This window comes from Haemaphysalis longicornis, unplaced genomic scaffold, assembly GCF_048455015.1.
Source record: "Haemaphysalis longicornis isolate Haplotype H1 unplaced genomic scaffold, Haemaphysalis longicornis Haplotype H1 scaffold_7, whole genome shotgun sequence".
Taxonomy (NCBI): domain Eukaryota; kingdom Metazoa; phylum Arthropoda; class Arachnida; order Ixodida; family Ixodidae; genus Haemaphysalis; species Haemaphysalis longicornis.
The window spans coordinates 104,558,669-104,702,847 of NW_027526422.1; the positions used below are offsets into that span (position 1 = coordinate 104,558,669).

The 144,179-nt window shown below is 48.8% G+C and overlaps 1 protein-coding gene across 1 annotated transcript; it reads left to right on the forward strand.

Annotated features, from left to right (window-relative positions):
• The first annotated feature begins 2,487 nt into the window (after positions 1-2,487).
• LOC144146455 (uncharacterized) lies at positions 2,488-92,338 on the forward strand. The gene is made up of 4 exons (XM_077678408.1): positions 2,488-2,764; positions 10,690-10,761; positions 81,714-91,868; positions 92,148-92,338. The coding sequence occupies exons 3-4, from the start codon at positions 90,713-90,715 to the stop codon at positions 92,336-92,338; spliced, it is 1,347 nt and encodes a 448-aa protein (XP_077534534.1). The 5' UTR covers positions 2,488-2,764; positions 10,690-10,761; positions 81,714-90,712.
• The last annotated feature ends 51,841 nt before the right edge of the window (positions 92,339-144,179 follow it).

Below are 144,179 nucleotides of genomic sequence, written 5' to 3' on the forward strand. Positions count from 1 at the left end.
CGCGACTAGGATCCGCAGTCGCCGAACCGAAGTCGCTCGCCGAGGCAGCCACATGACAGCGACGGCTCGAGCGACTGAGCATGCGACTGAGGATGGCGATTTCAATGTTTCCGCACTGCGCATGCTGCGCATAGTAACGCGCTTGGTACGCCGGATGTTTGCAAACATTTTTTTTGTTCATTTGTCATAAAAAGCATGACTAAAAAGTATTACGCCTTTCTACCTTGCTTTTTGCACTTCATTGCATCTCTAAAACTGGTTTGCCATGGCTTTTCCTTCTGCGCCTCGTTTCTCGGCTCCAACATGAACGCCGTGAAGAATTCGCTTTCTTGACGTCGTTTTTTCCACACGGGTCTCACCCGGTGTGAGCGGGAGCCTTCTTGCTTCTGCTTCAGCGTGTACACAAGCTTTGCCACGCAAAGCTTCCTTTGCCGCTGCACCGCAAACGTCGTCTGCGTGGATTTGCAAAATCTTCCCCCCCGTTCTCTTTCAAAACCGGATGTTGCGTGCTTACGTAGGGGCTCTCCTATTGGCTAGTCGCTGAGGCCACTTCCGGGAGGCGAGCGACTGTTTCTGGCGGCCCAGAACCGAGCGATTCGATGAGCGACTTGGTGCGCGGCGAAAAGTAGTTCGTCGCTAGTCGCGTCGCGCCCCAAGTCGCTCGCAAAATCGCTCCATGTGGTTGGGGCTTATCACCTGGGACCAGTTGAAACCAGTTTGATGTGATCCCAATTGAGACCACATGAAACCACTAGCCCACCAGGCTGTTGCAACTGGGACCAAACTTGAAACAGTATTCCTGGTAACTGGGCCCAGATGAAACCAGATGTGTATCAGGCCATTGTAACTGGGACCAGTTTGAATTAGTTATCCAGCAACTAGGACCAGATGGAACCAGTAGCACACCAGGCCACTGACAACTGGGACCAGTTCAAACCCAGATACACGGTAACTGGGACCAAATGAAACCAGTAGCAAACCAGAACACTGGCAACTGGGGCCAGTTGAAACCAGTAACCGAGTAACTGGGACCATTTGAAACCAGATGCCCCACATGTGGGACCAGATGAAACCAGAAGAAAACCAGTAGGGCATTTTCACCTGAGTTGTGAGAGTTCAACCTAAGACGTCTAAGATTCAAGCCATTTCAAGCGTAAGCGAACAGTTCTGGGCAACAAACGTTTGTGTCATTTGCTTTGCGACAAATTCGCCAGATGTCGCCACTCGGCAGAGCCGGTAAGCCGGAATGCAGAAACCGCAGAGTGCAATCCTTTCGTTTTCAGCGGCAAACGGCTACTCTTGCTTCATTTAACCAATTTAACACGGTAAACGGTAAAGCGCGCTAAGGACACTAGGCAACAGGTTCATTCAGAAGGCCGGTGCAGCAAACCACACTTTCCTGCGGTCATGACTTGATGGGAAGCAATGAAATGAAACTTTTTGGCAGTTGTCGTTACGGGATGAGCATGCTCTTGTCCTTGTCGCGACCGCCGCAGAGAATCAGCTGCGACAGCGTTTGGGCTTGAACTGATTTATTCCGCCCGCGTGAGCGCACTTGAGCGTGCGCCTCGTGATCACGAGCAGTGGCCGGCGTCGTCCAAGCGCTGCGTGCGGAGCTCCTCCTTCGTCGTCGGCGCGGCGCTCCCTTAGCGCGCCGTTCGTTACCACCTCTGAACCAACGTCGAGGCTACGCTCGAAACACAGATGGTGCAAAGAATCTATTCGGGTACAGCGTCCAAAAAAGCAAATGCAAAGAAAACTTATGATACTCTAACACCAGACACGGAGCGCTGAGCGATCACGCTGGCTGCAAGCGTCGTTGCTCCTGCGCTCACTGTATCCTTCCGCCGAGAACGGAGGAGCGTCAAGCCATCAATTGGTCAAGCCCGGTTTGGCCCGGTGTGTAAGTGCTTTACACTCCGGTATAAAACAAATATGTGTGACTGTGTAAAAGCACCCACACACAAAAGATGTTTTTTGTAGCTTTCTGGTGTTTTTACGCTCGTAAAAAATTGATTAAATCAAGAGCGCACAAACACGTCACGATTAGTTCAAGAAATAGCCGTTGCGCTCCGATACCATCGACCTAGGGTGCCTGGATGTTCCTCCTCGCCGGGCGGGTGAGGAGGAACATCCAGGCACCCTAATCGACCCACCAAAAAACCCCATCTCGGGGGCCCTTTAACTCGTTGAAGTAATTATAGTCACCTAAATAGAAGATAGACCGACGTGCGCCTTTATGATGTTCTTGTGGTTTTTTCATTTCAGCCAAAGCGAACGTCGTTATGCTAGCGGTGCTAGCGGTAGCATACGCCTCTCAAATAAGGCGCCGGCGACAATGCCGAAACTGTCAAGACGGAAAAAGTCACTATCATCATCTGTAATTATTGACGAAGTTTGAAGCTGCACCTTGAGGCTGCAGCATGAGTCTAGGCAAATTGGTGCAATTATGCAACAGTCACGTGCTCCCTTTCAAAACTTTGGACACATGCTTGGCCGCGTGTTTTTTTGGGAGACAGTCGTCGTTGGTTTGTCCATAGAGAAATGTCCGACCAAAACGGCGTGCGCTTTCAACTCCCGTCACCTGTTGAATGCAGGAAACAAACCATAACCTGTTGTTGCGAGCACCGAGGCGAAATGCTTAACTGACAACTAGCTGAAGAGCTTGGACAGTGCGCTTCTCCTGCCAACGTGCGCGACTGGGGACTAGGCTTGAACTTCGTCGAGCAAGCAGATTGCTCACGCGTGGTGGGCAAGAATGAAGGTATGTCAGGGGGCCATTTACGTTACAGTGGCTGAAAAGCACAGCGGCAAAACGAGAAATATCTGTGACGTGTTTTCGGCGCGTATGTCTATCCGGGATCCGGAGCCCCTGCACGTATGCCGGTTGGCCGGTTGGCTTTGCCGGTTGGCTTTGTTAAAGTTCACCAGTTATAAATTGTCGCTACTGCGTTCGTAAAGGCTTTCACGTAACCTCGTCCACGAGTGCACTTAATTTTCAACAAAACGCCCCTTGTGGACGTTTGCAATGCGAATTAAGCGCTGCCTGCTCTCGTGCGTGTTTGGTGACAAAACTGACGCGCTTAAGTTACGTGCTAGAGACTGATAATGCTTTTAAAGGCCTCGTGCAGCGTTTCCTCCGCACTTAATGGGGCCAGTGCGCTATGTACGATGTAATAGAATAATTTGTGCACTAGCTTCGCGTCACGCCCCAAACTTGCCCACCCAGCAAAAGCTAACGTGAAATGACCGGTTTCAAATTGAACACGCCGTGTGGATAATCTCATGCAGAACCATCATCTTTGTCCGAGGCATCAGCACGTCGAAGTATGGAATAATTAGTGTGCTCGTTTTTTTCTTGTTTTAGTTGTAGTTTATTCCGAGAGTGATGGCACGAACAAGTTAAAGGCAAATTTAGTGTGGAGAAAACCACAGGCAGGAGTGATAGGGAATTAAGAGAAATACTAGCGTCAGCCCATATTTTGCCCCTAATTAAAAAAATACACCCTGTTTCGGGGGAATGTTGCCCCCTATTAAAAAAATACACCCTGTTTCGGGGGAATATTCACAGAAGTTGACATCGAGGAGGGTCTGTTCCTCTTTGTAAAGGCAACATGCGACACCACCTTTTAAAACCCAAATCAGACCAAACTTTTCTTTCGACGTGCAAAGATGCAGAGCGTCAAGCTGGTTAAGTGGTCTTCAATTAAGTTTGTGCCAAAATTTCTGTTCAATAAGGTGTTGCCTGGTGATACTGCGGTGGGGATGTTGCCTTGCATTTCTGCATTTTACCGTGACATAACATTCTCCAGTCGTCTTCTGTGGACTAGCGAACAGTGTGGGCATAAAACATAAAAGCACAATGTTTTATCTTTGGCTCAGTGTGTTCTGGCGCAAGTTTCTGCAGCTCAAAATGCAGCTTACGAATGTCATTACTTAATCAGGTGAACTCAATCTAGAGGAATGACACACTGCCCCAGGTAGTCGCCACTTGGTTTGCGATGGTTTTTTTGCAGCTAGAGCGTTCTTAGCGAGACAGACTGATGGCGTTCTGTCAAAAAACTAACACAAACTCCCTGATAAGATCTCTGGACACACGGTACGTGAAGCCGGACGTGAAGCCAGACGTGAAGCCAAAGGTGAAGTCGGACGTGAAGTCGGACTTCCATTGTGTCAAAACTGTTGCTTGGAAATCGCGAAACAGGAACTGTTTCAGATAAGACAATGCGCATTGATCATGAAGGAGTGCAGTAGTATACCTTTATCTCGTAAACCACGTATTAGTATACATTCAGATCATTCGTAGATGTGTTTACCTTGTGTGCAAAAAATCGTCGCATAGGTTCGTTCTCCGTTTGTAATTTGGGTCTTTGAAGGCTTGACGATTGATTGGGCGCACTTTCAGTGATTGCTGGATGCAGTTTTAGTGAAGGTTGTGGTGCAGTTTCGGTGTCGGAAAGCTTTCGTTCGCGGTTCTCTGAACTTTTTTTAGAGAGAGAGAGAGAGAGAGATGAAACTTTATCAAGTGCGAACCGCGGAGTTATGAGTCCTCGGAGGAAGGGGGTGCCCCACGGTCCTCCGACGTGGCGGGCTTGGCGGAGGTGCACAAAGAGTTTCAATGTGGGCAGCCAAGAGGGACCACAGGGCTGCCCGTATGTTTTCGGGGGGAGCGGCCCAGCTAGACCACGAGTTGGGAATATCAGGGGGGAAGGGGTTGGTCGAAAGAAATGTGGAAGACGAGGTCGCCCCCGTACACACCGCCAATATGTATGTTCATTGTCCGGATAGTCACCGCATACCTGACAGTGCGGACGGCCTGGAGACTTCTTTATGTAGGGGAGGAACAGATCACAGGGGAGGGACAATGTCTGCGCCTGTCTTATATATGTAGCGTGTCTTCGTGACATGAATTTAGATGAGGAGGGGAGTACCATGCTTGCTGTGCGGAGGTTGCTGAGGTGTTCGCGGCGCCTTTTGTGATGCATTGCTCTGTCCTCTTTTGGATTGTATTCCTCAGTGCAGGGCTGAGGGCTGCCCGGGAAATGAGCGTCGCGGGCCACAGCGTGAGCTCGTTCATTACCCTCTATGCCTTGGGGGCCAGGGATCCAGTCGAGGAAAACGTGTAGGTGGGGATGAGCGTGCATGTATGTTGTCAGGCTAGTGTGGACAGGGGATGGAATGTCATTGGAGGCGAAGCTTCGTAGTGCTTCCTGACTGTCCGTGCGGACTGTAATGTGGGCGGTCCGATGCTGGTGAAGTGTAATGGCTTCTGCGATGGCTTGAGTCTCTGCAGCTGTGGCCGAGGGGACGTTGACGTGATGCCGTGTGTGAGCTGTGCAGGGGCCAACCGATGCCGTAGTCGTATGGTCCACAAAACGGGCGTCCGTGTAGTAGGTATCATGGATTAGTTCGGGCAGATGTTGAGCGCGAGATGCTCGACGTTCTTGATCTGTGGCTTGACTCGTGTGTTTCAGTATGGGTAGCACAGTGATCCTTGGTATGCTTTCCCACCCAGGGAGTGATGGGTGGGAGGTGGTCGGTGGGGTACCCGAGGGCGCGAAAAATTTCCCGCCCTTGCATTGAAGTTGTTAGTCGGTGGTGCTGAGCTTCATGGTAAATTGAGGCTTTTTCTTCAAGTGTGTTGTGAAGGGCAGCGTCATTAATTAATGCCATGGGAGTGTAGAGCGGCACTCCCATTTCTATGCGGATGCATTTTCTGATAGCTGTTTCTATTTTGTTGGCTTGTGTATTGGTAAGGTGCTGAAAAGGGTATGCATACATGATGCGTGAGAACACGAGGGCTTCCACTTTAAGGAGAGGTGGTAATGTTTTCTTGCTGCCATGTGCAACCTCTACTGCTTTTGACTGGGAACAGAGGGAGTCAGCTTAAAATTTTCTGGCAGTGACAAGAATGAAAATATCGCAGCAGAAAAAGCATAGTCGACACGGTTCTTTTATGAGACGGTGTGAGGGAATTGCTAGTCGTGACATGGTAGTTGCAGGCTCTGCGGTGTGCTTGAAGCCGAATGCCGTGTTCTCATGCTCTAGCCTAGTTGTGTTTTGTTGCCTGGGACGACCATTGCTGTTTGAAAGCAGGCACTGTGAAACGAAAGGGAATTGACATTTTGGTATTATGAGCCTTACTTTGAATGTATGCATGAGTTTGCAGGAATGAATTTATAGATGGAAGGAACTACAACTTTTTGTTTTAATTGTCACCACCTGTAAAATTCTTCCTCCTGCATGCTTGCACAATACAACTGATTGTATGTCTTACACGGGGTCACCCTTCTTTGCTAAGATAATTCGGTTCGGTTTGTTTCCCCGGTGTAGTGAGGCGAGTTTGGGTTGAACTAACTAATATCCAATTGGCTTGCTCAATTTGTTGAGTGCCAGTAAAGGCAATCATAGTGCCACGGTAAAGGCAGTCATAACACCTACACACAATTCTTTTTTTTTTTGGGTTCTCCTTAGCTCAGCATAATTTTGTCCTCACTCACCAAATTTCTTTCATAATGCTACATCACATTGCTCAATGAATTTGCCACGAACTGGTTCTCAAACCATGGCAGTCACGCAGATTTTAATTGGTATTTTTCTGACAACACAGGAACTGCTCGCAGCAGAAAATGGCAAACAGATGCTTGCGTAACAGATTTACAGTGCCCCTGGGTAACGGGTGGTAGCTAAGCATGGCTTTGCTCGAGCCGGTGATAAGATGAGTGTCAGAACATCGAAATGTTCCAGCCGACAGGCCCTCGCTAACTGTGGCGCATCTACTTGTAGATCACGCGTTTGGTCTTACATAGAAAAAAAAGCATTACAGGTTAAAAAAGGGATCAACTTTTTGCATCTTTTTTTTTTGTGTGAACTAAAGGGCGAGGGTTTTGTCAGTATGTGTGCAGCGAGGCTTTCTGATCTTGAGTGATGGCAGGGCAGCTCGAGCGCAGCCGTGTTACCAAGACCTGAGGAGGCAAAAAGAAAAGCACGATGGCGGAGTTAGTCCAAAGCATGGAAGAGAGAATACTCTAATGTCAAGGGGATAATGTGCACTCTACTAATATTTCTGTTCTTCCCTTTAGCCACACATCACCAGTGCATTGTAGAAAAACCTGTTGCTGCTAGCAGAGGAATTTGGTGCCTTGTTGGGGGGGTTGAGCGCAGGCGCTGAAATGCGGTACATCCGGTGCCCAATAAGTTCTAACTCATGGCAAAGAACATACTGTGTGTGTGTTGTTATGGGGCATTGCTTGTTTCCAACAAGAAGTAATTTTTTTAAACCAGTTCTTTTACCCGCCGTGGTGGCACAGTGGCTAAGGCATTGTGCTGCTGAGCCTAAGGATGCAGGTTCGATTCCTGGCCGCGGTGGCCGCTCGTGTGATGTAGGCGAAAAGCGAAACCACCCGTGTGTCCAAGATTTCGGCGCTCGTTAAAGATCCCCAGGTTGTCAAAATTAATCAGGGGCCCTCCACTACAGTGTGCCTCATCGCCTGTGTAGCATCAGCGCATTGTACCTCATAATGAATCGAAACCAGTTCTTTGAAACTGTTTTTTTTTTAGACGTGACGCTGAGAGCATCTGTTGTCGGCGGCCCTGTCCTTCCTGCGTGCGTCCGTCGTCGGCGGCGGTGTCCGCACTCTCCTCCGCTCACCCCCTCTCCTCTCCGATAGCGAACACTCTCTCGCGAGGGGCATTGAATTGGATTGGATTAAAGTGGATTGTGTTGGATTGTGTTGCGTCATAGCCGCGGCAGACGCACTGGCGCCGGCGCGTGTCCAGGTGAGAGTGAACACTCTTTCTCAACATCTGCAGGTGTGCGGCCCAGCGCGCTCTCACTCCGCCGGTGGGCGGCGCTGCGCGCGGTGCTGCGCATGTCCAGTACTCTCTCTCTCCGCGGTCTCCTCTCCTTCGGCGCGCTGCGCATATAACCGGTGTGCCGCTCTCCGGCGGCCTTTCGGTCGACGGTTGCTCTCCTCTTGCACTTGAACCCCCCTCAGCGTCGCATCACACCAGGGTTCCCGTGAGGGGAGGTGGGCGTAATTTTTTGCATTTTGGTGCTTTAAAATACTTCAGAAATATTCAGTTTTGAAAGAGCGCTATTCCATTCGAATTTTAATCAAATATGTTACACACAGACACACATGCATGCGTGTAAATACTTTAATTATAAGTTTACTTCAATCAGCAACAAATACCAGGGATAATAGCAGAGCAGATGGCTGGGTCAAGTCAGCTGTTAGTTTTCAAGTTTGTGAATCAAAGCTATTTCTACTTTTTTTTTAGCTATTGCACCATATGGATGTGGCTGGCTTGTTGGTGCCCTGTTGGCTCAATTTGTATTGTGCTGTTTGAGTAAACAGGAAGAAGAAATTTCAGCTTTAAAGGGCTACTGAAGCGCTTTTAAAACCGGGCAAAACTCTGCTTTTTACAATTATTACATTGGTCAGTTTATGCCTGTAAAGTTTTTTTCGTCATTTTTAGCTTGGGGACAGCGGTATTCGTCAAAGTTGACCCTACGCCCCGCCCACTGCTCCCTGCCGCATTGCCGGAAGAGCGAAAAACTGAGAGGCAGCGACCGGAAGTAACGTCACATTTGGAAGACGGCCAGCAACGTGCGCCGCCGCTTCGCTGTGCCCCAGTTTTCTGGGCGAAGTTCCGAATTAAGCAGGCGTGTAATCTGAACTTTATTAATCATCATTGTCTAGAGTTGCTTCCACGTCGATTTTTAACCGTAATGCTACTGTGTGATTCCCTAATGCGACTCCTATATTAGAGATTTCCTACCCGAGCGCCCGTGGCTACTACATTGCCTTCACGAGTAGTCGCGGGGCCGGCCGTGTCGTCGGGTGCTCTGTGCTTCATACGCGAAGCGACGGGCTGAAACAAATACGGAGGTACCCGAAGTTCCTGATTCATTATTATAAGGGAATTAGAAAATTTTTGGACCACAGCGCTCTGGGCTTCCCGAACTTCTTGCTCGTTTTACTGATCAACGTTGTTGGCTGTGACGACAGCTTAAGCTGAATAGCTAGATTTTAAGAAGAAATCAAGCAAGCTGAAAAAATGAAGCGTTTTCTGTGCGCGGAAGCGCTCCGCACACTCGCCGGTCGTGCAAGCCCGTACGGCGCACGAAACGGCTCGCACCACACATGCCGCGCACCACACAAGGTATACGTGCAAGAGAGGATGATAGTGTGTTGAAAAATTGTGTTAGGAATTGTCATCCAAGGTGATATCAAAAGAGGTGATCGAATTTGTATCGAGATGCGGAGCGCCGACCGGTCGCTGAGGCTCGTCAACGGCCGCAAACGAACCTGCCCGAGCGCGAGTTGCGGCGAGAGGCCGATGGATGGCATTACCTGCGCGCAAGAATGACCACAGCGCCGATCGCTGGAATGACTATCAACGTAGGAATAAGGTTCCACATGCGAGAAAGGGGATGATAGTGTGGTGAAAACTGTGTTAAGGATAGTCGTTCGCAATTGTAGAGATAGCAGCGACCAACTATCTCCCTTGGTGCTAAGCCTAAAGTTCCCAACATCAGCAGCGACTTCGTGCAACCTGAGCCAGCTGGAGCTGTTGGGGAAGGCGTTCTAAAGCTCGTCGTGGACCAGCATGCTGCGCTTGGGTTCTTCTACCTTTTGGGGGGCAACCAACGTGCGGCTCCCCTATTCTAAAACGTGCGTATGTGCAGCAATGCCACGTTCCGCTGACTGGCCGAGCAGCGACCTGGCACCAGCACCTCTGCGCGACGCAGCGACCGGCGGCGGCCGCACTGCCTGTGCGCATCGCAGGCTGCTGCACAGAGCTTGTTGCCGCCTGTCGAACTGTAAAAACAAAGTTCCACATTGGAGGATAGGGATGATGGTGGGTTGAAAAATTGTGCCAGGAATTGTGACTAGCGCTGGTAGTGAAAGCGGCGAACCAATATCTGCACAACTTCCCTGCACCCGAGAAACAAGTCGGCCATGAGTCGTCGGGGGAGAACCCCTTTCTAAAGCTTGCCGCGAGTGAACCTGTTGCCTTTCTCCTATTCTAAGGAAAGATTGTGTGAGCCCTCCATTCACCAGAGGACCTTCTGGCCCGTATCTGAACGGGAACAGAATGAGATCTTCTGGCTGAGGGGTCACCGCAGCGCCGGCACTTCCGAATATGACGTCATCTGCCGCCAGCCAATCGCAAAAGGCAGCCAGGGCTCTCACCGCGCTCGCGGGCAGGGGTCATTTGTTTTGACGAAAAAAGATGGTTTGAGTGTATTTACACATACAATAAACATGTTTTTCGAATTCAGCGTCAAGAAAATCATAATGTAATGCCCCCAACAAAATGTTTTTGAAAAGCTCTTCACCAGCCCTTTAAACGATTGTGGCTAACCAAGCTGTGCATCTTGTGCCAATGAACAAAAGTGGAAGGAGCCACGAAAAGTATTCACTAAAAGCGATTTACTCAACCGTTAGTGACCCTTTGTTTCTCCTGGCTCTTGCCTTTTTATAGGTGCCTGTTTTGATATTCTTGTGCCCGTAGCGGCGCATTGACCAGTCTCTAACGTTGCTTTCTTCTATTTTCCAATTTTGGTTGTGGCAAGGTTGGTTTCCTGTGATACTGTGATGTAGGATGACGGTACATTCTAACTGGGTGTCCCTTTCTCTTAGTACGTCCAGGTAATTTGTATGAATGATCTTCTTGCAGGAGGACAAACGAACGGCCTGGCTGCAAGCCTCTAGGGCTACAACCTGCTGGAACTCGCCATGTCAAAGGGCAGTAAGCGATGTTTTTCTCACAAATTGGTGAAAAGGCTCATGCTTTGCAAAACATGCAAGAGGCAGCCTGATAGCTGCTTCGCAAACCATATAGCAAGACGCAAAAAAGTGGGGAAGTGCTAGGCAAGGGCTTTCTACATGCGAGAAAGTACGTGGCTGTTGTCAATTTGTCTTCAGTGAGCCACTCTTTGCAGGGAACTTGCATAACACAAGCTTGGAGCTATATGCTCTGCAGATTAGAGCACTGCACGGGCCCGGGTCGGCCCGAAAGCCCGGGCCCGATTCGGCCCGCGGGCCGGGCCGCCCAAAGTCGATTATCGGCGGGCCCGGGCCGGGCTCGGGCTCGACGCTGTGGGCCTAGGCCGGGCTCGGCTTAAATTCGTAGGCATGGCCGTTAATTGGTCCGATGTGAAGTGTAGGAAAGAGCATCAAAATGAATATTCTTGGTTTATTGTTGCGCGATTATTTCTGTTATTTGTACGCATTGTTTTAAAAACGTGTTTTGCTAGGTCTGATGGTCACTATACTGCAATTTTAATGACATTTCTTGTACTGCATCAAGATTTTATATTTTAATGTATAACATACCAAAGATACGATTACAAGGAATGTCCAAGAGGGGAATGAATTAATTGAGATATCCTGGAGCTGCACCTATGTCTATGTATGTACACGTGTGGTTTAGATGTCGCACCAATCAAATTGCAGCTGCCGTGGCCGGCAATCAAACTTGCGTGCCAGAGAAACGCCACCGCTTAACAACCAGTGCAGGTGAAGTATTTCAATGCGCGTACATACTCGTTGATTCAAATGCGGATCAAAAAATTTCAGCAATACCAACTTGTGGCTGAGACAACCACGTGAAGTTGCCAAGAGTCTGGTAATCAAAGGTGATGATGTCTCTCGTGCAAGAATACGAGCTATTATTACGCTGATGTGGCGTGAACTGCAGACGGTGAAAGCTAAACTACGTGCACTTTTAAACCCTTATTTGTTGCGTTTCAGTTCATATCGTGCTTGTACAGACTAGATGCTCCGTCTGATGGCCCGGAATATAATAAACAAACTTGCTTCAGCGTGAAAGACCGGGCCTGGTCACACAGGCGCGGGCCATCCCTAGGCCAAAAATAAATGGCCGGGCAGGGCCTGGGCTTGAGATGGCGGGCCCGGGCCGGGCTCGGGTGAGGCTCATTTATGAATTCCCGAGCCTGGACCGGGCTCGGGCTAGGTGTGCGGCAGTGTGCGTGTGCGGCAGTGGGAGGAGCCTGGCAACTTGCGCCAATGATGAGGTGTGCGCCTCATGGCCGCAGTTTCGAAGCGCTCGAGACAGCCGGCTGGCTCCACCGGAGGTATTGAGGCTTGCCACCCTGGCAGATATTTCATGGGTGCTTTCACTAGCGGCGCGGGTGATGTTTTATAGTACCATTTTCGCCCACATTATCAGCTCCTTCACCGCACGAGCCACTTGGTGTGTGCCTTGAGCGGCATTTTTAAGAGCAGCTAGAAGCGGTCGCTCGAGCGCCCCGCACGCCGCCGTCGGACACGCCGCACACAGCGTGCGGGTGGTTCCGCAAAGGCATCAGTGTGCCTGTGGCGTGTGCGGTGCGTTTTCACGAGCAGAAAATAGCCCGCCCGTTCCTCGAGAAAGAGTGACAAAGAGGGGCGAGAGAGAGCCCCCCATACAAAAATTTTGTATGGTCGGCTATAGAAAATCCTTTTTACGGTCGGCTTTAGCTATTTGGCCTGATTATCTGTAGCCATTTCTACGGCTGTCTTTAGATTTTTTTATTGAAATTCCTACGGGTGTCTTTAGCCTTCTCTATGGTCCTATGAACAGTCACCCACAGAATTCATTAGCTTTTTCTATGGTTTGCTAAAGACATTTTTATGGTATGTTGTATATCCTTCTTTAGACATTGTGCTATAGCCCCTTCAAGTAGGTCCTGCATACGGTTACTTTAGACATCTAAAGGTTTTTCTATGGCTTTCTATTGACATCTTTTCCACCTGTGCCAGAATTTTCTTTAACCGAGAAGCTATAGCAAGCCATAGCATTTTCTAAAGAAGCCTGTAGACCATGGTTTCTCAAAGTGGGTTCCGCGGAACCTTGGGGTTCCGCAGGCCCCTCCTCAGGGTTCCGCGAGCCACTGATACATTTTCCCTGGTTCCGCCGTCGCAAAGTCTTATATGGTGAACTTGAGGTGCGATCGATCTAAGGAACCTCCATTACTCACGCCCGAGTGTCAGTAAGCACATCTCGGCGCATAACAGAAACGCGCGAGCTGAGCAATAAATCTCGCCAGCAGCTTGTAGCCAGCCAGACTCCGAAAACGGGCCACGTGGCTAAACTATTGCACTTTAATCTCGGCCTTATATTTCCCCCATGCGCATTTCTCCTGTTTGGAGATAGGTGCCGCTAGCGTACGCATTCGCGTAAAGTCGACGGGAATAAACGATACCCTTGCTTGCTTTAGAATTTATTGCACGTCAATGTAGCATGAACGGAATGAAAAATGGCGGGAGGGGAGGGGGGGGGGGGGGTTCCTTGGCATTTAACGGAACTTAACAGGGTTCCCTGGGACCAACATGCTTGAGAACCTCTGCTGTAGACTACTGCCGACTTCTCTATGGCTTATCCTATCTACACCTTTAGCCTGAATGCTATAGCCACATGTATTGGCATCCTTATCACTTATGCCCCGATTTTCTTTGCTAGGAAGCTATAGCCAACCATAGCATTTTCTAATGAAGCCTGTAGATTACTGCTGACCTCTCTATGGTTTATCCTATTGACAACTTTAGCCTAAATGCTGTAGCTCCATGTATAGGTTTTAATTTCAAGTGCTTTAGCTGCCTACAGTGTTTTGCACAGTTTTGTAAAAACACCTTCGCGACCACTCTTACGACGCGTTTCAGCTGCCTTAGTCTTTTGTATGGTTTTCAAAATACAACCTCATGATTTCTCCTGCGGTGCTCTTAAGCAGTATGCCACAGCTGCCTAAAACATTTCTTCTGGTTTCATATGTCCCCTCTGAACTTGGGGACAGCTAGAGACTTCTCAAAAGCTTATCCCACCAGAACTGTTTTCTTTCTGCTTTTGTTGCTTTTTTTTCTGCCCAAATGGTGACATAACAAAATATCAGTTCACTTTTGGGATATTTTTTTTGGTTGTTACTGATATTTCGTTGTCTCCTGCCCAGCTGCCTAGGCTAAACTGTGTAGTATGCTTTTTGCCCTGCCTTGCTTCTCGGCTGTTTTAGCTAACCATAGGCCTAAAATCTGATTAACACACCTACCCTGAAAATGCGTGGCCTTCATGCAATAGCCATGCACAGCTCCACATGCACAAGTGATCTGTAACTGCCATCACATCTCCAAAGGCTTCTCAATGCATGGTATTCCTTAAAAAGTGCACCTAATGCATATTTCGCCATTGAGAACCCTGCTGCATTGCACTACAGGGTATAACTAAGGAGTAGCCTACTGTTCCTTTAGAAAAAAAGTACAGGTGACCATTCCAAGCAAGACAGATCTTAAACAAAAGCAAGAGCTACTGTTTATTGATGCTCAATTTAGCAAGGTTTTCCTTCACTTTACTTGTCCATGGGAGTAGCCGCCTTTTCCTTGTTCGACATTGATGACAGGGACACTTTACTTGTCCATGGGAGGAGCTGCCTTCTCCTTGTTCAACATTGATGACAGGGACGCCCGCACTGGTCCCTCTTTCAGCAAGCCAAACTTCTTGCATGTGTACTCTGAAAAATAAAACAAGACCAATCACTAATATTGGCCTGTCCATCATGGGCAGAGCTAAGTTAAAACTAAAAAATATTTCTCCGAGTTAAGATCCCGTAACTTGTTTTCGGGTCTAAGAAATGTAGGCACATTTGTGCAATAAATATGGAAATCCCTGGTAATGAGAGGTGAATCACTTTTAAAACCAATCATTCTAACATTTACAGCTTTTATTTAATTGCTTCAAGTGGCTAACCGTGGTAAAGGAGGTGCAAGAGGCAACTGACCGGTACAAATTACAACAGGCCAAGCCTATGCAGAACTGTTTCATGCCAGCCTTTTTAAATTAGTGCTCCATTAGGGGCCTCCTCTGATCTGTTGCCATGAAAAATTTGCCTTGAGACCAGATCAACTCAAATGCAACATCTGATCATGATCGTTCAGAGCAATCTGCTTGTGTCCAGCTGGCTTAAAAATCACGACAGTTGGCACAGCATGAAAAACGTAGCATGGCCACGTGGCAGCAGAGAACAACAGACGACCAAAAAATTGGCAGCATTTCTGCTTCCTTGAAAGATGACCCCTGGAACAATTCTCTTCTTTATGCCCTACTACTACTCAAGCTCTTTCCCTTCCCTCTTGCTCCTCTGCCGAAGACTGAGGGGTTTTGGCTCAATTCAAGTAAGTTGTCCCCCATTCACACCGCTCGCTTGCCATTTGTGGGGAGTGCCTGCCTATTGCTGTATCTAGTTTTTTTCTGCTTGGAGTAGCTCAACTAAGTTTTTGTTTTAATGTTTGTTTTTGTCGCACCTCTCTGACACTAGTTTTAATGCATCGTTTGTTTATTTGCCGTCATCAAAACCAATTCAACACGTACTCAACTCTGGTCTTCTTGCATGATTACGCGCTTATGTTTGGGCTCAAATATGCCCGAGGTTTCCTTTGCACCAAGTATTTCGGCATGTGTAGGTTTATTTGAAATGGTTTTTCCTCCACATACAATGTCTTTTTCAAGCACTCATTTTTTTTTTTTTTTTTCAACTGTTTTTAGCCGGGCAGCTGAATTGTTGACACACACAGACAGGCAGACAGACAGACCAAAATTTTTGCATTCCGATAGTCCAAGAAAGACTCATCTTTAAAACTAAGATACCGCAATCTCACTGCAATGAGTTGCTTTGTCTAAGTAGGGTAGAGAGAGCAGTGCGCACTCCCGTCTGTTGCCGCAGTACTTGCGTGTTAGGTAAATAAATGTCACTACCTAGTGCCAAAGCTACATGCAATCCACTTTGCTGCTTCAATACAGAAAAAAAAGGCAGCGTATTGAGCATTGCAGGACGCAAAAGTGCACAGAAACGTCTGGACCCCAAAAGTGCATCGGATGGTGTGGTGATGTGCTTTGCTACCCACTAGCGCACCCCGGTTAATTTTGATGCCAGGTGTCCTTGTAGCAACTTTTTACTAATGTTATTACACACCAACCTAAATTGGTTTAAACAAACAAAAGTGCAAATATTTTTACAACAAAAAAATTCACTGCCACCCTCAATAGCATTGCGGAAGCTTTACACGAGCCACTTTCAAGCGAAAATGAATGCTCCAAATACAGTTTCAACTAATTAATATCTACTGACACCCCGCTTCCTCGAAATTTCGGATTCAAGTAGGGACCATGAACAATGCACTGATAGGATCTTATATATCTTGAATCAATTTGGTTGTTTAATTTGCAATTTGTAACTATTATTTGATCTTCCTTTTTCTTGTTATTGGCTGCTATTACGCAACTGTGCGCACTCTAAAATAAAATGTGCTATACTGCTGCCTCACATGGCATCCAAATGCACTTCTCACATTCAGGCTTGTACGTACAAGTTAGCATATAGCATGTTTTCAAGGCATGGCAGAGCCTAGGCACCGCGCACCAAAAGGTAGAACTTTACCTATGTGCACTAACTGGAATCGCAGCTAACAAACACTAAGTACACGTGCCCACATAAGAACCACACGAAGCAAGCTCACAGCCGAGCAAGCGGGCACATGCTCACTTGAGTCTCTTCAGGTTGACTTGCCCGAGATACACCAAAGAAAATGAACGCAAACCAAAGACGCAAAAATGAATGACTGGATGAGGCCATGAAGAGTGCAGTATTAAGTGGAGGGAGGAAACCAGTACTGGTTTTTCCTACTCCACTGTGAGAATTTCCAGTTCCATGCAAGCTGTTGTATCCATCAGCACATGTGTTCCCATGCAAACTCTAAAAGCTTTCATGACCAGTGGGGCAGGAGTGCGCTGGTCAGCCGTAAAAAGCAGGTCGAATGATTGGGCCCCTACTGCACCAATTCCAAAAGTTTTTTAATGGAAAGACATTATACAAACTTCTCAAGGCCTTGATAATTACAGTGAAGATGGAAACCACTTGTAGCTCCGGACTTCAGTGCACCAAGTAGATGCACTTCTTTACTAACCCAATGTGAAAACAGTGTATACTCACTGACGACGGCGTTGACCCTGATTGGGTCCAGCTGCGGTTTGGCCGCCTTTTCTCTATGGGCATTGGACTTTTTGCCCGTTATAGGAGTGCCGGCCAGCTCTCCTGGCTCGAAGAGTTGCCGAAGAAGTTCCCGCGCGTACATTATCGAGCTCTTCGAATGGCTGATCTCCAGCATTTTCAAGAGGGAGCTCCGGACAAAAAAGCCCCCAATGTCAGTGTCGCCTTCAGGTTCCTGCAAATAAAATAAATTTAGTTATGTCACAAATAATATTTGGCTTCAAATTACGCATTCCTGATATGAAACTTATTAAAAAATTTGATAATACTTCGTGAGGATTACACTTATGCTGTGAGGGGCGACGCGGGCCAGCGAGGGCCCGAGACGCGACCAAGGCACTCGAAGGCAGAAAACTAACTTTATTAGCGAGGCAAGACGCCTCGAGGAGCCTCTCAAGCTACTACCGCCGGCCGCGCGCCGCACGCTCGCTCTCTTCGGCTTCGTGCTCGCTTTCGATGTCGCAGGCAGGTGTCGCCGTAGTCTGTGCGCTTGCGGCGCTGGCTTCTGATGTGTCGGGCAAGTGTCGCTAGTAGCCGGTGCGCTGGCTCACATCCGGCTCCTCTCTGTTGGACCAAGTCCCTTTGGTCACGGAAGTGGCACTGCTTGCTGCCTTCATTGCGAGAGGGAATAGTCCTTCAAGGGCTCGGGTAGGCGCCTTTGGCGCTGGGGTCGAGATGAGGGTACCGCCGGAGGCAGGATTGCAGGTCCAGGAGAGGCTGGCGGTTATGGAGGGCGTTATGGAGCATTATTATGGAGGGCGGCTGCTTCAACCAAGGCGGTGATAGGTCCGACAGAAACCTTCAAACATACGGCACCAGCTGGAGTTATCGTTTCTCCACCGACGACGACTAGAGGGGGTCTAGTCCAGGGCAAGAGGGGCAAAGAGCTGACCAGGCAGCGGGAAACAAGCGTCACTTTCGATCCACTGTCGGGAAATGCATCCACTTGACCAATCCCAGCAATTGTGGTGGTAACAAGGGCACACTGGACCAGTGATCCATCGAGGGTTTCTGAAGGGGTACTGTGGAGAGCTGGGGAAGAATGTGTACTAGACGTTGGAGCGGTAGCTCTAGATGGACACTTGGATGCGAGATGTCCTTTTTGGCGGCATTGGAAGCACACAGCTTCGGCCAAGTTCTGTCCAGGACGGTAGGCAGGAGCACCATGTTTAGCGGAGATGGTGTAGTATCGGAACTCTTGTTGGTCTGGTGGCAGGGCTGAAATTCGTTGTGGCCGGCTCGTTCTGTCTGACACAGCCTGAGGATTCATGTACGCTGAGTTGCGGGAAGGCGACTGTAGGCTTGGAGTGGGTGGTGTGGCATTTAGATACCCTGGGCGTGAAAATGGAATGGCCGAATGGCTCAGTGTTTGATCAAGCTGAGTGACAATGTCCATATATGCTGCGACGGTCGCTGGGCGTTGTGCTGCTATAGTAGTGGCCAGGTTCGAGTCGGCAATGCCTTGAAGGGCGTACTCTATGCGCTGAGTGTCCGAGAGAGTGACTGGGCATCCAGAGATGAGCTTCAGCTTTGCCAGAGAGTACCGTATTTACACGATTGTAGGTCGACCCGAATGTAGGTCGACCCCCCCACATCGCAAGTCGAAAAAAAAAAAAAAAGCAGAACACACGAGCACATTCCACAACCACAATATATTGATCACTTGAACTACAGCTCGTCCTCGCTAGTGTCCTCGTCGTCACTAGTGCTGCTGCTGCCGTCACTGCTGCTGCGGTCCCACAGCACGTCGTCCAGTGTTAGCCCGCACTTCGCAAACGACCGCATCACAACATCGCGCGGAATGGCCGACCACGCGGAAAGCACCCACCCGCACACAGTAGCCAGCGAGGCCCTCTTCACACGCCCGGCTGGAGTGAGTTCACGATTGTCCGCCGACAGCCACTCGTTGTACTCGCGGCGCAAAAGGTCCTTGAAAGGCTTGTTTACGCCCACGTCAAGCGGCTGAAGTTGCCCCGTCAGACCACCGGGGATCACCAACATGTCGGTCTCCTCTTTGCGGAGCTCCGCTTTCACCTTCTCGGTGAGGTGGCCGCGGAAGGAGTCCAACACGAGCAGGTTGGGGAGACCCTTCCTGAGGGAAGCGCCCGGCCTCATGAGCCACACAAGGCGGTACCACTCGACCACCATGTCCTCCGTCATGTAGCCCTTCTCATTTGCTCGCACAACGACGCCTCCGGGGAACACTTCTTTCGGTATCGTTTTCCTCTTGAAGACGACATACGGGCGGAGCTTGGTACCGTCCGCCAAGCACGAAAGCATGACAGTGAACCGCAGTTTCTCGTTCCCTGTCGTGAGAAGGTTCACCTCGCGAGCTCCCTTCGCGCTCATGGTTGTGTTGCTCGCCATATCAAAGTACACAGGGGTTTGATCGGCATTACCGATCTGGCCGAGCAAGTACTGCCGAGAGTCGCGGAGCTTCAAAAAATATCTGTGAAAAGCGAGCACTTTTTCCTCGTAAGCGGACGGCAACTTCTGGCACACGCTTGTACGACGGCGCAGAGAGAAGCCGGCCCGCTTCATGAACTTCGACGCCCACGACCTGCTGGCTTTGAAGCGCGACCTCGGTATCCCCGCTTCCAAAGCGAAGAGACGGGCTTTCTCTGTGACCATTTCACAAGTCACCAGCAGCGACCGATCGCGCAGTTCGGTTACATACGCAGCAAGCTTTGCTTCCAGCTCGGGAAAGCGTCCAGATTTCGGCCCGCGAAATCCTCGGCGTTTGGCATCACACGCGAATATTTCGTCGCGCTGCTTTCGCCACTGCCGCACCACCCGCTCGCTCACACCGAACTTGCGTCCCGCCGCGCAGTTGTTGCTTTCTTCAGCATGCACAATAGCGGCCCTCTTAAATGCCGCTGTGAAGGAGCGCCGAAAGATTTTCGGTCCGGGTGAAGTCATGGCAACGAAGAAATGTCGGACGCCGAAAGAAAAACGTGCCGAAGGCTCACAAAGAACAAGGAGAAGAGCTCTTCCGTCAATTACTGGTACCCCCCGTACAAGCCGCCAAGGAAGAGCGCTCACCACTGTCACGTGATATGACGTGCCGCGACGCATCCGTGACGTCTACAGCTGCGCGGACGCCGCTGTGAGAGCTGCCGGCCGGCACTCGCCGAGTGCCGCACGCCGTATCAGCGCCGGCATGTTTACAGGAGGCTCCTCGGAGAGTTGCGCGCGCCGTTGCCGTTGGAATCTGTCGTGGTTTCGGGCCTCTCTGAGGCGCTCACGCGAGCAGCGTCGTGTTCGACACTACGCTTCGCCGCGACGCTGCTCGTGAGAGCGCTCCGAAACGGCCAACGGAAGATGCCACGTGTGTTACCGTGAGCCCAGTAAGAGCAGAAAAAAAAAAGTATTGCGAGCGAGCGTTAGGAATAACTGCAATACGTAGAGTCGAAAAGCAAACGCACAGTTGCAACTACGCCGTTGCGTCCCCGATTTCTTGTTTGGCTTGCCATCACCAGCGGCACAAGTTTCAGTTTCGATTGTAGGTCGACCCCCCAACTTCAGATTTTCAAATTTGAAAAAATGGGTCGACCTACAATCGTGTAAATACGGTAGTTGACAAGATTCTCTTCGTGTGCTTGCACGCGACAAGTAACTGCTTGTTGCCACTGCAGCAAGGTCTGCTTGGCGCTCAATTGATCTAGGAACGCTTGCCTGAACGTTTCCCACGTCGGGCATTGACGGCCAATGACGGCTTTCCAATCAGCGGCCGCTCCACGAAGTTTGCCCATGGCGACGGCGAGTAGTGTTGAAGGCTGCCACGAAGCAAGGTTTTGAGTTCGCTCCAACTCTTCAATCCAGTGGGACGCTGAAATGCCGCTGTCCCCACTGTAAGTAGGAAGCGATGCGGACAGGTCTGGAAGAGTTGTGACTTGAACAGGGACTGCAGCGCGTTGCGACACATGAAGGAGCTGCTGAAGTAAACCTGTCAGCAACTCGGTAGTTTGTGCTGCATCGGAGCTCGGCGGAGGCGGTGCTGTGTCAGGGCGCTGGGTGGACGCCGCGGAGTCTGGGGAAGTGGGCGTGGCTGAGCGGTTTTGAGCGATGTCGGCGATAAGGCGGTTTATTACTTCTTCCTTCGGCCCGGTAGCGTCCAGGTTTCAGCAAGCCAACTCTTCACAGAGATAATCTGCTATAAAGCCTGCGAGGTCCTCTGGCGTAGCCTCGTTCCAATTCACGAGCGGCATGGCGGTACAAGGCAGCAAACTGGTTACGAGACGAGAGGGCAAGTAGGGCGAACGGTTTGGGCACTGAAGGCAGGTTACTTCATCGGGCGGGCAGGCGCCAACACGACAGTCGGCGAAACACAGGGCGAAGTGCGAAATGGCTCCGGCGAAGTGGGCGGTAGCACCTGCACACGGAGGGAGCGCTGGGCGACGAAACTTCACGGGGCGATGCTCCAGGCACGGTTCGGGGTCGACTGCGCCAGTTGTGAGGGGCGACGCGGGCCAGCGAGGGCCCGAGACGCGACCAAGGCACTCGAAGGCAGAAAACTAACTTTATTAGCGAGGCAAGACGCCTCGAGGAGCCTCTCAAGCTACTACCGCCGGCCGCGCGCCGCACGCTCACTCTCTTCGGCTTCGTGCTCGCTTTCGATGTCGCAGGCAGGTGTCGCCGTAGTCTGTGCGCTTGCGGCGCTGGCTTCTGATGTGTCGGGCAGGTGTCGCTAGTAGCCGGTGTGCTGGCTCACAATGCATACCTGCCAGGTTTGCCGGGGTGGCGTTAGGGAGATCTGACCGGGGGGAAGGGGGGGTAGTAGCAACAACAGAATGGGTAATTTTGCACACATTTTTTTGTTTACTTACAACATAGCAGAAAATTAACTGTTTCTTCAAACTACCAACAGGCTATATACAATGTTCACCCATGTGACACCTCGCCAGAAGAACGTCGCCAAGGGTTGTGTCAGACATGGATGCCCGGACCTGGGGGCGATTTTTCTTTACTACGCCGAACTGCCTTTCGCATTCAATGTTGCTGTGTAGTATTGACAGGATTCCAAGCATTGCTGCTGAGATACGGCCAAACTTCAGGGGTCCGTCTGCACATTTGATGTGGGAAATGGTGTTCCACTGGACATCAGCTTGCTCCTCTCAACCTCCAGAAAGCCACACTGACAAAATCATCTCAAACTATTTGTACCACATCCAGAAGTATTTTAAAGGGCTAAAGTTCACTCATGAGTGGAGGCTGAGTTTTTAGGCACTAAAAAAGCACGTTTTAGGCGCCAAAAATAGGCGGCAAAAACAACGTTTTAGGCACTAAAAAGAATAAAATAGGCGCAATAAATTTTTAGATAAATGCTAATAATTTCAAGTGAAGACGTGAGCGAACTGTAAGCATGACAGGAAATCCAAAAATGTCATTGCTATGAGGCCACAATGGCAGTAACAGTTCAATTCAATTCAATTCTTTATTTTTCTCTCATAACAAGTTCTATTCATTGACCGTAGACGTGGAATTGCCCCGTAATACCTCTGGGCTAATGGCGATCAATTGGCTTAATTTCACAAGCACATTGCTTACATACATGTTCAGATGTGAAAGTCACTCAAGCGTCGCATATTGTGAAACAGGCGGGAGAAACAGTACTTGAAATATGGTAATACTGATTTATAAAAGCGCAAAGTTATGTCTGCCTGACGCAATTCAATTACAATAAAGCAAGAAAATAATAAATGCAAGATAGACGAGGTTTGTTAAGGAATTAACATGTTGTTACGTGAGAACTTACGTACAAACTATAGCAATTTTCTACGGGTACCTTAATTATACAGGCAAGATCTTTCAACACTGCCAAATACACATCGCTCATTCGAAATATAAATATTAAGAATTGTGTTTGGACAGAACGCGGAACCTAGTTTAAGAATCACTGTGAAAATTATAGAAACAATAGTTAACTACCAGCATCTCCAGATTTCCGGGTTCAAAATTGTGCCTCTTGTCGCTGAGAATGAGGTACGTGGAGAACGAACGCTCGACGTCGACAGATGTGATTGGTGCGTACTTATACTTGGGAAGATTCGATGGGTTAATTGACACTGGGATCCTACAGTGCTCACCAGCTAGGACTTCTGGAGCTTCTTTAAGGACAGAAAACCCCTTGTTTTTGTCCAAGACCGATTGCAGCTTTGCACGTGCCTTTTCGGCGACGGGTCCTTCGGTAACGGTGGCGATTCTTTCCTGTGCGTGGAGAATTAGCGCAACGTTCGTAACAAGTTTCTCCCGCACTTTCAAGTTTTTTGATAGAATCCGCTAAGAATGTGAAGTTGGCGCAAAGGTACGCGAGGTCTCCTGGAAGGCTATTCACGGAGAGGACAGCTTGAGCCTTTGTGACTGCAACACTCTCGTCAATTGGAAGGCCGTTGATCACGGCCTTGATGTCCGAAAAGTAGCAGTTGTAGTACTCAACAGCTTCTAGCCACGTTCCCCATCGTGTGATGACGGGTTCTGGCGGAAGGGGCACATCAGGCAGCATCTCCTTGAAGACGTGCACGCGAGAGAGTGCCTTCAGGAACACGGCCTTGGCTGAACCAATAAGCTCGTTGACTTCAGTGAAGTGCTTCCTCAGTTCCTCGCAAATACGATGAAGCGCATGCGCTAGGCAGGTGACATGGAGCATCTGTGGGTAGAAGGCCTTCAGGAGATGAGCGGCCTTGTGCATGTAGGCTGCAGCGTCTGTGTAGAGCAACAGAACCTTGGTGGCCTCGACTCCTGTAGGGTAAAGAATCTTTAGGGATTCATTTGTTCTCTCCAAAGGTTTCGAACACACGAGGAAAGCCCTTGTCTTCTCGTGCACCGCAAGCTTCCCAGCAAGAAAGTGAGCGACAAAGTGCCCTTTGACGTCTGTTGTTTCGTCTACGGAAATCCAAATGCAGGAGTCGCCAAGCTCTTCTCTGATTCTTGCTAATGTCTGTTCATACAAAGGCCGGAGGTAGTTCTTCCTCAAAGTAGACTCAAACGGCACGTTGTGATTGCAGTATTTCTGTAGAAATTGTTTCAGCACGGGATTTTCAATTTTGGTCCAAGGGATGTTTGCGACCACCTAGCACAAATCAACGTTGAAAGCGTTCGTCCTGTCGTCCTTGAAGGCTGTTATCAAAAATGACTGTTTGGATGTTGAGGGCTTTTCCCGCTTAAGGTTTGCCAGGTGACCTGCCGTCTTATGCTGAGCCAGCTGGTACTTCTTCTTGCAAGGAATCTGTGCAAATGCGTTAGGATTTCTTAAATACGAAGCGTATACAATCTACGCCCGTTACAACGGACCCTCTAAATCCGGGGAAAAAAGTCTGCTATATCCGGAGTATGTAGTACAGAGAGGGGGAGGGGGAAAATGCGGCCGCTATTGCATATAGATGCTGCAGCCACTCCATATTTTCAGTTTTTTCTGCACGCCTGCAGCATTTATCCGCAGCGTGCACACGGGGAATGTAACTGCCTAATGCAGTTTCTAAAGCAAGCACCCGCGCCCGATGAAGGCCTAGCGCGTATAGACGCGCGCTAAGCTGAGCAGAAAAAAAAAAAGCAAATTGTTATGAGGCGCAACCACTAACCAGCTGTAAAAATCGGTCATGGTGAGAAGAATTAGTGAAAACACTCGCTTCGCGCCATTGTAAGTCTGCCCGAAACCCATTCATCAAATTCCGATTGCCGCTTCACATACACCCCCCCCCCCTCCACACACACACACCAAGACCATTTCTGCATTTTTTAATCGCTGCATTCTGTTCATTAAAATAGCTGATAAATAATTTGACTAACCTGACGAAGTGCGGCTAAGAAATCGAAAATTAAACCAGTTGGATGCCACACGGCCAGCGTCAAATTTCATACAATGGACGCCGCCACTTGAGGCAATTCTTACCTTTTCCATCAAACTGGAGCTACGCATGCTTGGGAATAATGAATGCCGAACACTTCACGAACATGACTTCTCTTTAATGCGCAAAATACTGCGGGATGAGGGCCTGCCTGGCTCCTGCAAGTGAAGCCGCGGTCACTTTGTGCTGCATTGGCGTCAGTTGCGGAACTTCTGCCGAGCAGTCATGCTGTTGCTGCACAAAATAACCTTCAAGGCTTCGATGTGTTCTAGGGCCTGAGAACTAGTCAGCTTGATGGGAGCTTCCGCCTCTTCGCTGCTGTCCTCTTCCGATTGCGGGTCAGAGCAGTTCCTGACTTGTGCCACGATCTCGTCGTCGGTTAGCCCCTCGTTGTCAACGACGTCATCATCAAAACTGACGAAGTCAGCGAAGTCTTCTGCCCCAAAAGCTTCTTGAATTTGGGGCCACACAGTTGGCACACATGGCTCTTGTGGCTCAGCGCTGGGAGTGGTAGGGGCATCGTCTTCATCGTCTTCCTGCCTTTCGGAAGCAGTTGCGAATCGTGTCGCGCTTGAGCTGAGCCCAAACTGCTGGCAGAACTTCAACGGGAAACTTCACGTCAATTTTCGTCTCCCGCTTTGCGTTCATGTCAAAGAACAGGTGCTCCGTAAGGCGGGTCCTGTACGCAACCTTCACAGAATGAACCACACCCTGGTCGATTGGCTGCAATGCTGACGTCGATTTTGGAGGAAAATACGCTATCTCTGTCGCCTCGAGTACCGGGGGTTGCATGTGCGTGGAACAGTTGTCCAGAAACAGCAGAATTTTCCTTTTCTCTTTGGCCATCTTCCAACCACGCGTTGAACAAACCCTTGGTCATCCATGCTTTTTTGTTCGCCTCCCAGTCGACTGAGAGGCTTTGCGTCTGACGCAGGGCACGCAGCCGTTTGGACTTTCAGATGAGCAGGAGCCTCACCTTTTCAGAACCGTCCATGTTGCAGCAGAAAAGAACTGACAAGCGCTCTTTCGAGCACTTTCCACCGTGACACCTTTCTCCGGAGAATGTGTACGTCTTGCTGGACCTAGCTTTGTACACAAGTCCACTTTCATCTGCATTGAAAATGTTCCTGTCCTCGTATTTGGCGAGGAGTGCAGGCAGCCGATTTTTTTGTCACTCGGAGACAACGCTCTGGTCGACGCTGTAGCGCTCCCCACACATTTCGCTGAACACAACACCATGGTGTGCCTTAAACCGGCTAAGCCAACCCTCGCTGAAGGTGACGTCGCCCTGTCCCAAAATCACAGCGAGCTGTTCAGCCCTGCTCCTGAGCAGAAGTTCATTCACGGGAATTCCGCGAGCACGCGCGTCCCGCAGCCACATTAACAGAGCCGACTCGACCTCCGGGTGTGCCGCTTTCCGCGTTCGAAAGCACTTTTCCTGCAACTCGCCGGAGTCGCGTTTTTCGGCGACGTCCTTGTTTTTCACGATTGAATTCACCATTTGCTTTGACAGGCCCATTCTTCTCGCGATGTCGGCCTGTTTTTCGCCATTGTCGACTGCGTTAATGATGCTTAACTTGTCGGAGAGCGAAATTTGCTTTCTTTTACAACCAGCCATTGCTAACTCGGTCGCTGGCGGCACAAAGAAAAAAATGGCTACTTTGCATCGGCCCTGGCTTGGCTCGGCTACGCCAATGACTAGTTTCGCGCCGACAGTGTTGCCAGACATAGTAGTTGTCTTCTCGTAAAAGCAAACCAAAAAAAGAAAATTGGTGTCGGCACCGCGTAAGTCCGCTATTGACGCTCAGGGCAAGCAATTTTCACCCACATTTAGTCTGTTGTAGCCGAAAGTCTGCTATATCCGGGTCTGTTATGAGCGGAGTGGGCTTCATTGAAAATGCATGGGGACCAAACAAATGAACAGAAAAAGTCTGTTGTAACCGGGAGTCCGTTGTTGCCGGATCCGTTGTAACGGGCGTAGACTGTATTCAACATCACAGCGCAGATAAACATGCTAGCATACTAAGCGTCTTGACATATTAACAGAAGACAAATAAATACGATAAGCATCAATAAACATTGTAACTTCTGCAGAGAAGCGCTCGAACACCCCTGCTGCGTCCTATTTGATGGTATAACTGCACTTGAGCGCCACGCTGCTACGCGTGTCATACCACCAAAACGTACTTGAAAAACAAGAAGGGGAGATTCCATTGACGTTCTGTTCAACTGACTTGGCGCGCGCCATCAATACCCTAAATTTCACGGTGGCACGGCGGGGAAGTAAGATACCAGATTCAATTGCGTGTTAAACTTAGCGTGGCGTACTTTGGTAATTCTAGCTAGCGTCTGCATGTAATTAACCGAGTAGCTACGAGGTGGACTTCGATTTAACGGATGTCCAGTGCATATCTTAAAAACACCCTTCGTTCATCAGCGCTAGTTTTGAAACATCATCCTTCAGTACCAACCGATCAATTGCTCGGTTGGTACTCAGTTGGTAAAACAAAAACGTCCGTGTGTACGAGATTTTGGCGCACGTTAAAGACCCCCAGGAGGTCAAAATTAATCCGGCGCCCTCCACTACGGCGCGCCTCATCGCCTGCGTTGCGTCGGCGCGTTAAACCCTACAATCAATCGAACTGTTACCACCCAATTACTCCTACTTTCATTGCACTATTTCATGTGCAGTAAAGAATGAATTAGCTGATGCCTGATAGTTATCTTGCGTGCTTCGTCCACCCTGTTGTCTTGTGCACTAAACAACTATGTTTGACAATAGTGCATTAAGGTCGCCTAAGACAGAAAATACAGCTTGCTGGTGCATTTATTTAACAGTTTGCACAATGCAGAGAATGGCAGTCCTACAGTGTACAAAAAAAATGAAAATATAGTCAGAATACCAAAAACTGGTGCCAACTTCAGATAATCCTGATCTTGGCATGGTAGCAAGCTTCCACTTTTTGGCAAATCGTTGATGCTAAAAAAGGATACAAATCCTTGCACATAACCAGACCAGTTCTTGAGCATTGGTGGGACAGGCCACCTCAGACTGGTGCAACCTTTTACTACTGAGGGCCCTGAACTTTGGGTCCTTGAAAGCTGTGCAGTTGAACCTCGTTATAACAAAGTGGTATCGTGGCCGTAAATTAGTTCACTCTATCTGATATTCAATATAACAGTATAGATAAAAATCGGCTCTCAAGAAATCGGCAGTCTGGCTCTCGCAAAAATACTATAAAAACACATTCTGGCCTTCAAACCCACTAGAAACGAGGTAATCCTTTTGTCTCCTTGTGGCATTTCAAACTAAATGAACCGGAACATGAGAAGAAGAAATTACAACAGAAGAAAGTTCGTTGGACATTACAGGCCTGGAGTTTTTGTATTTTGGGTTGTGCAACCAGTCAAATGCACTGCGTCGGAGGACAAAATTCTGCAACTTTTTCAAACAATAAAAAGTGCCAGTTTTATCTCAATTTTTCATCTCTTGTTAATGCTAGCTTTCAAGTTTTGAGCCTCGCGCAAACAAATAACTTCTTTGTTATAGCCGTTACTGCGCGCAGCTCTCGCGGTTCGGTTTCGTCCTAAAATGAATAGGTGCCACAGAAATGAAGTGCGACTAACCAAACTTCATAAATGAAGTGCGACCAACCAAACTTCATATTTAGTTATCACTACAGCCGACAATTCTCTATATCGGTGTTCATGATAATAAGGTTCAGCTGTAACAGGTATTTCGCTTCAGCATAAGAGCAGCACTCTAACTTACCATCAATTCCGTCTCTGTATGATGTCATGTACTCTATCGTAGCTTGAAGTTTCTCATTTTCTCCCTCCAGGTCAGCAACCTTCAGTTTCAGGCTTGCGATGACCTCCAATGCATCCTCGCACTTGTCACAAGACTGAGACAGGAAAATGATGCCGGTATTTATCATTTTTTCACAATATACACATATCCTGCTACAGTAGCAACTCAGTTGCAACTACACTGCAGAATATTTCGATAATTCAATGCACCAAGCCCAACTGTATACGCAGCAAGATAAGTACCCATAAATGGTGCGTCCAAGGGAAATATAAACAAGGGCAATATTCAAGTGCCAGCCTCTTCGACATTTCAAACTATCCTTTAAAGGGACACGCACACCAGAGCTTCTTGATCCACCAGGAAACCGGGAACACTGGAAAACAGACAGACAGTAATGGTACAGTCTCACTTGGTTGACAGCGACCGGGATGTTCAAAGTGAAGCATGGCTTCAGGCTACGATGTTATAGATAGGCAGAAATTGCAGTTGTTTGCAGTGATGATTCATCGGTCATCTTGGTTACTTCAGTATTACTGAGGATGCTCAAGATTTCCTTCGTGCGACATTTTAGGATGTATAACAGTAGTGGATCCAGGCATCATCACATCAGCGCGCACCCGTATGTGACGGTTGGGGGGGGGGGGGGGGGGGGGGGGGGGTGAGAAAGGTCGGAAGTGTGCTGGTGTTCTTGAGAGGGCCTGTGGTCTGTAGCCTTCTTTTTTTTACGACATTCGTTCACGCCAAATCGATTGAGCATTGAAAGAACGATGCTCTCGAGCCCGCAAAACTTAAATTAAAAAGGCCAGAAAGAGGTAAACGAAAATTCTACTAGAAAGGCTCATTCGTTTCTTCGCCACCAGTACGAATGTCCTTCGCTTGCGCACACTGCTATGATGATTTTCAGATTGCGTGTAGCAAGCAGCTTTAGATGCATGGGTCGGTATGAAACGGGGTAACAAAAGTTGCGATAACGATGAAGCAAACTACTAAAGCTGCAGCGAAAACAAATATATTTTTAACTCTTCATGTACTTTCATGTAATTCACGGACAGTGGTAACTCTTCATGTACTTAACGCTGTCCCGATACGCTTTCAGTAACCCTCGTCAACTTCGTGCATTATAGGATATTTCGGCGTTTATATGAGTAGAATTTACGTTTTCCCTCTTTCAAAGTTTCCTACCCGCTTCATAGCTGGCGCTCCTTTCAACAACCAATTCAAACGCAAATATTGCATTCGATAGATAGATAGATACAACATTATTTGAGCCATTGAGGTCACCGTTGAGGCCGCCTCCGACGGGGTGGTCCCTTATTCACAGGGCCCATAAACGGCCAGCACCTCCACTCCCCGGGCCACTAGGGGCCCGGGCCTGGAGGCTGTGTGCACTTAATTATGTTCCCCCGACCACCCATCTTCTTGGTCTTTGGGTGAAGTGTTCTGGCTGCCAGGCCGGTTTGCTGCCCATGTTGGGCGGGTGCTTCAGCGCAATTAGTGCCGCAGCACAATAGGAAGACCAGCACAGCTGGAGTGGTACGTCCGGAGTTTCTGTGCAGCCAGGTTCATGCCCCACTGAAAGAAAGAAAAAACACCCAACACCAAAAGCAACAAGCGAAATAGAAAGAAACACGAGCACAAATGAAAGGGAAAAAAAAACACAGCAGTAAGGGCATAAAAATGGGCAAGGATTGGGCAGCATGTCATTAGCTGCTGCCCGTAAATAACTCAGGTACAAAAAGTTTTCCTTTCCCGGAGCACAAATGCCCCAGGAAATATTGCCGAGTATATCCGCACAAGTAGATAGAGGAAGGCGTAGGAGAATAAAAAAACAAAGACACCCCAAACGTAAAGTGACCTGAGAGACTTGAATGGAGAGATGTACGGACAATGGGACGAGAAAAAAAAAAGGATAATACAAATAAAAAGAACGGAAAAAATGAATGCGAGCGATTGAAATGTGTATGTGAGGTGATGTGTGAGTGATGGTCCAAAGAAAGAGAGAGCTGCCGAATTGTCCCCTTGCTAATTAGCAACAATTTTGGCGAATCGGTTCAGACAGATTATACTGCCAACTATTGTGCGAGCTGCCAACCAGCCCAGCTCCCCCTCCGTTAATCCAATGACCTTGGCAGCTCTCCTATTCTTTGGGCCGACGAGGCCACGTGCACCGAAGGCCAGGCCAAGTACCTCAGCAGGTTTTGGCGACAAGACAGGCACCAGGGACCGGTACTTCTCTTCCTTGGCGGTGCACGCTCCATCGACAGCAACCGGAGTGGCGTCCCAGGTGACCGCAACATCCAAAATGAAGACTTCGTCCGCGCAAGACGAAGACAATGTCGGGGCGGAAGGCCTTGCCCTCCCCGTCCCTGATGAGGCGTTCCGAGGTCACCTGGGCTCCGGGATGGCGTGACTCCCGTTTAGTGATGGTCTGACGTTTAGTGAAGTTATGCCTTGAGCAACGAGGCTCATAGACGGAGATGCACTTCTGGAGGATATGGAAGGAAGTCTGTTCTGCTCCGCCACACCGACGACAGAGGCGAGCCCCCACATCGGCTGCATGCTTATGCAAGAGTGATCTCGTGGGGAACAGGTTTGTGCGCGGCATGAGTGCTTTGATGCGATTGCCGTCACCCATTAGCCGTGCACGTGGCCGGCGCCACTTGTTTCCCACAGGGTCTCCCTCGAACGAAAAGAGAGACTTGTTTGTGTACTGCTCCTTCCATTTCCTCCAGTGTTGCACTCGGGCAACCCCCAGGGCTTTGGTTAGTTCAAGCGCGTCCGTGATGCCCACTGGGACACCCAGCTGTTTCCCGAGCTCCGCCCTGGCATCACGGAGCGTGCCTTCCACCACCGCATCCACGATCGGGGACCCGAGGCGCTGAAGTCTAGCGAGAGCTTTGAACGGGCACTCGGCCGCTACCTGCGTCAACTTCATTGCCCCTAAGCCCCCTGCTCCGTGAGGGAGGTGAACCATGATATCTGGAAATGAGTGTGGCAGATGCAAGGTACGCTTGATTACCTGTCGCATGTGAGTGTCCAGCTGTTTTGCCACACGAGAAGTTGCGAGGGTGCTGGAGCCTGTGTGGAACAATTTGGGGATCAACAATGTGTTGATGCATTACAATTTTTGAAAGGGTTTCAGCTTAGCCGATTGTATAAGATTCAGTTCCTTTGCAATTAATGATGCTCAAACCCTGGGTGGTTTATTAACGACAAGGTCGACGCCCAAGTACGTTAACCCTTTGAGGGTCACGGCCGTACATGTACGGCATCAGCAAGCACTTTCAAAAGGGTCAATGACGTACATGTACGGCATTGCTTGTATCTTTAAAAAGCGCGCTTTTTTCGCTAACTTCTCTTGCTTTGCATGTGCTGCCACACTTGGAAATACGTCAGATTTTTTTCTTGCACCGATGGTTCTTTTTATTTTTTATGATTTACTTCAGCGGCGCGCCGGCTATCGTTTGCGCATCCGCTAATGAGGGGGCGCGCTGGGTATCGCCCACCGGGCAGCCAAGTGCGTCTTGCTTCTTGCGCCTGCCACAGACCAAGGTCGCCTGCGAAACTGATGAGGCTCTTTTCTTCTTTTTTTGTATTTTAGGGTGCGCCGTCTATCGCTCCTGTATCCGGCCGCGTGCGCGCAGCGGCTTGTTTTGGTATTGTACTCCGGGCGCTTCCCGCTTTTTGCGCCCGTGAAACTGATGTCTATATGATTTTGATCCACTCAAAAGGTGTCGGCTCGTTACTCTCTCGTTTTTATTTAGAATTTTTCTTGTGTTACTCATGAATAAACCACATATATGTAACAACATAAACGATTTTTTTGTTACTTTATGGTCACCCTAAAAAAATTACGATACTTTTTCTCGAAATGGATTCATCCGAAGAATTTAAATCAGCAATAACAAAAATCGACCCTGGAGGGTCGCATTTGGCGAGAAAATTCGACGACCCTCAAAAGGTTGAACACACCCCACCTGGCAGGTGTGGCAGGGCGGAGGGCACGTCCATCTGGGGCACCTGCCCCATGCCCAGGCTGTACAGGAAGCCCTCCTCCGGGGTGCTCTGCTGGTTGGCCCCACTCATGGACACAGGGGCTGCCCCCAGGGGCCCCCCGCCGTGGACTGCTCCTCCTCACCCGCCCGCACCGCACCTGTCAGCTTGGTGCCTCCCAGGGGGTCCCGCTGCACGTACCGCGTGTACCTGGGAAGGGCAGCACCGCAGCTAAGCACTCTCCACACACACTCGTCTCGAACGGGGTCGGGACATTTCCAGTGACAAGCAACCGCACAAGTAAGCCGGGGTCATTTCTAAAGGAACTGAGTTATAGGGGGAAAAGACTGGTACTCAGCGTCAGCAGAGCTCAGCAATCAATTGTTTGTTGTGTTGTCTTCGTCACTGTGTGACACAGTGAGGCATGTCACAAAATCGCAATGAGTTGGTTGGCGTTCATGGCTGCCTGCAGAGTACCCTTCGCCATCTGGTGTGGCGATTCTTTCCTGTGCGTGGAGAATTAGCGCAACATTCGTAACAAGACTTTCTCCCGCACTTTCCAGTTTTTTTGATAGATTCCGCTAAGAACGTGAATCCGCTAAGAACGTGATTGCGGGTCAGAGCAGTTCCTGACTTGTGCCACGATCTCGTCGTTGGTTAGCTCCTCGTTGTCAACGACGTCATCATCAAAACTGACGAAGTCAGCGAAGTCTTCTGCCCCAAAAGCTTCTTGAATTTGGGGCCACACAGTTGGCACACATGGCTCTTGTGGCTCAGCGCTGGGAGTGGTAGGGGCGTCGTCTTCCCTACAAAAGCCTGCCTTTCGGAAGCAGTTGCAAATCGTGTCTCGCTTGAGCTGTGCCCAAACTGCTGGCAGAACTTCAACGGGAAACTTCACGTCAATTTTCGCCTCCCGCTTTGCGTTCATGTCAAAGAGCAGGCGGGTCCTGTACGCAACCTTCACAGAATGCACCACACCCTGGTCGATCGGCTGCAGTGCTGACGTCGCATTTGGAGGAAAATACGCTATCTCTGTCGTCTCGAGTACTGGGGGTTGCATGTGCGCGGAACAGTTGTCCAGAAACAGCAGAACTTTCCTTTTCTCTTTGGCCATCTTCCAGTCAAACTTCACCAACCACGCATTGAACAAATCCTTGGTCATCCATGCTTTTTTGTTCGCCTCCCAGTCGACTGAGAGGCTTTGCATCTGACGCAGGGCACGCGGCCATTTGGACTTTCCGATGAGCAGGAGCCTCACCTTTTCAGAACCATCCATGTTGCAGCAGAAAAGAACTGACAAGCGCTCTTTCGAGCACTTTCCGCCGTGACACCTTTCTCCGGAGAATGTGTACGTCTTGCAGGGCCTAGCTTTGTACACAAGTCCACTTTCATCTGCATTGAAAATGTTCCTGTCCTCGTATTTGGCGAGGAGTTCAGGCAGCCGATTTTTTTGTCACTCGGAGACAACGCTCTGGTCGACGCTGTAGCGCTCTCCACACATTTCGCTGAACAGAACACCATGGCGTTCCTTAAACTGGCTAAGCCAACCCTCGCTGAAGGTGACGTCGCCCTGTCCCAAAATTACAGCGAGCTGTTCAGCCCTGCTCCTGAGCAGAAGTTCATTCACGGGAATTCCGCGAGCACGCGCATCCCGCAGCCACATCAACAGAGCCGACTCGACCTCCGGGTGCGCTGCTTTCCGCATTCGAAAGCGGTTTTCCTGCAATTCGCCGGAGTCGCGTTTTCCGGCGACGTCCTTGTTTTTCACGATTGAATTCACCGTTTGCTTTGACAGGCCCATTCTTCTCGCGCTGTCGGCCTGTTTTTCGCCATTGTCGACTGCGTTAATGATGCTTAACTTTTGTCGGACAGCGAAATTTGCTTTCTTTTACAACCAGCCATTGCTAACTCGGTCGTTGGCGGCAGAAAGAAAAAAATGGCTACTTTGCATCGGCCCTGGCTTGGCTCGGCTACGCCAATTACTGGTTTCGCGCCGACAATGTTGCCAGACATAGTAGTTATCTTCTTGTAAAAGCAAACCAAAAAAAGAAAATTGGTGTCGGCACCGCGTAAGTCCACTATTGACGCTCAGGGCAAGCAATTTTCGCCAGAATTTAGTCTGTTGTAGCCGAAAGTCTGCTATATCCGGGTCTGTTATGAGCGGAGTGGGCTTCATTGAAAATGCATGGGGACCAAACAAATAAACAGAAAAAGTCTGTTGTAACCGGAAGTCCGTTGTTGCCGGATCTGTTGTAACGGGCGTAGACTGTATTCAACATCACAGCGCAGATAAACATGCTAGCATACTAAGCGTCTTGACATGCTAACAGAAGACAAATAAATACGATAAGCATCAATAAACATTCTAACTTCCGCAGAGAAGCGCTCGAACACCCCTGCTGCGTCCTATTTGATGGTATAACTGTACTTGAGAGCCGCGCTGCTACGCGTGTCATATCACCAAAACGTACTTGAAAAACAAGGGGAGATTCCATTGACGTTCTGTTCAACTGACTTGGTGCGCGCCATCAATACCCTAAATTTCACGGTGGCACGGCGGGGGAGTAAGATACCAGATTCAATTGCGTGTTAACTTAGCGTGGCGTACTTCGGTAATTCTAGCTAGCGTCTGCATGTAAGTAACCGATTAGCTACGAGGTGGACTTCGATTTAACGGATGTCTAGTGCATATCTTAAAAACACCCTTCGTTCATCAGCGCTAGTTTTGAAACATCATCCTTCAGTACCAACCGATCAATTGCTCGTTTGATTAAGAAATTTTTGGATTTTCACTTAACGCAGCACACAGGGATGGTACATAAAAATGTGAATCTCCTTCTAAAGGTATCTAAAATATTTCATTTCAATAATCTCAATGGTATTGAAAGTTTAGAACTTATAAACAACGCTAGCAATCAAAATAACCAACGTTTGAAAAAATACAGGCACCGAAAGGAACGCTGTCTGCCGTATTCAAAATACACAGGTGCCTCCTTTCTTTTCTCAGAAGAAGGGGCAGTATAAACAAAAAGCAATAACAACGAATCGCGGCCATGACGCCCAGGCGCCAACCAAGGCGGCGCAATGGACAACTTTGCATAGTTTCGAGTTCGACCACGGCCCCTGGATCAAGCACACTTGATCGAGGGGCCGTGGTTTCGAATAACACATGAAACACTCACGCCACGTAAAAACTCGTCGGCTCACCTTTTTTCCGCACGGTTGGCAGAACACGGTCTCTCCGTCTATTCTGTAGCATGGTGAGTTAAGTGTCCACTGTCGGATCAACGCACTTCTGAGCGTCTTCTGTTTCAGCATGGCTGAAAAGGGCAGCGGAGAAAGCCAGATTGTGCATGTTGAAAGACCGGACCAGAAGGGAAGGGTGCCTCCTATTAGTCGGGTTGAATCGCCTAGAGCCAATTTCTCCCCTGGTGGTGAACCTTTCAACTAGTAAATTACAAACAGGATAAGGGCGTGTACGTCACAGTGTTTTTAGATGCAACGCATCTCTTGCTCGGGGCTATGTCACTCCTGCGTCTGTCTGGCGGCGGCGTCCGTCTCTCCTCCACTCTCCTCCTCTCCTCTCTCCGATAGCGAACGCTCTCGCCTAGCGTCGGCGTCGGCACAGGTGCGTCTCTTCTCCACTCTCCTCCTCTCTTCTCGGCGTCGGCACAGGTGCGTCTCTCCTCCTCTCCTCTCTCCGATAGCGAACGCGGTCTCAGTCGACGGTCGTCCGTGCTCCGTTTGCACTCTCTCGCAGTACTCGACAATTGCTTGATGCGACGGTTCCTTTAGAGAATCAACCCAACGGAAACACCAATGGAAGCACCCAGATGCGTTGCATCACACCAGGGTTCCCGCGAGGGGAGGTGGGCGTAATTTTTCCCCATCGCTTTCTTTGCCCCTGATGGTGTCATAGTTCCCCTGGGGAGTAGAGTTGTGCGTCCACCGCCAAGTCCTGCGGGAAAGCCACCCGTAAAGCTTGCAGAAGCCGCCGCTCCGGTTGCACCGGCGCAAAGGGAGGGGGGGGGGGGGGGGTTGTTAAAAAGAGGACCAGGTTCAAACCCATCGAATTCAGAACAGTAAATATTTCCAGGTAGAATGAATAAAGGTATCAAATTGCACTTGAAAGCGAAACTTGGCACTACATAGTGCTGATTTAGGCGCCAATTTGAGAAAAAAGGCATTTATATGCATTTATCGGAGTTTAGGCACCAACACCCAAAATAGGCATTTATAGGCACTATAAAACCACCATAAAAGCCATCCTTGACCTCCAATTCGTGCTCATATATCGAAATGGGGCGATAGGAACGCAAGGAAAAAAATAAGCATTTGCCTAAAATCCGGTCTCTACTCATGAGGTACAATTGAATGGAATCATAGATTTGAGGTGTGCACCTGCGGTGAAAGCCATGAGCACATATGCTAAGCGTTTCAACCTAGGTATGAACAGAGAATTTAAAATTACAATTTGGTGTGCTGAAAGCTGGTCAAGCACAGTATAGTGATAACTGTCTGCGTGGCTTCCTCGTCAAGTCGTGTCTCTCGGGGCCCCCGAAAGCATAAAAGTGGCCCGCCTGTCATCTTTTGGGTTCCCTCAGGAACTGGTGGCGTCTGTCGCTGAAAGCCTTATCAAGGCGGTTAAGACTGGTAGCGGTACCGCAAGTACACCAGCTGATGCAGGCGTGCCCAGCTGTCAGTGAGAAGAACGGGCGGGCGAGGTTGCTCAAAAAAACATGCCACCAGGTTCATCCCGAGCAAAGGAGTCATCGTTGAGAGCATTCCTTTGTGGCAAATGCTACGAGGTCAGACGGGACAGCGCATAAATGACTAAGGGAGCTTCCAGCAGCAGTGGCGTCACTTTGCAGTGGGAGCCCACTTGGCAAGCGATGTGTACACGCTGCAGCATTTGATGCCACTCGTGTTTGAGAAGGCATGCATGACCAAGCTAACATAGATCTGTAAGGCTTTTCACAGGAAGGCAGGCATATGTGTGAGCGTGCCATCTATTAGCCTCGTCTTGTTAATGCTACCACCATGCGTTACATGTCGTGAATGTCCTGTGTGCGTCTTTCCTCGTCCATGCCTCATTTCTGCTGGTGATGTGTATTCAACTCCAGAAACTGGCCAAGAACATAGCCGCCTAGAGCCAAATCTGTAAGGCATCCGACATGTCATCACAATGCAGGGGTTCAGTCCCCACTCTGGATGAGGGTTTTTCTCCACTTTCTTTCCTGACATAGTTTTAAAATTTGCTAACTCCACGAACCTTAATGCAAAAAAGAAAGTCAACCTGTTCCCCTGTATTGTGCATGGCCTTGCTTGTATATGCTTGCAACAGAAGTGATAGAACTTGATGCTATGCAGCAAACCAAAAGCAATCAAATAGTGAATTTCACTCTTCAATCTGGAGGGGCAACTAAATTCCATCAAAACTAACAGAATTCAGTACAGAGCAAGTAAATCCAAATGAACCAGCAGCAGGCGACTGATTACAGCCAAACATGGACCACCTGCAGTGGGATGAGCTGCTTTGGAAAGACCAGTACAGCAAATAACCTGCCGCCAAAAAATACACCTCTAGATTGCCAAGTGGAATTTCCCATGAAAAGCGTATAACTGGCAGCTGTTTTTCACAATGCCCGTAACCCTTGCATGGTACATGAGTATGCTGGTAAGGAGCACATGGGACCACCACCTGCTGTTCAAGATGCATAAATACCTCCTATAAATGTTGGAAATTTGATTTGGAATATTAAACACATGCTCACTGAGAACAAAAAAATGATTAAAATTTAGCCTAATGCTTCTTTCTTATTTCCCCTTCATTAGGCAGTGCTAACCCCAACTGCAAGTATTCAAACACTTCCCACTCATCAAACCCACTCGCACAACAAATTCTGTTTGCAGCCATAACGTTTTGTTGCTCTAAAACTGACAACACAACTACACCCCATTCATCCAGCTCAGTAGCATGTGGAGCATCATGACATGCAAGTTTGGAAACAAGCATTGGCTCTCAAAATTTACAGCAAAACAGGTGTTTTGAGAAAAATAAACAGCGAAAATTTGACGAAGACATGAGGCAAAGAAAGGACAACACAACTTGCATCTCTGTTGGATTTATGCCGAGGCTTTTTTTTTTTTCATATCAGAATGTACTAACGGCCCAGCAAGCTATACTACTAGAGGTGTTTTGCTTTGCATGTTAGTTCATTGGCCATCAGATGGCTATCACGAGGAAAATTTATGTAATGTGCCTAAATTTAAAGTAGAAACAACATAGTTATGCAAGCCATAGACTGAACCATATGTAATCTATAGTGGTCATACCCAGATACCTAAATGACCTGTACAAATCTGCATGCATCCCCTATTATATAACATGACTGCTAGTCTAAGAACATTAAATAGGTTTAAAAGAAAGTTTTGGCTGTGGTTTTATTTTCTTGGCCACACCTTCCAAGACAGATGGACCTTTGTGAAGTGTTTACCTTGATGAATTTTAGTCGTCAAGGCAGCTTTGTGACAGCTTTTTTTATAGCATAGCTTAAAACTTTCAAATTTCAAATTCCAAAGTCAGGGTTTCAAGAGCGGAAGTTACACTTTGGCTAAAAGGGGCACCATAGTTTTCTGAAACGGCAACATGTGAAAAGGCAACAATCCTCATCACATGGGGATTTTTAAAACTCGGTAACGTGAGTACGTTGGTTTGAAGTACATACCTTTCTTTGCCTGGCTGTTGGTAGTGAGGGCAACGGACCTTGCCTCCATTTCAGCACACACCACTCGCAGGTCTCTTACGGCACTTGCAAGGTCTAGAAAACAAGATCAATAAATTACCTTTTGAGACATAAAATGGGTTCTTATAAAAAAACATGTACAGTCATTACAAAAATTAAAAGCAAAAACAAAAATAGGAACCAGAATGCACTAATGGGACATAGTGGTTCTTCAGGATTAAATAGTTGTGACCGATTGATTGTGGTGTTTAATGTGCTGAAGCTACATTTGGCCTATGAGGAATGCTGCAGTAGAGGGCTCCAGAACAATTTTGACCTCTAGGGCAGTGGTTCTCAAATGGGGGCATTTGAGGGGTCTGCAAAGCCTCCCTCATAACTCCCCCCCCCCCCCCCCCCCCCCCCCATTCTTTTCTCGATTTTGCCAGCACTTGCTTGCAATGAAAAAAGGTTTCGCCACATTACATGCACATTTAGTTGCTTCGCGTAGCACATATTTTTAGCATCTGCTTTGTGCACAGCACGCCAGCTACGAGAAGAAAAAACAGACGCAGAGAAGGCAGCTAACAGGTGTTTAAAAAGGCTTTTAGATTCAACAGCAAATTGTTTAACATTATGATGCGCATCATCATTAACGCCACGCAGACAAGGCGGGTGGATAAGTGTGTAGGTGACGCAAGCAGCAAATGCAAATAGTTATTATAACACCGATCAACTTATGTTCCGTCTTGATGTCCCCCATCACTTTCGCAAGCCCAAAAGGGGTCCCTGGGGCAGTCATGGCTGAGAACCAATTCTCTAGGGGATCTTTAACAAAGTCTAAGTGTAGACACACAAGCATTTTCACTTTTTGCCTCCATCAGAAAAGCAGCCACTACAGCGGGAATCGAACTCGTGTCCTTGAGCTCAAATGGTTGTGGCATCCAAGTTTATTTCGAATGTTATCACCCTACATTATAGTAATTGAGTCATGCATTAACTGGATCTTCACAGAACGAAATGAAACAATTGTGCACTTGTGTTCATACAGCAAATTCGATGAGACCATGAAAATTTGTTCATATTATCAGAAGTTCGTCTTAAGCTGATGTTTCATACTGTGCATGCCACAAGCAATCAGAAGGGCTGCTCACTTTAACCATGAAATTCGTTATAACGAAGTTTGTCTTAATGGGAGTTGACAGACATAATTTCGGTATTATATACCATTTTCGAATGACTGTGCTCAATGTTATGCTGTTTGCCAACTTCACTTTTTTCAGAATCGCTGCTGTTAAAAAGAGCAGCAGCGATTCTAAAGAAAGTCAAAAAGCGTTCTGCGCCATTTCTGCTTTTATTATAACAAAAGGTGGTTTAGTGTATTTATCAGAGCACCAATGTGGGCTAGTTAGTCACAGCAATTGTTAAACATAATTACTGCACACACAACAGAATGGGCCTGGAGGAGCCCGCAGGTCAAGAGCTCGGCAACAAGTAATCCATTCCTGCAGATGAAATAGCACCACTAGCGTCACTAAATAAGCTACACTTAAGAGTAACGCCACTTCGTGCATTACGAAGCATCTGGGAGCCATTTTGTTTCTGGCTTGCACTGTTGCCATCTCTCCCAACGAAACCGCCGCTGGTTGTGATGGGCAGGGTGTGACTAGCCGCTCTGGCGTCCGCGCAGCAGAGAGAGAGAGAGAGGCGCCCAGAAACAAAATGGCTGCGCCCATATGTAAACAAATATCATGTCGTGCCGACCGACCAATGAAAATCCTGGCGGCACACAACGACAGAAAAGAGTGCCGATACTCTAAAAGCCTTTATTTAGTGAAGCTAAGCACCACCACCCGCCGCGGAGGCTCAGTGGCTAAAGCGTTCCGCTGCTGAGCACGAGGTCGCGGCAGCCACTTTTCTGAAGGAGGCGAAAAGCAAAAACGCCCGTGTGTACGAGATTTCGGCGCACGTTAAAGACCCCCAGGTGGTCAAAATTGATCCGGAGCCCTCCACTACGGCGCGCCTCATCGCCTGCGTTGCGTCGGCGCGTTAAACCCTACAATCAATCGAACTATTACCACCCAATTACTCCTACTTTCATTGCACTATTTCATGTGCAGTAAAGAATGAATTAGCTGATGCCTGATAGTTATCTTGCTTGCTTCGTCCACCCTGTTGTCTTGTGCACTAAGCAACTGTGTTTGACAATAGTGCATTAAGGTCGCCTAAGACAGAAAATACAGCTTGCTGGTGCATTTATTTAACAGTTTGCACAATGCAGAGAATGGCAGTCCTGCAGTGTACAAAAAAAATGAAAATATAGTCAGAATACCAAAAACTGGTGCCAACTTCAGATAATCCTCATCTTGGCATGGTAGCAAGCTTCCACTTTTTGGCAAATCGTTGATGCCAAAAAAAGGATACAAATCCTTGCACATAAACAGACCAGTTCTTGAGCATTGGTGGGACAGGCCACCTCAGACTGGTGCAACCTTTTACTACTGAGGGCCCTGAATTTTGGGTCTTTGAAAGCTGTGCAGTTGAACCTCGTTATAACAAAGTGGTATCGTGGCCGTAAATTAGTTCACTCTATCTGATATTCAATATAACAGTATAGATAAAAATCGGCAGTCTGGCTCGCAAAAATACTATAAAGACACATTCTGTCCTTCAAACCCACTAGAAATGAGGTAATCCTTATGTCTCCTTGTGGAATTTCAAACTAAATGAACCGGAACACGAGAAGAAGAAATTACAACAGAAGAAAGTCCGTTGGACATTACAGGCCTTGAGTTTTTGTATTTTGGGTTGTGCAACCAGTCAAATGCACTGCTTCGGAGGAGAAAATTCTGCAACTTTTTCAAACAATAAAAAATGCCTGTGTTATCTCAATTTTTCATCTCTTTTTAATGCTAGCTTTCAAGTTTTGAGCTTTGCGCAAACAAATAACCTCTTTGTTATAGCCGTTACTGCACGCGGCTCTCGCGGTTCGGTTTCATCCTAAAAAGAATAGGTGCCACAGAAATGAAGTGCGACCAACCAAACTTCATATTTAGTTATCACTACAGCCGACAATTCCCTACATCGGTGTTCATGATAATAAGGTTCAACTGTAACAGGTATTTCGCTTCAGCATAAGAGCAGCACTCTAATTTAACTTACCATCAATTCCGTCTCTGTACGATGTCATGTACTCTATCGTAGCTTGAAGTTTCTCATTTTCTCCCTCCAGGTCAGCCACCTTCAGTTTCAGGCTTGCGATGACCTCCAATGCATCCTCGCACTTGTCACAAGACTGAGACAGGAAAATGATGCCGGTATTTATAATTTTTTCACAATATACACACATCCTGCTACAGCAGCAGCTCAGTTGCAACTACACTGCAGAATATTTCGATAATTCAATGCACCAAGCCCAACTGTACACACAGCAAGATAAGTACCCATAAATGGTGCGTCCAAGGGAAATACAAACAAGTGCAATATTCGAGTGCCAGCCTCTTCGACATTTCAAACTATCCTTTAAAGGGACACGCACACCAGAGCTTCTTGATCCACCAGGAAACCGGGAACACTGGAAAACAGACAGACAGTAATGGTACAGTCTCGCTTGGTTGACAGCGACCGGGATGTTCAAAGTGAAGCATGGCTTCAGGCTACGACGTTATAGATTGGCAAAAAATTGCAGTTGTCTGCTGTGATAATCCCTCGGTCATCTTGGTTACTTCAGTATTGCTGAGGATGCTCAAGATTTCCTTCATGCGACATTTTAGGATGTATAACAGTAGTGGATCCAGGCATAATCACATCAGCACGCACCCATATGTGACAGTTGGGGGGGGGGGTGAGAAAGCTCGGAAGTGTGGTGGTGTTCTTGAGAGGGCCTGTGGTCTCTAGCCTTTTTTTTTTAAATTACGACATTCGTTCATCACGGCAAATCGATTGAGCATTGAAAAAACAATGCTCTCGAGCCCACAAAACTTAAATTAAAAAGGCCGGAAAGAAGTAAATGTAAATTCTACTAGAAAGGCTCATTCGTTTCTTCGCCACCAGTACGAAAGTCCTTCACTTGCGCACACTGCTAAGATGATTTTAAAATTGCGTGTAGCAGCTTTGGATGCAGGGGTCGGTATGAAACGGGGTAACAAAAGTCGCGATAACGATGAAGCAAACTACTAAAGCTTCAGCGAAAACAAATATATTTTTAACTCTTCATGTACTTTCATGTAATTCACGGACAGTGGTAATTCTTCATGTACTTAACGCTGTCCCGATACGCTTTCAGTAACCCTCGTCAACTCTGTGCATTATAGGATATTTCGGCGTTTATATGAGTAGAATTTACGTTTTCCATCTTTCAAAGTTTCCTACCCGCTTCGTAGCTGGCACTCCTTTCAACAACCAATTTAGTTAGTTCAACCGCATCCGTGATGCCCACTGGGACACCTAGCTGTTTCCCGAGCTCCGCCCTGGCGTCACGGAGCGTGCCCTCCACCACCGCATCCACGATCGGGGACCCGAGAAGCTGAAGTCTAGCGAGAGCTTTGAACTGGCACTCGGCCGCTACCCGCGTCAACTCCATTGCCCCTAAGCCCCCTGCTTGGTGAGGGAGGCGAACCATGATATCTGGAAATGAGTGTGGCAGATGCAAGGTACGCTTGATTACCTGTCGCATGTGAGTGTCCAGCTGTTTTGCCACACAAGAAGTTGCGAGGGTGCTGGAGGCTGCGTAGAACAATTTGGGGATGAACAATGTGTAGATGCATTCCAATTTTTGAAAGGGTTTCAGCTTAGCCGATTGTATAAGATTCAATTCCTTTGCAAAAAATGATGCTGAAACCCTGGGTGGTTTATTAACGAAAAGGTCGACGCCTAAGTACCTTAACCTTAACCCTTTGAGGGTCACGGCCATACATGTACGGCATCGGCAAACACTTTCAAAATGGTGAAGGATGTACATGTACGGCATTGCTTGTATCTTTAAAAAGCGCACCTTTTTCGCTAACTTCTCTTGCTTTTCATGTGCTGCCACACTTCGGAAATACGTCAAATTTTTTTCTTGCACCGATGGTTCTTTTTATTTTTTATGATTTACTTCGGTGCGCCGGCTATCGTTTGCGCATCCGCTAATGAGGGGGCGCGCTGGGTATCGCCCACCGGGCAGCCAAGTGCGTCTTGCTTCTTGCGCCTGCCACAGACCAAGGTCGCCTGCGAAACTGATGAGGCTCTTTTCTTCTTATTTTGTATTTTAGGGGCGGTGCGCCGTCTATCGCTCCCGTATCCGGCCGCGTGCGCGCACCGGCTTGTGTTGTCGTCCGGGCGCTTCCCGCTTTTTGCGCCCGTGAAACTGATGTCTATCTGATTTTGATCCACTCAAAAGGTGTCGGCTCGTTACTCTCTCGTTTTTATTTAGAATTTTCCTTGTGTTACTCATGAATAAACCACATATATGTAAGAACATAAACGGTTTTTTGGTTACTTTATGGTCACCCTAAAAAAATTACTATACTTTTTCTCGAAATAGATTCATCCGAAGAATTTAAATCAGCAATAATAAAAATCGACCCTGGAGGGTCGCATTTGGCGAGAAAATTCGACGACCCTCAAAAGGTTGAACACACCCCACCTGGTAGGTGAGGCAGGGCGGAGGGCACGTCCATCTGGGGCACCTGCCCCATGCCCGGGCTGTACAGGAAGCCCTCCTCCGGGGTGCTCTGCTGGTTGGCCCCACTCATGGACACAGGGGCCGCCCCCAGGGGCCCCCCGCCGTGGGCTGCTCCTTCTCACCTGCCCGCACCGCACCCGTCCGCTTGGTGCCTCCCAGGGGGTCCCGCTGCACGTACCGCGTGTACCTGGGAAGGGCAGCACCGCAGCTGAGCACTCTTCACACACACTCGTCTCGAGCGGGGTCGGGACATTTCCAGTGGCAAGCAACCTCACAAGTAAGCCGGAGTCATTTCTAAAGGAACTGAGTTATAGGGGGAAAAGACTGGTACTCAGCGTCAGCGGAGCTCAGCCGAAAGTCTGCTATAGCGGAGCTCAGCAATCAATTGTGTGTTGCGTTGTCTTCGTCACTGTGTGACACAGTGAGGCATGTCACAAAATCGCAATGAGTTGGTTGGCGTTCATGGCTGCCTGCAGAGTACCCTTCGCCATCTGGTGTGGCGATTCTTTCCTGTGTGTGGAGAATTAGCGCAACGTTCGTAACAAGACTTTCTCCCGCACTTTCGAGTTTTTTGATAGATTCCGCTAAGAACGTGAATCCGCTAAGAACGTGATTGCGGGTCAGAGCAGTTCCTGACTTGTGCCACAATCTCGTCGTCGGTTAGCTCCTCGTTGTCAACGGCGTCATCATCAAAACTGACGAAGTCAGCGAAGTCTTCTGCCCCAAAAGCTTCTTGAATTTGGGGCCACAAAGTTGGCACACATTGCTCTTGTGGCTCAGCGCTGGGAGTGGTAGGGGCGTTGTCTTCCCTACAAAAGCCTGCCTTTCGGAAGCAGTTGCGAATCGTGTCGCGCTTGAGCTGTGCCCAAACTGCTGGCAGAACTTCAACAGGAAACTTCGCGTCAATTTTCGTCTCCCGCTTTGCGTTCATGTCAAAGAGCAGGCGCTCCGTGAGGCGGGTCCTGTACGCAACCTTCACAGAATGCACCACACCCTGGTCGATCGGCTGCAGTGCTGACGTCGCATTTGGAGGAAAATACGCTATCTCTGTCGTCTCGAGTACCGGGGGTTGCATGTGCGCGGAACAGTTGTCCAAAAACAGCAGAGTTTTCCTTTTCTCTTTAGCCATCTTCCAACCATGCGTTGAACAAATCCTTGGTCATCCATGCTTTTTTGTTCGCTTCCCAGTCGACTGAGAGGCTTTGCATCTGACGCAGGGCAAGCGGCCGTTTGGACTTTCAGATGAGCAGGAGCCTCACCTTTGCAGAACCGTCCATGTTGCAGCAGAAAAGAACTGACAAGCGCTCTTTCGAGCACTTTCCACTGTGACACCTTTCTCCGGAGAATGTGTACATCTTGCTGGGCCTAGCTTTGTACGCAAGTCCACTTTCATCTGCATTGAAAATGTTCCTGTCCTCGTATTTGGCGAGGAGTGCACGATTTTTTTGCCACTCGGAGACAACGCTCTGGTCGACGCTGTCGCGCTCCCCACACATTTCACTGAACACAACACCATGGCGTGCCGTAAACCGGCTAAGCCAACCTTCGCTGAAGGTGACGTCGCCTTGTCCCAAAATCACAGCAAGCTGTTCAGCCCTGCTCCTCAGCAGAAGTCCATTCATGGGAATTCCGCGAGCATGCGCGTCCTGCAGCCACATCAACAGAGCCTACTCGACCTCCGGGTGCGCCGCTTTCCAAGCATTCGAAAGCGCTTTTCCTGCAACTCGCCGGAGTCGCGTTTTTCGGCGACGTCCTTGTTTTTCACGATTTAATTCACCGTTTGATTTGACAGGCCCATTCTTCTCGCGATGTCAGCCTGTTTTTCGGCATTGTCGGCTGCGTTAATGATGCTTAACTTGTCGGAGAGCGAAATTTGCTTTCTTTTACAAGCAGCCATTGCTAAATCGGTCGCTGGCGGCACAAAGATAAAAATGGCTACTTTGCATCGGCCCTGGCTTGGCTTGGCTACGCCAATGACTGGTTTCGCGCCGACAATGTTGCCGGACATAGTAGTTGTCTTCTCGTAAAAGCAAACCAAAAAAAGAAAATTGGTGTCGGCACCGCGTCGGTGTCGGCAGGAATGCAGGAACTGCAGGAATTGGTGTCGGCAGGAATGCAAGCCCAAAAGGGGTCCCTGGGGCAGTCATGGGTGAGAAACAATTCTCTAGGGGATCTTTAACAAAATCTAAGTATAGACACACAAGCATTTTCACTTTTTGCCTCCATCAGAAAAGCAGCCACTACAGCAGGAATCGAACTCGTGTCCTTGAGCCCAAATGGTTGTGCCATCCAAGTTTATTTCAAATGTTATCACCCTACATTATAGTAATTGAGTCATGCATTAACTGGATCTTTACAGAAAGAAATGAAACAATTGTGCACTTGTGTTCATACAGCAAATTCGACGAGACCATGAAAATTTGTTCATATTATCAGAAGTTCGTCTTAAGCTGATGTTTTGTACTGTGCATGCCACAAGCAATCAAAAGGGCTGCTCACTTTAACCATGAAATTTGTTATAACGAAGTTTGTCTTAATGGGAGTTGACAGACATAATTTCGGTATTATATACCATTTTCGAATGACTATGCTCAATGTAATCCTGTTTGCCAACTTCACTTTTTTCAGAATCGCTGCTGTTAAAACGAGCAGCAGAGATTCTAAAGAAATTTAAAAAGTGTTCTGCGCCATTTCTGCTTTTATTATAACAAAAGGTGGTTTAGTGTATTTATCAGAGCACCAATGTGGGCTAGTTAGTCACAGCAATTGTTAAACATAATTACTGCACACACAACAGAATGGGCCTGGAGGAGCCTGCAGGTCAAGAGCTCGGCAACAACTAATCCTTTCCTGCAGATGAAATAGCACCACTAGCGTCACTAAATAAGCTACGCTTAAGAGTAACGCCACTTCGTGCATTAGGAAGCATCTGGGAGCCATTTTGTTTCTGGCTTGCACTGTTGCCATCTCTCCCAACGAAACCGCTGCTGGTTGTGATGGGCAGGGTGTGACTAGCCGCTCTGGTGTCCGCGCAGCAGAGAGAGAGAGAGGCGCCAAGAAACAAAATGGCTGCGCCCTTATGTAAACAAATATCATGTCGTGCCGACCGACCAATGAAAATCCTGGCGGCACACAACAATGACAGAAAAGAGTGCCGATACTCTAAAAGCCTTTGTTTAGTGACGCTAAGCACCACCCCCCCGCCGCGGTGGCTCAGTGGCTAAAGCGTTCCGCTGCTGAGCACGAGGTCGTGGCAGCCACTTTTCTGAAGGAGGCGAAAAGCAAAAACGCCCGTGTGTACGAGATTTCGGCGCACGTTAAAGACCCCCAGGTGGTCAAAATTAATCCGGGGCCCTCCACTACAGCGCGCCTCATCGCCTGCGTTGCGTCGGCGCGTTAAACCCTACAATCAATCGAACTATTACCACCCAATTACTCCTACTTTCATTGCACTATTTCATGTGCAGTAAAGAATGAATTAGCTGATGCCTGATAGTTATCTTGCGTGCTTCGTCCACCCTGTTGTCTTGTGCACTAAGCAACTCTGTTTGACAATAGTGCATTAAGGTCGCCTAAGACAGAAAATACAGCTTGCTGGTGCATTTATTTAGCAGTTTGCACAATGCAGAGAATGGCAGTCCTGCAGTGTACAAAAAAAATGAAAATATAGTCAGAATACCAAAAACTGGTGCCAACTTCAGATAATCCTCATCTTGGCATGGTAGCAAGCTTCCACTTTTTGGCAAATCGTTGATGCTAAAAAAGGATACAAATCCTTGCACATAAACAGACCAGTTCTTGAGCATTGGTGGGACAGGCCCCCTCTGACTGGTGCAACCTTTTACTACTGAGGGCCCTAAACTTTGGGTCCTTGAAAGCTGTGCAGTTGAACCTCGTTATAACAAAGTGGTATCGTGGCCGTAAATTAGTTCACTCTATCTAATATTCAATATAACAGTATAGATAAAAATCGGCTCTCAACAAATCGGCAGTCTGGCTCTCGCAAAAATACTATAAAAACACATTCTGGCCTTCAAACCCGCTAGAAACGAGGCAATCCTTTTGTCTCCTTGTGGCATTTCAAACTAAATGAACCGGAACATGAGAAGAAGAAATTACAACAGAAGAAGGTCCGTTGGACATTACAGGCCTGGAGTTTTTGTATTTTGGGTTGTGGAACCAGTCAAATGCACTGCGTCGGAGGATAAAATTCTGCAACTTTTTCAAACAATAAAAAATGCCTGTGTTATCTCAATTTTTCATCTCTTGTTAATGCTAGCTTTCAAGTTTTGAGCCTCGCGCAAGCAAATAACTTCTTTTTTATAGCCGTTACTGCGCTCGGCTCTCGCGGTTCGGTTTCGTCCTAAAAAGAATAGGTGCCACAGAAATGAAGTGCGACCAACCAAACTTCATATTTAGTTATCACTGCAGCCGACAATTCCCTATATCGGTGTTCATGATAATAAGGTTCAACTGTAACAGGTATTTCGCTTCAGCATTAGAGCAGCACTCTAATTTAACTTGCCATCAATTCCGTCTCTGTACGATGTCATGTACTCTATCGTAGCTTGAAGTTTCTCATTTTCTCCCTCCAGGTCAGCCACCTTCAGTTTCAGGCTTGCGATGACCTCCAATGCATCCTCGCACTTGTCACAAGACCGAGATGGGAAAATGATGCCGGTATTTATCATTTTTTCACAATATACACACATCCTGCTACAGCAGCAACTCAGTTGCAACTACAATGCAGAATATTTCGATAATTCAATGCACCAAGCCCAACTGTATACACAGCGAGATAAGTACCCATAAATGGTGCGTCCAAGGGAAATATAAACAAGTGCAATATTCAAGTGCCAGCCTCTTCGACATTTCAAACTATCCTTTAAAGGGACACTGAGACACGCATGCACGCACGCACACGCACACATACATACAGACAGACAGAGAAAATCACTGTGCGAGAATCGAACCACGGACTACATCATCTGTAATCAGCAGCAGAACCACTACACCAAATCCCAGAACGAGAAACAGCGGCTAATCGGCTGGTTTTGATTTTGTTATATTGAGGGGGCCCCGTCACTGTAGTGATTCTTTTAAAGTGACGGGGCCCCGTCACTGTAGTGCAGATTTTAAAGCAACGGGCCCCGTCACTGTAGTCAGTACCAAAAAAAATACATAACAGGCTCGAATCACAAGACCTTTGTTGGCCACTCGCACGTGCATTAATTGCTGAAATAATCTAACAGCCTATTATCCAACCATGGCGTGCGGCTCAGACAAACGAACTGATGGGGACATAGGGCGTTTTTGAGAAGTCGGCACCCACTTCTGTGTAATTGCTCTCGCATTAATTCCGGGTTCGGTGCACTCGTGGTTTCCTCGTGGAGTTTATCGCAACGTTGTTATCGCCGCGGCTTTCCCGGAAGGCTTTCACCAGCATGAGTAAAAGTACTTTGAACAGTTATCTAGTGATATAACTTGAGGCATGGCCTCTGGAATTTGCACAGGTTTTGGCGAAAAGACAGGCACCAGAGACCGGTACTTCTCTTCCTTGGCGGTGCACGCTCCATCGACAGCAACCGGAGTGGTGTCCCAGGTGACCGCAACATCTAAAATGAAGGCTTTGTCCGCGTGCGACAAGACAGTGTCGGGGCGGAAGGCCTTGCCCTCCCCATCCCTGATGAGGCGTTCCGGGGTCACCTGGGCTTCGGGATGGCGTGACTGCAGTGTAGTGATGGTCTGACGTTCAATGAAGTTATGCCTTGAGCAACGAGGCTCGTAGACGGAGATGCACTTCTGGAGGATATGGAAGGAAGTCTCATCTGCTCCGCCACACCGACGACAGAGGTGAGCCGCCGCATCAGCTGCATGCTTATGCAAGAGTGATCTCGTGGGGAACAGGTTTGTGCGCAGCCTGAGTGCTTTGATGCGATCGCTGTCACCCATTAGCCGCGCACGTGGCCGGAGCCACCTTTTTTCCACAGGAAGAAAAGAGCGACTTGTTTGTGTACTGCTCCTTCCATTTCCTCCAGTGTTGCACTCGGGCAACCCCCAGGGCTTTGGTTAGTTCAACCGCGTCCGTGATGCCCACTGGGACACCCAGCTGTTTCCCGAGCTCCGCCCAGGCATCACGGAGCGGGCCCTCCACCACTGCATCCACGATCGGGGACCCGAGACGCTGAAGTCTAGCGAGAGCTTTGAACTGGCACTCGGCCGCTACCCGCGTCAACTCCATTGCCCCTAAGCCCCCTGCTCGGTGAGGGATGTGAACCATGATATCTGGAAATGAGTGTGGCAGATGCAAGGTACGCTTGATGACCTGTCGCATGTGAGTGTCCAGCTGTTTTGCCACACGAGAAGTTGCGAGGGTGCTGGAGGCTGCGTAGAACAATTTGGGGATCAACAATGTGTTGATGCATTCCAATTTTTGAAAGGGTTTCACAGGGTTCGCACAGGTCCTTGAAAACCTTGAAAACCCTTGAATTTAGAAGCGTAAATTTCAAGGCCTGGAAAGTCCTGGAATTTTTAAATGGTCCTTGAAAATCCTTGATTTTTCTGAAGGGAACCAATGGCCCTATCTTTTCACAAGAATTTAAAGTGTTTGTCATGAATTTTAGGTGTTAAAAATGTAAAGAAACATTGTAACAACCAAGTTTCAGTGTATTGCGTGAAATTACGAGTTGTGGATTCTCATTATTACGAGGCAGCATTGGGAGCAGCACTCCTCAATAGAATTCATGTCCCGATACAATCCCGTGAAAGCCAGCTTCTGTTCTCTATCTTGCATGTTCCATCTAGTCTGTGGATGGCCTTTCATTGCATGTTTGCTGTGCCTCATACGCTCCATCTGCGTTTGCTTTTATGTGCAAATGGTGGACGTGTACATAGTTCATCCTGCCTTGCAGCAACACTTGCCGAGTTAATTTCAGCTGATACTCTTGCTGACAAAGCAGGAGATGCAGGCAACATTAACTAAGTTTTGAAATCAAACAGCCTCAGCAAAACACCTAGAAAACAAAAACGCCTAAATACAAACTATGAAATAAAAAATAAAGCTGGGGGAGCATTCATGAACCCATAGCTCCTATCTAAATGGGCATTAATGTTCTTAGGTATTGGGCAATAACAAAATTAGCATTGTGTTGAAAAAGTTATAAATAATCCCAGATAAAACATAAGATGGGGACCTTGAAAATGTGTTTTCTGGTCCTTGAAAGTCCTTGAAAACCCTTGAAATTTTGCTTTTGAAGCGCGTGCAAACCCTGGTTTCAGCTTAGCCAATTGTATAAGATTCGATTCCTTTGCAATTAACGATGCTAAAACCCTGGGTGGTTTATTAACAAAAAGGTCGACACCTAAGTACCTTAACCCTTTGAGGGTCACGGCCGTACATGTACGGCATCGGCAAACACTTTCAAAATGGTCAATGACGTACATGTACGGCATTGCTTGTATCTTTAAAAAGCGCGCTTTTTTCGCTAACTTCTCTTGCTTTGCATGTGCTGCCACACTTTGGAAATACGTCACATTTTTTTCTTGCACCGATGGCTCTTGTTTTTATTTTTTATGATTTACTTCAGCGGCGCGCCGGCTATCGTTTGTGCATCCGCTAATGAGGGGGCGCGCTGGGTATCGCCCACCGGGCACCCAGGTGCCTCACGCTTCTTGCGCCTGCCACAGACCAAGGTCGCCTGCGAAACTGGTGAGGCTCTTTTCTTCTTTTTTTTTTTTTTGTATTTTAGGGGCGGTGCGCCGTCTATCGCTCCCGTATCCGGCCGCGTGCGCGCAGTGGCTGGTTTTGGTATTGTCCTCCGGGTGCTTCCCGCTTTTTGCGCCCGTGAAACTGATGTCTGTCTGATTTTGATCCACTCAAAAGGTGTCGGCTTGTTACTCGTTTTTATTTAGAATTTTTCTTGTGTTACTCATGAATAAACCACATATATGTAACAACATAAACGATTTTTTTGTTACTTTATGGTCACCCTAAAAAAATTACTATACTTCTTCTCGAAATAGATTCATCCGAAGAATTTAAATCAGCAATGAAAAAAATCGACCCTGGGGGGTCGCATTTGGCAAAAAAATTCGACCCTCAAAGGGTTAAGGGTACATTCCTATCAAGCGGTTTGACCACGGTTTCACCGAGGGGTAGCCCCGGGATGTTGTAGTCAAACCACTTGTCGCAATGGGCTTCGACATTCACGACAAAAGAGTCAGTTTTTCCCGCCGTTTACCCACGCTTTTTTTCATTTCTTCACGTTGACATTCAGAGCCCTGAGCAGAAATCACATTGCATCAATAATAATAATAATAATAATAATTTTATTTGCAAAGTCAGTGTGCCCACCCAGTGGCGTGCACGGCTAGGCAGAAAGGTCGAGACCCTTACGCAGGTGCGCCTGCTAGCCCGCCACTGAGTGGGTAGAGGGAGCGTAAAACGCGTTGAATAAATAGACAAGGATTGGAAAGAAAAACAGACAAACGAAGAGAAGACGACAACAGAGACAAAGTGACAGAAGAGAGATTGTAGGGACATACACGAAACGCAGGAAGAGAACATGCAAGGACACACAGAGAATAATATAGACTTATAGTACATGGCGGGGCGTGGAGGAGACTAGGGGGCACTTGTCAGAAGGAGGCGTGCATACGAGCGACACAACTCTAGGGATTCCTCTCTGCCACGGGGCAGAGGCTTGCGCTGGCTTGCCGGCAGTGAGAGGAACCCTCGTACAGCAGCGGGAACGAGGGACGTGCTATGCCTAGCAGTTCGTGCACGCATCGGTTGGGGTTGGCCAGTGCGGTTGCTCACGCGCACCTGCGAAGACAGGAAAGTTCCAGACAGAGAGCCATCAAAGACGCGGCACAGGAGGCGAACACGGCCAATGTCCTGGCGGTAGGCCAATTGACGCCACTTAGCAACCACGAGCCTCTCCCCGTAGTGTAGACGGGCTGCAGGACCTGTGGAACGAGAGACCAATGTGTGAGATGCCCTGCTCTGTACACTCTCTATTCGCGCCACGAATCGAGCAGCAGCCCTCGCACCGCAGCGATGGCTCAAAGGTACAGCACTCGCATAGTATGCGGGAGGTACTGGGTTCGAATCCTGGTAGCGCCGAGCACCCACCGGTTTCTTTTATGGGTACAGGCACCCCTGGTCGAGTGCGGACTCTTCAAAGGGTAATTCCCGTCTGGAAAGCTGCCTTTACCCTTGCGAGGGGCCCCTGACCCTTGTCCATCTGGCGGGGCCCCCAACCATCATGCCGCGTTGCGCCATTGCCGGGGGTGAAAGAGTTTGGCGGCATGTCTTGCCATAGGCGGTTGCGAGTTGAGCGTCCATCGTGGCTGTGGAAGGCACCGTGTGCATTCGTGTGCTTTGGTGGCGCCGGGCACGTACCGGTAAAATAGGTACAAGCGACTCCCCGGCCTGGCGCTCGGCCCTTGTGTGGGACTACAACGCTCGGGAAGTTCACCCGGCTTGCACGGGAAATTGCCTAATCGCGGAGGAGAAAATGACTGTCTGCAACACCGCTTTCAGGCGAGGACACGCAGTGAGCGCTAGCTGAGCCCATTAAATTGTCCCACGCCCACACCCTCGCGGGCTCCACAGAAACGGGAAAAAGAATGAAGGGGTGTGACGCGCAGAAGAGGGGAATACTCTGCTGTGCGCCTCACCCACAAAGGCCGTTTGCCCAACCACAACATTCATCCAACTGAAGCACACATTTCTTCCATTACAAAGACCCATCGCTTTCTCCAGTTAACTTGCAGGAATATTGACTGTCTGCCACCACCGCTTGCACGTAGTTCTGCTTACACATACAAAGATCGTCTTTCCCCTTTCGGATCTTCATCGTACCAGTCTTCACCCATCAATGGCCACCGGTCTCTTTCTTTTTCTGCCGCGAATCAGTGCGGACCACTTCTTGCTTCCCCGGCCGTACCGTGTCGAGTCAATCTCCTCTGCTGAGAACGACTCAGCCAGCCAATTATTCTCTGTGTGGTGACCTGCCACACACAAAGGGACACAACGCACGCCCTGGGTATCCCGTGCGCTGAGCGTACCAGAGTGCTGCCATCGCTTTTGCAGCTGCACCCCTCCAACGCAATTATCCTGACCCGGGCGCTTAGAACATCGTTTCGCAAATTGATGTAGCATAAAGGTTAAGCAAAGTGAGCACTCGCCTGATTCGTGTGGGTGCGTCCTCACGGGTCGGCGGTGGCTGCGTCCTCACGGTGTGCCGCTGCTCGTCCAGCTGAAAAATGGCAGGCACGGCCCCCAAAACTCGAGAGCGAAAAAATTAATCCTCACCCCTCTCCCAAGCACTTCTGCTAGCTATCTCCCCTGCCTGTCTTCCGGCTTCCCTCTCCACTGGATACAGCTTTACCCTTCCACTGGGGCCAACACAAATGAACAAGCCACGTGGCCTCTTTCAAAGCGAACACTCTCTTGAAAAATCATCCCATTACGAATGTTCCCCTGTTACGAACCGCCTTGTTACCAACAGGCTTATGCGATATACGGCATGTGACGAACGGCCCATACTCATTTATGCCCCGTCTGCAGCGGCAATGCGTGAATCTTAAAATCACTAATATTACAGTCGGAATAAATGGACTGGTATCATGTTTCCAGGATGCAACGTAGCAAGAAAGGAGTGCTAACATGGTACGGCCGAACGCTTTCATCTTAGCGCGTAGCGCATTCAAAACAGAAATTGAGTTGATCAGAACAGAGAGAAACAGCCAGTTCCTCGTAACTTCCCAGCAGTGCAAAGGTTACGAAGGAGTCCACGCTAAAAAGGATAAAAAATGAAAACGCAACGGATGAGGGCATGCGCGCGCCTCTCGTGTGATGAAATTGTTGTTTAGTATTGTGGCGAAGAAGTTTTGTTCATTTACTGCACATATTTCCCAATATGACTAAAAGGACCAGCATTTCCTGCATAACTGCACTTGCCCATAATAGCTTTGGTGAAATGAGACTTGGCATCACACACTGCAAGGAGGATTATGCTAAAGAAACTTTGTAATTTAAAACTTCCACATTCTGCTGGAGCCTCCATTCGAATATGCTTTCCTTCAATGGCACCGATAAAGTTCGGAAATTTCGCACATGCTCAAAATCGTGCGCAATTTGTTCTGTGGTGGGCATTGGCATGTACCTGGGCTCCAAAGCTTGGCGCAATGCAATGCATGTGGTTCGTACAGTGCGTCTAGCAGTGGCATCACAGATGCGGTACAACTTAGCAAAGATATGCATTGAAGATGCGTGAGCCAGGTACCTGTAAGTGCACATAGTGGCATTGCTATATAATAAGCACTGTCATGAAGTGTTAAATGGGGAATTATAGTGCACTCGAAACCGAAAATAGGTGAGCAAGGAATTGCACTAACTGCATAGGGCACTTTTGTGAATAATCGCTTTTTGTCAGTGCAACGGTTTAGCCATAAAAGGAAGTTTATTTCAATAAGGGGAGGGGGGTGCAGGGTTGTACACAATTACTCATCTACGGATACGAAGGGCCCCCTCCCCTTTCTCTTCTGCAGAAGTGCCATATCTACTGAAAAGAATTATGTTCTGAACTCACTGTGCAATTACTATTTTGCACCAGAACTTGTTAATTTAGGCCACAAATCAATACAAACACCTGTTTGTTGAAACATGCACTACACAACAATCTTCTTTCCCGAATGCACAAGCAAAAAGATGTTTCACCGAATTGCATGGGAGGATTCACACTCGAAATCGATAGTCAGCTCCTGTAGTTTTGATGTAAACTTCAGTGACAACCCCAATTTTTCTCCGGCACTCACAGACCTCTTTGTCACCTTTTTTCAGTTGGATAAACAGCCCGACCATGGCTACGAGTGCATCAATCCTGCATGGTAGTGAGTTTGGGTGCACATGCTTCAGTTTTAGGGCACTAAAAGATGTGAGCATTTCGAGCCAAAGTCGAAACATCGTGTTTTGCCAAGTAAGCTTGCAACTGGGTTGGTGAAAACAAAGAAAAAATGCTTTGTATATGCTTAGGGCACTGCACGATTCGCCTGCATTCATTATAAATACTTTGAAAACGGTCTGCGGTCATTTCAGGAACGAAAAAGGTGCAGACATTCACTGTGGTGTGCAGAGCAACGAATTCCACATGGAAGCGTTTTGACAAACAGGCGTGAGTGCTAAAACCACGTACAAACAATATAATCATGCCTTGCACTAGTGCAAACATGGTACGCAATTTCTGAGTACAGTAGGTACACACATCTGCTCGTATTAATGTAGTCTGTGCTGTCATGCAATAGTACAACAGTGCGTGCGCACCTCTGAAATACAGTACAGTAAAAGTTACCTTTCTACTGACATACGGAAGTACTGGAAGGAGTCAGTGCCGTCTCCACACGTCGTATCCCAAACTAAGTATTCACCAAGCTTGCAATGGTCTTTCACGAGTGCTCAAGTCTGCTTGCGTCGAAGCACATGTTGAAAGTGTTGGCCCATCACGTCTGCCGATATTATCCTTCCCAGTACCAGCCAGTTCCTGTTTGTGGCTCCCGTGTAAGCAACTAGAAATTCCGTAACATCCGTGCTCAACTGATATGAAACAAGTGTCCTGGACAGAAGCAAGAATTTTGGGATAAACCATGCCACAGTTGAAGCAAAGTGAAACGTGCTAGACCGTCGCTAGGGTTGCCACCATTCCCTGGGAAAAAAAAAGTACCTGGCCCTTCGGTGGGGGAGGGGAGGAGGAGGGGTATTAGACGGTTGAATTTGTGTTAAAAAAAAAGATGCCATGTTTTTTGACATGCAATGCCATGTAGTGTAGCGTTTTCTTAGGGAGAAATCAACATAACGTTTGTACTGAAAGTGACAGTTTTCGGTTATTGCTCTGACTGTGCTGCACTGAAAAGTAACAGCACATACTTCGTCCATTAAAAGCTCTTTTTGTGCAGCTGAACCCACCAAACTTTAAAAAGTATGCAGTGGATTTGCATATATAATGTGCAGGCACCAGACACTCGAGTTTGCCGGGCGACCGTAGCACCAGACGCAGCAGGCTCACACATCTATGGGTCGGTCGGACCGCGCCAATCACCTTGCATAGCTTTATTAGCACGCATAACGATGGCAGGAAGAGATGTTGTAGGTGGTGGAAGCCTCCAAATAAGACGGTGCTGGTGGAATATCGCCTTCCTGCTGAGCTGTAGGCCAGCACACTGAAGGTTGCTTTGCAGGCTTTGCATTTTCTCGCAGACTCTTCTCACGTTTTGCAGGTACTAAGCCATATTTGCTGCATCGGTGACTGCTTTTTGCAAACAGAGGAAGTGAGCGGATTCCGTGCTGCTGTGAAATACGAGCAGGTGGTTATAAGGTTTGTCGGCAGGCTGTAAATACGCACATGTGTGCAGTATTTTCGTTCACAACGAGGTCCCTCGAATGCAGTTATCACAGGGTACTTTATCACCCAGCAGTTCCATTCTATGGTACATCTATTATTTCACATCGCTATCACCATATTTAGTGCAGACAACCACATGTGGGGCAGACTCTTTAGGCATTGCTGTTCCTAAATGCTTCTTCAGCTATTGAACATGATAACATAGTATTGGCTTATCTTGCAAAACAAACTATGCAAGACGATGGAAGCGAAAAGCAAAAATGCTCGTGTGAACGAGATTTCGGCGCACTCTAAAGACCCCCAGGTGATCAAAATTAATCCTGAGTCCTCCACTATGGCCTGCCTCATCGCCTGCGTTGTGTCAGCGCGTCAAACCCTACAATCATCATCAAACTATGCAAGACTTGTCTAATCCCCTGAACAAATAAGAAAGATACACATTACAGTGGCTTCAATAACATTTGGAAATCTGCAAAATGCAGTACCAAATGCTTGCATTCTATTTTTTTTTGTTCAATTTAATGCATTTGCCCCAAATTGAAGGTAATAAAAGGGATACAATTACTTTCTGTGTGAGTTCTTATGCCAGAGCCGTTAGCGTAGAGCGAGAAATATCTCCATATATGAATATTCTAAAATACTTCCAATATGTTATTAGGTCCCCTGCTCCCCCTTCCCCAAATGAATGTTTTTGGTAGCCTTCTCTTGAAGAGTTTCTTTTTCCCGCTACGTGTTTTTATACAGCTTACCATATTTTTCGGTCTATAAGTCGCACCTTTGTATAAGTCACACGCCCCTCAAAATGACAGTTTTTCCGAAAAAACATACCGTATTTTCCGGTGTATAAGACGCACCGTTGTATAAGATGCACCCCCCACTTTTTGCAAGATATAAAGTAAAAATTAATATATAAGACGCACCTTTGTAAATGACGCAGCTATGTAAAAGAGCTCAAAAACACTGTTATAAAAGTAACAAAGACATCCTATAATAAAACTTTACGAAAGTGCAGGTTGGCGATGGAAATTACCGTGTTTTGGCAGCTGCAAGTGCACAGAATAGCTCGCGATACAGCAGACGCCATGGCAGCTGACGCCTTCGACTATGTGATCGAGCTAATCCAGCAGTAGCCGCTTCAAGCCAGTAGTAGCCTCAAAGCTTGTAAACAAGTTGGGACGCCATTTTCCATTTTTGGTCGGTGTGCTTGGAGCTCAAACTCTATGTGGATTCCCTCCTGCGAGATTTTCCAGTGCTTCTAAAGCGGGCGTCCCTGTGAATGGTTGCCCAATGGGTGGTGGTGCACGCTTGGGCAATGATCCCGAAGCCATGGCGGCGGCATCGCTGCGCAAGTCATTACGGCACTGAGAACGCCGACCTTTTCAAGTGCGAAGTGGGAAAACTCGGATACCACCACCTCTGAAGACAGCAGTTTCGCAGTGTGCATGTCGTCTCGCCCCGATAAATATCTTTGTGCGCTGATAGTTCATGAATTCTTGGTGTCTGCTTTCCTCTAAGGTATTGGTAGAAATATTTTTTTTTACTCTCTGAACTGCACCCTCGCCTTATAATCGAATATGGTTATATATAGGTGGAAATTGCGTAAGAAATATTGCACAACTATGGAAACATCCCGCATAACTGCAGGAGAAACACTTTATTCCTGGTAGCCTTCAAAGTCTTCATCCTCAGATGCGCTCTCGAAAAGTTTGGCGAGCTCTGGCGGCAGCGTCGCTGGGGCTTCCTCTTCTGAATCACTGCTGCCGCTGCTTTCATCGAGTTCAGGCTGCCCGGGCGCTGAAGCGAGAAGGCCTGCCTTGCGGAACCCTGCAGTTACCGTGGCCTCTGATACCCCACACCAGGCATCGCGAACCCACTTCGCAACTTCACTGAACCAAGCGTGCCTCATGCACCCTGTTGCTGTATAACTGTGCACTCTTAGCCAAAAAGGACTAAAGGGGCATTGGCATTAGTCCTTTTGGGGACTAAGTGCGTTGCCACTAGAATTAGTCCTTTTTGGGAGTAACGGCAAGGAGACCAACTGTTGATCCCTTTACACTTAGTCCCTTCACGGTTCAACTGTTAGTCCTTCCTGTAGACCCCAGAGACCAACTGTTGGCCCCTTGCAGATCATCTGTTAGTCCTTCTCATTACTCCCCACAGACTAATGGATGGTCTCTTCAGATTAAATGTTGGCTTTGCAAATGCTCCCCATGGATTAACTGCTCACGTTCAAAGACCAAGTGTTGCTCCCTGCAAATGCTCCTCGAAGAGTAACAGAAGTTCTGAAAGACCAACTCAACTGCTGCTTTGTCTGCATGCTTTCCCTGAAGCCAGCCACAATTCCATTGTTCTAGTACTCCTTTATGCTTCCTGGAGATACGCATTTCTTTTCTACAGAAAAAACTTGCGTTATCTTGAGAAAGCACAAGCAAGCACAAAGAGACAGGAATGATCTTGCTCGGCCATGCACCCATTCAGCTTCCACTACACAGAGTATGAAAGAAGCTTTTATTTACACCACAACTGCTCACTCCAATAGCGCATGTGCAAATTGCACTAGTGGTGTTGTTTTCACGCCACTGTGTGGGCCCAGCAGCCTGCACAACAAGTCAAAGGTCTTCTGGGCCTTGGCCGCAAAAACGATGTCATATGTCCAGTATAGGGCAATCAGCGTTCCTAAGGCAGCCACGAGGTCCACCTCCTCAACTCCAGTGTGTTCGAGCCTCACGCAGTATTTCTGCGCCGTCAACACGCACCGTCCTTCGTACGTGATTGTAGGCACTAGGTGCACAGCGTCAGGTTCCTGTAAAAAGAAATAAGGCCACAAAACAAGTCTTAGGGAGGCATTCGAACTCATTGCACACATGGTGAGACTGCAGTAGTATTCCCAGCCCGAAAAAGAAAGTTATGTGTTTGAGAAAATCTCAGGCTCTCTATTCAAACCCTGCATCTTAGATTCCGGCAACAAGTTCTTTATACCGTATCTACTCGAATCTAGGCCGATACTTTGTTTTTATATCGCTGTTTGCGAAAGGCGGAGGTTGGCTCAGATTTGAGGCTGTAGCTTTTTTCTGTCAATGCCATCTTGCAGCCACAGGTTGCAGCTTGCAGGTTTACGGGGTCCATTTTTTTTTTTCGGATGCTGTGAACACTGCTCTGAGCATTCCGTGCTTGCTTGCTTATGCCGCCTCATAAGGGGCATTGTCCATGACAATAACACTGCTTGCTGGCAGTCATGGCAGCACCTTTTCCATTAGCCATTTCTCGAAATGGGCCCCGTTCATTTCATCATGGTAGTCACCTGCACCCTTTTTTGAACGAAACACTTCGCCAGCTCCTTCAACAAAGCCGTTCTTGTTGCCACAGTGGATCGCAATGAGTCTGGCGCCCTTGCCGCTTGGGTTTTTCAGGCCTGTCGAGAGTCCACGCTGCTTCGCTTGGTCGTACGGTTCCATGGTCCTGTCAACCCACACTCGGCTATTCGTGTGGCTAGCGTTCACCCACATTTCGTCTGTGTAGAAAATGCTCCTATTCTGGCTCAGCTTTTGTATTTTGCGCAGCTACTTACAGCGCCACTGTGCGATGGGGGTCGTCTCAATGAGGAGTACGTTGCGTGATCGCTTCTTGAACTTGAATCCAAGCTTCTTGAGCATCCGGTGCATGGTCACTGGCGCAACAGTTGGCAAGTCGTTGTCATTCCGGAAATATTTCGTGAGCTCCGGCACGCCGGGGAGTTCGTTTCGTTCAAAAAAACTGTGCATAACTCTTTGCAGCACACTCAAGTAGAAATTATTCATGCGTTTCTTGCGCTGCCCACCTCTGCTGCAACTTGAACGCTTTTGGGGGCCAACGGCTTGCCAGTTTGTTTGCACTCGGCCATCCACTTGTACAATGCACGCTCACTGACATTGGTCAATTTTGCTGCTCTTTTGAAAACAGAGTTCAAGCTCACACTTATTCCCCCATCCTTTTTAAGTGCCCCTACTTAAGTGCCAACTGTTTGGCCTGCTTCGAATAAAATTGTATCTTCGCACGGTTTCGCACGGGAGACTCGACGTACACCATGTTTGGGAATGACGATGCCAATGGCATTTGCAAAGTTACCATTGCTTTTGCTAGGCATGCTTGTTTACTTCAAGGTACAATTGCTTGTTATAATTCCAGCATTTTATATTCAAGAAGAAAAAATCTCTTCGATGATCTGGCCATTTAGTTCACATATCGAGAAAGTTTTATGAATGTGGCTTGCGCTTCATAAAAATGATACTAAATGCAAATTCAAAAGCGATAAACATCTTACAGTTAAAATGCAGTATAAGGACGTTATATTGTATTTGGTATGAATGTGTCTTGTTTTGTTTGTGATTTATTCGATGGAAAAGTTGGCAATATATCCTGTAGCGCAGTGACCCGCCACTTCACGCCTCTGGCTTTGGCCTCAGCTGCACATTGCTTGTGGAGTGAACTATAGCTTCAGTGTATAGTTATTCAGTGAGCAGCCATCAACATTCCTCCCAGTGGATGGCTGGGAAATTATCTGCTTTCGTTTTTGATAAGGTTTGCCTAACTTAAATACTGAACTTTTTCAGGCTTTGGGGATGGGTTATTCCTGCAGGGAGCAAGTATTCAGTGCGGCCGAGCCCAAATGTGCTGCTATATTTTCTCCATCAAAAAAGGGGTGCTTCCAGCATGGGTAATCCTGGTTGCATAAACCTTTTTGCCGCTGTTTGCCTATTATGTCACTGGCACTGGGATACATTTGCGGTCTCGTGTCAATGGTGCTGCTTTATTGGCCTCCTTGCGAGGGGGTCCTCCAGGAGTCTTTCAGCAGAAACATCTTGAGAGCAGTCAGCTAGGTTATCTGCAATAGACTTTAGTGATATCGAGGCAAAACAAAATATGAACACCGATATTTGCTGTTCATTTTTGCTGAATGGTGGTTTAGGCATAGTTATTATACCTTGGCATTTGCATCTTCAGGAGTTTTTTACTTTCATCAACTGCAATGTCTGTGGACACGTGGGAAAGGCAATATTACTTGAAACAATAAAGGTTAATTACCTTTGGCAGGTTAACTCCAGTATTCCGGCTTACAACCTTAGTGCGGTGACAGGGAAGTCCCAATCTGGAGTAGCACTTATGTGCCACTGTTGAAACAATGTGGCTTGTGTTGCCAGAATTCTATGCATAGTATAAGTAGACGAATATTTTGTTCGATTAAGCCTTTTCTTTTTTGGCCATGTCCAGCCCCTGTTGTACAGGCATGTTGATAGCATGTTGTACATGTTGATAGCAGTTCATTTTTCTTGATAGTGTCTCATTTTTGACATGTAGCAAGCTTGGTGCATCATTCATGCAAAGCAGTGTTGTTTTTGTGATGCTTCCACGATACCTTGTTTCCCATTTCTGCACTTGACACTTTCGCAATTCCTCTGGGAGCGTCCCGAGTTTCACTGTTGCTGACAAAATTTGTTTTATTTTTACACCTTGCCACTCAACTGGGTTTGCTGTATTGTTTCCTGCTGTAAACTTTCCATCACAAAGACGTGTGTGCATGTGCAGGATGCATGGCCAATTTTACTCGAAGGGGCTCCACACATTGTCAATGGCAGGGTACTGTTATTAGGGTGCAGCCCTTTGGTGGCCGTCTATGGGCTGAGCTGCGTTGTTGGCGTAACAGAGTGAATGACGGCAAGATTGACGAGTGAAATAAAAAGTGAACGATGAAAGAAAGCAAAGGAGGCGAGTGTCGCAAAATTGTGAGGGGAGGACGATTCGCTGTCACTGCGTGAGCCAGTGCTCTCCGAAAGTGTGCAGTGGGGCAGCGGAGGGGGCAGTATACCGTGCCCACATGAGGCACTTGACGGCTCGACACTTGGCGTTTGCTTAAGACTCAGTTCGTGGTCCAATCCTGAGATTCACTTCGCGCTGCCGACGTAGAGGCTCATCATCGCTGCCGTCTAGAGAACCCACGAGTGAGCGCTTCACCAGAGTTTAAAACCTCATTAATTTCCCCAGAGTTAAAACCTCCTTCTTGTCGCACTTCAGGGTGCTGACAAAACTGAACTGCATGTCACGAGCACACCGTTTTTAGATATTTTTTTGCTGCGAAGCAGTTTACCTTTACCAGCCAAGGACATTTTCGGGTCCATGTCAGCAGAAAACTCCCAGGCTAAATAAAGGAAACTACTGGCACCTCCAGGGATAGAATCTGGCTGCAAATACAGAAACGGAGCAAGAGCTTGTCGTCTTACCGACTAAGCTACGTCCATACGAGGAGACGGGGAAACAGGCGGTGTACTGAACGAGCACAGCGGCGGGTATACCAGCTGCGCTTGTTCAAAGCCCTCGTGTAAAGTGCGAACCGCATAACGTATGATAATGGCGTTCACGTGCTTTGGATTAGCGGCAAACAGAACAGCGTCTGGGGAGGAGGGTGCTCCTTGGCGGTGATGCATGAAACAAGGGTGAGGGGGAGGCACTGAAAGAGATGATGCGATAGCAGCACATGTCGCCCTCCTCCTTACCGCTCACCAGATGCTCATCTGTTTTCTTTCTGCCGTTGCTGCTGTGTCTGGGATGCCACCCCTGTGAAACTCGGGTAACGGCTGCCAGAATCTCTGGTTTCACTCTGTAGAGCCACAGGTGTGAATTCAAGTGACTCCGCATGGGTAATCATTGTGGGTGCCGTTTACAGCTTCGCAGACAAACCACCTTTACAGCATGGATGGGAGCCAAATTTTTGTAACCTGCACTGGCCCCAGTGCAGGGCAATGACCCAACACTTGATACACAAGTGCAAACTTTATTACAGTTTTTTGTTAGTTTTTTGCCCACACTTGTGGCATTCTAAAACAGTGTGAATGTACTGACTTCACACTGGTTACACTATCATAGCCAATGTACACAAGCAAGTTTATGTGGAGGGTGTTTCCAGGCTGCAAACACTGTAACCAACTAATTTAACAAACACTTCTTTATATATACATCTGTATTAGCAAATAGAAAGTGCTTGCCTTTCAGAGAAGCTCCTGGTAGCATGCATCGTTGTGATATGTTGAAGGCGCGATGCATGAGCGATTTCTTTTGGTAAAGCATTAAATAACGCACACAAATGCATGTGAAAGCTGCCAGTAGATGGTAGGCCACGAGAGCTCTCAAACTGGAAGTGGCAAAAGCAGACGGTGTGTCCGTGAACCGTTGCGCTTCTACCGCTTACCTATTATATTCTTGGCTAAGCCCGAAACTGTAATGCCACTCTGTATGTCCAGGCTGGGGCCTGCACATATGTGTGGGCAGCCACAAAGTCCCCCACAGTAAACACCAGGGCCATTTCTGGATCTGAAGTAAACATTCTGAAGAAAATATTTCCTGCGGTATTCTCACCACATCTGCAAGAATTTTCTGGCCTGCAGGTGACCTGCGCACACATATTTCGATCGCATCGTAACAGATTGTGTGGTACTTTTCCCTAGAGCGTCATTATTCCTTGTGGGCTAACGTACGGGATAGCAGAGGACCCCGGCTAGCTTCGCTGGAGAACGCTACGTGCCGTACACTAGCCCTGTGGAATCCGAAGACTCACGCACGGGTTCGGATACTCACATGCGGTAGACAGGCTCCGGCGATCCAAAGTGAGGCTTTATTGCCTGGCAGATACAGGGCATATACCAGACAACACGACTATTGCTCGCGGGGAGACAGTGGCTCCTGTCGCTCGCTCAAGCCGCTGGACTCGGACCTCGATATCCGTCATCACAGCCGCGGGAGCAGGGGAGGCATCCCGTGCGACCAATCAGGGCAGAATCTTTCGGCCGAGTCCACGCGGAACATTTGCGCATCCTGCAGGTTGGCTTGGATGGGGGGGGAGAGAGGAGGTCTCCCCCGGCACTCGGGGAGAGGGCGGCGAGGGATAAGGCGATGACCGGTCCTCCCTCCCCCTCGCTCTCCGCGCACGTTCGCGGCGAGCCGGTTCGGCGCGTCGCACGGGGTCATGAAGAGGACACGACCTACGTGATGCGCCGGCTACCCAAAATGGCGGCTACCAGCTCGCGAAAACATGTGCGGGCGAGGCGTAAGGAAACAAGGGTCCCCACAACCCCCCCTCCTCAAGACCGAGCCTGCACCGCTTGGACAACCGCCGCCGAGCAAAAGCACAACACACCCCCGAAATTAACAACACTAGCCCCCGGTCAACAAAGGTCTGCAAAGTCCGTAACAGTTCTCTCATCGCAAAGCAGCACCACAGGAGCCAGGAACGGGGCAGGAGGCGCTGCCGGGCCCGAAGTCGCACGAGCGGGAACCGCAGGACCAGGTTGGAGGGGCCCCGGGGGAGCAGCCGGTGCCGTCTTGCGGGGAGCGAAGCTCGAAGGTAGCAGTGGGGCGTGGTCTTGGTGAAACTTCAACTTGTCGTGGCTCTCAGTTAAGCATAGCCCGCCGCAGCCCGTGCAGTACTGCGCCCCCGGAGACGGGGCCAGGGATGCGCCGCCAGCCGCCGCTGGACTCTACATATTACAAAACACTCCTTCGACTTTTGCGATATGCCGAGGCATTTGTGGTATGTGGTGTTTATGTAGTAGATACCTTCATTTTATGTCTTTGTCTTTCCGCCACGCTCCCCCTGGGCTTTGAAATGAGGCCAAACATGCTCAACGTAGGCTGGGATGCCCCATGGCCCCATTTCTTACCCAGCTCTAGTGTGCCTGTGCAGAGGGCACGGCCCATCTTGCTCCTATGGAGGGATGTGAAGCAACGTCATGATTGAATCTGGCTGCTTGTTTCACTCTTGTAGGGGTGAACACAGGCTTTTGAGGCCACAAGCATTGTAGTACCACTAAATTGCCTCATTTGCCAAAAAAGGCCCCTTTCAAGTGTTTCTACATTTTGTTGGCTAGTCTTGGCACCCTCTGTGATGGTCCAACTTACACTTGTAGTTGCACCTCTGGATCCACAGCTGCCAGTTTTTATTGCGTTCTAATACACTCATGAATTAGCCGCACGGCAACCGTTATATGTCGTATTTGACTACAATAAGCCTAATAATTTCATAAAGGCAAGAGCAACCCTACTATACAAAAGCGATGCTTCAGGTAAGTCAAGACAGTGGCATCAAGTGTGCTGGCAGTAGCACAGACATTCCACAAAATGTCAGTAGTGTATTGAACAGGTTGCAAAAAGCACTGAACATGCCACACTGCTCTTGACCAATTCACCAAAGGCGCATGTACTAGTATGTCCTCACTTGCAGCAATAAATGCGTGCAACAGCGTGCACTCAAAAACGCGCGCGCTTTTGCGGCAGCATAATCTGCCCTGCAAGAATGGGTCCCGCCCGAACCCATTTTTTCCGGTGTGCCACGTGCACTGCTTTCTGTGAACCTGAACGAGCCAATCAGACAGGCGCCACGGGTCATGTGGGTGCCGACATCGATTCTCTCTCGCTTGCTGCCCGCCCGAGCTCTTAAAGGGCTGGTGAAGACCATTTCAAAATCAAATTTTTTGGGGGGCATTACATATAGTTTTCTTGAAGGTGAATTAAAAAAACATGTTTATTTTATGTGTAAATACACCCAAACGGTATTTTTTCATCAAAACAAACGAACCCTGCCCAGGGGCACGGTCAGCCCTGGCTGCCTTTCACGATTGGCCGGCGGCAGGTGATGTCATATTCGGAAGTGCCGGTGCGGCGGTGGCCGCTTGGCCTCAATAGCTCATTCGGTTCCCTTTCAGATACGAGTGAGAAAGTCCTCTGGTGAATTGTAGGCTCACACAACCTTTCCTTAGAATATGAGAGCCTGAGGGAAGTATAAACACAAGTTCGCTGGCGGCTAGCTTTAGAAAGGGGTTCTCCCCCAATGGCTCAAATTCATACACACATATATACATATATATACAGATACATACATAATGAACGATTCACTAAGGGTTATTACATAGAAGGCTGGCTTTAAGACCAAAAAAGGCAGTTGTTGGCATGGAGGTTACAAAGTTACAAGCCTTTACCCCCATGAGGGTCCATTGTTATGGTTCTTTCTTATTACATGACTGTCAGGTTTCCGATCACAATGCTGAAATACAAGTGGGAATGGCTGCAGAATGAGTTTTATCAATCTCGTTCAATCGTGCTGGGCATAACATAAGGCATAAAAATGCTTTCTTCTCTTCATGGAACTCAATATAAATGCAGCTCCTGATCACATCACTCGGTTCCAGAACCGTTGGAACATTGCTTCCGGACAGAAAGCATGGTCATGTGTGTTGAGGAAATAGAGTCCAAAAATAAAACCTTGTGGCAGAGCAAGAAGCACTTGTTGCATCCACAGCGTGATGCAAGCACTATTTTTTTGATGCTGAAGTATCTTTGTGATGTTTCCACAAAGGTGGTCACTTTTTGCGGGTCGCTTGTACAGAGTGCTGTGATAGACTTGATGCTTAATGATGAGTTGGTCATAGCACTCAACCTTGTCACAGCCAAGCTCATTCAAAGCACCCCTTACTGAGGCAGTAAGAATGTTATGTTTGTTGTGCCAAAGCAATGTAGCATCCCCCTCTTGAACTGCACTTTCAATTGAAACCTCTGCATGGTCCAAAGACTCTTTGCAAACCGCCTTCTCTTCTTCACTAAGAATGCCTGTGACTGCTAAGCAGCTGTCTAGACACTGCTCCATCACCACATGCTCAACAACCTGGTGAGGTAGTTCATTGGCTGCTGTTATGGACGTGACGAGCTTACTGTTTTCACTTTGAAAAGTGAAAGTGGAATTTGCCCACAACGGTCCAAGGTCACGAAAGCTGTCAGCAAGATGGAGAAGGGAATGCACGTTGAACGTGGCTGCAGTAGACTCGTACAATGGTGGTGCGCACTGCTCGATGAAAGCAAACAAGAGGCACTTTGAAATTAATAAAGCACAACAACCAGGGAACGATGTTACAAGAAAAACCCTGGGAGTTGCAATTCATTCACACAAAAAATGGATGCTAGTATGTAGCATGTCAATGGTGTCTGCATCAAACATTAATGCAAGCTCATATTAATGAAAAATAAGTAACCAGTCTTAAAGAGTATGCACGAGATTGGTGCGCTTCATAATTCACTAAGAATAAACTTCTTACAGACACACCAGTCGAGGGGAGAGCGCTTAAAATGAACATTATGCGCGAAAAAAAATTTTTTTTTGAGACACCTTGGTCTGCCTAAGTGGCTTAAAATGCAAGCATGTAGGTTTTAGCTGGCATTTTAGGCCTCTGCACACCTGAGTTAATGCTGTACTTCTGCGGTTGACCAAGCTCAACCGACAGAAATTGGCACTAAACCCTTCTGGAGGTAGGTTTACTCTACATGCCTGAGTGGCAGCTGCTTATGGGGAGTTGGGCCATGATGGTGTAGCAATGCCAAAACCTATGCGGCCCCTGTCGACGCCACCATAGTGGAAATAATTTTCATTGCCGCACTAAGCGTTTTCATGGTTACGGTTTTCATTTTTTTTTATTAAAAAAATTGGCCAGAAATTTGAGACTCCAAGCTAGTACCTCCTTTAAAAGGTTTGATACCAATCCAGAATACAATGACAGCTAGTTAGTGTACATGCACATGCAGATGCAGTGAAACTACTTTTCACCAACACTTTTCATCAATCTTCAGGCAATTTTTGACTGCCTGTCGTTAGCTGCCTGTTGCATGGACACTCCAAACCGTTGCTTCTATCTCTTCAGGTACTGCCTGGATGCCTTGAAGTTCCCCAGCTGCAGCTTGTTTGCAATGTTGAGAGCTTCCTCGGACAACAGTCGATTGCTCACAACATGTCCACAGTTCCTTTCGCGCTCAAAGAACTCAAACAAGGTGTCATCGAGTTCTTCACTGAAGACTGCTTCTTCACTGCTCCTCAATTTGCGACGAACCTTTGATTTCCCAAAGTTTTGTTGCAGCAAAACTTCTTATCCCACTCATGTACCCTTTTACGGTCTAACTTGAACACGCGAGAGGCGACGTGAACGTTTCTTCCATTTTTCCAGTGCGAGTCCACTACTTCGAGCTTTCTTTTTATCGTGTATGGATGCATAGCGAACAAAGACAAACGCTTCCCAGGAAATGGCGGTGATGGCTGGTAATGCGCTCTCGTAGCAGCAACAACTTGGATTGGATTTGGCATCGGCTTTGAGCACTGTGGCATCCAAAAGCCCCAAGAAACGCTTTCGGTATGGCGGGAAGTGGAAGGGGGCGCTTGCTCAGTCGTGTACAGAAATGCGAAATTCCCAGAAAATGCTGGGGTGGGCACTTGCATAGGAGTGGGGGGGCATTTTACAGTAGATTTATGTGTAAGCTGCATGTTCAGATGAATACCTTGATCTGTATGGCTTTCATGATTGAAGAGAGAACTTAGATGACAGGGTGCAAGTTGAGCAGTTTGCATTACGTTTATTTATACGACACAGGAATATGAGGCTCACAGTGCACAGATAAATAGCTGAATAATGAAATATTGAATTACTAGGATAGTTTTAAACAAGCAGGAAAAGTAAAACAACTACTGAATCACTAACATCATGCAATGTGTAGGAGGTTGGCCTTGCTGCAAGCAGTGGTTCAATAACATTTTATTTATTTATTTATTTATTTTGAACATACTGCTAGCCTAACAAAGGCTTTGGCAGGAAAGGGTACAGTAGTGAAAGATCAAAAACGTGCATGAACATTCAGACATTTTTCAACAAGAGTAGCAAGAGGCATTTGCCTTGACTGAAGCAATCATAACGATAAGGCCCATGCTGCGACATACACAATGCGACATTTTCTCGCGAAGCAAATTCAAAAGCGAAAAACAAGCGTACAATATTACGTAGTAACAAAGTAATAATTAGACAATCCGGACAGAAAAGAGTCACGGGACGTACAATCAACAAGTTCTTGGGGTAACATATTCCATTCTCTGATGGCCTGCGGAAAAAAGGAATACCTGAAGGTGTCGTTGTGAAATCTGTATTCGAGTAATTGTTTATTGTGTTTTGTTCTAAAATTCCGTGTATCGGAACGTGTTAGGAACCGGTTTTTGTCTATTTTTAGAGAATTGCTCTGGAGAAGAAACAGGAATTTCATTCGAAGGTACCTTGCGCGGTCGCTGATTGTTGGGAGCCCAGCTAATCTTAACAGTTCAGTTGGTGAATCACGACGGCGGTATTTGTTATAGATGAATCTGGCTGCTCTTCTTTGCACACCCTCTAACTTTGCTATTGCACACTTGGTATGTGGGAACCAGCATATGACGCCATATTCGATGATAGATCGAACGAGTGACGTGTATGCAAGTAGCTTGGTTTTTGCCGAAGCGTATCGGAGGGACCGTTTGAGGGAAAGAAGCGCTGAGATAGCGGTTTATTCGCCGCTCACAACAATTGGTGCTTGACGGGTGCAGTCGGGTGCCAGTGGCGATCTTCCAAAACCGGGTAGTCCTTCCCGAAGTATCGGCGGCGGCGCGTTCACGGCCGACGCTGGCTGCCCTCAGCTGCAGTCGCCGGTGCTCTCGACAGGAACTGTGCGTGAAGGCATCCGCCTTCCACAGGGCCTCCCACGGCTTAGCCCAGATGGTAGCAGATCGGTGCCACAGGTGGCCTCCTAAGACCCGGGGGTCCTTGCAGAAGGCCCAAGCGTGGCAGGGTCCTGTCCGCGGGTCTCGCTCCGCGGGGCTGGTGTCCGGCACAGTCGTCAGCAGCTGTCCCTGCAAGCAAACAAAAAGAGCTCCCCGGGCTGGCGTGCACGCCGGTTATCAAGAATTATCCAAGCCACCGCGCATACTTCTGTGCAGGGTAATCGCGAGGCTCTTTCCTGGCACGCGATCAACAAGATATGCCGGTCGCGCTGCTTCAATGCTCGCACGTAAACACACGCATGTGTCCAAGCGTCGATTGCCAGCGTGGGTTCCTACAAGTAGGAAATGGTGGAAGATAGTGGTAGACAAACGAGTAAAAGGTTATACAGTAACAAGCAGGAACACTATTGGCACTCCACAATTGCCTGAAGAATTTTCATTCCTAGCATGATCATATTTTCTGAGGGGACCTTTTGAATTAATGGAATTAAAGAAAGCATATAGGTCTCTAGAGGGTCACGTTTCTTGTTTTTGTGCGTAGCGATCTCTTCTTTCACATTATCCAGCTGCTGCAAGACCACCTCCTCTATTCTCTTTCTCTTTTTTGTGCAGATGGGCAGTACTGATCTTGGAAGGAGGCAGGCGCTGCAGACAATATTTTCTGGGGGGACCTTTTCAATTAATGGAATTAAGGAAAGCATACAGGTCTCTAGAGGGTCACGTTTCTTGTTTTTGTGCGCAGCGATCTCTTCGTTCACATTATCCAGCTGCTGCAAGACTACCTCCTCTATTCTCTTTCTCTTTTTTGTGCAGATGGGCAGTACTGATCTTGGAAGGAGGCAGACGCTGCAGACAGTGTTGTGATGGATAATCTTGGCAGTGCGTCCGAGTTTGATGCAGCTGAACCGCTAAGTTGGGCACTTCGGAGGGACATTTCATCAATGTCCCTATACTCGACAATGCCCAAGAGGAGGCTTTCTGCCGTCTCTTCATTCTCTGGCGGTGTATCCCTGTTCCCAGATGTCCTTCAAAGAAACGGCAGGGCAATTTTCATCTAAATGCAATCCTTCGCTAAACTCTTTGGTGCCTTGTATACACAGTGCAATCTCATGCGTGCCAACGGATCGTGTATATATGTATATCTAGGTAAACAAGTGCTGTGTTTGGAAAAGAAAAATTTGTGCCTGAGGTTTAGTGCCTAAGGTATCTGGATCCAATGCAAGCCGTCCCAGCATGGCCTCTTGAGACCCGCCTCAAAACGACTATTTCGTAGACGTCTAGACAAAGCTAGAAGCAATGAATTGCTAAAATATAGTGGATTCATGCTCGTAATGGTTGTTCAAGGAAATGAAATTCAAGCTGAATAAATCGCATGTACAGTTCACGGCCCCTTTAACTGTTCGCAAGGCCTCGGTACCAGTGGCATTGTGCTGTTATTCTTCAGTTTCATTAGTTAGAAAGTTTCATTAATTCAAACTAAGGAGCTTTTACTGCAGTGTAAGTATATGAAGTAAATAATTTTAAGCTGAATCTGTGCTTGTTAAGTACTAAATAAATAAGCACATGAAGTGTAGCACACCTAAAGAACAAGTTTTGTTTTTCAGAGGATTCTAAAATGAGAGAAAAAAGAAGGTTATCGGGGAAGCCTTAGTATCCAAGTTTTGTGGTCAAATTGTGTTGAATTCCAAACTGGTCTTGGGCCACATAATTGCTGGAAAGACGCAAATTAGAAAAACGTTATGGGTTTACACTGCATGCACATTCATGCACATGCTGCACCATGATCACTAGAGGACAAATCTAGAGTGATGCGCTACAGTTCTGGATATCATGATTGAGAACCCATCCTGGATACCAAGTGAAGCTGTTGGCAATAACGCCGTCCGGTTACTATACACTATAGGTATATAAAAATCATGTTATGGTGTTTGAAAGCAACCCTTATGGCTAGGTTGCAATCATTTTTTGCTACAAGGCATGGCGAATGACAGCTCTGACGACCCGGCATACTTAAGAAGCCATGCTGCTCACACCCTAGCCACTGGTTCCTCCCAGGGTTCCTCGTTTTTGCTTGCTGTGGGCTCGAATATAACAACTGCATGGTTTGCCGCTGACATGTAGATTTTTTTACCCAGCTTTATGGAAACTGTTTACAGCTACAGTACCAAAATATAAACCAGCACACTTTGCAGATGCCTAAGGCTGTTAATGCATTTCGTACTGTGATTGACATTACTGTCGCATGATGGCTTCTTGCTTTTGTGAGAGGAAACAAACATGCCCTATGTTAAACTAAAAATAAAATCGGAGGTGTGGCTAGTTTAAGGCCATTGTATTGCATGCACTCTTGGGTTGTGTAATGTACCTTGTTAGTACGTAACATTTCTCAGGCATTTTTCGAGCTTGGCACATGCCGATGATCACGCAACTATGAAAGCTTTGACCAGCTCTAGTATAATTGCTGCTTGTGGCTACCTAAAACTTTTTAACATGCTGTGCAATTAGACAGAGTGACAGGAACGCGCGCGGACCACTGCATGATTTCTTCGTAGTCCCAGCCACTCAGTCTAAATATGCAGATTAGCTGATGGGACATCTTGAAGGTAGCGCACTTAAACACGGACACTAGGGAAAGAAAACGACAAACCACACCGCTGACTCACAACTGGTTTTTATTAGAACAGACACAGTTAAATGCTTCAACCTAAACCCATGTGACCAGACATCCTACATAGGTATGTCACATTTCAGCGTATCATTTCCAAAACATGACAGGCATGAAACACTGTGTGGATGAAGGCACGTGTTGTATTTACGTTCCAGAGTGATTTAAAAACTCAAACACACTGTCAGCACACTACAGCACCACACCCCCTTTTTTCTTATATGCATCAATAGTCTCACGTGTCAACTAATTCTGTGCATAGATAATATCACCGTTTCCTGGAACGCAGGCTCACATGTGCACTTGGATACGTGCTGAGCCACGTGCGCGTAGGTGTCCCCTCCTAAATCGCTCTGGAACGTAATACAACACGCGCCTTCATCCACACAGTGTGTTTCATGCCTGTCATGTTTTGGAAATGATACGCTGGAATGTGACGTATGTATGATGTTTACACGGTCACATGGGTTTAGGTTGAAGTATTTAACTGTGTCTGTTCTAATAAAAATCAGTTGTGAATCAGTGCTGTGGTTTGTCGGTTTCTTTCCCTAGTGTCCGTGTTCAAGTGCGCTACCTTCGAGATGTCCCACATGCATTACCAACTAGCCCAGTTGCCACTTCTACAGATTAGCCAAATTTATATAAAAATTGTAGCGACTAGCCCCTAAACAAGCTCTTGTGAGCTAAAACAAAACTCCGTAGAGTGAAAACGAACTTCCGAATACGTATGCACAAGGTATGCACTCGCACGATTAGCAACCTTTTCGCAAAAAAAATTGAATGATGACGTCGTGAAAACGCTAATATATTAATCACTTACGGCCGTCCTTCCATCTAATCTCACAGAAATTTCAGCTGGGGGTAATGACACCACCTCGAACGTTTCAAGTTTTGCGTGCCATTCACTTCGTCCTCCTCATCATCGCCGTCATATTCGGCACCTTTGCCGCTCTGCTCCTCTACCCTTCAATTTTTCAGTATACTCCAGAATCTATCACGAAGGGTTTTCCACCATGTCTGGACAGTGGGCACTGAGAATGAAGGAGATGACAATTATTTCGACCAACAGCAATAGCCGACAGCAGGAGACAGAATATGTGCACATACCTCCATGATGATCTCCCAGAAGCAACTTCACCCCAGAGGGCTCGCTTCTTGGGCCTGTTTTTATGTTGCGGGCAATTTGCTTGTCAAAGAGGCGCCCTAACAAACACTTCTGATACGAAAAGCTTGTTGTCGATCTCCGACAATGGGACCGACATTGCTCAGCCGCTCGCAGAATCCCAGAAGTTTCGATTTCACCGCGATTCCCCCAGGAGGCTTGTGGTCATGTGACCAGCAGGTCATATGACGGTGAATAAATTTATCAATTAGTATTTTTCAAATGACTTAGTTTTATAGTGAGGTTAGTTTATCAATTATATGCGACCGGACGGCCAGACGTCATCACCACCAGAGGTCGACGTCAACAGCGTGCGCTTGAAAGTTTACGTCGATGCCTGGCTGGCTCTAACTTGAGCATAACAGGCGCATAGCAATGCATTAGGCATGCGCCTGAGTGCACGGATTTCTTACCCGCTTACGGCGGTTTACGTCGTGCGAGTATGTCGGTTTTACGCGTGCATGTGGTTGGGCCTTTAAGCATAAATGTCCTTAAAACAGTGAATATCCTGCAGGTCCTCTCACATTGCTCCTACGGGGCAGACAAACAAATTCTCCACATTTTCACTAATCTTGTTGGCTCACAGTTAGACTACGGGTGTGTCATCCATTGGTCCGCCTGTAAAGCCGCATTGAAAATGTTGGACCCAGTGTTGCACATGGGGCTATGGCTTGCATCCGGAGCTGTTTGGACGAGCCCCATCGAAACCCTATGTGCAGAGTGGGATAAGTGGAGCCTCGAACACCAGCATACTGAACACTGTGCCATTAAGGGGATCTCCATAAAAAATCACCCTTGTAATTTAATTCTTAACAATACTTCGTCCACTCATTTGCACGCAGCGCATCCGTCTTCACTTGCTCCATTCTCCATGACAGTGAGAGCCCATGGAGAGGAACTAGGAATTTCATTTGCAGAGAGCATGAAGTCGTCAGTTGCTGACTTAGTCCCGCCTTGGGACAGGTCAGCAATCTCTTGTGACATATTTTTTAAGTCTGTTGACAAGTGAAATGCATCCAGAGAGATAACGCAACATTTTTTACAACTGAAAGACAAATACCTGTACACCGCCTTTCACACTGGTGCATCCAAGTTTTCTTCTGCTGTTTCATGTGCTTCACATTGTCCCCATTTTCATAGCTCAGTTAAACACAAACAGTAGTATAATCGGCAGAAGCGTATGGCATTTTAATTTCAGTACAGTACATCATGCAAACCATAACACAACACTCCATATTCTTTACAGACTCTTTAAGTGCAGTTAGAGCCTTACAATCCTACAAACAAACAAAAAACTCTGTTCTCAATCGCATAATTAGTAATTAGGTCTTTAATATCTCCCTATAACTTAGAACTAAAAGTGTTCGCTTGGTTCCGGGTCACAGCGGCATTCTGGGAAACGGAATTGCTGATGAGAATGCTGCTGTGGCCGCTCTCCGCAGCACTGTGGATGTACCCTACGTCCCCTACCTTGACCTCAAACCATTGGTACGAAAGGCTATCTGTAAATCTTGGCAGGAAACATCGGATACAAACACAAGCCACACACTGTAGAACCACGTCTAAGAAAATACACAAGACAGACAAGACAGACACGTGGAAGTCGTCTTAGCTAGGCTGCGGATAGGTCACACGTATGTCGCGCACTCACGTATGTCGCGCACTCACACCTGCTCACTGGATTGCCAATACCCTTTGTAGCAGGTGTGGCGAGGGCTTGTCTGCGGTTCACATACAAATTACATGTAGGGCTCTTGTCATAACATGACACAGACACTTCATCGGATGAGTGAATGTTCTCGGTCAAATGGTTTTTAAAGTATCTCCCTGAGACAAAGCTTCTACAACTGTCCTCTATCGTCCATATTCTTAGCCCAGCCCTGCTACTTTCCTTTTTTCCACTTCACTTTTCAATTTCACTTTTACATTTCACTTTTACAGCTGATTTTTATGACTGTTTGATTCCATCCCACTGCTCTTAATAAATAGTATTGTTTTGGCACTCTTTGCCCGTTGCTGGCCTTGCGCTAATAAACAAAAAACAGGGAAAAAAAGCGAGTAAGAGCGGGATGGCACCAGCACTCTCTAGTCGTAAAGATATTCGATCTCACAGGCAAACAGGTCAATGGAAGGCTTGCTAACGCATTTCTCCCCCATCTCGTTAATAACATACGCCTAAAAAATTTCCTTTTCCCACTATTTGCTGTAGTTGTTCAATACTTTTGTATGGTCCAATTTTGGCACACAGGCTTTGAAGGTGCATTGGGTCTTGCAATGTAGCACCAAGTTGCTTCCTGTACCTCTTTTCATTGTTGCTTCATGCGCCAGCAACCGGTCATTGAGGCACCGCCCCGTTTGCCCAATGCAGTCATGGGCACACGTCAAGGGAATTTCATAAATGTTCTTTTGACAAGGAGGAAACGGAATGCGATGCACTTTTGCACGGACAGGTGGCCTAGGCTCACAACAGTTGACCTTGGGGCACATAGCACCCAGTTTATTAGTTGCATCGAAAACTACACGCACGCCCCGCATTCATGAACTGGTGCGAAATGCCATGCAAGCATGGAATAACGGCAGTCTTCTGGGTGGTCTTCAATGTGCTTTCCCTTTCCACAGCTCCAACATGCTGCTCATCCAAAAGCATTCCCACTAGCTCACATAGATGTGGGATAGTCCACCGCGGATAGCCTTTCTATGTATGACACAATACTTTCCTGTATCGCATCTGTATCACACCTGGCACTGTTACACTGGGATACTTCATGAATGATACAAGAGCTCTCCAACTGTATCTTGCGCAATGATATTGACTTGCAAGCATAAAGACCAACTGATGCAAAATGTCGGGCATATTTCAAAAACATGACAAAAAACAGTTTGCTATTATGGTATTGCAATTGAAGTATTTGTAACTTCAAAACAGTTTCACTGCAATTCTTCATAAGCTAAAATTGCGGCATTGTAGTGCCAGCATTTACAAAACTGGGTGGAATAGAAACAGTGCGTTAGCCTGGAGCTATAACAGGTCGACTGGCTTCAAAAGCTTCAGTGAATTACTCTTGCAAGATCTTATAACTATTCTTAGTCCCCTAGCGATTTGTAAAATTATGTGTTAAAAGTTTCTTGAATTCTTTTTGTAGATAATGTCTGGCTGGTTCTGCCAGTCACTACTATGAGCATACCTGGATGTGAGGCTGTGCATCTGCAGTGTCATCATTTTTGCCTTGTCTGCAGGGTTGCAAAAGACTGTGGATATGCTTGCACGTATGTCTTCTGAGCTCGTTGTTGGGGCAGCAACAAGATTTGTTGCGGATGCACACCTTGCAGGTTTGGCAAGTTCCTTTCTTTTGCTCTGTCACCACGTACATTGTCGGAGAAGACTGTGACTTGACAGTCCATCGACTGATGCCGGCTTGTTTGATGTAATCCTGTGGAATCTTGGTACTTGCTTTATGCCTTGCTCGTGTTTCCTGGTTGAATTCACTCTCGGAATTTTTACCAGCTTAATCACGGGATGAGAAATTTTGTTTCTGGTCAACTTCAATAAGACTTACATTAATTTGTCAACTCTTTTGTTTCTCTCTCCTTCCAGGTAGCAATATTTGATGACCCTATGTAGTGCCTTGAGCCACATATTCGTGTTGATTCCAGCTTCTTTTCAGAAACGGGCTTCCCAAACTGGGGGGCACTTGGCGTAGTACTTGAGGAAGCACTCTTTAAAGTTGAGGAGGTTGCCTTGTCTGCAGGGTTGCAAAAGACTGTGGATATGCTTGCACATATGTCTTCTGAGCTCGTTGTTGGGGCAGCAACAAGATTTGTTGCGGATGCACACCGTGCAGGTTTGGCAAGTTCTTTTCTTTTGCTCTGTCACCACGTACATTGTCGGAGAAGACTGTGACTTGACGGTCCATCGACTGATGCCGGCTTGTAAAGACTGTGGATATGCTTGCACATATGTCTTCTGAGCTGGTTGTTGGGGCAGCAACAAGATTTGTTGCGGATGCACACCTTGCAGGTTTGGCAAGTTCCTTTCTTTTGCTCTGTCACCACGTACATTGTCGGAGAAGACTGTGACTTGACAGTCCATCGACTGGTGCCGGCTTGTTTGATGTAATCCTGTGGAATCTTGGTACTTGCTTTATGCCTTGCTCGTGTTTCCTGGTTGAATTCACTCTCGGCATTTTTACCAGCTTAATCACGGGATCAGAAATTTTGTTTCTGGTCAACTTCAATAAGACTTACATTAATTTGTCAACTCTTTTGTTTCTCTCTCCTTCCAGGTAGCAATATTTGATGACCCGATGTAGTGCCTTGAGCCACATATTCGTGTTGATTCCAGCTTCTTTTCAGAAACGGGCTTCCCAAACTGGGGGGCGCTTGGCGTAGTACTTGAGGAAGCACTCTTTAAAGTTGAGGAGGTTGCCTTGTCTGCAGGGTTGCAAAAGACTGTGGATATGCTTGCACGTATGTCTTCTGAGCTCGTTGTTGGGGCAGCAACAAGATTTTTTGCGGATGCACACCTTGCAGGTTTGGCAAGTTCCTTTCTTTTGCTCTGTCACCACGTACATTGTCGGAGAAGACTGTGACTTGACGGTCCATCGACTGATGCCGGCTTGTAAAGACTGTGGATATGCTTGCACATATGTCTTCTGAGCTGGTTGTTGGGGCAGCAACAAGATTTGTTGCGGATGCACACCTTGCAGGTTTGGCAAGTTCCTTTCTTTTGCTCTGTCACCACGTACATTGTCGGAGAAGACTGTGACTTGACAGTCCATCGACTGATGCCGGCTTGTTTGATGTAATCCTGTGGAATCTTGGTACTTGCTTTATGCCTTGCTCGTGTTTCCTGGTTGAATTCACTCTCGGCATTTTTACCAGCTTAATCACGGGATCAGAAATTTTGTTTCTGGTCAACTTCAATAAGACTTACATTAATTTGTCAACTCTTTTGTTTCTCTCTCCTTCCAGGTAGCAATATTTGATGACCCTATGTAGTGCCTTGAGCCACATATTCGTGTTGATTCCAGCTTCTTTTCAGAAACGGGCTTCCCAAACTGGGGGGCACTTGGCGTAGTACTTGAGGAAGCACTCTTTAAAGTTGAGGAGGTTGCCTTGTCTGCAGGGTTGCAAAAGACTGTGGATATGCTTGCACATATGTCTTCTGAGCTCGTTGTTGGGGCAGCAACAAGATTTGTTGCGGATGCACACCGTGCAGGTTTGGCAAGTTCTTTTCTTTTGCTCTGTCACCACGTACATTGTCGGAGAAGACTGTGACTTGACGGTCCATCGACTGATGCCGGCTTGTAAAGACTGTGGATATGCTTGCACATATGTCTTCTGAGCTGGTTGTTGGGGCAGCAACAAGATTTGTTGCGGATGCACACCTTGCAGGTTTGGCAAGTTCCTTTCTTTTGCTCTGTCACCACGTACATTGTCGGAGAAGACTGTGACTTGACGGTCCATCGACTGATGCCGGCTTGTTTGATGTAATCCTGTGGAATCTTGGTACTTGCTTTATGCCTTGCTCGTGTTTCCTGGTTGAATTCACTCTCGGCATTTTTACCAGCTTAATCACGGGATCAGAAATTTTGTTTCTGGTCAACTTCAATAAGACTTACATTAATTTGTCAACTCTTTTGTTTCTCTCTCCTTCCAGGTAGCAATATTTGATGACCCTATGTAGTGCCTTGAGCCACATATTCGTGTTGATTCCAGCTTCTTTTCAGAAACGGGCTTCCCAAACTGGGGGGCGCTTGGCGTAGTACTTGAGGAAGCACTTTTTAAAGTTGAGGAGGCCCTCTTCCTTTTTCTCCCAGCAGGTCGCACCACGCAAGGAATGCTGCCAACGGATATTCAAAGCGCTCTTCGACTGGGGCAGCAGTAACTGTCCAGAGGGCCTAGAAAAGCAGGCAAAATTAAGGGTACGCAAATTTTACCTCTTCGTCTTGAAGGCATTTTTTTAGTGCCGTCGCCCCTCCTTTTTGCTCCTGTCTCCTTCGCGCTGTGTTTTTTGGAATGCTCAGGCCCAACTTGCCATCCTTCCGCTCACTGTCACGCATGGCTCTCATGTACTGCGTTTTCAATGCTGTTGATCAGGTCCTCAGCCACATCTCGTGGCAGGGTTCTCAGCCATGCATTGAGGCGCATGCAGAAGTAGCATATTTCATCTTTGTTTTGGGCTGCCCTGAAAGACCTCAAAGCACCAAGGTGCTCCACAGCAGCTCGAGCAAGGCCTGCTCGTCTCCACAGCTGCAAAAGTAATTTGCCAAGAAACAAGCATTGCTTACAAGGGGAAATGACCGTAAGCTGTCCTTACTCCAGCAGGGTTTCCAGATGGGTAAAAAAACACTAAACGGTTAGGATATCACAGTAATTCAATGAAAAAGCATAGGTTCAACAAATGCACAAGTGTTCGATAATTGAAATTTTTAAAATGGAGGCCGTCACATTGCTCAAAACAGGGCCATCACGACCAAAGATTTATTTATTTAGAAAGGCGTGTCAGCTCCCATTAGCCATGCACTTCCTCATTTCCTAGTCGGCTGTTGCTCCCTGTTGACAGTTCGGCCACGAAAAGTTTTGCCATTATGGCCCCTTCCACAGTTCACATAAAAATAAGACAGAAAATGCTATGGAAGGACGCGCTTCTAGTTTCCTGCTTCTTTCAGCTGGAAGATGTGAAAGCAAAACATGTCTTTTTAAATTTACTAATTTCTAATTCCATCACTTTTTAAAGACTTGAGGCTTGTGTAAAACTTTTAATGCTACTTTAATGAACATGTGCATACCTTGCAGCTGTCCTGCGCCGCTTCTGTGGTCATCTGTAAATCCAATTGAGATACTGGTTGTGCAGGAAATTCCTTTCTTTGGAGAGCACACTTATTCCTATGTGAAAATTAACAACTATAAAGTGAAAAGTGAGCTTACTGTTGAGCGGGCTCTTGTGGGGACAGACGTGCATCCATGAAGAACCTGCACATGTAAAATAGAAGACTTTTGATATGTATATAATTTCTATCCTTGAACCTTCCTTTGCATGACAGCCATCGAGCCACTTCTCAATTTGCAACTCAATACCAATACTAATGTAATAATTTTTGACTGGGAACAGCGGTGCAAGCTGCGTGCGAAATCTGTATTTTTTTCATTATTGATTACAAACTCTGGTTAAGTTTTATTACGTTTGCGGACATGCACAACAGCAATGTAAGAAATGTCTGCAGAATATATTAGCTTCACTGGTTCTACCATGCTTGGAACAGACTGTACCTGTAACTCCAGTCCTCCAACCTGGCAATACCACTATGTAGCTGTGAGAGCTACTTCGCGTGTGCACTAAAATCCTCTTAGTCTAAAACAGGGAAGATGTGGGCAACTTCAATTCTTGCACATCAGCTGAACCTGTGTTTTTTTGTAAAAACTGAGCTGATAGCGACAGATTGAGGGCGCCGAACATGCCCGGGTAGAATGCTTGCACGTACCTGGCAGGGGAAACAAAATGCCCATTTGGTGCCACGCCACAGCCTTCTTCTGCCGGTTCTTGAAGTCTGGGTGCTTGTTAGTTAAAAAGGGGTACCCTTTCACCACTTAGATCAGCACTTCCACTGAAAAACCGATGGGAGCTTCGGTAGTCATGCTGATCAAGCGTAGGCTGCTGTGTTTCCCGCCATAAAAGAAAGCAGATGTAAACAATCCTGCAGAGCTTCCTGGACGTCACGTTGAACCCGGCTCCTATGGGCTGCAATGGCCGTCGCGCGACGAGGAAATCGGTTCGAGTGATCTCTGCCATCGAAAAGCGACGGCCGGCTCATCGCTTTGCAACGTCGCATGGCAAGGTGAATCGCAGTGGGATCGTGCCTTTACGTCGGTAACACAAAAAGAGAAACTAGCACCAACTGTGTTTAGTCTGTTTAAACGGCGCAGAAACGGTCAATGCCGACTGGTTGCGGGAAAAAGAAAGTGCAATGAAGACGACTGCAAGACGAGTGCAATGGTGACGGAGATGACGGTACTCGAATCGGCTGCTGGTCAATCTAGCAATGTGGTTCTGCTATTAGTTCGGGTTTGTGTTGTTTTGAGGTGTCTGTGTGCTTGGGAGCTTTTCTCTGTGTTATAGAATTGTCTTGTCTAAGTCACGAACGCCTCCCATGTTTCCTCTTTCTGCCTGCAGGGGCGATACGTGACTAAATGTATGAACCAAACCTTTAGTTAACAACGAAATCACGTAGTGAAAGCTTTAGGTACAATCACAAGTAACCATGCACAAGAAAGTATGATACACCACAAGAAAGCTCAGCAGAGTAATGGTTTGGGAGAGTTGGTACATGGTGAAATTTTAAAGAGTTGCACTAGATGAGGGGCAACTACAAAAAGGAGACGCAGTGTGCTTTAAAACTTCACCAGAAGAAAATGGAGCTACAAACGGTAGAAAAACTCTTCTTCAGAATTAGTTACGGTAGTGAGAATGACCACCTGTAGTTGTCCTTGCCGATGCTATGGGCATTGCCTTATGCGTGATGCAGCCACTAAACCAAAGTGTTCAGCTTCATCAGAATAAATACGGATAAGGATAGTGGATATTGTCATAGGCCGGAGCTCGGGCGCCGATGCTGCTTTGGCGCGTTTCGGAATAAAAACCGTGCGGGAGCTGGGGAGCTCGTCTGGTAGGGAGGCAAAGTTAAACACATAGTAGGCCAGTTGTTAAACGCATGGTAGGCCAGTTGTTAAAGGTAGGCCAGTTGTTAAACACATGGACCAATACGTCTGCCGGAATCTTCTGCTGCTTCCGCACAGTGAGGCCGTCAGGACCCAGTGCCATCTGTGTCTGTAGACACTGTAGAACCAGCATAACCTCCCCCTCACCAATCAGAGGAGCATCCTCCCTTAGGGAGCCCTCCCGCACACCAACACACCGCACCATAGAGGAAGGGTCCCTCAGGATGGGGTCGAACACCTCGTGGATGCTCTCCAGAGATATCGGCCCCAAACTGCCGGACCCCGCCAAAAGTTCTTCCAGGAGCTCCTTTGGCCCTACTGAATAGAGCCGCTGGTGCTCCTTGTACAGGTGGCGCTTGAAAGAGCGGGAAGACTTCCCCGGGGCCTTTACCACGCGCTCCGCATCCTGCCTAGGCTTCCCCTGGCCCTTTAACCTCACCCCAAAGTGCCTATATATATATGTTGCAGTTCTTGCATTTGCAGCGGCAGGGTACCCAAATTGTATGCCAGGCCGGGAACATTCAACTTGTACTTATCCTGTGTGGCCTTGATATCAGGCACCTCGGGGACTGGGTCTAAGTGCCCTTGATTCCAGTGTGGCCTTGATACCAGGCACCTCGGGGGACTGAGTCCAAGGGGCTTTGTGTAGTAGTAGTGCCATCGACGTGGGGCGAAGAGCCTCTACGTCACCAAGAGCTCCCCGAAGAGCCTGTATCCGCCTGGACCCGCTCACCCTCCCGGGCCAGCACCCTTCGGTACCTATCTGTATGTCTCATGCCCTTAATCGAGGCATAGCTACGGGTATGGAAAAGAAGCTCCAGAGCTGCATTGACGTTTTGGACGTTTCCCGTTACCTGCAGCTCTGCCCTGGCCAGGAGCAGCTAGCAGCTGTTCCTCTGTCCAACGCAGATAAGCACTGGCCACATCGACCGCCGGCCCGGGAACTATTGAGCCCATCGCGGGCAGTGAAGGTAGGGTTGCCGCCAGAATTGCCGAAAACTCACCCCTTCGTGGAGTGCTGGCGGACTCCGGCGCCGGCTCCGTTTCCATGTCGGACTCTCGCAGTGGTTACAGGGTCCCCAGCATGCAGGCGGCGCGACCCTCTTTGAGCAGACTCCGCACCGCACCACCAGCGCCACTGGGTTGTATCGCCCTTGCAGTCTCTGCAGTGACAATATCCACCCCTGTTTCAGGGACCCCGGTGGCGAGGGGGATGGTCGCGCCGACCGCAGGTGGCCCCAGTGGCGGTGAGCCTCCTCCCGTACCTTGTCCTGCCGCAAGGGGGTCCTCGGGAGACGAGTGAGGACCATCCCGAGCGGACTCCTGTGGGGCGCTCACCTCCCTCATGCGGGCGCGATGGCCCCGGCACACCCTCCTCAACGTCCTCCCCATTCTCGTCGGAAGAACTTAAAAGGCCCCGTGTCTATAGGCGCCGCCAAGCCGGGCCCCTGTTGTTGAGTCTAGAGCCCTCATTTGGCCCTGAAGCCCAAGGCGCGACAGGTCTGACCACCTTCGGGCATGTTCCGTGGCGTGTCGCGACGGCGTCCACTGGGCTGCTGGAGGAGGGAGCCGGACGGCCAGTGGAGGGGACGGGAGCGTCTGGTGGGGCGGAAGGAACGCCCCCAGAGTGGGGAGGTGTTGCCACCTTCTGCGCACGCTGGCCTGAAAGATGACCGGCCGGGGTGGACCTCTGCGAAGAGTCCCGAGAGACCCTACCCTGCACATTCTTGAGGACGCGGCGGTAGGTCACGCTTCTCAGCGCGTGTTGAATGGCCTGGACAGTTCGGGTGGGGAAATGAGGCTGCAGGTCCTTCACGGGCACCCGCGGACCTACCCTCAGCCGCAGGCACGCCAGCTCCTCTAGTTCAGCCTCCTCCCAACCTGCAGCCAGAGTACCAGTAGAAAGGTCTGGAGAGGCATTGGCGACAACAGGAGGGTGCCACTGCGACGCAAGGTTTCGAGCCCGAGTTCCCATCCCTAACCCTGGGTGTAGGCGGCCCAGGATCGGAGCATGGCTCTCCGTCTGCAGAAGCGGCTTTTGCCGCTCTCCTCGAACATCTTGTAAAGTGCGACGAAACAGAGCTTATTGTACTGTATTCAAATTGTTTACAACTCAAACAGCTCCAGAACACTACCTTGTCATGAGTGTCCCTGTAATGGCTCGTCGGTGCCAGCATTGACGGCACCTCCCAACCACACAGGGAACACTTCTTCTCAGGAGGGTAGCTAACGATGATGGCTCCATAGCCTGGCTCTGCCCAACCACAAGAAGAAGCTGACAGCGATCTTCCCGGAAAGTAAGCATGGGCTTGGTCGGGCGGGGTCTGGCATCGGCTGTAATGCGACGCCATTACTCGCCCCTTATCATGCCTCAGCCTACACTTAGTACACCTCCAGCTTGGATCTAAACAGTGCGTGGAGCTATAGATTTTGAGGAGAGCGGACAGAAGAACGAAATTACACTGGGTACACTGCAAGTCCTCGGGGGGGGGGGGGGGGAGGTTATCCACTAGGCACTCACCCGTGGCCATGTCTACCCCGCCCTACTGATGCACACAATCACAACACAAAAACAATACAACCAACAACAACGCAGACAACAAAAATAACCAAGAACTGGCAATGTAGCGCTCCAAAAAGGCTCAGCAATGAATGAGCCAATAGCTTGTGGCAAAGCGCACACACTGGCAGTGGAAAAAACTTATCGAACAGGTAGGGCCCCCCGCAGCCGAACTACACCAGGCAAAAGGGAAGAAAAAAAGAAAAAAAAAGTCGCCTGCCGGGATTCGAACTCCCTACCCCGCACACCCGTAAAGGTACGCGTTAGCACCTATGGAGGGCATTCAAATCGATTTTGTACACTTTCAGGAAGGCATAGAGCAGAAGGGAGGCCGGGATCTGGCCCGGAATGTCGAATTTCAACCCACTGAAAAGTGGGTGCCGAGTTGTCTGGAGCATTAGGTGCATTTTGCAATTTACAAGTTCAAATCCCCGATACGACTTTTTTTGTTATTTTTTTTTGCACTTAGGTTAATTTTTTATACCACATTCACCATTTTGTGATGCAACTTTCATTGCTCCACGAGCGAGTTCGCAGAATGTGTGCAGACATACACTTGCGCACTGGCGAGTCTCGTTAACCTGTTGACATAAGCAGCAACTGCTTGCGGGGGCAGTGCCGAATCATTGGACTCTCGGCCTGGTGCGACTCGCCTCTTACGACACAGGGATGAGTCAGGCAAGCTCCAGCATTTGGGGCAATGCATCTCTCAGTTGAGCTTCTACGATGACTTGGAGGGCTTTCAGCTACTCTCTATGCCTTGGCTAGTGAATGTTTCGGTTCTAAGTGCTGGCAGGCTTATTGATGCATTCTAGAGCCGACAACATGGCAGAAGTGCAAATTGATGCTATACGGTTTTTTTATTTCTATGTGTGTGCACTCCAACTCTTTCAGTGCCATGTTTCATCCTTGTCACCTTTAAGATCCTTCTTTAAAGTACCTTCACTATGTGCAAGAGATGTTATGTTCCTGACGTTCCTGCTCAATTTTTTTTTTGTTAGCCAGGACTGACCCGGAAGACAACGGGGGCCTGGTGACTTGGTACCAGACTAGGAACGCCACCTGACCTGAGGAGCATCACGCTATATCATTTTCCCCCACTCCCTTCCCTCATGTGGTTTCAATAAATGTTTATACCACTACATACCCCGTAGGTGCTGCTTATGAGGACGCCTTTATCCCCCAGAAGGTTTCTTAGCAACTTGATGCCGTGGCATGCGTTAAGGATCATGTAGATGACCTCCTGGTCGTTGAGTGGGCTCGCGAAGCTCGTCTTGAGTTCTTCGTAGCCATGCACGTGGATGTGACAGCCCAGACGTTTGGCCATCATGACATTTGCCCTGAGGCAATCACACACAATGGCTACTACTGTCAGTCCGCAGTCATGTACGCACTGGATGGCTTCAAGCACAAGATTTTTAAGTACCTCCCCTGACAGTCCAGCATTCAAGAAGTAGCCAAAGGGCATCTTCCAGGGTGCTGCGAGGGCGTTTACCATAAACACAAGTGCTTCTGTGGCAAGGGGAATGTCAGCGTCCCCAGGCTCCTCGCTGTGGCCCAGGTCAACGTTGCCGATGAAGCGGCCACTTAAGTGTCGACGTCGCATGCCTTCCTTATGCTCATTCCACCCAGAATGATGGAGCAGAGCCGCTCATGGGGCAAGTCATTCTTATGTTGCTCCTTTAGGTCGGCCAGCACTTCTGCAGTGGAACCGGGCCACCCATCCACAACTTTCAATCACTGCCGGATTGACTGAACACTTGGCATGGCAAACAAGTTGCTGAGGTAGTCATAGGCCCGCGGAGAATAATACTGGAGAGTTGATGCAAATTTCTTGAACTCTAAACTGTACCTCCTGCCACGAGGCTGTTCAGTGGCATTTTTGCACCAACTCTCCAAAATTTCTTGCGGAAGATGCCCAAACTCTTCAAGTTTTCTCTCGGCTTCTTCAGAGATCAGGTTCTTGCTCTTCAGTTCTTCGATCACAGCCTCTAGTGTGTGTCTTCCGGCTGCAGCGAGTCACTTTTTGTTGCAGTGCCTTGACTTTTTTTCGTGCTGGCTGGAGTTCTTCCAAAAGCCTCTTCGATAGCTGCTCCGGGTGCTCCAGAGTTTCATATGTGTGGTCTCGGTTGGTAGCGGCGATGCCTGCCATGGCACATTGTGCTGCCACTTGTTCAGTGCTTGCTGGTTCTGCACTGCAAGACGGCGTTGGTTCCTCTGTTGCTGCCACTTCCTTCACGGGTTCTTTTTTTGTGGCTGCTGGGTGGTCGCCGACTGCTGTGTCTTCGTTTGCAGCATCTTGGCCGCAGGTGCGCGACACATGAAGGTCTTGCAATCAAATGTACACCACTTTACCTTTCTGGTTATAGATACCAAGCCCTTGCATTCAGTGTATTTAATGTGTGAGTATCGCAAAGAGCAATGCAACTATCAATGCGATTAAAATACAAGTGTTGTTTTGAAGCAACGTTTCCATTATCTGAAAACATTGGTTCATAATACTCCACCTTTGTTTCTTTTTTCTGCGTTTTCCATCTCCTTGTATATGATTCCTATGTATAATGATTGGCTCCCATATATTCTTTCCAATTTTCAGTTTGTGCTCTGTTTTCTGCATTACTTTGCACTAATGCAAGTGAGTACAATGACAGCAATAAAATTTTAGTGTATTTCACACCATACGGCCATATGCAGTACCAGTGATTTTGTTGCAAATTCGTACTAAATTTTTGTCTATTGATTGATGCTTTTCTTTGTGGTCTTGAAATTCAGTATTGTCTGTCGATCTTTTTGAGTTCACTTGGCAAAGTGATTATTATGCATTGGTTCTGGCAGTCAAAGCGTGCCGCTTTGCGCACGTTGTTGCATTGGTCTGGGCGCTCGAACCGGCAGGGAACCGCACCTTGACGCAGCTGTCGAGGACGGGTGTGGAGAAACATGTTTGGCCCAAAGTGGTCTCGGGAAAGTACTTGTGATGGCGTTGGCGTCAACTTTGGCATACCCATAGTACGCAGCCATTTCCGCAGGGTTTCTTTATTGTGAAGTGAAAAACTACACATGACAAACTGAACGTAATCAGTATGCTGCAACCTGTTAACATTTATCTCAAGGCATCTGCCTTCCCAACGATGGCGTGTTCAGTACAAATAGAGAATTAATTTTGCTAAAGAGAATTAGGCTAGCTAGTTATCAAGGTGTGAACTCGCTTTATGGAAGTGCAAAGTGTGACAACTGTGTGGCGCCCCCCAACCCTAATATTCGTTGGCCGCTCGGTCCAGTGGCCCCACCAATCTCGGTGGGCAACATTCTGTGTGGCTGGCGAATAAACACCGCTGAGCACAGCAGCTTGCGGTCAGCACCGTCACCACCAGCACGCTGCATGGCATCACTCGGCTGGAGGGACCCCTACCCTCCCGGGTTCACGAACACGGGGCTAAATCGTGACACTGGTGACGAGGGAAAAAGCCCGCGGTGCAGCCGAAGCCACCAAGAGCGCCGCCACCGAGAACGCCGAGACACCACCCCTTCAAGCCAGCCGCCATGCCGCTGTACGGGAGGCTCGAGCCGTTCGAGGGTGAAGGGTCCGCCTGGGCGGTCTACGAGGAACAAGTCGGCGTGTTTTTCCGGGCGAACGACACACCCGAGGCAAAACGGCGCGACATCTTCCTGGCCAGCTGTGGGACCCGCGTCTTCGCTCTCCTCCGCCACCTGTTCAAGCTGGCCACTCCGCACGACAAGTCACTGGGTGAGCTGCTCGCCACGCTGCGCTCAAACTTCAGCCCGGCTCTGTCGACGTTAATGGAGCGTTTTCGCTTCAACAACCGGAGCCGCCAAAACGGAGAGACGCTCGGGCAGATCGTCGCAGCGCTGCGAGGGTTGGCGAGCGGCTGCGCCTTCGGGGAGCAGCTCGACTCGCTGTTCTGGGACCGTTGCGTCTGCGGCATCAACGACCCCGCCATGCAGACGCGACTCCTGGAACTTCCCGACCCCTCGCTGGACGACGCCGTGAAAGCAGCGCTGGCGATGGATGCTGCGGCCAAGGACGCGGGCGAGATAGCACATGCGGCCCGCTCACCGTCGGCGGAGGCGGCGGTGAATAAGATGGTGACACAGCATGGCAGGTGCGGTGGTGACCACCCCCCCCCCCCCTCACTGTGCCAGCTCGCGGAAGTGGAGTGCTTTGCGTGCGGAAGAACTGGGCACATTGCTCGGGCGTTCCGAGGGGGTACGACGGCGAACGGATGGAAGCAGCAGCCGGCGTCGAGCACATGTTCCATGCCAGCCCACGGCCAAGGGAGTCTGCGCAAGGGTAGGCGGCGGGGGCGTGCGGCAGCAGCTTCAGGGGCAGCGGCTAGGCTTCACGTCGTGGCCGAAGACCCGCAGATTTTCGACATGTGGCACGCGGGCACAGTGCAGCCGTCGGTGCCACCATACCTGCTGACCGTCGAAGTCTGCGGGCACCCCATCTCCATGGAGCTCAACACGGGGGCCAGTGTGTCGTTCATGGCCGGGAAAGCCTTCAAGCGCACCTTCCCTGGCGTGTCCGTCGAGGCGTCATGCTGTGCAGCTAGCTACTCCGGACAGCTCGCCCAGGTCAATGGTCAAGCCCAGGTCAGCGTTCGCCTTGGCGACAGGGAGGCCACCCTGCCCCTGTTGCCCCTGTACTTGACCAAGGGGTCGTCACCGACGCTGCTGGGCCGGAACTGGATCCAGGCTTTGGGTGTGCGGCTGCCGGAGTACCAGGAAGCATTGCGTGCGGTGGAAGACGTCCCGAGCCTCCTGACCAAGTTCAAGGCCCTGTTCCAGCCCGGGGTGGGCACATTCACCGGCACGGCTGCGAGCATTCATGTGCCAGAGGGAGCCAAGCCCCCATTTTTCAAGCCGCGCCCGCTGCCACTCGCCCTCAAGGACGGGGTAACCCAGGAGCTGCAACGGCTGCAGCGAAACGAGATCCTGGTGCCCGTCAAATCGTCAGAGTGGGCCGCTCCCATCGTGCCACTCCTCAAACAAGACGCCAGTGTAAAGATCTGCGGGGACTTCAAGGTCACCATCAACCCCGTCGCTGCCGTGGAGAAGTACCCGCTATCCCGTATTGAAGATCTCTGGTCGGCGCTGTCCGGGGGTCAGAAGTTCACCAACCTCGACCTCAGAGATGCATACCAGTAGCTGGTGCTCCAGGAGTCGTCCCGGAAGTATGTCACCATATCGACAACGTTGGGACTCTTCCAGTACACGCGCCTACCGTACGGTGTGGCCTCAGTTCCTGCCATTTTCCAGAAGGAGATGGACAACCTGTTCAGGGGTAAACTGTAATAACACCGTTAGGCGGGCTAGTTGGTACTCAGAATTCATGCTGAATTTTTGCGCAGCGTAAGACAAGGACAGATACAACAAGAGACACGAAGACCAGCGCAGACTAACAACTGAAATTTATTTCTTAAACAACACATATATATACACTATCTAACAACCCTTGATCACCGCGCATGAGCAGGTTAGTACACTCTCCTTCAAAATGCAAAGCATGATAACTGTACAATCAAACTGACTTGATAAGGCGAATGCAAAGAAAAAAGCTTTGGCCTTGCTTGAAAGGTGCAATCTAATCAATTTGGCTTCACAAGTAAAACAGGAAAAAGGACAAACGCTGGAAGTGTTTTTCTCAGCAAAAACACACGAGCCAGAAGTTCCGTTCAGAGCCATTGTTTCAGAGCACAATTCGTGGCAGTTTCTAGTAGCAGGCTTCCTTAAAAAATGCTCGCGTCATTGAGAGTGATTGACCCATTTCTGGTAAACAATTCCGAAGAAGTTGTGGAATTTGTTTCGGGTATGAACAAAGGGAATTACATGGCTTTTAGCGTTGACATACAAGACCTATATTATTCTCTGCCTCAGGGGGGCTTACTGCAGAGTGTTAGAGATTGTGTCGAACAGGACAATGATGAAGTGTCGTTTCGTAATATGAGTGGAATGTCGCTGGAGGCCTTTCTAGAACTACTGACTGTATCTGGAGAGTACGTACGTAAGGTACGAAGAAAAGCTGTTCCTTCAGAAACAGGGCGTGTGCATTGGGTCGAAAGTAGCCCCTGTGTTAAGCACAATTTTTTTGGGTAGGGTGGATAGTCGAGTGAAAACTGATTTAGAGGGAAGGGTGCTGAGAATCTTCAGATATGTAGACGATTATTTAGTACTGGGCCAAGGTACAGAGTTGGAGATGTTCAAGGAACAAGTGTTGGACGTCTTCAGAGTGAGAGGCGAAGGGTTAAGCTTCACGTATGAGGTGCCGAAAGAAAACAGGCTACAGTTCCTAGATGTGAAGTTCATGTTTGGAGAGCACCATATCTGCTGGCAATACTCTCCACGCACGGAAAAACCACTCCTGAATTACACGTCTGGGCATTCAAGGATTGTGAAAAACGGTATCGCCATGGGATGTTTCAAAGCCGCTCTCACCAAGACTTGCAGGCACAAAATGGGTGAAGCATACCTTGAGCAAGAGCATCGCCTCAAAAAGGCGGGGTACCCGACATCGGTGTTGCTGACTGCGAGTGAAAGGCTATTGAAAAGAATAAAGTCGGAGTGCAAGGCGAAAGAAAATAGCCCAGATAGTAAGTTTTCAGTAATCCCGTACGTGCACGGACTGTCGCACAAACTTAAAAAAGTTGCAGCCAAGTATAACGTTAATGTCGTTTTCGCAGCAAAGAACAAAGGGGGGAGTGTGTGCCCTGCAGTGAATAAATTGTACGAAGGAAGAAAAAGACCTGAAACTGGGAAGTGCACGATGAATCACAAACCCAGGTTTTTAGAAATTGAATGCAAAAAGAACGTAGTTTACAAGATTCCTTTCACTTGCGGGCAGCATTATGTCAGTCAGACAGGCAGATGTGTAAATATTAGGCTTAGGGAACATTTGTCTAGCTTGAAAGGAAGGCCATATACGCATTTGGCAAAGCATGGTGAGCAATGTACTGTAGACAAGTGCGAACCTTTGTTGAACAAAACTACTATTGTGTTCTGTCACCCTAATCAGACTACCAGGGAAATTGTAGAAGCGTGGCACATGGCTGCGATCAAGGGAGCATGCGTGAGCCACCCATCAGTTGCTTTGTCAGAAAAATAAATACGGTTGCTGACCAATACAAGATGGTACAATATTGTTGCGAGGCGGCAGTTCGCCTTATCAAGTAAGTTTGATTGTACAGTTATCATGCTTTGCATTTTGATGGAGAGTGTACTAACCTGCTCATGCGCGGTGATCAAGGGTTGTTAGATAGTGTATATATATGTGTTGTTTAAGAAATAAATTTCAGTTGTTAGTCTGCGCTGGTCTTCGTGTCCCTTGTTGTATCTGTCCTTGTCTTACGCTGCGCAAAAATTCAGCATGAATTCTGTTCAGGGGCATGAGGCACGTGGCGGTGTACTTGGACGACATCCTGGTGACCGGTACAGACGAGGACCACCTGCAGAACCTACACAACGTCCTGGCACGATTGCAGGAGGCCGGGCTGAAGCTCAAGCTGGAGAAGTGCATTTTCTTGGCTCCCAGCGTTGAGTACCTGGGCCACGTCATTTCCCAGGCAGGCCTGGCCCCGGCACCCCGCAAGGTTAAGGCTGTGCTCAAGGCACCCAAGCCCCAGAACAAGAAGGAGCTGCAGAGCTACCTGGGCCTCGTAAACTTCTACAGGAGCTTCCTGCCGAACCTGTCGTCGCATCTGCAGCCGCTGCATCTTGTGCTTCGAGATGGACAGCAGTGGGCCTCGAAGAAGGAGCAGGACTTGGCCTTCCAGCGCAGCAAGGAGCTGATCACCAACGCTCCGGTGCTGGTGCACTTCGATCCGGCCAAGCCTGTCGTCCTGCCTGTAGATGCGTCGCCGTACAGAGTGGGAGCTGTCCTGGCCCACCGAGAGATGAATGGCCAGGAACACCCTGTATCGTTTGCGTCCCGTCGGCTTCATGTGGCAGAGCAGCGGCACAGCCAGCTCGACAAGGAAGGCCTGGCCCTCATGTTCGGGGTCGAGCGCTTTCACCAGTACCTGTGGGGCCGAAAGTTCGAGGCGGTCACGGACAACAAGCTGCTTCTGGGACTGCTGGGACCTGACAAGGCGGTTCCAGTGCCGGCATCGCCTCGAGTGGTGCGCTGGGCCCTGAGGCTCACGGCCTACAACTACCGGCTGGTCTACCACCCGGCAAAGGACCTGGTACCTGCTGACGCCCTGAGCCGACTGCCCCTGCCAGAGGTGCCTGCTGCTGTTCCTGAACCTGCCGAAGTGTTCATGCTGGAGTACGCTTACCCGGAGGTGCTGTCCAGATCGGCAGTGTCGCAGGCGACCAGCCGGGACCAAGTCCTGTCGCAGGTAGTCAAGGGTGTGTCCCGAGGGGAGGAGTTGGCTGAGGATTTGGACATACAGCCACAAGGCCGCCCACCTGAGCCTGCAACAGGGCTGCCTGCTGTGGGGTTCTAGGGTGGTGATTCCACAGAGCCTGCGGTCCAGGGTCCTGCAGTTGCTGCACGCAGGTCATCCAGGCGTGGAGAAGACCAAGATGGTGACCCGGTCCCACGTTTGGTGGCCTTGCCTGGACCAGGACATTGCTCGCATGGTGCAGAGCTGCCAAGTCTGCCAGGAGAACTAGCGAGCCTCGCGCCATGGGGAGATCACCCCCTGGCCGTTCCCGGAGAGACCCTGGTCCCGCCTGCACGTGGATTTCGGGGGGCCCTTCAAGGGTCACTACTTCCTCGTGGTGGTGGACGCCTTCTCCAAATGGGTGGAGGTGCTGCCGGTCACCACTCCCTCGGCAGGAGCAACCATTGCGGCGCTGCGGCAAGTCTTCGCAGCCCAGGGGTTGCCGGACGTCACCATGTCCGACAACGGTCCTGCTTTCGCCAGCGAGGAGTACTTGGCCTGGCTGACGAAGAATGGAATCCGTCGGATGATGGTTCCTCCGTACCACCCTGCATCGAATGGTGCTGCCGAGCGGATGGTGCAAACTGTCAAGGACAAGCTCAAGAAGAGCAAGGCTGGGGATTTCAGGAGGCAGGTTGCCCGAGTCCTGTTCCAGTACTGGACCACGACTCACGGGCCGTGCACCCTGCGAGCTCCTGTTGGGCCGGATGGTGAAGACACCGTTGGACGTGTTGCACCCCGACCTCCGGTCCACAGCAATCCTGAAGCAGCTCAAGCAGAAGCTGGCGGCTGACCGAGGTTGCCGTCCTGGGCCCTTGACGAAGTCTGGGGCTCCGGTCTTTGCCAGGAACTTCCGGCCCGGTCCACCCTGGTCTGCCGGGCACGTGGTCTCTCCTGCCAGTGCGTCGTCGCTGCTCGTCCGCATGTCAGATGGAACCACGTGGCACCGGCATGCTGATCATCTGAGGCCTCGCCTGGCAACCTCAGCCGCCTCTTCAGGAAGCCAGCAGGCAGGGGAGCCAACTACACCGACCGCTGCCAGCACAGCACCAGGGGCTGGTGCTACTCGCGCCACTGTTGCGCCACGTGCAAGTCCTGTGACACCTGCAAGACTGGCGGACGGTGCGAGAGTGACACAGACGGCACCCAATGCTGCCACAGCTGCTTCGACACCTGTGCTCAGGCGGAGTGAGAGACAGCGGAGACCGCCGAACCATTGCTCGCCGGGTTGACAGGTGTTTTGTGGTTGTGTTGTGCAAACAAACTGGGGGTGAGGGGTGTGACGAGTGTGTGGCGCCCCCCAACCCTGATATTCGTTGGCCGCTAGGTCCAGTGGCCCCACCAGGTTCGGTGGGCAACATTGTGTGTGGCTGGTGAATAAACACCGCCGAGTACAGCAGCTCGCGGTCAGTCACCGTCACCACCAGCACGCTGCATGTCGTTCGTCACTCAGCTGGAGGGTACCCCTACCCTCTCGGGTTCACGAACGCGGGGCTAAATCGTGACACGAAGCATACTAATTACGTGCACGAGAGATATTAGAGAGTTATAGCAGATCGGAAACACGGTTCCGGTACGGTAACGTCTACCGTCTGGACGCCACCGCGCATGCGCAGAACCCTAACGTATACCGGAGCGACTTGGCCGCACGGTACCGAGACGTACCGTGTCCGTCGTTCGAAAGCGGGCGGCCGCTTCGGAAGAGTTTGGGAGACGTACGATTGGCTCACGCCTAGTCGAACGGATTGTAAATATAAGATCGTTTAAGAAAAATGAGGTTGCAACAAGTGAAATCTGCGCGATTCTGTCAGCTCAAGCAGTTAAGCAAAACACGGTCCCGGCCCGACTGCCGTGGCTTGTGTCGTCGAGCGACGCATGTCCGATAGCTTCTTTTAGGTCAAATAAAGGCGATACGGCTACATAATTCGTATTAAGAGCAACATGAGGCCCGTCTACAAATCGGCGAGTGAGGAACAGGCGATATCAGTGCGAGGAACTCTGAAATACAACGAAGAACTAGCCAGCCGTGTGTACTGAAATTTCAGCTTGACCTGCTGGCGCCATCTATTGAAATGGCGTAGAGGTAAAATGGGTGCTTCATGTGTTCACGCAGTCGCAGTTCGAATCTTCGTAGGGGCGTTGGGTGTTTTTTTTTTTTTAATACTGTCTTTAGCGCTTTTGAGAACTGAAAACTAGTATTTCAGCACAGCAAACGCCACTGCCTCACTAAAAATTTCCAAACGACGTCCAACACAAGTCGCTCCCCGTCACCGTAGCATGGCCGGTATAGTTACGCTCTGCTATAACTCTTAAAACGAGCCTTCCCGGTACGGTCCGGCAACGGGTACCGTGTACCGTACCGGAACCGTTTTTCCGATCTGCTATAACTCTCTATTAATTTGGTAAGCGGCTCACGTGCCGTTCGTTTGTTGGTAATGCAATATTGTACTCGCTGTGTATTTTTCGAAAGTGCATGAAGTGAAGACGTTTAAACAACATCTAAATTAACCATCTCCTCTGCAATACCTGCATGCGGTTTTGCCATGCTCAAAAAGTGTCCCCAACAGACTAGGGAGAGGTACTCGCAAGAGCAGCATCTCGATTCCCAACTTGCTCATTTTACTCGCAAGAATTTTTTACTCACCTGTGCAGTGAAACTGCTTTTTCCATGCTCATACTTTACGTTACAAAACGGATAGGCACAACGACGGGCATAGTTATAAGCTGTACGGTCTGTCAGCGAACCCGCGCATTCCGAGGCGAAAATTGCGGTAGCAGACGACAGAAGTAACAACACAAGGATTGGCAAATACCTTTAAATATTTTTATTGCGGTATTCACTTCCCACAAGTCATTAAAAATTAGCATTCATTTCTAATCTTGCTAGATGTACGCAATATTGTTTGACAAATCATCGTGATAACTGTGATAACTAATCTGCTGATTTCCATTCGAAAACATAGTGGAGATCACAAAGTGCGTGGCTAAAACTACGCCAAAACTGACCAAGAATGGCACTGCCTTGCGCAGCTCATTTTTTATGATTGCGCGAAATGAATGTGATTTTATAACAACATTCCGTTTTTTTTGCAGCCAAAGCCAACTTTTTAGCCTGTTCATGAGCCATGCCAATGAAGGACAAGTGGAACGTGCCTGCCGGGTACAAGCGCGGCTCCCCTAGATGGCGGCGCCAAATTTCTCTCTAGTGTATAGTACAAAACTCTATGCCCCGAAGGGCCACGGGGTACAGGGTTTAGTCCTGGGGATTAAACCCAGGACTTTTACGCCGTGAATCCGGCAACCTGACCACTATAGGCCACCCCGAAGGCCCACAGGTACGACAGCAGACAAGAATAAATGCCAATGGTTCAAAGAAAAAACAAAAGCGTAGTCGGAGCGAATGCACGACGGGCTGCAAAAATAAGCTAAACTACTCATTTTACTCAGTGTTGTGGCCTCATTTAGTTAATACATGCGGGGTGAAACAGGGAAGAGAAAAAAAAAGTCTTCGCACCGCAAGCAAAAATGGGAGCTTGACAAATTTACGTCAGTGTCGCTTCAAGCATGTTGCCCGAAACACCGAATGACTTCAAGTCACTCAGGATGCCGTACCGCCAGGCCATGTCGTAGGCCTTTTCCATATCAAAAAAGATGGTAATGCAGAACTGTTTGTTAATGAAGGCACCTTTTATGTAGTATTCCGGATTTGTAAGGAGGCTGCAAATGTGCTCTACAAGCCGAGGTTGCACACCATGACCACTTCATGAAGAAGCTTTAGGACGTAGTTCATACTTCATATTATAGGAAATCTGAGTGGTTGCATGCCCATCACCCTGTGGAAACTACAGATTTAATAGTTCCCCGTGATGAAGAAAGGTCGCACAGGAAGAATGAATTCGATTCCCGGCCGCGGCGGCCGCTTTTCTGATGGAGGCGAAAAGCAAAAACTCCCGTGTGTACGAGATTTCGGCGCACGTTAAAGATCCTCAGGTGGTCAAAATTAACCCGGAGCCCTCCACTACGGCGTGCCTCATCGCCTGCGTTGCGTCGGCGCGTTAAACCCTACAATCAATCAATCAGGAAGAATGAAAGGTACAACATCGCGATAAAGAAGCACCACGAGCGTCTTCATTCGGTCAAGGCTCCTGAAATTGATGATAGTTATTATGTTCTTGTCCTCAAAGGCCTACAAAGTTCAAAGGCTACTTTTTGGGGACCCTGCATGGTTGTAAAGATAGCGAGCAAACAGAAAATTTGGAAAGCATATGCTCCTGCACACCTAATAGTATCGTAGAAGCTGCGCGTCTATGTGTAGTCGTATCAACTCCTGACGGTTGACGACAAATGGACGGTCTCTGTAATACGAAGACGAATAGGTTGACCGAGGGATGGGCACAAAGTAAAAGAGGAGGATGAGGATAATTGAAATGAGAAATACTTAGCAAATTCCTCTAAGTGGGTATGCGGCATTTGTATTGTTTCTACTCATTGTGAATTTGGCCCAATAAAGGGGAATGTTACAAGTTATATGGTTCCCCAGCGTGTTTTTATGGCTGTTGCTACTAAATGCACTATGCTTGTTTTAGCTGCACAGCAGTCCACCGCTTTGGAGTGTTCGCACAAAAGCATGAGCTGGTCCTCTGCTGGGTCCCAGGACACGCAGGGATCGCTGGGAACGAGTTGGCAGACGAGAGGGCCGGTGCTGCTGCGCTCAGGAACACTGTGGACATTACAACGATACCCTACACAGACCTCAAGCCACACATAAGACAACACCTGCGCAGAACATGGCAAACACACTGGGACGAACAGACAGACAACAAACTACATGTAATAAAGCCACACTTGGGACGGTACACAGCTGACTCACAACAGACACACGGAAGTCGCCTTGGGTAGGCTACGGATAGGGCACACCCATGCGACGCACTCGTATCTGCTGACGGGATCTTCTAGACCCCAGTGCAGCAGGTGCGGAGAGGCCCTATCCGTAGTGCACATACTAATCACATGCAAGGCACTTCACACAACACGACACAAACACTTCAGAGAACTCTACAGACAACATGTTCCCCTACATCCATCGTTTTTTCTAGGTGACGATGCCATTGTTTCCGTGAAACGTGTGTTTCAGTATTTGTTAGACGTGAAGTTTTTAAACCTCATTTCCTATCACGCATCATGAAATCTGGCCCTATACACCAGCCATGCTCATTGTCGTTTTCTAATTTCACTTTTGTTTTTGCTGACTTTACTCAGTTTTTAAGGCTTCACCCCTCATATATGACTATTGTTTTGGCGCTCTTTGCCCCAGTTGGCCTTGCGCCATAAACATCCAACCATCATCATCATCTGTTCGCACACGACACTGGCCGATTAGCGTAAGCGACGTGGCCTTACGTAATCCTGATTGTCGAGCATACCCCATATTTCGCGAAACGATTACTTTCTACCCTGACAAAAACAATTCAGGTGCAATACGGTCAAAAATAAAGCAACGGCTGACAACGGTCAGCGGCTCCGTTGGGTAGCGCCATCTGAGAGGATTGACGGTAAGCAAGGCTGCAAGGCCCAGTGACGCACTGGAAGTTCATTTGAATACGGGCACTTAGACTTCATTGCAGACGTCACGAAAACACACGATCTGGCGAAAAAATAAAAATTTCGCCTTAATTGAATAATTTATCAGTGCATACGGCCTCATTTGCTGCTGGACAAGTGCTGGGGGCGCGATAAAAAACGAAATCTTTCGACTAAAACAAACTTGTATTTTGTCTGCATGGTCCCTTTAGGGCAAGGAAGTCTAGATGAGTAAGAACGGTATGCGTAAGAAACAGCACCAAGTGAGTTCATATAGAAACAGCAACGGAGCGCAAATAGATGCAAAGTGCACACGATATAAGCCACAATAATGTACCATACACATTCATGAGGTAAACAGATTCCACAATGAAAAAAACAAATTAAAGTAAAAACTGGTAGTGTCTCCAGACTGTAAGAAGAGCATAAAGGCGAAAGATTGAGCTCTGTTCCAAAAATAATATTATCCCGCAGTGTGGCTGGACTATAAGGAAAGCTGAAGGGCAACAGGTGAACGCCTTTTCTGGCTCAGTGTTGGCCATAGGCCCAGGACGTTCTGAAAGGTTGAACGGCCTATTGTCTAAAGACATGCGGACACTTTTAAAAACGCCGCCGTGGAGTGTCATGCCGTGGACATTCCAAAATAACATAAATAATAGCTTCATCAGGATGAGCACAAACATCATGCGCTGTGAACTTTGCGAATTTTGTGCAGGTTTGTGCAAGCAGTGCCAATACGTAGGCGGTGTTTAAGCGTCTCTTGGCTTGTGGTTATGATTATCGGAAGTTTGAACCGCACTGAAGGACCAACATCAAATACCAGGGTACTTTGTGCTTGTCCGCCGAACCACGTAGTGTGAAAAAGGCTAGCAGAAGCTGTCATCAGCCTCAAGTTAACTTTAGGTGGCTTGCCAGTCCGGCAAGCTACTCGTGTGAAGTTTCTCGGCGTCACCATCGACTATAAATTATTCTGTAGGCAGGCCGTTGATTCTCTTGTCACGTCCGTGGTTCTCCGCTTAAATGTGCTTCGACGAATTGCGGGATCTAACTGGGGGAGTCACCCATCTTCTATGCTAAGGCTCCACTCGGCGCTCATCTTGAATCGGGTTCTTTACCAGCTACCGGTTTTGTCTCCCTCGGAGTCTCAGTATGCTCGTCTGGAAGCGCTGAACCGACAGGGCGTTTAGATATATCCCTAGGAGTTCCCCAAGCGGCGGCAAACAAAAAAGTCCTGGAAGAGTCCCATTTTCCACCTCTTCGCTTGATGGCGTCTCAGCGGTTGCTCTTGCAGCTTGTCCTGCTGGGAGAGTCCACAGCCGGAAAGGCCTTGCTCAGGCGTCTCCGCATAAGGGTGGAATCTCGCATATACGCGGCGCTCAACACTCTCAGCATTCTCTACCCGCAACGGCGGAAGAACCAACATCGCTTGGAGCCACTGTGGTCATTCGAGAGTTTGGAGCGTCAGCTCACCATCCCGGGCATCCGCTCGAAGAGATATACACCAGTGGCGGAAGCGATAATGTTAGCACTTGAGCACTTGGACCGGTCGTACAGAGATTGTGTTCATGTGTTCACGGACGGATCTGTCGACAGAGAAGCAGATACCAGCGCAGCGGCCTTTGTGATTCCCGGCATGAACGTTTCCTGTGTGGCTCGCATTAACCAGTTGACGTCATCAACAACGGCAGAGTGCATAGCGATCGAGGCGGCCTTGAAAAAGATGAAACCGCTTCGGGTGCATCATGCGGTAATTCTAACGGATTCCAAGTCGGCCCTACAACTCTTGCAGCTTGGATTTCCCGCAGATAAAATTTGCCAACGCTCCTTGCGTCTTCTTCAGCAGATAAAGGAATACGGATTTAGCGTTGGCTTACAGTGGGTCCCTTCCCACGTAGGATGTGCTTGGAAACGAGGCTGCGGACCAGTTGGCTCGTGAAGCGACATCGTGCACTCGCCTTCTGAAGGTGGCCCCAGATGAACGGAACATTTTAAAAACAATCATACAAGATCATTTCCGCTCTCTTTGGCGACCACAACATCAACCTTGTGTCACCAAAGGAATGAAAAGGACAGAGGCAACCTTACTGTTCCGCATCCGGACCAACTCAGTGCGGACACCGGCGTGGCTCCATAAGTTGAACATTATCTCTTCACCTCTGTGTGGAACGTGTGGTGCTACAGGCGACATCGGTCATTTTATTATGGACTGCCGAGAGCATGCGGAGGAGCGGTTAACTTTGTTTAAAGAACTGCGAAGGATAGCCGCTCCGCATGCCTCTTTGAACGATTTAATTTTCCGGGTAGGCCATTGGATCACGAGAAGGGACATCTTTCGTTTGATCCTGCAATTTTTACGTGTCAGAAGCCTCAGCGAGTCATGGTGAATTCCCGCGCATAGCGGTAAAAAGGTGCTGATCGGGTGAGCAATTGCCGGCATACCACGCAAGGCTAGGTCCACCCGTCAAGAAACATCACCACCACCACCAGCAGCAGATGTCGCAATTCTGGCGTGTACAGGGGCAAGTGTCCTTAATGATAATTTGGTGTGATTGGCGAGCTGCTACTTGAATGGCTGGAAATAAATTTATTTTATAATTAGTTGTGCGACATTTTAACTCCTGCCAGAGAAACAGATTGCGTCAGCAGGATCTTTCAAGAAATATCCAACAAAAAGCGTGAATGGACGGTCTGCAATGTAATCCCATCGAACATCGCCATAAATGTTTCGGCGTTGCATTCGATAGTCAGTATCATCTTCATCAGCTCTGGGAAGGCTGAAGAAGAAAGCAACGATGCAGACTGCTCGGTCGTGGTTCCGAGGTCGTCAAGGGGCGTCCATAGACGGCGGGTAAGTTTTTTCAATGTCGAAGGTGTGTTATTTTTCCTGCGTGTTGTCATGACTCTTAGCGCGACTTCGTTCATATATCGTTGAGGTGTGAAAGTATCTCGTAGCCTCCATCGTGATGTTGGACATCGTGCGTTCGCGATTTTTTTATTGATTGTAGGGTTTAACGCGCCGACGCAACGCAGACGATGAGGGGCGCCGTAGTGGAGGGCTCTGGAATAATTTTGCCCACCTGGGGATCTCAAACGTGCGCCGAAATCTCGTACACAAGGGCGTTTTTGCTTTTCGCCTCCATCAGAGAAGCGGCCGCCGCGGCCGGGAATCGAACCCGCGACCTCGTGCTCAGCAGCGCAACGCCTTAGCCACTGAGCCACCGCGCCGGGTGTGTGTTCGAGATTCGGCGCACGTTAAAGGTACCCAGATGTTCAAAATTAATTCGGAGCCCTTCACCACGGGGCGCCTTATCACCTGTGTAGCGTCAGCGCGTAAAACCCCTCAATCAACCAACCAGTAAATCAATCAACCAGTGCAATACGCTGTTCACCTCAGGCGGAAAAATTAAACAAGGAACGCTGATTCGGTTGAAGCGAGGGGGGAGGAACGTAGCTGTTTACGCTCGTGCTGAACTTTGCGACGCAGCTGATTTAAAGGGACACTGAAGTGATTTGGAAACATTGCGGGATTACTAGCGCAAATTGTAGTCTGCAGTCCATAGACCATGTTTCGACCACGCTGAGTGCGTTTACGCGAATTCATTTAGTAAAAAGATAAATTCAAAAATGCTGTCCTCCTCTCTGCATCCTCGCCCACTTTCTGTGGCGTTTTCATGTGACGTCGGGAGGAGATGGCTTGGCTTGACTGCGCTACGGCCCGGCTCGCCTAGTATGTTTTATTTTTCAATAGAGATGTTAGATTGGAGTCGATGAGGGCCGTGGCGCCGTAAATTTCATGTGCGGGAATGCGCTCGGGGGTGGAGGCCTCCAAGTAGGGGGCACCCACTGGTTTCTTCTTTTGCAAAAAATCACCTCCGGGTCAGCTCCAGCCCTCAGGCGTAGCCCTTCTGTGCGAAGCAGAGAAAAAAAAACAGCAAACAAAAACAACAAAACCCATAAACCCAAGGAAGATACATACATAAAACACATGAAACGAAAAGACACAAGCAACACAGCATCAGTATGGGCTGGTGTGAGGGCGGCGACGCGCAACGCTGTATTCGCAAGCGGCCTAGGGTGAAAAACGGTCTGATTTCTTACCCCCCCCCCCCCTGCTTGGCTTCACAGAGTGGCGCCAGAAAACATGTGAGTTTACCTCGTAGAAAACAGGAAAGTCTAGAGCAAAGGCACAGATGACAGAATAACAAATAAAATAACCCCACACATAAGTATCATGACATGAAATATGAGTGAAGTGGTTAGTCATGAGAAAAGTAGACCATGGACAGTGGATGTAAATAACTGAAAAAGAATGAAACCAAAATTGAATTAGTATAATAATATTGGGTAGGTGGTAAAAGCAATAAAAGGTCGAAAGTGACCAGTCACAAAAAGGTGACCGCCACCTGGCTAAAGACCCTTAAAATAATGATGGTGAAATAACGAAAGGACAGCAATGCAAGGAGGAGTGAATTAAATTCAGATCCACATTCACACTCCCAGTCACCCACCCATGCGCTCCTTCAATCGCACAGTTTCCATTCATACTAAAATCACGCATACATGACAGAATTAAAAAAAAAAACCATAAAAAGGCCAATAGGGGCCTAACCACAAAAGTGCCCGCAAAAAATGCGCGTGAATAATGAAAGAATGGTAATGAGTGATTAAATAGGAAAAGAAGCTACTGTGCTATTACAAAGAGGACTGCCCGGCCCCACACCTAAGTGGTGATAAGTGGAAAAACGATTAAGGCAGATTAGGCTGCCTGCAATGGTCCGGGCTGCTAGCCAGCACAGATCCGCATCTGTCGAACCAATTTCATGGGCAGCCCTCCTTGTGCCAGCACACACGAGCCCGCGCGCACCGAAAGTGAGCCCCGAGACCTTGACGGGCTTAGGACCAAATACCGGGGCTAATCATGTGTAGTTGGTTCTCTTTCCGGCATTCACGCGCTCGAGGGAACCGACGGTCGCGAGCGTCCCAAGCTACCGCCACATCAATCACGTGGATCCGTTCCGGCAGCTGGAGAACGGTGTCTGGCCGAAGCTTCACATCGTCCCGATCCGTGATAAGGCGTTCACTGGTGACGTTCGCGCCGGGGTGACGCTTCAGAAGCTTTTCAACCACCTGCGACTCAATGAAGTTATGACGTGAGCAGCGCGGCGCCTGAACGAAGGTGCACTCTTGTAGGATGTGGAAGGCAGTTTCCTCCTTGGTCCCGCAGCGCCTACAGAGGCGCGAGCGAGGATCCGAGGCATGTCTGTTGAAGAGGGTACGATTTGGGAACACGTTGGTGCGAAGGTGAAGAGGCTTAATGAAATCCCTGTCCCCCATGTACCTTTCACCGGGTCGGAGCCACCGGTTCCCCACCCTGTACCTCTCAAAAGAGAAGAGACGCGTTTTCGTACCGGGCCTTCCAAGACCGGGCCTTCCAAGCACACTGGAGCGAACAGACAGATAACAAACTACACGTAATAAAGCCACACTTGGGACGATACACAACTGACTCACACAACAGACACACGGAAGTCGCCTTGGGTAGGCTGCGGATAGGGCACACCCATGCAACGCACTCGTATCTGCTGACGGGATCTTCTAGACCCCAGTGCAGCAGATGCGGAGAGGCCCTATCCGTAGTGCACATACTAATCACATGCAAGGCACTTCACACAACACGACACAAACACTTCAGAGAACTCTACAGACAACATATTCCCCTACATCCATCAATGTTTCTAGGTGACGATGCAATTGTTTCCGTGAAACGTGTGGTTGAGTATTTGTCAGAAGTCAAGTTTTTAAACCTCATTTCCTATCATGCATAATGAAATCTGGCCCTATACACCAGCCATGCCCATTGTCGTTTTGTGATTTTACTTTTGTTTTTGCTGACTTGACTTAGTGGTTAAGGTTTCACCCTCACATATGACTATTGTTTTGGCGCTCTTTGCCCCAGTTGGCCTTGCGCCATAAACATCCAACCATCATCATCAGATTTTGGCGCACGTTAAAGATACCCAGGTGGTCAAAATTAATCCGGAGCCCTCCACTACGGTACGCCTCATCGCCTGCGTTGCGTCGGCGCGTTAAACCCTACAATCAAGGAATCAATTTTCTCAGCGAGGTCTTACCAGGCGCTGTTGTCTACGAACCATCGCCAAACACTGTCGCCAATTTGAGAGACACCTTATTCCCATATATGAGGTCAACAGTTCGGATATGAGAAATAAGTGCCATCGACGGTATAATTAAACATTTAACTGAAAATTTGGGGGAACCGAGAAATCGAATTCGGCCGTTGCTCCATTTGCGATGAGCATATTGGTTTACAAAACTCTGAAGCTCGCCGCGCTGTGCAAAGTCTAGAACCATAATATTGCCGGCCGAATGCAGCGGCTCCCTCCACTCCGTGCACATCGCTACTTTGGAGTGGGCAGGATAGATATGCGTGTGTGTGTAGTGGAGTGAGGTGGCACTCGTGGGAAGAGGGTCGCAGCGCTGAAATTGTCTTGCCTGACAATAAGGGACGTTGGGCCCTAACTTAATTTGTTGCCCACAACTATAACACGACTTGCCACCAAGCTGTTGCATCGGCGCGTTAAACCCAAATTAGTGCTTTGTGAAAGGTATAGTGCATTAACGCATGGGGTTCAGTTAATGATGGTTGATTCAACGAAGGGCCAAAGCTAATCTTTCGGAATCGTGGTAACTTTTGCGACCATGTAAGATCATCGCGCTACTCGTTTGATCTATTGAAATGTTGATTCGTAATATATGATGGTGTAAGGGCATGATGATTGCAAAATATGTGCTGTTGGACGTGGGAAAAATTACGGTGATACTTTATCAGGTGCCGACGACGTGATCGGCATACGATGTCAAGACACTTCAAAAGCACTTATGAAATTCCTCGTTAAGTCATATTTGTGCCTTCTTGCCATGAAAGCTCGCTAGTGCGCTGACACCATAACCATTGAGGTACATCCACATCAAGATTATAATTCGGGGCTAAAAGCAGTCCTGCCATGTTTATCAATTTTATGACACAGTTCGCATGCTACTTTTGAAGGTCACAGCGGATTTGAAAAACGCGGGCCTTGCGGAGGCACGCTGGAGGTCGTCTGTTCTTTTATGAAACATGAGCTTTTGAGCCTTTTCGCATAGATACCTGACCTCCCAGCAGCCACCCGGTCGACCTAGTCGCCGATGCACAACACAGGACGAAGGAGAAAAGTAAATGCACGGGGGGTGTCCAGGGAAAGTGGGACATGTAATTGTAATACCCTAGTGCACATCCGAGACATTTCAATCGATTAATGAAGACCTTTAATATCACAGGGCTGAAAAAACGTTGACGGACTATCCGGAACGAGGGCCAAAGGCTAGTTTAAAAACGGAGAGAAGAGAGAAAAGACAGAGAAAAAGAAGCAAAAAAAAAATTACGCCCACCTCCCCTCGCGGGAACCCTGGTGTGATGCGACGCTGAAGGGCGTTCCGTTGGGTGTTTCCGTTGGGTCGATTGGTCGAATTGCGTGAAACGCGCAGTGAACGTGAATTGCGTTTCAATCACATCGTTGGGTTCCACGCGAAGGGATGCGGGCGTAGCGCACCCGAAGGAGAGGAGACTGCGGAGAGAGAGAGTACTGCACATGCGCATAGAGTTCCTGTATAGGCTCCTGTATAGCATATACAGGAACTCTACATGCGCACAGCGCGCAGCGCCGCCCACCGGCGGAGTGAGAGTGCGCTGCGCCACGCGCCCGCAAATGTTGGGCGAGAGTGTTCGCTATCGGAGAGAGGAGATGGGGTGAGCGGAGGAGAGACGCAGCTGTGCGGACGCGGACAACGACGACGACGGACGCAGGACAGGGCCGCCGGCAAGAGATGCTCCTCTCAGCGTCGCATCTAATAAAACGTTTCTGAGCATTGTAAGCATCCACGAGACGCAGAAACGCAACATCAAACTACGGTCTTATTATTCCAGTGAAACATCTCTTATGACAATTTGAAGTTTCGCGCAGTTTTTACGCGAATGGACACATCATTCCATACACATCATTCCATCCTTTCTTCCATAGACGTTGTAACAGATTGGTAAGTTGAAGTTGCCATTAAAGGCTTGCTTACTGTTGCGAAGCGGTATGGAAGGTCGAGCTTAGTGTAAAGCATTGTTTGTAATGGTGTTTACTAAAAGAAACGGTTTACTAAAAGAAAAAGAAAGTAGTTCATAAAGAAAGTACGCGCCACCGTTGAAAAATTATATTGGTGGGCCGATGAATGGACAAATTGTCATTATACGCCTTACTCATCGTTGTAATCCATATGACAATGTAGGATGCGAGGTATAACTGAGTCCCAGGGTACCGTAGAATAACTAATGTGACACTGAAATTATTAAAATATGAATATCGTAAAAAAACTACACGGCAAAAATGACTGCACTGTGGTTAGCGTAAATTAAGCGCAGTTTTTTTACATACAGTTTGGCAGTTTGGATTTAATCTTTGAGGTGTCGGTCTTGATCGAAGATAACGCCTAAATATTTGAAAGAGGTTGCATTCTGAATATTACTATAATTTATAAAGAAACTATACTAAGTATCGTAAATTATTTTGAGAGATTGATAGCTTATTAAAGACAGATTACATATTTAGCTTTACCCGTATTTATAGTTGATTGCCTTTTCAGAAACGAAGAGTAGATCCTAGGGATTTCAGTCAATATGGAATCACGATGAGCCAGAAAAGCAATACCCACAAAATACAAGGGGAGTGCAGTTGGCATACATTAATATTGCGGTGTTGTGTGCTGTGTGGGGGAGATTGTTAACATACATTCAAAATAAAATGGGACCCGAAACTGACCCCTGCGGAACACCATATTTTATGTTACTGTGTGTAGAATGTAGAATAGTAATGATCGATTACAACGTTCGGCTTTTCTCAAAAGGCAGATAGCAAAAATTTAGGTGAGTTGCCAGTTATGTCGTATTTCCCAGTTTATTCATTGGGATTTAATCGTGAACCGCGCAAAGAGCTTTTACTGTCCAAAAACAAGCCTATTGCCAACTGCTTTTACGATGTTAATGATGCTTGCGTTCGCTTATAAATGTAAATTTTGTCTGTGTGCATGTGTGTGTGTGTGAGCGAGCAAGAGCGATTTTAAAGTGCTATGCAGACAAAATGCTAGTTTGGTGGATTCGAAAGGTTTCCTCGTTAGAATAACATTGACACCACCATTACCGCAAACCAAACTATATGATTAGGAAAAAAAGACAATGGTCATACGTCACACTGAGCTAAATTTCTGCACTAGACCCTATGACGTATTATGGACAGGCGTGCGATTGGCTGCTTCTGGCAAAATCTAACGCAAATTAAACAAGGGGTATAAGTTTGCAGAACGAGCTATCTGCGCTGAAATTTAATGCATATTCTTTTTATAGCTCAAGGATGGTGATATAAATAATGGAACTTATGGAGGCACACGTAAACATAGAAGCACCAGTGGGTACCGCGTGCACTATGCCGGTTACGGCTGCACAGGAGTCCGGCGCGTAGAACTTTGACTGGCCAACTGGTATAAGCGGCATTGTCTTCTATGACTCTGTCGAGCATTCCCATTGTTTCACGAAACGAGTACTATCAACCGTAACAACTTTTATCCGCGCATAAATACCGGAGAAAACAAAGCAAACGTGGACCATGGTCCCGAGCAGTATGGTAGCGCCATCTAGGGGGACTGACAGCAACAAGGCGTTCTGACTTACGGTGCAGCCCTAGTCCGTGCTCTTCAGTTCGCTTACCTGCCCGGCATACGTTATCGCAGACGTTTTAAAACACGTGATTCTGGTCGAATATGAAACACCAAATTGTTCGAATGAAACAATCCTGTACTTTGTCTGCATGGTCCCTCTAAAAGGCGTGTGCGTTGCGCTTTGACGGTTTGTTTATTACCGAGGGTAAATATTTTCCTCATGCCGCCAATGATCTTATTTTGTCCTCAGTTTTGATCTCCTCGCTACACGGTGCTCATGTTTTTATAGTTATTTTTGGCAGCGGACACTCAACAGGCAAATATGCCACAATACTTCTTGAGATCCACTTGCCGCCTTCGAGTCAACTGCACTATAATTTCGTGTTCTCACCCTGTAATAGTCCGAGCAGCCGAAATTTGTTTCTGTTATTTATTTCAATTGCCCTATTGCGGCAATTGAAATAAACAGGCTGCCACTTCTCCCGGACATACTAATCATTGACTATTGTCACCATGAAGGCAGCACCAGGTCTTTGTTTTCTCACCCTATGGTATTTTTAGTTCCGCAATTTCAATGGTCAGACAGCAAATTCTCGTCGCAATAAATTATATTTGAGCCATTGAATTGCACCGTGAGTGCATGGAGGAGTGCCACATTGCCATACGCTGACAATCCTGCACACCCTCCACTAGAAAATCACGAGGAAGGACTAAAAATTTCCTCTTCGTATTTCCTTTACCACTACGATCGTCCTAGCTAGTTTAATCAGGGAAATCTGTAAGGCCATTTTGTACGCAAATCCAAATTTGAAAAGTGTTACATTTCCAAAGTAGTTTCTGTAGCGTTTTACCGCACCCAGCAACAATTTGTACACTTTTGTGTGGATCGGGTTAACGTATTTCGGGCTTGTAAGTCACAGCAAGACTTCGCCATCATGTTAGCCCGAGTAAAACGCACGTTCTGTCTTTTTGCAGGCCCGTTTACGTGCTCCAGGTGAGCCGCTTGCGCGTGGCACGCGAAGCGCCGTTGGAGTCTGGCGTGCAGTTCACCGGTTCAGGGAGAATAGTTCCGATCAAGATCGCCATCATATTCGTCGCCGTGGTGGTGCTGCTAATCATGGCATTCTACGTCAGAGGCAGAATGCATAGAGCTGTGAGTACATGTTTTCCCCACCGCCGTTATACAATTGCTTCCCACGGCCACCGTGATTTTGACTTCACGATCGAACCACGTGAACACTCAAAACATCAAGAACCGAGCTTCGGAAGTGTTTTATTCCCAGCATGAGCTGCTGGTTTACTTTCCTACATAGAAAAAGAACAGCAGTCGCTAAAAGAGATTTGCTGTCGAGAACCATCTACTTGCTGTGCAGCGTAGGGCCGATCCAAGCGAACCAGGTGGGATATTGGGCGACACTCTGAAAAAAAAAAAACAAGTTAGAGACATCTCCTTTACGATGAAAAGATGTAACGAAGAATTCCCAGCAATGTTGCTTCTAAACTGCAAGCATTGTTAGAGCATTCATCTGCCTGTTAGCGTCCTGAGCAGGGAGCCGGTTGACCCGCCGGGGAGGTGCAGTGGGATCCGTACTTTTGTATCTGCTGCTACATACGAGAATTTTTCCACACTTATAGCCTAAAAAAGGTGTAGTATAGGTGTCATTACACACTTTTTCGTAGGTTCCAACACTCTGATTCGTAGCTTTACATCCTTTGTATGGTAAAAAGGGTGTTAACCGACTGCAACACTCAGGGTTTTCTATAGGGAGTTGAAAGGGTGTAGGATAGATTGTTGTTATTTGATTACAGTGAGGAATATTATGGCCGTATACCTAGTTTTAAACACTCCCACCTCATCGATTTTGGGAAGATGTTGGCGTCTACCGCCGTTGCTTCTCCTCTCGAAGCAGTACGGTACCATTCATATTTGGATAAAATTATTGTTGTGGCATGAACAGATCATCAGTCATCAACAGCCTACTCAGGTCCACTGCAGGACGAAGGCTTATCCCATTGACCTCCAACCCCTTCGGTCCCGCGCTGCTCGTGCTCATTCTTTTCCCCTGTATATCCTTATTCTTCTCTCAATCGTGTAATTGGCCTTCCCCTTCATCTATGCAGTTGTTGATTGGGTTACCGTGGGGATCCACCGGTTGTCATTTCGCCTCACTACATGGCGAGGCCTAGTCCCTTTCCTTTTCTTTATTTTTACTATGATATCTTCTAAGATTCTCCCCTGATCTAGGGAGCTCGTTTCCTGTCCCTAGGTGTTACTCCTATCATTCATCGTTCCGTTTCCCGCTGAGCGCATTTAAGTTTGCTTTCCAGTTTCTTAGTACGACGCCAAGTTTTATCTCTATATGTGATGCATATGCCATGTTACGCAATAATTATACAGCACACAATGAGTGGTAGTCTCTGAAAATTGTATCCTTGTTTGTACTGGTGGAACTTAACAACTGTCGCGAGTCAAGCACAATGATTAGGCGATTTTTTCATATTGTATATTTGGTTTGCGCCTATCAATACGAGTACAGAAAAATAATGCCCCGAACGCACACAATCAACTCTTTGCATCGTCTAATATTCTCCAAAAGTAGGGAAAAGTGTTGCAAGGTGGTTCCACCTTTCCATTTGCACATTCTGTGGATACACCCTAATGTTCTAAAAAGGTGTTGCGTAGGTGTGATTAGGCTGGTGGGTGGTGGTTACACCCTGTTATTTGTTCTCAAAAACAATGTTTTAGGTATAGACGTAAGTACACCTACTGGGCACTTTCAATTTTTGTTGTGTGTTGATAGGATGGGAAATGAGTGTAAAATTGTAAATAAATTATGCCCGTTCAGATTGTTTTACACACTGTGAGGTATGTAACATCCCCCTGCTTGAAGAAAAGGTTCAAGTACACCCCGCAGCCCCTCGTTTCGAAGCAGTACGGCTCCCTGCATATCTGGATAAAATTATCGTTATGGTATAACCGGTTCAGACGCGATAAATGTACGGCACACCAATCAATGTTAGTAGCCTGAACATTCCTGTCTTGTTCGTATCTCTGGGGGCATGTCCCCTCCTTTTACCCATAACCCGTGCGCGCATAAGCCGGCAACCGGTGACGAGGACGTGCTTAGGCGTGAAATACACCGGCGGAAATGTCGCTCGAAAAGCCTTTAACGGTGAAGAAACATCACGTGGCAAGTTGCTTTTGATACGGGAAAGATACGCAGCTATACTCGACGAGGTGGAATGTGATGCGCTACCGGAGTTTTATAACCGGAAATAAAATAGCTGAGTTTTATTTCAACAGTCCCGCCTCCAAATGAACGTCATAACGAAAAGTAAAGGGGCCCCCAATTGATCCACACTAGGCCGCTGATTGGCCACAATAACAACCAATCGCGGATGTGTAGACAAAAGGTCACGGGACGAATCTCTCTTAATCTCGTGTTGAAACGGCAACGTGTTCATCAAAACACAAGTACTACACCAAATAAAAGTGACCAAATTTCGGAAAATCTCTACTGACCGTTAAACGTAAATCAACCCTTCTCAAGTACATACTATGCACCCTTATAAGTGTGCTTCCGCATTCTTAGTACCACGCTGAGCGACTCGCAACCTAGCCGTCAACCCATTGACGGATCCCCGCAACCAAGGCGACACACTCCGACACGCAACAAATGGCGAGCACACATTATAGGTGTTATTCACTCGAATATTTACCCGGCAATTTCTTTGCTTGGCAACACTGAAAACCGCCATGACGGCGGCCACTGTCGCTACTCACGCGCTTTGCGCCCGATTGTCGCGCAGAAAACTGTGGTTGATTCCTCCGTCATAGGAATCGGTAAAACACGAAAGTGAAATGTGCAGCGAAATTTGCAGTGAAAGGCGCATGATTGGCGTGTCGGCGGCTGTCTTGTGGGTGTGCTTGGCGAGCGACGTCCTGCTGGCGGGTCGGTTCGGCAAAGGTGCGACCACTCCGAAACTGCTCCGTGGCGTGTACGGCAGAAGGTTGCGTTGCGACGAGATCAGCTTGTGGAACGCGAGAGGCGGAGTTCGTAGCTTGGACCGTGAACACGCCAACGTGTTATGATATCCCGTTGGCGTCTGGCGTTTCTCTTCGCAACAAATCAATCACGTCGGCCGCATTCGCCCGTCGGCGTCGTTGTCCTTTCGCGGCGCGTAATGCAACACTTTTGAGGCGACAACTGCCGGTGCTCGTTAGCCTCATGATGCACAATTTCCCTTTACCCATCCTAGGAGGCCGCAACGCCCGCGCCAATGAAACTTTTTCTGCCGTTTCTCCTGTGTTCATTGTACTGGTGTCATTGCCGTGACGGATACGACGTCAGTGAAATCTTGGTGTATCCCGGTATAAAACAATTTTCTTTAAAAAAGAGAAAAAAATTGGGCCCATCTCCCCGCGAGGGGGACTCGAGTAAATGCGTCGCATAGGGGGTGGTGTATTGCGTTAACGTTTAGTGTTTGGGGAGTTGGTGGTAGTGAATGCGTTGTATCAGCAGCTTCTTGACGTAGTTTGAATGAGTCAAGGATATAAGGCGCGTTCGTAGCCTCCCATTCTGTGTCGGCTTTGTGGCGCAGTGGGCAGAGCACCATGTACATTGCGTTCCGCCCGCAGGGTCGAGGGGTCGAAACCAGGCGCCGGATAGTATTTTTTTTATGTAGTGTAGGGGGAGGGGTGCGGACTACGACTACGGACGTCAGCGCGGGTGACATCGTGAGTTACTGAAATGCTCTGCATTTAAAAAAACACAAGCGCGCATCGTCTGCCCCGTTTAAAGGAGCCATGAAGACAAAATACATGTTGGGTTTATTAGAAAGACTGCTTAGTCCCAATAACAATGATACCAATACCATCGCTATCTTCGAACAAATAACGGATATATTAAAGAAAACCTGTGAAGCAGACGCGACCCCCTAGCCAATTTCCCGCAACTTTTCTATGACGTCACGGAACCTTGTTTGTGCGATTGGCGGTCGCCTAACTGACCTGTCGCGACGACACATGACTGGACGTCTGTAATGGGGCCTCTAGTTCCATTTGACCGCATCACTTGAATGCTAACGTGCAGTTAACGCACTGAAAATTATGTTTTATTGTTGGCCCGTATGACGTCATTCTTGCTCATAACACGTCACTGTGGCGCAAAATTTGAAAGTTTTTAGATACTTCTTGCTTTTTTTTCGTTAAAAAACATCTTTTGGGGCTGTAATGGAGCTGACTGAGATACTGAATCCTAGTTCTTTCAACTTACATGCAGTTGTATTTTCTCTTCATGGCTCCTTTAAACCCGATTCTCGGCGGTTGCATCAACAGATATATGATTATTCTCACTCTCACTCACATTATGCGGTGGCGCTTTACTTGCCCTCGAGCGCTTCGCATCCGTCGTCTGGACCGTGGCGTCAACAGGTAGGAAAACAGCAGTGATGCTACGATAGCGTAGACAAAAGTAAAGATTAGAAAGGCGACGAAAGAGTAAAGAAGAGTAGTTCCACTGTGGTCGATCCCGTCGCACACAATACGCGTCGAACACTGCTGGCCGGCATCACGCTGCGTCCGGGAGACGAGAAGCCTCGAAGGAAACGCTGAAGCGTACAGGCGAGTGAGCTTGCTGTGACTAGGAGAGAAGTCTGTGGCGGTCGCAACCACTTCGGAGTTCGCTGGAATGGAGTGTGGCCGACAGGCGGGTAGCGGGGGGCGGTAGCTGGCACTCGACGGCCTACACCAGCAGGGAGAAATCCGGGCGACATCCAAATCCAGGGCGTCGGCCCGCGTAGACAACGGTCCGCCGAACGCTACGTGGTACTCGCTGGCTCCGTAACGGAATACGTGCGGCGGAACCACGTGGGAGCAGAGGGCGCATTCCGCCGCGGAGTGGAATAGTTGTGGTACGTCGCAGAGTGAAAGAAACAAACACATGTTTCTCCACAAATTAGTGCTTTTGGTCTCGGCTGGGTGGTCTGATGCGTGTGCCGCCTGATGGTGGCCGCGCGTCCCCATTGCTAAGGCGACACACATGGTTGGCGGCATGCGCGCCACGCCAGTGAATAAAACCTATAGGTTTGGCCAGAACAACGTCGGATGACCCCATGGAGCGTTTCCCCGTTCATAATTCTCACCCCTCGAATGACCTCGCAGCTACCGTAAATATACCGAGGGCAGCGAATATCTCCATCGGCTACACGCATCTCCGCCCTTTGCGGGATTTCTCAATTGCGGTAATCACCATTGTTGAACAGGAAAGAGACGCACTCTGCTGGATTCACCAAAGGAATGGGGAAAAAAACATCGTCGAAAGTAGAGACCTGACCACAATTGTGGCTACCAGCGCTTCGTTTTTTTCCCGCCAGGGGGCGAGGAAAGTGAAGATGCGCTCACATCGGTCTCCGGTGAATTTGACTTTTCAGTGGTCTTTTTCATCTCAGGCTCATGTACGCGTGATTTCTGAGTGCGCGGTTGTCTAGTGCACACCTCGACACCGAATCCCGGACGTTTCACGTGAGTAGACGCTTTACCGGGCAAGTTCTAGCCCACTCGGTGGGTTAGGCCTAGGAGCTTCGCCGGCTGCTTGCAGCACGTGAGCAGAGCGCTGAGGTGGCCCCATGCTCGACGGCACGAGCCTCGCGCCCGACGGCACGTGCCCCATGCTGGACAGTGTGTGTGATGCGGCTGTGGCCGCTAGCGCACCCCTTCCACTGGCGCAAACCGATCTTCTTTCTGGCGCCTCCCTGACGGCCGCTGCGGCGAAGACGGAGACCATCCTGGAAGGAGAGATGTCCACCTCCATGGACACCGACATCGAGGACGCCAATGCTACTATTACTACCATCCCCACCACCGCTCTTACAACCACCAAGGTTCCCGAGTTCGAGAGGGACAGCAACCACCGGCAAGCGCCAACGATGCAAGTCAACTACACGCAAGGGAGGATGTCAGTCATAGTTGCCGGCGAGGATCCAACACCGAAGGAGGGCGGAGAAGGCAGATGGCAGGAAGCGAGGCGAAGGATGCGGCGGCGGACGACCGGGGAGGAAGCGGCCGGCGGTAAGTCGGTCCCCACTTCTTCTGCCGCTTCCGCGGCCGCGGTCGCGTCCGTTCCCGCGCCCGCCGCAGCCCCCGTTAAGAATCAGGCAAAGTTCGTTAGGCAGGTCGCGGCCAGGCTAACGAAGGCAGCGCGCATGCCGCGCGAGCTACCGAAGGGTGATTTTAGGGTAATACTCCGGCCACGTGGCGGGCTTAACGTAGCTCGCACGGCGGCACCGCTACTCATGGAGGCCATCTTCGAGATGGTGGGTACCACGTTGCAAGAGTCTAGGGAGGACGCGATCTGCACCAACGACTCGCAGAATATTATAGTCATTAGCACCCCGAACGAGCAGAGAGCTCAGAAGTACTCGAGCATCAGCTCGCTCAGGATAGCGGGCAGGATGCACGAAGTATTCGCGTACGCACCGGCACCCGAGGGCACCGTGAAAGGAGTCATCAGGGGCATTCCGACCGTGTATACGGAGCAGGACCTGCAGGAAATTATAGTCAGCGAGGAGAATCCAACGGCGCTCGAAGCGCACAGAATAGGCAATACCACCACGGTGATCGTAGCCTTCGAGGGCACCAAGGTACCAAATACAATAAAGTTCGGAGTGGCAATCACCAAATGCAGTCTATACAGGCAGCACTACGAAGTGTGCCGGTGCTGCGGCAGGTTGGGGCACCGCGCGGACGTGTGCCCTTACCCAAACACTAAGATATGCTTTGCGTGCGGAGCGTCCAACCCGGGCCCCGCGCACGAGCGGGAATGCAACCCCCGCTGCAAGCTCTGCGGCGGGGCTCACCCCACCGGGGAGGCGGGTTGCAAGAACCGATATAAGACCCCCCATTTGGTGAAGCAACGAAGGTGGGAGCGCCGGCGTGCAGAGGAGGTACAAAGGCAGCAGCGGCAGCAACACGCGCCGAAGTTAGGTCTAGCTGACTTCCCGCAGCTGCAGCAGCAGCAGCAGCACGCACCCGAAAAGGGCGCGAAAATGCAGCAGCCAAGGCAGTCGATTCCACGAAGGAATGCGGCTGACGTCAATAACGGCAGAGAGGCGGCGGCTGGGCCAGCTGGAGCGAAGCCCGCTCGAAAGGTCACGGCAGCCGCAACGGCAACGACAAACGCAACAGATGGCAGCGCTCTGGCGGCGGAAAGGTCAACCGGCAACGCGGGAAACCGCGGAGGGAGCAGCAGCGGCGGTGGCGGACAGCTGCAAGAGGGAATCACGTGGGCCAGGACAGTGGCAGGAGAGACGGCGGCGGTACCACCGCCGCAGCCGAGGCCACAGCAAAGGCAACTGCAACAACAACATCAACCAATGGCGGAGACGAACGAGGTTGCACGTCTCAAGGCGCAGCTAGCGCAAAAAGACAGGCAAATACACGAACTCAGTGCCAAAATGGACATGATCCTCAATCAGCTACAACAACAGCAACAATGTCAGCTGAAACAACAGCCATCGCTGCAGTTGCGAACTCAACCACCGCAGGTCGCGCGAAGACAGGCGCCCAGGCGAGCGCACGCGCGAGAAGAACGAATGCAGCTGCAGGAAGAGTCGGAGCCGGAGTACGCGGCTGGCCTGCAGACGGCGGGGTCCACAGAGGAGAAGGAAGAAGAAAGAGAGGAAGAAGAAGTAATGGCAGCTACGAAGAGGAGAAACGATTTTACAACTACAGAAGAAGAAGAAGAGGAGGAACAGGAGGAGATGGAAGACTTCAGCCCCAGAACCAAGAGGCGGGTTATTATGCTAGAAGCGCTCGAATGCCGCCAACAGCGGGTGGAGGAGCGCGTCGACCACGAGGAAAAAGAGCTGGAAGCCATCAACCAGAGGCTGGCAAAGGTGGAAGCCGCGACAGCGGACATGAGCACCCGCATAGCTAAAGTAGAAGCCGTGACAGCGGACATGAGTACCCGCATAGCGAATGTGGAAAGCCTGTTACAACAACTACTAGCGAGAATCCCTGACATCACCCACCACCAACAACAACAGCAGCCGCCGCAGTCGCCACAGCAACCACTACAGCCACAACCACAGCCGCCGCAGCAACAGCAGGTGGCCAACGTCACTCGCCCAACATGGCCGGAACAACGCTAGCGCGCGAGCTTGTGGTTTGGCAGTGGAACGCGAATGGCCTGCGAGGAAAAAAGGCAACATTACAACAATACATCAAGAGTGTCGGCAAGAGACCAGACGTCATATTAATACAGGAAACGCACATGGAAGACCCCTCCCCAGGCTTGCCGGGGTACCGCTCCTATGCCAGCCCGCCCAGCGCACGAAAGGCCGGGAAAGGCGCTGGGCAGGGAGTGTGTACCCTGGTGAGGAAAGGAATCACGTACATAGAACACGGCTTACTGCAGAACAGTTCCATTGAACACTTGGCAATCGAAGTCGTGACGGGCCGAAAGAAGAAAGAAAGCACGTATTTAATCAACATCTACAGTAACCCCAAGCAATCCCAACAAAAGTTCAGATCACTTATGCAAAGAACGAAGCAGCTTGCCGGGGACGACACCGCGCTCGTGTGCGGAGACTTTAACGCGCCGCACACGGCGTGGGGGTACCAGAAGACCACGGCCAAGGGGCGAAATCTGCACGACGAGGCTCTCGAGGCGGAACTCCACCTGCTCAACGACACGAACATCTACACGCGACACGGCACGTCGGTGCAGCGCGATACGAATCCGGACCTCGTTTTCTGCAGCAAAGCCACCGCGGGAGTAAGCTGGCGGAACACGGGCGAGACGCTGGGCAGCGACCACTGCGTCCTGGAAATTGCGGTGCCGCTGCACGGCCGACCCCCGGTCACCCGCAAGCAGGCCATCACAGACTGGAATAAATACAGAACGGAGCTGGACGCCCTGATCATCGGACAGGCCCAGGAAGAGGAGGATGGAGACATCGAGAAGTGGACGCGAGCCTTGAACGCGGCCGCGAAAACAGCCACCAAGGAAATCGAGGTCGACGAAGAGACCCCGCAGCTGGACAGCCGCCTCGCGCACTTGCTGGAGGCGAGGAACTCGCTGAAGGCTCGATGGCGGAGGCAACGCCACAACAGAAGGCTCCGCAAAAGAATAGCACTGTTAAACATCGAAATCGAGAAGCACAGCGCGGTGCTCTGCCGACAGCAGTGGCAGGCGGTCTGTCAGGAAGCGGACGGCCAGATCCATAAGAGCAGGACCTGGCACCTGCTCCGGCACCTCCTTGACGAAGGCAAAACGAAAGGGGCCCAAAATCACACCCTGGCACGGACGCTGCACAAAGCGAAAAGGGAGCTCGGCGAGGCCGAGGTCCGCCGGCGCATAAACGACCAGTACCTCCCGTCCACCCCGCCGACCCCCCTCCCGAGTTACGCGGGCGAGGCCAATGCCAAGCTCGACGCCGACATCGAGGAATGGGAGGTGCGGGCAGTCATCCAAACGATAAACAGCAAGTCCGCCCCAGGGCCGGACGGGGTTACCAACAAAGCGCTACGCAACCTGAGCGATGCGGCGATAAAATCGCTGACGGGGTACTACAACCAGTGCTGGCGAACCGGCAAGCTCCCGGCCAGCTGGAAGGAGGCAAAGACGGTCCTGATCCCGAAGCCGGGAAAGGAACCGAGCATAGACAACCTCCGGCCGATATCCCTGACGTCCTGCGTGGGGAAGGTGCTGGAGCACGTCCTGCTCAACAGGTGGCAGACATACCTCGAAGAGGAAGGCCTGTACCCGGACACCATGCTGGGCTTCAGGGCCAAGTTAAGCACCCAGGACGCAATGTTGCTGCTCAAGAACGAAGTCATCGACCGGCCGGCCGGCTCCATGGACAACCGGGCGGTGCTCGGCCTAGATCTGAAAGGGGCGTTTGACAACGTCCGACACTCAGCCATCCTGGACCAGGTCTCCCGCCTCAACATGGGGGAGAGGTCGTTCGCGTACATTCGCGACTTCCTCTCGGGCCGCACCGCGAGGATCGTTGCCGGTGACATGGAGCTGCCAAAGAAGAGCCTGGGGAGCACGGGGACGCCACAGGGCGCCGTGATCTCGCCGACGCTGTTTAACATCGTAATGATCGGGGTCGCCCAGCGCCTCCAGGGCGTCCCGAAAGTCGGACACACCATATACGCGGACGACATCACGCTGTGGGTGTCCGGCGGCAGTGACGGCGAGATCGAGGCGTCCCTGCAAGAGGCCATCGACGCAGTCGAAGATCACCTAAAAGACACGGGTCTGACGTGCTCCCCGGCCAAGTCAGAGCTGCTGGTACTAACACCAAAGAGAAGAGGAAGCCACAAGAGAGGAGAAGAAGAAAGAAACAATAACATCCACCTGAAGACGCGGGACGGGACGGCCATTCCGAGGGTGAAGACGCTGCGAGTCCTCGGACTACACATCGACGCCCACGGACACAACGGCTTCACCGTTGCCAAGTTGGAATCAAAAGTCGCAATGGCCTTGAGGTTGATCAAAAGAGTGGCGTCCAGACACGGAGGCATGAGAGAGGCGAATCTCCTCAGGCTGGTCCAGTCGTTCGCCGTCAGCCACGTTGCATATGTAGCTGCATTCCACAATTGGACGGTGGCGGAGCGAGGGAAAGTGGACGCTCTGCTACGCAAAGCTTATAAGACGGCCCTGGGCCTATACGCACATACCAACACAGAAAGGCTTCTCGAACTGGGGGTGCACAACACCCTCAGCGAGATAGCCGAGGCCCAGGGCACCGCGCAGATCGCGAGGCTTACGGAGACGAGAACTGGTAGGGCTATTCTACGTAGGGTAGGCTACCGGTCGGAATTAACGCGAGAAGGCGAAAGCGAGAGCGGCGGGTGCGGCGGCGGGAGCGGTGGCGGTGGCGGTGGTCGCGGTGGTGGAGGCGGGGGGTGGGCGGCAAGCCGGCCGCCGATGCCGAAGCCGGCGCGGTCGCTGCCGCGCGGGCTGCTCGCCCTCATGCACGTGCCGCCGCTGCCGAAGCACATGGACCCAGAAGAGAACCGAGAGCGGCGAGCGGCCAGAGCGAAAGCCCTGACGGACGTGCACGCGGCGGACACCAACGCCTTCTACGTGGACGCGGCGGAATACCCAGGCCGCCGGGGCACGTACGCCGTGGCCGTAATTGCAGCGACCTCCGGGAAGCTGTGCTCGGCGGGCAGCGTCAGGGCCCGGGACTCAACGCAAGCGGAGGAGCTGGCGATCGCGCTGGCCCTGGTGGACCCACGGTGCGCGACAGTGATCAGTGACTCGCGAAACGCGATACTGAGCTACGCTCGGAACTCGGTGTCGGAGTGCGCGAACAGGGTGTGCGGGGCCCTGCCCCGACGGACGCTACCGGTGGTCCTCAAGTGGTTCCCGGCACACGTGGGACCGGTGGGGACCGGGACCAACCGCAACGAGGAGGCGGACCGAGCGGCGCGCGTGCTAACGAGACACGATGGCGCCGCCGTCGCTGGTGCGGCCGCTGCCGCGGCTGCTGCTGCTGCGCCCGCGGAGGGTGCGGCGGCGGCTCGGGCGGCGGCTGCGGCCGAGGCGAGTCTGCCTCCTCCTCCTACTCCATCGAACGCGGAAGACTACTACAGGGAAGAAGAGGAGGCAACCCCGGTCAGCTCCTACAAGGATGTGCTTGCGTGGTACAGAGAGACGAGGCGCGCCTTCCCGCCGCCACACCGTAAACTCACCAGGAGGGAAGGGGTGCTCGTGCGACAGCTCCAAACGCGGGCGATATGGACGCCCGTGGTCGCCAAGCACGTGTGCCCCGAACTATACCCAACGGACGAGTGTGCGCTGTGCGGGAGCGCTCGTGCGACCATGCAGCACATGCTGTGGGGTTGCCTCAATCAACCACCGACAACAACAACGGAGGAGGACGATGATCCGCTCCCACCAAGCGTGAGGGACGCGGTCACCAGCGTCAACTACGAACTCCAAAAGATGGCTGCCGAGCTCGCGCTCGCGGCCATCGAACGCCAGCGGCCGAAAGTGCGACTTTCCACCACCCCTTGCTCGGGGTCCGGCGAGTAGCGCCAGTAGGTAACCCACCGGGTTTACGCAGGCCTGAATAAATGTTGTTTCTCTCTCTCTCGAACGGTCGTCTCTGAGCCTGCTCACCGGGAAAAACACAGAAGGGTAAAAAGGCCCCTGCGGCTACCTTTGCTCGATTCGCACATAGAAAAGCATACAAACACAAAAAAGCAAGGTCAGCTGAACACAGCGATGTCAAGTGGCCGGACGATTTTTGGAGGCGAAGAAGACGAAATAAAAGTTTGCTTTATTCCACAGATTCCGTGTTTTATAGCGCCCTAAGCGCTTTTCCAGCAGCAAATGATTTTTTATTTGAAGCGAAGTTAGACAATTTACACCAATGAGGCGTTGCGCATGCTCAGGACGAGGTCGCGGGTTCGATTCCCGGCCGCGGCGGCCACTGTTCTGATGGAGGCGAAAAGTAAAAACGCCCGTATGTAGGAAATTTCGGCGCACGTGCAAGATCCTCAGGTGCTCGAAATTAATCCGGAGCCCTCCACTACGGCGCGCTTCATCGCCTGTGTTCTTTCGGCGCCCTAAACCCTACAATCAATCAAATTAATCAATTTACACCGATGTTTCAATTATCCCGCTGCCTTCTGTGTTTCGTGAGTGAATCAGCAATGAAGTACTAGTGCAGTGGCAAAAACAAAAGTTAATATGTTGACTGAGGCTGCGGCGGACGGCAAAAACATGGCTTTTGTTAGCTTGTTTACTACCTGCCTTAAGAGATCGCGCTCAAAGATTTCCAAAGGCCCGCTGTCCGCACGCGTTCTTTTTTTGTGACATGAGTGCACCTGGCTCATTGTTACGGTCCATAGTAATCTCATCGTGCAACATTCCGTATGACTTGACAGGCAGTATCCCGTAAATGCCAGTGTCGACAAGCCCAACGATCCCGACGGCCGTGAGCGTCGGCCGGCAAAGTGCGCGTTGCACGCACGATTGTTTCTGTCTCCATGTTTGTTCATACATTTCATTGTTCAACCAACCATCCGTACTGCTATTAAAGGAATGGGCTCTAAATCTAAGCGCAAATAGCTCGTTCGGCAAGCTCAGAATCCCTGTTCGATTTGTGTTGAATTTGGTCGGCCTCAGCAAAATCGCAACAAAGTGCTCATTATACATCGTCGGTTTGTGCGAAAAAGTCGCTAATGAGTCGCGTCGCTATTCGTTGTTTTCCTCATTATACAGCTTATTTGAGTGAAGTTCGCGTTGAAAGTGTTGTCAGTGTTATTTTAACGCGGCCATCTTTCGAATGAACGAAACTTGCATTTGGTCTTCGTCGCCCGTTTAATTAGTCGATGGAATCGAACTAAGCACAGCGATTGCACGACACCCTGGTAGAAGCGCTATAGTCTGTCGACGTCATGGGCATCAGCAAGCAGATGTACCTCTAACTTTTTTGTGTGGGTGCACGCAACGCTACGCGCCATCATTCTTTGTCCTATTTACATCTACACGCAAAGCGCACGGTACGTTATGTCCAAATTGCGTGCTTTCAAGATTCTGCCAGAAGAAATTTTGGTCATTACAATGGAGAGGAATTTGATGCATCTGAATAATTTCACTCCCGCTTCAAGTATCAGTAGCAGCATAAACTTCGCTTTAATTACAAGTTATTTCCGGAGCAGGACGCTCCTTTTTTTCAAATTTAAAAATAAAACTGTCGTCACCCGCACTTGGGGTAGCCATAGGAATTAGATAAAAGAAAGAAAAAAGCAGATAAGTAAAAAATGACCGTATAATTTTATGCCGCGTGTCAAAAGCGACATGTACTGTGCTTCCTGGCGTGCGCACCGTTTTGCTTCATTGCCTGTGGAAAAGTGAAGACAACGCCAATTAGTCCTACCGCTTGTGCAGCAACTACACCACAAAAATCTTTCGACGTCGTGCATTTTACACGCTCGGGTTGCTCTTTCTAGCTCTCTTAATTCTTTTTTCAGAGAAAGCGGCACCCAACCACGGTCTCCGACGGGCCTTTGACAAACATCACGACCTCTGACCAGGATCTCACAAATGAAAGCTGGGTACGTTTTGGTAACTGTGTCATCACTCTTCAAAGCAATCATGAGTATTCTCGTGCACAGGGTCACGATGCATTGTTACTGCTTGGCTGCGGCAGACATCGGTGGTCGCTTCCTTCCAGGCTTTTGCTGGTCGTCCGGGAAAAAAGGTCAACCTTTTAGTCTCCCCTATCACTCCCGGCGACCACAGAGTTGTTCGCATGGTGGTTCGTTTTGTTCTCAATGCCGTTTGAGTCCTTGGCCCTATTTGTGCACGAACTGCTCAAAAAGTTGAAAAAACATTTTTGAATTCGCATTCAAACAGTCGAGTGTAAATTGCAGAGTTTGCCTTCTTGAATCCGTGTTTGAATTACCGTGAAGCACCCATTAAAAGAGCTGTAGCGCTTGTCCTGCGGGTCGCTTTATGCCCATGCTTCTTCCGCGGCTTCGAGAACGTCATGGGCTGAACCTCGTCGCCGAAGACTCTTGCTTTATGTAAATGGGGTGCGAGCTCTTGATAACTGCTATAAAGTTAGCGCAATAAAACTGAAACGTCCGTTTATGAAGAATATGCCACGTGGAGTCAATGGCAGAGTAGTTTGCCACCGGGGGCGGCGCAGCTGTCACAGCGGTGTCAAGCATGAATGAAAGCAAGTTTTGGGGCATCTATGTAACTCGGTTGCACTGTCGCAGCCTATCTCGAAGAACCGCTATATCGTTCAGCACTTTGTTGTTGTGGTGAAAGGGTTAGGACGAGTGCCGTGACGCATTGGTTGTGTGTACGATGGTTAAGGCAAAACTTCGGAACTTGACGCGTCGTTCGGAAAACAAACCGGTTCAACGGAGCAGGTGCAAGAAAAAGTATCAAAGACGGACACACCGCTGGCTCTCAAATGGATATTATTTTTCGTTACACTGCCAGAAACGCATTAGGTTACGTTGGGTTAGATTACGTTGCCAAATTACGTGATCACATGTTGCAGTTCAAAAACAACAAGATATTACTGATTGGTAACTAACTTCCCAGGCGTTAACTGGGAGCGGTTGCAGACAGAATATGAATCCAACAAACAAATAAATATTCTATTTGATATTATGCTTACACATGATTTAGTTCACTTAGTTAAGGAGCAAACTCGTACCAAGGGTATTCCAGTTCTATATTGGATCTTGTTTTCGTTCACCGCGATTTTACGGAGAGTACTGTAGCAGTGGAACAAGGCTTGTCAGATCATCATCTTGTATGTACCTCTCTGCAATTGGGAGTACTGATAAATATTCGTTACGTTCCTTCAAGAACTATTCACAAGCTAACGATGAATGTATCATTAGACATTTGGTATCGTGCCTTGCTGATTTTGGCGGCAACGACGTATGCACCCTATGGGACCGGTTTAAGGAAATGTGTCACTACTGTCTACAAAATTTTGTTCCAACTCAGCGAAAAAGAGTTCATTAGCACACGCCCTGGATTACGAGCAAAATAATCCACCTTAAGTGAAGAACTAAACGCTTCAACAAAAGGCACGCACAATCGTCTGTTGTCGAAAAACTCAAGCGCAGTTTGGCACGTGAGGTTCGTAGTTCTAGAGACTACTTGTGATGTTATTGGTAGCTAGGACTCGGGATTAACGTCGCACAAACGACAGAGGCACTTGAGAAACTATGACGCATAAGACCAAGACGGACATTTATCGAGACGAGACGAGCTAACGATCTCACAGTACGCTACCGCTACAAACAGGCTGCAACACTAAAGTCAATCCCACAGACACCAAGCTCTGTATGCGCGTAAAGGAATCAACAGTTCACAGTTACGCTTGAAGGAACACCCGTGATCGATAAAACGTCTCACTTGTTAGGGCGCACTCAATGATAAGGTGTTGGCCAGTCCCAGTTCTCGGAGGCGGTCGATAGATCCGCACGGGGGAACACGACGTGACACAGTCGATTCCGGCGATTCAATGCGCGGTCGACACAGGTAAGGCACGGATGGCACTGCAGCCTTGCTGGTTTTCCGGGCGTCCTGGCGACGGCCTCGGTAAAGCACGGCTACCGCGTCTTGTGGGTAGCCTTCAGAACCGTGTTCTCCCGAATCATCCACTGTCACCCAGACACGCTCTCTTCTTCTTCTCCGCCGCCACATTATTGCCTCGGCTATTATGCAAGTTCTCTTCGGGCGACACCTAGCCGGAACATACCCCCACAAAGTGATTGTCCACGTCTAACGGTTTAACTTCGTCGTCGTCGAGGCTGTCTCCGATGCGCACACCACCACTGCCCTCTACCTCATCACACTACTATTTTAAAACATTGTTGTCTAATTTTATTCAAAACGATCCCAGCAAATTTTGGAATTATGTTACTGAAAGAAAAACCGGTGAAAGAAATGGTAGCAGACGGCTCTGTTGTTCCAGATCCCCATGTAATCGCTCAACATTTCAACCGATATTTTCAAAGTGTACTCTCTACTTCTTGCGCATGTGCGTTCACGCGCACAGTGTATCGACCTTCTGATGTTAACTTTATTTCGTACTCTGGTGTGTTATCTACGCTTTTGAACCTTAATACTAAAAAATCCTGTGGCCCCGGTGGCATTCCAAACATATTTCTTCGCCTTTATGCAGAGTCACTAGCAAAATTTCTTGCTGTGTTGTTTCTCACTTCTTTAATGTATGGCGATCTGCCCGCAGACTGGAAGATAGCTCTGGTGGTGCCTATTTTTGAAAAGGGTGACCGCCTGTATTTTCAAAATTACCGACCGATATCACTAACATCATCTTGTTGCAAGCTAGTCGAACACATTATTTCAACTCGCATTCTTGAATACTTAGACAGTCATAATATCCTAAGAAGTTTCCAACACGGCTTTAGAAGAGGGTATTCTACCATAACGCAGTTAGTTGCAGTATTTCACTTGTTTGCGTACACGCTCGACAACACCGGTCAAATCGATGAAATACCCGCCGCGGTGGCTCAGTGGCTAAGGCGTTGCGCTGCTGAGCACGAGGTCGCGGGTTCGATTCCCGGCCGCGGCGGCCGCTTTTCTGATGGAGGCGAAACGCAAAAATGCCCGTGTGTACGAGATTTCGGCGCACGTTAAAGATCCCCAGGTGGTCAAAATTAATCCGGAGCCCTCCACTACGGCGTGCCTCATCGCCTGCGTTGCGTCGGCGCGTTAAACCCTACAATCAATCAATCAATCAAATCGATGAAATTTTTCTGGATTTTAGCAAAGCATTTGATAAAGTGCCACATGACAAACTAATTTTAAAGATGCAAAATATTGGCCTCCCCGAAATTCTGGTCACATAGGTTGCGAACTATCTAACAAACCGCAAGCAACTGGTCACAATAGATGGGGTAGAATCTATCTATCTTGATGTTACTTCGGGAGTTCCGCAAGGAAGTGTGCTGGGACCATTGCTTTTTATTCTGTACATAAATGATATTGTTGATGTAATTACCCCGGGTGTACAAATTCGATTGTTCGCGGATGATGCAGTTCTGTTTCGAGATATTTCATGCTCAGATGATCATCTCGAACTTAATACCGATATTACTAACATATTTGAATGGTGCAATAGATGGGGAATGATATTAAATGCAGAGAAAACATTGTATCTTCGCGTAACACGAAATAAAGTGCCTTATGAATACCAATACGCATTAGGAACATCGCCGTTGAAACAAGCAACCAATCATAAATACCTTGGTGTCACATGAACCAGTAATCTATCGTGGAATATATACACATTGGCAATATTTGCTCGTTCGCATTCCGTAAACTAGGCTTTTTAAAACACAAACTAAAAAATTCTCCCGCAAACGTAAAACTCCTCAGCTACCTTACTTTTATTCGGCCGAAGCTTGAATATGCCTGCATAGTTTGCGACCCCTATACTAACAACAACATCCGTAAACTCGAAAGAATAATAAAAAAAAGCTGTTAGGTTTATTTATTCCAAATACACACGCACCGACTCTCCCTCACAGTTAATTCTTACTAACAATATCCCAAGCCTTGAATCCAGGAGAAACTGCTTCCGCCTAGTCTTTCTTTCTTCACTCAGAAAAGATGAACTGTATATCAACCCTTCTTGTTTTTTGTCCCCATGATCAACAAGACATACTAGACACCACAAACCAAATGCTTTCACCCCATATTTTGCTGCTACTGACACATTCAAATATTCTTTTTTTTCCGCATACGATTGTAGAATCGAACGACTTACCCACTGTAAAGTGCCTTGTTGTTTGTATTGTTTGTATTTTTCTTTGCCTTTTAACTTTTGTGCCCCTTTCCTTGGACCTAATGATGGTCTGCAGTATGTATTAAATAAATAAATAAATAAATCAGCAACAAAGAACTTGTCGGGTCACCACTCCGGGTCACGTCCGGGTCACCACTGTCGGGTACCGCGGGGTCGCAGCGCAGCGCAAGAGAGAAAGTACCAGCGTGGCAGGCTTTCAGAATCGAGCTGCCCGTGCCGTGCTGGCGCACGAAGCACGCACCGCTCGTCTCTTTATTCTCGTCTTTCATAGCCGGCGCCAAGGCGCCGGATAAGAGCGCCAACCAGAGGGCGCTACAAACTATTCAGAAAGCCATTCCCCTCTGTGAACGTGACCAGCGAAGCTAAGTTGACACAGAATTTGTAGCAAAGGTACGAACCCTTGGCGAAAATCATGCTACGACTAGCCGTCCTTCAATGTAGTTTAACCTCGATAGATGGTCGGGAATCGGGTAGGCATATACCTGTTCGTGGTAACAAACTGCGACGTGGCACTTCTAAGCAGATAGCCTTTACACGCACCGCACAGGTTTATTTTTTCGACGTCCTTGGTGTCTGGCATACCGGAGTGAACGACTCCTCCCCTTGATTCCGTGAAAAAAAAGTGAAATCCAAAATTGAAAACGACAATGGTCGAGTTCATGCAAGCACAGAACCAGATAATATCAAGCAAACACGCAAGCGCGCAGACAAACGAACAATGGAACGAACACACACAAACCTCGCGTGGGATCAAACAACTATCGTTTGTATCAAATTTCCTGTGGATTTCCAAATTTCCAAATCATCCTGTGGAGAAACATCAGCCAGTGATGGCAACAGATTCAGCAGCAGTAATGATACTCCGCAGCCTTTGCCCACCTCGTAATCTCAGTCAAGGAGAAGCAGACGACGCACCTTGGAATGCTTTTTCCTTAGCAGTGTACTCCCGGGTCGACACGGTAAACGGCACTAATAAGACTAAAACATCGTGTCGTGGCTTCGATACAACATCTCTGTATATGGTCATGCCAACGCACCCCAGTTTTGCCCACGCTTCCCAACACCTCTTTTGAGCAGGGGAGGGCTTCCCTGGACAGCCCAGGCCCGGATACCCTATTCAAGCTCGTGATACGAGCGAAGACAGCCAGTCCAAGCTAAGTTATTCCGGATAAAAGGATGCGTGAGTGCGTGCGCATGCGTGTGCACGTGCGCGCACACACGCACGCACACACTCTCTCATTTAAATGCAGAGCATTTCTTTAACTCACACGTAGCGTCCGCCGTGCGTCCGCAACAGCTCAGCCCGCAGGCGCGCCCTCTCCCCCACTCTTCCTCTCCCGCATCACGCTACCCTCCTCGCTCTCAACAACAGGTCCGCACCCCTCCCCTTACACTATACAAAAAAAAATAATACGTACCGGCGCCTGGTTTCTATCCCACGACCCTGCGGGCCTAACGCAAGGAACATAGTGCTCTACCCACTGCGCCGCAAAGCCGACACAGAATGGAAGGCTACGAACGCGCCTTATATCCTTGACTCATTCAAACTACGTCAAGAAGCTGCTGATACAACGCATTCACTACCACCAACTCCCCAAACACTAAACGTTAACGCAATACACCCACCCCCTATGCGACGCATTTACTCGAGTCCCCCTCGCGGGGAGATGGGCCCTTTTTGGCTGTATGGGTGATGCCGCTCTGCTTCCTGTTTGTTCCATCTTTTAGTAAGGCTCCGGCGTGCCTCCCATATATGCATCAGATGGTTGTCCACAGTTGGGTTCTTTTCGGTGGTCTGAATTGTTGCAACGTGTTGCTGTTGTAAGGCGGTGATCTGTTTCGCCCACTCCGTATAGCTGCCTGTGAGGAGAACAGGTTGAACTTCTTGCTGCCTAAATTCATGCCAGTTGGTTAGTTTGGGGCCAACCAACTGGCATGAATTTAGGCAGCAAGAAGTTCCACCTGTTCTCCTCACAGGCAGCTATACGGAGTGGGCGAAACAGATCACCGCCTTACAACAGCAACACGTTGCAACAATTCAGACCACCGAAAAGAACCCAACTGTGGACAACCATCTGATGCATATATGGGAGGCACGCCGGAGCCTTACTAAAAGATGGAACAAACAGAAACTTAATCGCAAGCTTCGAGCCCGCACCAGTGAACTGACTGAAAAAGCGGCAGAATACGCTGTCCAACTTAGCGACGCAAATTGGATAGAGGAATGCAATTCAGCTGCGCGTCAAACGGGATCCAAGGGGACATGGCGCCTTTTTCGCAGTCTTATTGACCCAACTCAGACGAGAGGGGAAACACAACGTCAACTCCGAAGAGCCCTACACGGGTACCAAGGTACGACGACCCAACTCGCGGATACTCTATGTGACAGATATCTCTGCCGCACGGAAGACCCCAATGGACCTGAGTATCAATACGCAGGCAAGCAGAACCCAGACATGGATGCCCCCTTTACACTACAAGATCTTCGGGCAGTTTTAGCTAAGATGCGCCGAGGTACGGCCCCAGGAAGAGACCGTATAACAGTCCAACTATTGGCGAACCTCTCGGACTCGGCCTACTTGCAACTGTTAGATTACATAAATCAAATCTGGGACGGCCGTCCACTCCCCCCAGAATGGAAGACCTCCTTGGTCACCTTTATACCCAAAGCAGGAAAAATTGTTAATATTGATAATCTGAGGCCAATTTCGCTCACCTCATGCGCGGGTAAGCTCATGGAGGCGATGGTCCGGGATCGTCTCTCTCCACACATTGAGTCCACGGGCCTCTTTGCTGACACTATGTTCGGGTTCCGCCCACATATGTCAGCACAGGACGTCCTTCTTCAGCTACACCGCGACGTAATTCGGCCAACTACAATGCGACAAAACGATAAAGCCATCCTTGCCCTAGATCTCAAGGGGGCATTTGACAACGTCCGGCACAGCAGCATACTAGAAAACTTAAGTAGAACGGATTGTGGTCAGAAAGCCTTCACGTACGTCAGAGATTTCCTCTCCAAACGTCAAGCATTCCTGAGGATCGAGGATGAGGAGCACGGTCCATATTACATGGGTACAAGGGGTACTCCACAAGGAGCGGTCCTATCGCCGCTACTCTTTAACATCGCTATGATGCAGCTGCCGCACAAATTAGCTCGGGTAGAGGGTATACAACATGCCCTTTACGCCGATGACATAACAATCTGGAGCACAGAAGGCAGCCTTGGGGAAATGGAGGACCGCCTTCAAAGGGCTGCCAGCATTGTCGAAAGCTATGCTAATGACTGCGGCCTCCAATGTGCCCCAACAAAATCGGAACTTTTGCACATTAAACCCAATCCTAAAGAGAACACAAGGCTTTGCATCTCTTTAACAGGTGGTTCTATCAGAGAAGTGGAAGAAATTAGGATCCTGGGCCTGCTTATTCACAACAAACTTAGTCCAGAGACCACCATTGCCAAACTGAAGCGAACAGGGGAACAGGTCGGACGGATGATACAACGCGTATCCAACAAGCGCGGCGGGTTACGGGGCAGGGACGCACTCCGGCTCGCCCATGCCTTTGTAACCAGTAGGATCCTCTTCTCCGTACCCTACCTCCGTACGAACAAACAACATGAGAACAGCATTGACGTCATCATTAGGAAGGCCACAAAACGAGCCCTTGACCTCCCGGTGGCTACCTCCAACACCAGGTTATCGGCGCTGGGAGTGCTCAATTCGTATCAAGAGCTGAAAGAGGCTCATCTCACAAATCAGTACACTAGACTCGCACAAACGGCGTCCGGGCGCCACTTGCTTAATCGCCTACAAATCAAACATGAGTGCATCCCAGAGGAGATGTTCAAACTCCCAGAGTTGTGGCGGCACAGGCTCTGGGTGCATCCACTTCCGCGTAACATAGAAAAGCACACTCACGAAGGCAGGAGGGAAGCACGCGCTAAGACCCTGGAAAGGAAATACGGAAATGGGCGAGGTGTGTTCTACGTTGATGTGGCAGGACCGTCGCCTCTAGGGTTCTTTACTGCCGCTGTAATTCACAGGGACCAGCAAGTCGATGGGCTCTCCTACCGGGCTCTTAACTCCACGCAAGCCGAGGCGATTGCCATAGCGCTCGCCGCCTCGGACCCGAAGTCAAGGACAATAATCACGGACTCTCGCCGAGCCTGTGAAAGCTATTTAGCGGGCACGGTACCACCCTTGGCCTACAGAATTTTAAAACGAGTGGTGCGGTTCGTAGACCCCGCACCTAAAGAAATTGTGTGGTCTCCGGGGCATCAGGGTCTGAGAGGTAACGAGGCCGCGCACGCGGCTGCCCGAGCGCTTACACACCGGGCGCCTCACCCATGCTCTCCCGGCTCGGAGATTAGCAAACCACTTCTGCGGTTTAGCGAAATCGTAAAACATTACTGCGATAACCGCCGGCTTTACCCAGCCCCTGCAAAGGGTCTGAGCAAGGCCGATGAGCGAATACTGCGGCGCCTGCAGACGAACACATTTATGTGCCCTGCAGTAGCAAAGCATTTCGACCCTAAAACCGATGGGCGGTGTCTGCACTGTGGGGGGGGTGTCCGACACCTTCCACATGGTGTAGGCATGCCAGCGCAACCCTGCGTTATCCCCCAACCCTTCCCCTACCAGAGAGGCATGGGAGGCAGCCCTGCTCAATTGCTCGGGGCTGGAGTCTCAAAGGGCTCTAGTTCGACGGGCGAGAGTGGCGGCCTTGACTAATGGGGTCCCGGAATAGGGACTGCACCTATGCGGTGGGCCACATGCCCTAACTCTCTTTTATTCTGATCAAAAATAAAGTTTCACTCCTCCTCCTCCTCCTCTGCTTCCTTGTTTGGTTGATTTGTTCATGCCATGCCAGATCACAAAAGACACGTTCTGAGATCTTACGAGTGTAGCCTTGCTGCCTTACCTGTAAAGCAGGGGCTGGGAGTACCAACTATTACCCTTGTTATTATGAAGGCGATACAGAAGAGTTTGTTGCTGGGCTAGTTAGTGCGTAATAAGTTTATAAGAAACCAGCTGAACATGAAAACAAAGAACTAAATGTTAACAAAAACTGTCCCTGTCTGTTTTTGTTAACATTTAGTCCTTTGTTTCATGTTCAGATGGTTTCTTCTAAACTTATTATGAAGGAGATTTTACCGGTTTCTTCGCCATTGAAAAAAGCTCTAATGAAGCCTCAACAATTTTTCAACAGGTTTGTTTAGACTAAGTACGTTTGCGGTTAGGGACGGTGGGTGCCGGATAAGGGGTTTTCATGTCCCACTTGTCCAGTGAGAGGCCATGAACCCATCGATGCACAAGCAGTGTTCTTCAGGGTTACTCACCTGATCACATTTAAAAAAAAACAATAAATGCATTTTAATTTATTTACCATTCATTCAATGGCGCTACCGGGCTCTATGCGAGGGTTTTATATTTTTAGTTCAGTACAGAAATTATATATTTCCGAAATAGGCAAACTAGGCCATTTGGAGCATTAGCATGGATCTGCAACACTTTCTGTATTGGTGCGCTAAGCCTGTCAGTCATAAAGTAGGAAGTCCCATAGAAATGTTATCAGGTGAGTCCCCGTTAATTCCTGTGCTTTTAATGAGTATGCCACAGTGAGAAAAAGGTCAATTTAAACCATGACGAATTTTCAGAACGCTGGTCAGGCCTAAGCTACGAAGCAATGAAGGAAATTATGAGGGAAGTGGATGAAAACAGTTTGGAGAGGCCGTCGTCCTGCGGTAGACACAAATAAGCGGTTGTTCATACTTTCGTTGTTCTTGTTGGTGATGATGATGCCGATACTAATCGTTCAATATAAATTTCTACATGTTTGCTGTCAACCTGCAGGAAATAAACAGCACTGTGGATCACACTGCGTCTTCGGAGCGGACGTCGTTGTCTGAAGCCGGCGCACCCATCGTAGCCACCACGAGTTCCGCGAACGTCTCCTCCATTCTCGCATCAGCGCAGCCACCCTTGTTGCTCAACAAAACTATGGTGGACCTGAATTTCCCGCATCTAATCACTAGCCCTGACGACCAGTTGTCGTTGAACACCCGAGGCTCGGACCAACAAAAATGGAGCGATGGCTAACGTGCGAAACGCTGCCACAGAAGTTTGTGCGAGGAACGCGAACGGTCATGACTGTGCGTTCTGACAGCGTACTGTTGTTGCCAAAGTGGATTTCACCTTCTCCCCGTCTGCAATATGTAGAATAGTTTATTTGTGCTGTTAAATTGTCCTATTCGATGCGTGACCAAAATTGTAGCCGAGCAAGTGTGCACCTATGCAATTCATTGTGTTTTTGTGCGGGAGTGGGTAGGGTGGAGGGAGCACTGCATGGTGTCCGGCGCCAAGAACGCCAAGTAATGGCCTTCGACAGAAAAAAGTGCATTGCAACCAATTGATGTACCGCAGTGGATACCGATAGCTTGACCCAGCATCAGTGAATGGCAATGATCTCATTTGATATGTGCATACAGTAGAATCTCGATAAACGGAAATCGCTTAAACGGAATTACCGCTTAAACGGAACAGTAGCCTGCAAGTTGGTTGGTTTTGTATTCAGATTATGTAAAAAAAAAACTCTCGGTAATCGGAACTAAAATTTCCGCATCACCGTGTAAACGGAAAAAGAAATTGAACTTGTGAAACGCATTGGCATGAGAATAAGCATTTTACGGTACGGTTGTTTCGTTTTTTTTTCCCCTCCGTGTTTTTTTTTAGCCTCGTTGTCTTCGTAAACTTCGTCTCGTTAGTGGTCAGCCGTGTTAGCGCAACGAATGCAACATCGCAGTTCTTGTTCCAGTCGTTCGGTCTCGATTCAAGACGCCGAAGTTACATGGCTCAGCTCCTGCCGCCTCGTTCGTGTCATAGTGATTCTATTCGCGCATAATTACGGCGTTGCCGTCTTCCAGATTCGGTGGCTCGTAAGCACTCGCGAAGTTGAGGCCTCTAGCCTCCGTGCGGATGCAGTTGCAAGGACTCAAACAAAAATAATTGATGCATTTTGTAGTGCACAGCGACTCTGTTGCGAAATCAACTCTGTCAATGCTGTGCCTAAACCTGTTGTAGCTTTCTTGTATTCTGAAGAACTATCAGCTACATTCACCTTCTAGTGCTTAAAGTTCCATGGAATAGTATTAACGAGTGTGTACGAACACAAATTTGCACTTTCGCAAATCTATCGCAGTAAACGAAACTCCTGTTAAAAGGAACTATTTTTTTCGGCCCCTTCAAGTTCCGTTTATCGAGAGTCTACTGTATAATGAAATGGAATGACTACGTTAGCGGAACTGGCTTGGAGGAGCGTTTGTGACACAACGAGTACGTGCGTGTACGCACTAGTCCTGGTAACACGGAGTGGTAATGAGTGTTTGTTCTGTGTTTAATGAAACATATTCAACACAGCACAAGCACTGTTGACATATCCACTCAATTAGGCGACATCACAAAACACGGTGCCACTGGCGTCGGTAGTGATTGTGGTCAAAATAGCTGTGGCTTGAAATATGCATTTGAACCCAATGCGCCGGTAACCTTGGCCGTTAAAATAGCATTGGCTGAAAAAGCCTCAGCGTTCCATCCACCGATTTCGACACGTTTCTGTGTGCAAACGATGTAGATGTACAGGTCATAGATACTTTGGCAAGACGATGGGATTGGTTGCGTCCCTGAGCGTACTTTTTTGTTACGGCACAAAAAGGTGCTTCTGACAGCCTCGGCAGCCCATAACCCGATAACCGCTGATGTGAACCACGGTGAAAGGACGGGTGTGTCATAAATGGCCGCGGGAGCCACGGAGCTGCAGCCATTTCCTCCAAGCTCATCGTCACCACCCTTCACAAAAGCTACGCGAGAGCACTAGCCTGCAGCGGTCGTCCCCATTGCCGAGATAGTTTTAGCTGACACATGCCTGCCAGCTGCAGCAGCCTTCACAATGAAAGTTTGACTTTGCTGCTTGGAACCCCAATTTGACCTACTCCGCTTGAATACGACAACTGGAGCTCTGTTCGTTCAGAGACAATATACTTAGTCAGAGGCGTTTCTCTGTTTCTTCCAGCCACGCCAGAATCCGAAAGAATCGGACTGCAATCTTTCCCATTTATCCTTTACTATTCATCATCATCATCATCACCAGCCTATCTGCGCCCACTGCAGGGCAAAGGCCTCTCCTATTAATCTCCAATTATCCCGGTCCTGCGCTAACTGCGACCAATTTATCCCCGCAAACTTCTTGATCTCATCTGCCCATCAACTTTCTGCCGCCCCCCTGCAGCGCTTGCCTTGTCTAAGGATCCACTGTGTTACCCTGTTACCCTTTACCTTTACTATTATCCTCACTTATATCAAACCGCCGCGGTAACTCATTGGTTAAGGCGTTGTGCTGCTGAACCCAAGGAAGCGGGCTCGATTCCCGGCCACTGCGGCCGCTTTTGGGCTGTAGGCGGAACACAAAAAACGCCCTTGTGTTCGAAACTTCTGGGACCGATAAAGAGGCCCAGGTGGTCAAAATTATGCCGGAGCCCTCCACTACTGCGCGACTCATCGCCTGTGTAGCGCCGGGGCGTTAAACCCCACAATTAAGTAAAAAATCTAACTTATTTTCCGTATTCCACCATTACGCTTGAGGAGGCGTGTGGCAACTTTTACAGAAATTGCAGTCGCCCTAGCTTGGTTGATGGAGGATGTGACGATATTGCTTAAATATTCAGCGAAGACATAACAATAAAAACAATCCAACCCGCACTGCTGACTAACCACGCCCCTTCATATATAATAGTATGGTTTCTTCACTCGTAATTCATTTCTGTAGGCGAAAAAATAGCTTCTCTGCTCAGTTTCACTTTAAAAAATCTTGGCGTTTTGATTCGGTATATAACATGCTTACGTTGGTTAACTGTGCTGTGCAATATGTTATCGGACGCCATTTTATAGAAAAAATGCCCCTTTTATCGAACACCTCCTTATCAAACCATCTGTGTCCGTTTTATTTAAACTGAGCTTTTGTTGCTTTCGTAGCCTTTTTCCTCTATTTCGTTTAATTTGCCCTTCTCGCAACGTAATCTCACTATTTTGATATGTTTCTCCTTCCTCTAACCTTTTTTTACTTGTTCCATTTATTGCTTCTACATGTAACTTGTCAGGAATTGTTTCTTTTTTTGTGCATCTTCTGGGCTTCAAGCTTATATGCCTTATTTTGGTATAGTATTTCAATTCTTGCGCCACAGTGGCAATTTTTACGCACAGTTTTCGTTGCCTCTATCTAGATGCATTTGCGGTGGTATTGGCATTAACCTGGCTAGTTTTTACTTGACCTATATGTCCCGGACATTGCGCAATTATATGATGACCACTATGGTGCGTGGTCACGTGATTGGCAGCCTTGTTCTCCCCTAATTTCTGTAGCCATTGCGCGCAGTTCGCCACTTCGGCCTCTGGTTCATGGTTTGCATGTTTAACGCATAAATCAATTTCTGGACAAGTAGTTTCATAATGTTAGTGCGGTGAATTGGAGCGGGGGTTCGCGACGGAGCGAACGGCGTTGCGCTCTCTAACCGCTTGCTGTCTTGGATTACCCGAAGACCTTACTGTGCAGCCTAAGCTGGTCATTGGCGGAGCTATTTATTCAGCCACAGCTATTTATCGCAGCATCTGTAATTGCCTTCGTTAGCCGTTTTAACGTAGTACGAATGTCATGAAATTGGAAGGAAAACAGTTTTCCAAACAAATAATCAAAAATGGAGGTAAGGACTGTTGGTCACATGACATTTAGTGATAGGCCAATTGGCAATAGGATGGTTTGTAACAGAGAAACAGTTGTCTTAACCTAGTTCGTTACATGGAGGACTTCGTCAAAGGGGTGGAAAAATATATTCTTGAGCGGTTTTTGCGAGGGAATACGGGCTTCAGTGAAATGCAATGAGCCGGAATACGACGGTTTATGACTTAACAGAGGAACCCACGGCAAGGAGACAGCAGAATATGGTGTCGCTAAATGAAATAAGACCATGTGTCGCAGGTGTGGAAAGGGCCTATCCGTAGTCCACATACTAATCACGTGCAAGGCACTTGACACAACACGACACAAACATTTCCCTGAATTAAACAGACGACACATTCCACTGCACCCATCATACTTTTTAGCCGACGAACCAATGTTTTCTAGTCAACGGGTTCTTAAGTTCTTAGCTGAGGTAAAAGTTCTGCAGCTCTTGTCATATCACGTGTAATCCTGGACCTATACACCAGCCATCTCCGTTGTCTTTTGTTTTGTGTCACTTTTACTTTTACCCACATGCTTAAAGGAGCCATGAAGAGAAAATGCAAGTTGGTTTTATTCGAAAGATTTCGTGTTTTATTGTGCCCCCAGCGCTTGTCCGGATACAAACGGTGCTTTATTCACTGAGAAATTAAACAATTTAGGTTAAAATTTTGATTTTCCCGCTCAATCGTGCGTTTTCGTGGTCCCAAGTGACATCACAGGAACCGACCGCTCTGCAGCCTAGAGTACCTTCATTCACGCATCCGCCGTACAGGGTAGAGACACGTAACGCTGGCGCCGCCATGTTCGGTTGCTCGCTCGCCGCCGAAGCAAGTCATTGTGTCAAAACCGCGCTAAAATTATCGCCGCAACGCGGTTTACTGAAGAAGTTTGAATCATATTGTCTGTTTCGCGTTGCTAGGTCTCGTGGGAAACGAAAAGAATAACGCGTTGAGCCCGTTGGCCCAATTGCGGCGGCACGGGACCGTTCAAAAATTGTCTCCACCCTGTGCAGCGGTGTTGGTTTGTTCCCGCGTTTCTTTACGTTCCGTAACCTAGATGGCGCCACCATACCGTGGCAAGCGTTTGGTTTGTTTTTGCCCGCATTTAAACCTGGCTTGTTTTTGTTCTGGGAGAAAATATTCGTTCCCTGAAACAGTGCTCGCTCGACAAATGGGGTCACGTAAGACACCGTTGCTTGCGTCAATCGGCCAGTGTCGTCTGCGACAACCCCAAGCCCCGTAGTGCTGTGCACCTAAACCAAAGCATGCTGTGCGCAGTACGAACAGCAGAACGCATCAGTACTTCTATGTTTACATGTGCTTTCGTAACTTCCACTGTTTGTCCCATCAGTCTTATTGCTTTGTAAAGAATGTGCCCTAAATTTAAGCGCAAATCGCTCGTTCGTCTAGTTTGTAAGCTCTACCTAATTTGCGTCTGCTTCTGCCAGCCTCCGCCAATCGCAGAGCTTAGCCCATGTGACATCACAGGTTCTGTTGCGGGAAATGAGCTGGTGGGTCGCATGACCATTCCCGTTTTTCCTAATTATGTAGCTTATTTGAGCGAAGTTTACGTTAAAAGTGGTGTCAGTATGATTCTAACGAGACAATCTTTTGAATGAACCAAACTTGTGTTTTCTCTTCATGGCTCCTTTAAGTATTTACAGTCTCATCAGAAAATTAGTAACTTCTTCTCTGGCGCTTTTTGCCCTTAGTCGGCCTTTCGCCATAAAAGCCCAACCATCATCGCCATTAAACCAAATTAGACGTCGTCGAAGGGGGTTGAAGATCATGCTACCTACACCCGCCCTTCTCACGGTTGTGGCTGGCTCCTGTGATGTTGAGCCGCACCATGCCACACGCAAAGACACATCGAGGGAGACATTTGAGCACGAAAATATTTGGATGAAGAACGTGAAGTGCACGGGCATGCGCTCCCCTGCACATGTCCCTGTCTTTCACATCCTTCATCCAAACATTTTCGCGCTTAAAAGTCTCGACCATGGAATACCAATTAGCTCGAACTCACACGATGTTGAAGTCAATCCAAGTAAACCTAAGTAGGTGGCCGCCGTTCAGTACGGCTACAACGACAAGTCGCTTTTGATCACAACAATATTTGGACGAAGGACGTAAAGGACAGGGACATGCGCTCCCCTGCACATGTCCCTGTCCTTCGCGTCCTTCATCGAAATATTTTCCCGCTTAAAAGTCTTGATCATGCAATACAAATTAGCTCGAACCCACATGTTATTCAAGTAAATCCAAGGCAATCCAACTAGGCGGCCGCCGTGCAGTGCGGCTCCAGTGCGGCTTCCACCCTGTAGTGGAAAGCCGTTTTCTTCATCTCCGCCTTGTAGTATTGTTCGTTTCGCTTAGCCTTGGCAGTTTCACAGTCGCTTATTCCCCTCTCGATTTGCTCGACCACGTCGGCCTTATCTCGCTCGCTACGGGTGTTGTGTCGCGCGCGGCACTTGGCTCGCGGGCTAGCTCGGATGCCGTGGAGGGAGAGGGCACAACATAGGCGTTTTTTTTTTACTTGGGCTTTGAGCTGAAGGCACTGAAGGTTTGCAAATCTCGCCAGCACGCACTAAATATAGTAGTTTAAATATGTTCTCAGCCCACCTGTAGAGTGAGCCCGTCTACTAGGCCGTTATTTACCCGCACCCCGGTCGTACGACACTACGGTCATACGACGCTTTCTTCCATCCCCTTGAAAGTCGTATTAGGGGTTCCATTGTACCACTATTAAAATAGTTTCTTATTCGCGCGGTTTCTGCGCAGCTGTTTGTAATGTATGCATGTGTTGCGTGATGGTGTTTCTTTGATAGAAAATAAAGTATGTCGTCGTCGATCTTGTATCTTTGCCGCTATTGTGTACCGTTTTCCTTCGTGTACGAAAAACGCAAGTGTTTTTCTGGTATAAACGCCTGTATATTTGACGTCGCCTGCTGTGTCACACGGTGAACCAGGAAGTGGTGTCGACAAACCGCGAGGTCGTTGCACGTGCAGTAGTCTGGTTAGCGTTCGTCGATCTTGTATCTTTGTCGCTATTGTGTACCGTTTTCCTTCGTGTACGAAAAACGTGAGTGTTTATGGTATAAACACCGCTATATTTGAAGTCGTCTGCTGTGTCACACGTTGAACCAGGAAGTGGCGTCGACAAACCGCGAGGTCGTTGCACGGGCAGTAGTCTGGTTCGCGTTGCAGAACCATTTGCGCTTACTTGTATCGCAGGTGGCTTCCCGCCATCGCTTCCATTTTGCCGCACTGGTGCTTTTATATTCAACAGCCTAAAAATATCACTTGCAACGCAGGTCCCACGCTTGCAAGCATCTGATTCTCATTCCTTTTTCAAAGGTGTGGGCGTTTTTCAGCAAGTGCTGGTTTGTGTTTAGGTCTGAATAGTAGTACCACTTTACCTGCGTAGACATTCTTTTATTGAAGAGGCTCTTTCGATTCAACACGTGTGGCTGATTACGTATTTCTAAGCTGAAGGATACGTGATCGAGACCTCGAAGGTGCACGTTCAGACGAAAGGCCGATTGTGTAATCTACTTTTTGACTTACGTGCACCTTGGCGCACTGCTTGTTGTGGCTTGCGATTGTTCTGCGCACGCACTACGTTATATTCGTGACTGCACTTTGATTCAACTTCTGGTATTTTTCAGGTCATATAAACTCATCAGGCGACACAAGCAAAGAGAACGAGACACAAAAAGACGAGTTGGGTCAATGTCTTCACAGTCGATAGGTGGATGTATTTGGATAGCATTGGTTTATGGTCACGTTCTGACATGCTAAATACACCAATTGGTTTACGTTGGTTAAACCGCTTAATCATGGGGCACTCTATAACGAAGGTGGGTTCTGGGTTAGGAAATTAGATTCCACTTCTGCACCACCCCGCACAGGCTGACGCTATTGAACAACCGTTGTTGTAAGATTCTCCCTAGCGAGTACGGTCCAACCTCCTAGTTGAGAATTCTTTAAAATTTTAAGCAACACGACTTGGTTGGTGCACAGTGCCGTGAGGGCCGTGCTTGAGAGTCGGTAGAAGATTGGGTCATGAAAAACGAAACTTATTTCTTACGAATATACAAAGGTGATAGCCGCACGTTTATGAGTTTTGAGTGTTGTCAAAGTTCCCAAGGGAATGTAGAAAAA

Coding starts and splice junctions, on each gene's coding strand:
- LOC144146455 (XM_077678408.1), top strand. CDS start 90,713: ATGCCGCTGTACGGGAGGCTCGAGCCGTTCGAGGGTGAAGGGTCCGCC. Junction 91,869..92,147: donor GTCGTCACCGACGCTGCTGG/GCCGGAACTGGA, acceptor TCAAATCGTCAG/AGTGGGCCGCTCCCATCGTG.